A 144179-nucleotide genomic window follows, 5' to 3' on the forward strand; every position below is an offset into this window, starting at 1 on the left:
TGTTTCCAAGTAGTCCATATCCGCGGACGCGACTATTCGAATAGATCATAACCCTGCAGGGGTGTACTTCTTCACACACGCTTTCCCCACTTATCGCTATGTGCACATCATGCACCTCAGCAACCTTCAAGCGGAAGCCCAGCGAGGGAGTCGACTAAGACCGTTAAGTACGCTAATACCTTGTCCAGGTTTATCGCTTATTTGAGAGTAACCCGCATGGAAGTCCGGTCGAGGTTTCCGCCACGGCCCCAAACGATGTGCGCAGGGTTCCCAAGCCCACCATCCGGGTGCCACTTGGTACACCGTGCCACTGCCTACCACATCATAGCCCACCTCTAAGGTCAGCACTATGCACGACCTCCAACATGACTATAAACACCAGAAACTACATGCAACTCCTCGACCGAGTACTAGGCGATTAATAAGTCGAGAGGGTCAATTATGTATCCCAACGTGTGGTAGTATCTAGTCTTGGATTACATACACGGAACTCAGTTTCTAAGGACGGTTCCAATGAAACAACCCGCCATGTACTTCTACATAGCCTTTCACCGGTACCTTTACCAAATGAGGTTCAACACACAACCTTTATTAGTAGAACACATTCTCACGATCCTGTTCATCACCCAGATGACAGACCAAACACAACTCTAAGCATAGCATGCATAGCAGGATAAGACACGTCATGGCTCAAGCATCTACTAGTTATGCTAGGTTGCAAGGTTTAGCTAATTACTGTGACAAAGACAGGTCATGCAAAGGAATGGGTTCAACTAACGTGGTAAAAGCATTTGAAGCATTTTGACCTAATGCAATAAATAAGAGCAGGAGCAACAACATGGGATTTATCGGGGTGATCAAAATTGTTGCTTGCCTTGTTGCTCAACAGAGGGGTGATACCCGTCAGTCAGATAATCAGTCGTATCCGGTGGGACAGGGCCTACCGAATAACAACATACCGTTAATAAAAATCATATGCAACAATCATGATGCATGAACATGGCATGAAATGAAGGGTGCTATGATTCAATGTGGTTGGTGAAACCTTAGTTTGCATGTGGATTGATATCCAAATTCAAATATCATTTGAAATGGCATATTTATCTTAATCATTTAATTGATTTGACGTGATGTTGTTTCATAACTTTGTTTTTGATGCATGAAAATATCACCATTGTGTTCATTGAATTTTTCTGATCTATTTGCATATATTATTTGTCTGATTTGGAGTTATTATCAATTTTCTATGAATTTCTAAAGTTTTGCAATTATTGTGGAATTATTTTAAAATCAGAATTGGACTTATTCCATCAGCATGACATCCGCAGGTCAGCTGACCGTTTGAAAGTCAATGACTGTGGCCAGTTTTAGATTAAGTTTAAACTTAAATAGTTATTTAACAGAGCTGGACCCACATGTTAGTGGCTATTTAACTTCTAATATAATTTTTATTTTTATTTTGACTAAACTTAATTAGTCAGGGGGCTGGCCCCACTTGTAGAGACTCACGGGAGTCAACCCCACCGGCGATGGGGTCAAACCCACCGGTGGCGAGGCTCCGGCGACCACAACAATGGCGAAGGGCCTCGGGTTTGCTATTCCGGTGACCAAACGCACGACGGAGGGCACCGGACGATCGGCCGCTCGATCGCAGATCCATTTTTGCTATGCACAGGGGCTGAAACGACCGGAGATGACGTCGGCGACGACCTCGGCGGCTGCCGGAGCTCGGGCATCATCGGGATGACAACTACGGGGCCTATCACGCAGGGGGCTGGGCTCATACCGCACCTACGCGATGCATTGAAGCTGCTGGTGGCCTCAGAACAACGAGCCGATCACCAAAGAGCTACCGGTGACGAGCTCCCACGGCGGATCTCGTCGAGCTCCGGTGGAATGGGGCCTAGAGCACGGGATCGAAGGGGAAAATGAGGGGGAAAGCACCCTGGCCTCACGAGGAGTGCAGAGGCGACGAGAGAGGGATCGGGGACGGTCTGAGGAGAGGGAACGACGGCGGCGAGCTCCGGGGATCCGAGGTTGAAGACGATGGCGTCACGGCGTATCATGGGTTCTTGGCGTCGAGCAGCTAGCTGGAGAGCTTCAGGAGACCATAGCGATGCTTTTGAGCAGCTCAGGTGAGAGGGAGAGGGGCTGGAGCGACGACAAGCTCGAGCTCGGCTCGTGCTCTAATGGCGGCCGAGAGGGGAGAGAGCAGGGGGCGAATGAGGAGGGGGAGAGCACGACAGAAGGTCTTGGGAGGCTTATCCCTTCCTCGCCAGTGCGAAGCGGAGGCGGGGCAGGCACGCAGGTGCGTGGCCGTACCGGAGGGAGCGGCGACCACCTCCTGCTGCCGACTGGCAGAAGGTAGACGACAGGGGAGGAGCTAGGCCTGGCCAGGTAAGCGTTAGATAAACCTTTTCCTATTTCTTTTCTTTTACATTTTTTGTTTTATCTTTTCTGACTTGTTTTTGTTTTATTTTTGGCTCCAAACTATTCCTAAAATAGTTTGGAACATGTTGGGGTGTTATTTGGAATATTTCCAAACACATATAAAGTTTTCAACATTTTTGGAAACTTTGGATTATTTGAAATCAATTATATAGTTGATTTGAGTAACTTTTAAATTTAAAATAAAATGCCAAAAGCATTTTGAAAATATATTTCACCCCTGATACTTTGTTTTCAACATTTATCAAAAATAATGAACTTTTCTAATGGCCATTTTGGATTCTTTAATTTGCCACCAATTTTGAATTGCTTTTGAATATAGAGTTGCTAGGGTTTGCTTTTGTTTTCTTTTCTTTGCTTTTGATTTCATTTCATTTACTTGGATGCAATGTAGAAGACATGAGCACAAACTTGCTATACTCTATTAGGGATTCAGGGATGTGACAGGGGGAAAGATGGTAGTGCCTTGCCTACTAGTGACGCCATTGAGCAAGAGATTGGGGAGCATACCATGGGAGGGGATAGGGAGTGGCCCAGTGGGGTGGGGTCCAGCCAGGCGACAATAATGGCCAAGGAACTAGATCTTGCAGGTGTAGTGTGGTGACTGGCACTGGTGAGGACACGACTAGCCACCAGCCAGGTTAGGTGGGGATGAAAGGAGAATGAGGAAGTGTGATGAGGGCCAAACCCTAGGTATATAGTAGCTAGAGGGGGTGGCAGGGGTTAGGTGCCAAAATTTTGGGATTCGTTTTCCCACCAGTTAATGGGCTAGTAGTGATTAATCGGTCTCACAACTAATTAATCGGTATAACAACTGATTAATCGGTCTAGCTGGTCAAGTAATCGGCATGGCAAGTTAACACGATGAGTAGGTGTTATTCGAATCGGTCACCCAAAGAGTAGCGATTAACTCGCAAGTTAACAGGTTAATCGGACGAATTCTTGAACAATGCTTAGTACTAACAAATTAGTTCGTTTAAAATATTCATAACCTTTAGTTTCGAAACCAAAACTCATTTTTAATAAATTATTTTACATGCTTCATTAGGTTTGGAGCTATATATGTTATCAATCTATTTTCATTCATGTCTCCTTCCCAAAATACCAATGCTACTTTATGTACGGTTTCCCATCTTGTGTCTAATAGTGTTATTAGTACCTTCGTTCCTAATTTATTTCTAGTATTTAACTCCTATGATATACATACCTTGATGAATATATTTGTAACCACAATAATTTAGTTCATTTTCAGCAACCTTGCTCACAGTTCTTAAATCTATTGGACGTGGTAACACACTTAGCTCTACTTCCCTAGGTATTCCGTACAAATCACTCTTAGTTTCAAACATACCCATGTGATATACTTGTTGCGGTTTTATTTTTCTTAGATTGTCCTTATGATATATTCCTAGGCCTATTTGAATATACACACACACACACACATATATATATCTTCTTTGTAAAGCTAGATCAATTTTATTATCTAACCTAGAACACTTATCCACAACTTTTGGTATTCTTTAAATATTTTTTGGTCTAAATTATCTTGTCTTAGGACTATATTTAGGTGGCTATTAGAAGTATGCCAAATATTCTCTCCGTAGGGATTTATTTTTCACCTTGTATTATATTTTCACTACTAGTTATTACCTTACGTGCGCTAACTTCTAAGTTTAAATATTTTAACCTTTGAGTGATTAAACACTTGGGCTGATACCAACAATATAAGGATTATTATATGTTGGAAATATGCCCTAGAGGCAATAATAAAGTAGTTATTATTATATTTCCTTGTTCATGATAATTGTTTATTATCCATGCTATAATTGTATTGATGGTAAACTCAAATACATGTGTGGATACATAGACAACAAAGTGTCCCTACTAATCCATACTAAGCCTCTACTTGACTAGCTCGTTGATCAAAGATGGCTAAGATTTTTAGCAAAAAAATTATTTTTCATTTTATAACGGGATCAGATCATTAGGATAATTATGTGATTGACAAGACCCAAACCTTAAGCATAGCGTTTGATCGTATCTAGTTTACTGCTATTGCTTTCTGCATGTCAATGTATCTGTTCCTATGACCATGAGATCATGCAACTCACTGACACTGGAGGTATGACTTGTGTGTTTAAAACGTCACAAGATAACTAGGTGATGATAAAGGTGCTCTACAGGTATCTCCAAGGGTGTGTGTTGAGTTGATATGGATCAGGACTAGGATTTGTCACTTTGTGTGACGGAGAGGTATCTCGGGGCCCTCTCGGTAATACATCATCATAGTAAGCTTGCAAGCAATGTGACTAAGGGGTTAGTCATGGGATCTTCTATTACGGAATGAGTAAAGAGACTTGCCGGTAACAAGATTGAACTAGGTATGGAGATACCGATGATCGAATCTCGAGAAAGTAACATACCGATGGACAAAGGGAACTACATAGAGGATTAACTGAATCCTTGATATTGTGGTTCGATCGATAAAGATCTTTGTATAATATGTAGGAACCAATATGGGCATGCATGTACCGCTATTGGTTATTGACCATAGAGGTGTCTCGGTCATGTCTGCATAGTTCTTGAACCCACAGGGTCTACACACTTAACATCCGGTGATGATCTAGTATAGTTGAGTTATTGTGTTGGTGACCGAAGGTTGTTCCAAGTCCCGAATGAGATCCCAGACATGGCGAGAAGCTTCAGAATAGTCAAGAGGTAAAGATTGATATATGGGAAGTTGGTATTCGAGTTCCGGAAAGCATTTGGAAGGTTACCAAAGGTTCCAGAACAGTTCGGGGGGGGGGGGGGTGTCCATCGCGAGGGTCCACCTATCCCGGAGGGCCCCATGGGCTATGAGAAGTGGCACACCAGCCCATGGTGGTAAGGCCGCCCCTCCGACCCGAGGACCATGAAGCCAAGGGGCTGGGCTGGCCGAGGGGTGGCCGTCGCCCCACTCTCCTTCGGGGCAAATGAACCCTTGGCCATTGCCCCAACCCTAAGGGAAACCCTAGGCCGACGGCCCCTCCTCCATCCCTCCTATATATACTAGAGGAGAGTGAGGGCAGACGCACCAGAAATAGTCGTGTCATTGCCCTCATCTCTCTCCAGTAGAATTTCTCCACCGTCACAATCGCAGTAGTGCTTGGTGAAGCCCTGCCGAGATCGCCGCACCATCACTGCTGCCACGCCGTCGTTCTGTCGAAGAACTCAACATCTACTTCACCATTGCTTGCTGGATCAAGGAGGCGAAGGCGTCATCAAGCTGTACGCGTGTTGACGCGGAGGTGGCTTCCGTTTGGCACCTGATCAGGATGTTTGTGATTGGGTCGCGTGACGGATCATGATTTGATCATGAAGATGTTCGAGTACATCAACCCCGTTTCTTAATGCTTCTGCTTAGCGATCTACAAGGGTATGTAGATGCACTCCCCCTCTCATAGATGTTGATCTCCATAGATTGACTTGGTGAGCGTAGGAAATTTTTTATTTCCTATGCAACGTTCCACAACATTACATATATTAGATCATATTTTAGTTAGGTTAATATGTGATTAGGCTAATATTCTTGTTGAATAGTATTAACTATTCACTACAATATGTAATTCTTTAGTACTATTTGCATGTTCGATTCATTATTAAGATGATTATATTTAATGCAAGATCTATTAAGGACTTTCAAAGCCAAAAATACAATCGGTGGTGTGCGCAGTGGTTTTATATCCTACCCAATAATCACCATATTGTTTATGTTGTTTTCAGATGTACCTAGGTTTTCTCACTTCATGTTTTTAAATGTGAACTTATGGGGTAAAATTATATTGTCTTCCTAGGAAGTTCTGCCCAAAGGGAACACTTCTCTATGGCTACAAGGTTCTCATTCAAACCCCACATGAAGATAAACACAAAACTATCGGCACAGGTTTCTCCTATTGGATTCCTAGCATAAGAACTCATCCCATCAATTCATAAATAAAATACCAAGTGGAGCACAAAACTACATCATTTCTAGAACATAATTTATATATGGCCTTCCCCTCTCGAGAGGCCCCAAAGGAATTACATAAGATAAAAAGGATACCTCATTATTATAGCGCCTTTGATATGGTGGCTATTCAACAAGGAGTGGTGCTAATACTACTAAGGAAACTGAGAGTGCTTAGGAGGCTGCTCTTCTTCCTCAAATCACTGTCCTCCAGCTCTTTTGTGTGTTCTTCTCTCCAATGCCACATTCTCCTTTTATAGCAAAATGGGAGGCACTCTGGAGCCTTCTTCTCTTCATTAAAATGGCATAACCTTCTTACGTGTCCACCTAGAGCGTGGATGAGGATGCCTTCAAGAGAGCAGCCGACTAGGTGAAAACTTCCGATGTTCTCAAGCATATGAGTAATAGCATGCACATATGATACTTAGTGTCATTGTTGTCTTCTTATTTGACTCACACCATTGCCTTGACTCAAAATTCTACCTTCTTCTTCGATGCATCTTTCCATTCTTAAGCGTGCTCATCTTATCTATTCATTTTCTAGGGTTCTTTCCCACAAATATAATTGGGTACAGAATAATTATTTTGCACCTTAGGTAATTTTTCGGTTGTTTCATAAAAAATACAGTTACACAAAATTTGGCATAAGAAAAGTAAGATATGAGTCATAACACCACAAAATTTACATATATATGTATAGTTTGTATTTTTACATTCATAATTTTATGTCACGTAAAATATATTTTCTGACCAACATACATTTTCTTACCTTGTCCTTTCACTTTTAACTTAGGACAAAATTTATAATTAAAAATGTGGTGTAGTGATGTAATAACATAGCGGTAAAAACTAACTATTCATCACCATGGGTGATGAATAGTCAAACCACACACACACACAAGATGTGAGCAACATGCCATAGTTTGTTTTGCACATACAATCAGATTGTCATAGTTTTTTGCAAAGAGAACTGTTGTTTTTCTAACTAGAGAACTACAGATTTTTAGAAAAGATGAGCTATTGAAACAAGTGCAAAATTTTAGCAATGGTGAACTACTAACAAGGTATTCTTTGAAATTATAGAGGAAGTTGAACCACTGGATTTCCAGCAACAGGGAAATGAGACCAAGGAGGAGGGGAGGTTTTGGGTTCTAACCGCCGATGCAGGTAGGAGGAGTTTTCGGGGGATGCAGCTGTGTCACGTTGGATTTTGGTTGTGCACTAATGCTTGCGGACAACAACGTCCGGGAGCACGACACCTTCCTTCTTATGGCCGGCGGCATGCAGGGATCCACGAAAGCTGGGGAAAGCGGTTTTTGGTGCGGAGGGAACGTACGAACTGACAAACTGACCAGGGCGGCCGATTAGGGGCGCCGTCAGCGGTGGCGTGCAAGCTCGTAGTGGTGGCAGGGGAGGCAGCACCCGAGGTTAGCTCCGTGGGATGGGTCGACGCGCTTGGGGGCTAGTGGGGGGACAGGAGGTCGGGTTTAGGGGTGGCTAAAAGGGGATCTAGTCCCTAGGTGTGATTTTGATAATCAATGATAATCACTATGGACTAATGCTTTCATTGAGATATATTTCAAGGTATATTACATAGGTGGAGGATTAAGGGTGATTGCCATAAAGATAAAGATTTGCTCTTAGCTTTGGGATTGAATGAAAATCACAATGGAGCATTAAAAGGATGGTATCTCATATGAAGAAATATTCCATATTGATGCATAAAGCATGTTGAATTTATGTGGGAAGAGTTCCATCAAAAGCCTCTCCAAGAAGTCCTCATGGTATCCTCTCAGCTTACCCCGTGCACATGGGGTCCGGGGAAATCTCTTTGGATACCCCGTGTGCACAGGCTTTTTGACCCCATTACGCGTGGGGTCGAATGTTGAACTCTCTGGATACCCTATGGGCATGAGGTCTCTCACCCCTGTGCACATGGGCCTAGGGTTTGACTCTCGGGGTCTCTTTCCTAAGTGAGGATACCAGTTATTCTTGGTATGTATCTAATGGAGCCATCAATATTGATTTTAGTGTCTAACCAAATATGTTCAAGGTGGATTTCACTGGAGTATCTGAGAGGTTGACTCATTTGAGCTCATAAGAATCAAGGTCTTGACAATATAATTAAAGAAAAGAATTCAAGCTATGATATGATCAAGAGAAGATCAGGATGATGTCATGTGTTGGGTTTTGGTTGATCATATCTTGAAGCAAGAAACCAGAGTGAAGAATTCATTGTTTCTCTCAAGAGTTTGTGATGAGGCATTTTAAGAGCAAGTGATGAAGAATATGATGTTCATTGTGAATATTTCTATGGTCATGAAAGAGCTTTGGTGATATAGTCTTGAAGCAATGAAGTAAAATGAAGAGTTCATTATGGATTTCAAGAAACCAATATATAAGTTGAAGTGAAGTGTTGGTTGACCAAGAGGAAGCTCAAAGATTGTATCTAGATGGTCAACACACAACTACAAATAAAGTGTCGCGTGGGATCAAGTGATCTAGTGGTATGGTAAGTAATTGTGAATTGTGTGTTGTGCACTAACCCTTGCTATGTGTTTGCTATGTCTATGTGGGTTAGGTGTTTCTCATGGGATTGCATTAAAAGAAAGATTTCGAGTAGCCTTTCACTACAGGAATTAGGGACTTTGCCATCTTCCATGGCGGACGGCAAAGGGGATAACCCCGGACGACAAAGGCCTTTGTCGTCCGTCTGCAGACGGCAAACTTTACGACAAATAAAAATCCGGTAAAGAGGTTCTTTGTCGTCGGCCTTGGACCTACGGACGGTAAAGAAAGTTTGACGTGGGGGGGGGCAGACAGCAAAGAACCTGGACGACAGATTGCGGGGTTAGGGCCGTCAAGTGGTAACGACAACCTTTGCCGTCTGCTGGGCCCACCATCCCTTTGTCGTCTACCATGGCCCCTTTGCCATCTGCCATGGCCCCCCTTTGCCATGTGTGGGCGGATGGCAAATATGGCAAATATTCCAGGCCTTCACGACCTTTGATGTCTGCTGCCCCCTTTGTCGTCGGTGGGCATACGACAAAGACACCAAAATGTGCCTTTTTTATTTTATTTTTTATTATATCCAACATTTTTTACCGGAATATATGATATATACATATATATATATTTCACAGAAATAATTTTGTTGCCATACTGATAACAATATTAAAATAAGTTTCATCGATACATACATACATACATATTATGCAAGTTTCGTCCGTAGCAAACCATATATTACAATACTTTCATGCATGCATACAAAGTTTCATATCCACATATTACAATAGTTTCATCCATACATATTATCCAAAAAAAATACAAGTAACCCAAGCACTCCATCAATCCAAGCTTCCGTGAAGTGAATGTAATCTGCAAAATGGGAAATAAGAAAGTTAGAAGAAGAAGACTAGATGAAGAAGAGAAGTAAGCTAAGTATAGGTCATTTTTTATTAAATAGGCCATTTTGGAGCTAATTTATCTTACTACATCATTTAGGAGGAAACTAAGCTAAGTATATGTCATTTTGGAGCTACTTAGGTAAAAATAGGTCATTTAGGAGCTAACTATGCTTATTAAGCCATTTTGGAGCTAACTAAGCTAATTATAGGCCATTTAACAGCTAAGTTAGGTACAATAGGTCATTTTGTAGCCAAGTAATCTTATTATGTCATTTAGGAGAAAACTTAGCTAAGTATAGGTCATTTTTTATTAAATAGGCCATTTTGGAGCTAATTTAGCTTACTACGTCATCTAGGAGGAAACTAAGCTAAGTATATGTCATTTTAGAGGCACTTAGGTAAAAATAGGTCATTTAGGAGCTAACTATGCTTACTAAGCCATTTTGGAGCTAAGTAAGCTAAATTGTTTTAGAGAAACCGACACGAGCACTTCCTTTTCATACAGAAATGAGAATGAGGTTTATGTACAAGAGTATTTCCGGTCATTTGGAGGGAAACCGGACAAGAACTCCCAAAAGAACCCACGCGCTGACACTAATCAACCAATACCGGCTGCCACATGTGCCCAACCAAATGCCAAAGCCCTCTTCTTGATGTCGTTGAAGGCAATAACTTCTACCTCTAGGTGTGTGAGGCAAGTTCCATTGAAGATGCGACGAGTTCTCTCCTTCCAGATGTTCTATATGGTGTAAAGAAAGCGGTCGCTCCGCCTTCTTCTGTCGTCCTTGGGCAAATTGTTGATGAGCGAATCCCACCAGACCGAAATCCCCATTGAAGGGGGCAACGTTGGCTTGGCCCCATAGTCCTCTCCCGTCCATACCTAGACGTGAGCCCAAACTGCAGCGACAAACGAGAAGTCCTTGTAGAGATGAGCGGCCGTCTCCGGTGCCCCAAGACAAAGGGGACAACGAGGGTCGTGTGGCCAGCCGCGAACGGCAAGCATGTCGGCCGTGAGGATTTTCCCGTGGAGCACAATCTAGGCGAAGAACTTGCATTTTGGTTCAGCATGTGCCTTCCAAATCTTGGCTGGGGAGAACCTAGGGTAGGATACAGAACTGGGCCGTGTAGGCCGAAGCAACAGAGTAAATGCCATTGGGGGTCCACCGCCAAGAGATGGAGTCCTCCTGGTCCGGGTTCAACACAACATGAGATATAGCTGATGCGAGGGCAATGCACTCTTGCAAGTGGGAAGGCAATGAAAGACGGGCCACCGATCTGATCCAGTTTTCCTCTTAGAGCTCCTTTAGCACAGTTCTCTGCTTCCTGGTGGCAATTTTGTACAGCTCCGGGAAGGCCCGGGACAAAGGGCCCCGTCCTGTCCAGTCGTCGTGCCAGAATAAGGATTTTCTCCCATTGCCCAAGGAGATGGTGGTGGAAGCCCTGAAGAGCGCCATGTACGTATCATCGGAGGGCTCCACAGAGCCCACCCATTGGCGGTCAGGATCAGTCCATATAAGCCAAGGCCAGAAAGTCAGAGCGCCCGACTAAATTTCTCTAGGTCTGAGATTCCTAGGCCCCCCATGGGCTTAAGCCGGCGGACAGTCTTCTAGTTGACCAAAAAGTGACCGCCATACGCGTTTTTTGAGTCATCCCCACACTATTTTGGAGCTAATTTAGCATACTACGTCATCTAGGAGCAAACTAAGCTAACTATATGTCATTTTAGAGCTACTTAGGTAAAAATAGGTCATTTTTTTGTTTAAATAGGCCATTCTGGACATCTAGGAGGAAACTAAGCGAACTATATGTCATTTTAGTACTACTTATGTAAAAATAGGTCGTTTAGGAGCTAACTATGCTTATTATGCCATTTTGGAGCTAACTAAGCTAATTATGTCATTTAGGAGGAAACTATGCTAAGTATAGGTCATTCTAGAGCTAACTTGGGTAAAATATGTCATTTTGGAGCTAAGGTAAGGTAAGTAAACATCATTATGCGGTTGTTAAGCAAAACACTAGAAAAAACATACCATTCTCGTCAGCACGGCGGTGAAGCACGGTGGTTCTCGATTTGTTTCACCTGGAGAAGGCTCTACTGTATAAGGGTCGTGCGATGCGTTTCGGGAGATATTCTGCACCAAACATCGTTTGCAATGTGTCGTTAGCATGATGATGCTCAAAACATCACTGCTTTGAAATGAAACTCATTGTCCCCGCCATGTTAATGACTCGCATCGTCGGAGGGATGTGGCCGGTCTTCTCGCACATATACTGTACATTTGGTTTCGACAAGTCAAACTTTTTAGTTATTAATGAAATGAACATTAAAATGCAAGATTTGACAAATATGAAGAAGAAACTTACCACGAAGAGCTCATACATGGCCCTGTTAGACGCATCATTTCGTGCCCTCTCCGCCTCCAACAACACAACCGTCCTCTCCTCCATCTCCTTCATCTCCTTATCCTTCGCCACCAAAAGCACCTGCATTGCCTATCTCTCTCTTTTAGAATAGTAGCATGCAACACAACTCATTGTTAGCACTGTAATCATATTGGTTCACACACACAACGTAATGCGGAAAGATAGTTGAGTCCATTAAACTAACCTCGATGACGAGCTCGACTGGTCGTGGACGAGGTGTTATCTCACAACAGGAGCTCGTTTGGCGTGCCTTTATCTGGTGTAGAGTTCTAGGAAAACGTATAAGGCCGTCTCCAATGGTAATCGAGCCATGGGGCTTCCCGTTGCCAGCTATCATCACCAGCTCTGGATCAATAGGCCCCTGCTACCTCTTGAGCATGCATTGGTTTTTCCCTTGACGAGGAAAGGGTGATGCAGCATAGTAGCAATAAGTATGTCCCTTAGCTTGAGAACCAAGGTATCAATCTATTAGGAGTATCAAGATGTGGCACCAATGTACCTGCGCAAAAACAAACAAACTTGCACCCAACGCTATAAAGGGGTTGTCAATCCCTTCATGATTATTTTCAAGGTGAGATCTGAAAGTTGAAAAGTACAACAAAGTAATTTTGTGGATCTGAAAATATGATGTGAAGTAGACCCCGGGGCCATAATGTTCACTAGAGGCTTCCCTCGTGATAGCAAGTATTACAGTGGGTGAACGAATTACTGTCGAGCAATTGATAGAATTGCGCAGTCATGATGATATCTAAGGCAATGATCATACATATAGGCATCACTTCCGAGACAAGTAGACCGATACTTTCTACATCTACTACTATTACTCCACACATCGACCGCTATCGAGCATGCATCTACTGTATTGAGTTCATAACAAACAGAGTAATGCCTTAAGCAACATGACATGATGTAGAGGGATAAATTCATGCAATATGATATAAACCCCATCTTTTTACCCCTGATGGCAACAACATGATGCATGCCTTGCTACCCCTTCTATTACTAGGTGAGGACACCACACGATATGAACCCAAAACCAAGCACTTCTCCCATTGCAAGAATTATAGATCAAGTTGGCCAAATGAAACCAACAACTCGAAGAGAATTACAAGGATACCAAATCATGCATATAAGAGATCAGAGGAGACTCAAATAATATTCATAGATAATCTGATCATAAATCTACAATTCATCGGATCTCGACAAACACACCGCAAAATAAAGTTACATCGGATAGATCTCCATGAAGATCATGGAGAACTTTGTATTGAAGATCCAAGAGAGAGAAGAAGCCATCTAGCTACTAGCTATGGACCCAAAGGTCTCTGGTGAACTACTCACGCATCATCGGAGAGGCAATGGTGTTGATGAAGAAGCCCTCCGTGTCCGAATCCCCCTCCGGCAGGGCACCAGAATAGTCCCCAGATGGGATCTTGCGGAGACAGAAGCTTGCGGCGGCGGAAAAGTATTTTCGTGGCTCTCTCTGGTGGTTTTGGATTTTTAGAGAATTTATAGGCGAAAGAGGTAGGGTAAAGGAGCCACGTGGGGCCCACAAGCCTGCTAGGCGCGCCCCCCAGGCCGTGGCTAGGGGGCTTGTGATCTCCCCCGAGGTCTTGTGCCTTGGTTCTCAAGTTCCCTGCGTATCTTCTGTTATGGAAAAAATCATCCCGCATGTTTTGTTCCGTTTGGACTCCATTTAATATTCTTCTATGGAAAAGGAAAAAACATGAAAAAACAGAAACTGGCACTTGGCACTGAGTTAATAGGTTAGTCCCAAAAAAGATATAAAATAGCATATTCATGCATACAAAACATCCAAAGTTGACAAGATAATAGCATGGAACCATCAAAAATTATAGATGCGTTTGAGACGTATCAAGCATCCCCAAGCTTAACTCGTTCTCGTCTTCGAGTAGGGAAGTGATAAAGACTGAGTTTTTGATGTGGAATTCTACCTAACATATTTGTTCTTTGTAACTTCTTTCTTGTGGCATGAATGTTCAGATCCGTAAGATTCAAAACAATAGTTTACTATTGACATGAAAACAATAGTACTTCAAGCATACTAGCAAAGTGATCATGAACTTTTGAAATAACAAGGCCAAAAAAAGTTATCCCTACAAAATCATATAGTCTGGCTATGATCCATCATCCCCACACAACGAATTTAAATCATGCACAACCCCGGTATTGGCCAAGTAATTGTTTTCGCACTCTTACTTTCTCAAACTTTTTCAACTCTCACGCAATACATGAGCGTGAGCCATGGGTATAGCACTATAGGTGGAATAGAGTGTGGTGGAGGTTGTGAGGCAAAAAGGAGGAGATGGACACATTGACTTTGCGTATCAATGGGCTATGGAGATGCCCATCAATAGATATCAATGTGAATGAGTAGGGATTACATGCAACAGATGCACTAGAGCTATAAGTGTGTGAAAGCTCAAAAGGAAAACTAGTGGGTGTGCACCCAACTTGCTTGCTCACGAAGACCTAGGGAAATTTTGAGGAAGCCCATCATTGGAATATACAAGCCAAGTTATATAATGAAAATTCCCACTAGTATATGGAGTGACAAAACAAGAGACTCTCTATCATGAAGAACATGGTGCTATTTTGAAGCACAAGTGTGGAAAAAGATAGTAGCATTGTCCCGTCTCTCTTTTTCTCTCATTTTTTGTTTGGGCACTTTGGCCTCTTTTTTTCATTTTTTTGGTGGGCATCTTTGGCCTCTTTTTTACCCCTCACATGGGACAATGCTCTAATAATGATGATCATCACACTTCTATTTACTTACAACTCAATACTTAGAACAATGATGACTCTATATGAAATGCCTCCGACAGTGTACCGGGATGTGCAACGATCTAGCTTAGCGTATGACGTTGAAACATCTCGCTGGCTATCTTACGATCATGCAATGGCAATATGAAAGTGACGACACATGTCATGAGACGGAACGGTGGGAGTTGCCTGGCAATATATCTTGGAATGGCTATGAAAATGGCATAATAGGTAGGTATGGTGTCTGTTTTGAGGAAGGTATATGGTGGGTTTGCGCACCAGCGAAAGTTGCACGGCACTAGAGAGGCTAGCAATTGTGGAAGGTGAAAGTGCATCTATACCATGGACTCACATTAGTCATGAAGAACTCATATACTTATTGCGAAAGTTTTATTAGTAATCGAAACAAAGTGCTAAAGCATACTCCTAGGGGAAGGGTTGGTAGGTGTTTGACCATCGCGCGATCCCGACCGTCACACAAAGGATGAAAATCAATAAATCAATTATGCTCCGACTTCCTAACATAGCGGTTCACCATACGTGCATGCTACGGGAATCACTAACTTCAACACAAGTGTTTCTAGATTCACAACACCCTACTAACATAACTCTAATATTACCATATCCATATCTCAAAAATAATTGTGAGGAATCAAACTTCTCTTTACTAATCAATGCACTTGAATATGGAAGTTTTTATTATATCCTCTTTGGATGCCTATCATCTTTAGGACTACTTTCATAGCACATGCCAATTACCAAGTTACTTAGAGAGAGCACTCTCAAAAAGATATAAGTGAAGATCGAGAGTTCTTATTTCTTCAAAATATGACACCACCGTACTCTAAAAAATATCTAAGTGAAGCACTAGAGCAAAGTTATCTGGCTCAGAAGATATAAGTGAAGCACATGCGAGCTAAATTGCCTAACTCAAAAGATATAAGTGAAGCTCAATGAGTATTCTAGCAAATTCACGATGAGTGCATGCCCCTATCAAAAAGGTGTGCAGCAAAGATGATTGTGACAAAAAAAAAAGAAAAGACTCCTATAATACACGACGCTCCAAGCAAAACAAATATCATGTGGTGAATAAAAATATAGCTCCAAGTAACGTTACCGATGGATTGAAGACGAAAGAGGGGATGCCTTCCCGGGGCATCCCCAAGCATAGGCTTTTTCTGGTCCTTGAATTTGGCTTGGGATGCCTTGGGCATCCCCAATCTTCAGCTCTTTCCACTCTTTATCCCATTGTCCATGAGAACATCACCCAAAACTTGAAAACTTCACAACACAAAACTTAAACAGAAACTCGTGATATCATTAGCATAAGAAAACAAACCATCACTCTTTAGGTACTGTAGTAAACTTGATTTCTATTTAGGTTGATGTTATATTACTGTATTCTCACTTTTCCATGGCTAGTACCCCCGATACTATCCATAATTTCATCAAAATAAGCAATCAACACAACAAAAACATAATCTGTCAAAAACAGACCAGTCTGTAGCAATCTGTATACTTCGTATACTTCTGTTATCCCAACAATTCTGAATTTTTTTGAAAATTAGGGCAATTTTCATATAAACCAGCAGAAAAAAGAATGAGCTCAAAATCTCTTTATGGATAGGAATTGAAAATAATTTTGTGAGCACAAAGTTTCTGTCTTTTTCATCATGATCAAACAACCATCACCAAAACTGATCATAAAGGTTCTACTTGGCACAAACACTAAAAGGAACATAAAAAACACAATCATAGCAGAATTATGATGGTGTGGACACAACAAAACATAAAGCAAAAAAGCAAATATAAATTCATTTGGTTGCCTCCCAACAAGCGCTATTGTTTAACGCCCTTAGCTAGGCATAAGGCGATAGGATCAAGTATCGTCGTCTTTTGTGCTCAAACCATAAGTAGCCCTCATCATGGATTCATAATGCAATCTTATTTTCTTTCTAGGAAAGTGTTCCATGCCCTTATTTAATGTAAATTGAAATCTAATATTCCCTTCCTTCATATCGATAACAGCACCAATAGTCCTAAGGAAAGGTCTACCAAGAATGATGGGGCATGTCAGATTGCAATCAATATCAAGCACAATGAAATCCACAGGCACATAGTTCCTATTTGCAATAATAAGAACATCATTTATCCTTCCCATAGGTTTCTTAATATTAGAATCTCCAAGATGCAAATTAAGAGAGCACTCATCAATCTCATTGAAGCCTAGAACATCACATAAAGACTTTGGAATAGCGGAAACACTAGCACCCGAATCACACAAAGCATTGCATTCATAGTTTTTAATCTTGATTTTGATAGTAGGTTACCACTCATCATGAAGTTTTCTAGGAATAGATATCTCCAACTCAAGTTTCTCTTCAAGAGATTTCATCATAGCATCAACGATATGATCGGTAAAGGCCTTATTTTGGCTATAAGCATGTGGAGAGTTTAGCATGGATTGCATCAAGGAAATACATTAAATCAAAGAGCAACTATCATAATTAAATTCCTTGAAATCCAAAGTAGCAATTTCATCACTACTCAAAGTTTTGATATCCTCTACTCCACTTTCAGTGCCTTTAGCATCAAGATAAATAGACTCCGAATCATTGGGGCATTTCTCAACCGAAGTGGATTCATATCCAGCCCCATCATCATTAGGATTGACATTAGAAAACAAGGATTCAATAGGAGTCACACCAAGCACTTTAAGATCTTCGTGATTCTCATCACGAGAACACACCTTTTTAAGCCATTCATGTCTAGCACAAATTTGGGCGGTTCTTTCTTTACTCTCATTCATGGAAACACGCATAGATTTCAAGGTTTCATCCATATTAATCTTGGGAGGAGCACATCTCAACTTCAAAGCATCAATATCAAGAGACATTCTATCAACGGTCCTAGCCAAGTCATCAATTTTGAGAAGTTTTTCTTCTATGGACGCATTGAAAATCTTTTGCAAGTTGATAAACTCTTTAATATTACTCTCAAGATTAGAGGGCAATTTATTGTAATTTACATGAGCATTGTTGTAGGAATTGCCAAAGTTATTAGAGGGATTACTAGGAAAAGGCCTAGGATTAAATTTACCTCTATAAGCATTGTTGTTGCCAAAATTATTCCTACCAACAAAATTAACATCCAAGCTCTCATTGCTATTCTCAATCCAGGAAGACACAACCATATCATTTGGATCTAAAGGAGCACTTTTACTAGCAAACAATTTCATTAACTCATTCATCTTAGCACTCAAAGAGTTAATTTCTGCTAAAGCATGCACTTTTTACTAGTAGGTGACCTTTCAGTGTGCCATTGAGAATAGTTTGTCATGATATTATCTAGGAGTTTTGTGGATTCTCCTAGTGTGATTTCCATGAAAGTTCCACCAGAGACGGAATCCAAGATATTTCTAGAAGCAAAATTCAAACAAGGATAGAAGATTTGTATAATCATCCAAAGACTCGGGCCATGAGCGGGACAATTTCTAATCATCAATTTCATTCTCTCCCAAGATTGTGCAACGTGTTCATGATCTAGTTGTTTGAATTTCATGATATCATTACAGAGAGAGATAACCTTAGCCGGTGGAAAATACTTGGAAATATAAGCATCTTTACACTTGTTCCAAGAATCAGTACTATTTTTGGGTAAAGATGAAAACCAAGTTTTTCCACGATCTCGTAATGAGAATGGAAATAGCTTCAATTTAATCATATCATTGTCCACATCTTTCTTCTTTTGCATATCGCATAACTCATTGAAGGTATTAAGATGGGATGCGGCATCTTCACTAGGAAGGCCGAAAAATTGCTCTTTCATAACAAGATTCAACAAGGGAGCATTGATTTCATATGATTTCGCACTAGTGGCGGGAGCAATCGGAGTACTAATAAAATCATTATTATTAGTATTCGCGAAGTCACACAATTTGGTGTTTTCAGTCATGGTGACTTAGCAAGCAGACAAGCACACAAGCGAACAGAAAGCAAGTGAAAGGAAAGGGCGAACGAAAAAGAACTGGGGGAGAGGAAAACGAGAGGCAAAAGGAAAATAATGTAAATGCAAGAGATGAGTTTGCGATAGTTACTTGGGTATGCTTCACTTTGAATACTCCCCGGCAACGACGCCAGAAATCCTTCTGGCTACCTCATGAGCTTGCGTTGGTTTTTCCCTTGAAGAGAAAGGGTGATCCAACACAGTAGCAATAAGTATTTCCCTCAGTTTGAGAACCAAGGTATCAATCCAGTAGGAGTATCAAGATGAGGCACCAATGTACCTGCGCAAAAACAAACAAACTTGCACCCAACGCTATAAAGGGGTTGTCAATCCCTTCACGATTATTTGCAAGGTGAGATCTGAAAGGTGAAAAGTGCAACAAAGTAATTTTGTGGATCTGAAAATGTGATGTGAAGTAGACCCGGGGGCCATAGTATTCACTAGAGGCTTCTCTCATGATAGCAAGTATTACGGTGGGTGAACGAATTACTGTCGAGCAATTTATAGAATCACACAAAGTCATGATGATATCTAAGGCAATGATCATACATATAGGCATCACGTCCGAGACAAGTAGACCGATACTTTCTGCATCTACTACTATTACTCCACACATCGCCCGCTATCCAGCATGCATCTAGTGTATTGAGTTCATAACAAACAGAGTAATGCCTTAAGCAAGATGACATGATGTATAGGGATAAATTCATGCAATATGATATAAACCGCATCTTTTTGCCCTTGATGGCAACAACAGGATGCGTGCCTCGCTACCCCTTCTATCACTAGGCGAGGACACCACACAGTATGAACCCAAAACCAAGCACTTCTCCCATTGCAAGAATTATAGATCAAGTCAGCCAAATAAAACCCACAACTCGAAGAGAATTACAAGGATATGAAATCATGCATATAAGAGATCAGAGGAGACTCAAATAATATTCATAGATAACCTGATCATAAATCCACAATTCATCGGATCTCGACAAACACACCGCAAAAGAAAGTTACATCGGATAGATCTCCATGAAGATCATGGAGAACTTTGTATTGAACATCCAAGAGAGAGAAGAAGCCATCTAGCTACTAGCTATGGACCCGAAGGTCTGTGGTGAACTACTCACGCATCATCGGAGAGGCATTGGTGTTGATGAAGAAGCCCTCCGTGTCCGAATACCCCTCCGGCAGGGCACCAGAATGGTCCCCAGATGGGATCTTGCGGAGATAGAAGCTTGCGGCAGCGGAAAAGTATTTTCGTGGCTCTCTCTGGTGGTTTCGGATTTCTAGAGAATTTATAGGCGAAAGAGGTAGGTCAAAGGAGCCACGTGGGATCCACAAGCCTGCCAGGCGCGCCCCTAGGCCACGGCTCGGGGGCTTGAGATCTGCCCCGAGGTCTTCTGCCTTGGTTCTCAAGTCCCGTGCGTATCTTCTGTTATAGAAAAAATCATCCTACAGGTTTTATTCCGTTTGGACTCCGTTTAGTATTCTTCTTTGGAAAAGGTCAAAAACATGGAAAAAACAGAAACTCGCACTTGGCACTGAGTTAATAGGTTAGTCCCAAAAAAGATATAAAATAGCATATTCATGCATACAAAACATCCAAAGTTGACAAGATAATAGCACGGAACCATAAAAAATTATAGATACGTTGGAGACGTATCAGCCCCTGGCTCGGGTTAAAGTCCTCCCCTTTCCTCGCCTTCCCGTGATCTATGTACTTCACGAGCTTGTGGTGGGAGGAGATGTTGGTGAAGTTTTCAGGATGATCGAGGTCAGACTCAGAGAATGCCTTGACCTTCTTATACGAGGTAGTATGGTCCATCGCATAGAGGTCGTACATCTCTGGCACCTTCGTCTAATTGTGACGCGCCTAAAAGAGAGAGAGAGAGGAAAAATGTATTAGTAAAGGGCTCAAGCTAGCATTAAGAATGAATTGCATGAGTCATGAAGCAAACCACATACCCAGTTCTCACCAAACCCATTTAAGTTGATGCTCCCTTGATGATGTGGCACACCAACCATTTTTCCACGCCTCTCCTTGGCATTGTTGTGGCTGGTCTCCCAGTTTTCAGAGCACCACTGATCCACCAGGGCCTCCCAACAATCCATCTTATCCACACACCATCTCGGGGTTACCCAAGTTAATAAATAGAAATTTGAGCGCTACGCGTAAGAATGAAATCAAGGAAACTAACTACAAGGCCTTAATAATATGTAATTACCTTCATGTAATTCTCCTTCTCCATCTTAGAATCGTGGCACTTCGCCTTTTCCTTCCTAATACGCCGCGAGGCGTAATAGTCTCGAACAACCTCTACCCGAGCCTCATGTCGAAAGTTTTGAAGTAGGCGGCGGCATTCATTTTCGATAACCTTTGCCGCGTCCTCCTCGTATCCATCCTCACACCTATAGAAGGTCTGCAAACGTGACAACACTGATTAGTACAATAACTAGTTATTGTTGATTTTGAGGAGAAATTACCCAGAACTGTCTGATCACCATGTCGGCCCTCGTGTGGCACAGAACACCGTCGATCTCCACCTCCGGCGGGGCCGAGGCACCAAAGTAGTACTGCCAGGTCATTCCTACCTCTCGACCGTGACCGGGCAACGTAACAAACCTCATGAAGTTTTGCGGGCAAAGCACACCAAGGACGCTTTTGGGCTTGTGGACACCCTTGGCAACAATCCAACCCCTCCAGTATGACAAATTAAAGCCAAAATATTAGATATTTGAGAAAACATGAAGGCAAAAGGTTAAATAAGAGTAAATTAACTTACTTGTCCCCATTTGGCTTAATCGACCACCTCTGCTGGCGGGTCGCCGACACAAGCGGGAGACCCGTACTACCACGTTGGTAGACGGTGGCCCCCTCACACAGCTCCTCGTCGCTATCAGCATGGCCACTTGGCTCCGGCTGACCCGGATCAGTCCAGGTATCCCACTTGGTCTCTTGGAACGTACTGTAACGACCAAGATGCGGTCCTTTCCGATCTGGGGGTCGAGGCCCCCGAATAGGAAAGAAGCGCATCTAAGCGTTTCGCAAACGAGTAAACATAGCACAGAAATATAATTACAAGTAGACAATTTGGGATTCAACTGTCTTCTTATTAATAAAACAGAGTACAACGCAGATACAAACAAGGTAGTTCCGGTACGGACTACAAAACAAGGAAAATGCTATGCTACCTGCTGCAGGCCCACGATCACGACCACGCCTTAGTCCTCAGGATAGTTCACGTAAAGGCGGTTTGTCTCCTCGTCGTACTGCCACGCCAGCTGGGTGCCGTCGGGATCATCCGCCTCTGGGGTACCTGTACCTGCTGGGAGTTTTGGAGGAATCCGTGAGCCACGGGGACTCAGCAATCTAAGACCTTGGTGCCAGAACTAGCCATGTTATTGGGTAAGGAAGGGATGAAGTGTTTCAGGCTGCTGCATCCTATGATTGTATAAGTGGCTAACTTACGCAAAAGAGAAGTGAAGGTGGTCTACGCTAACGGTCGGGATTACTTGATCAGAAAGTGATCCTGAACACCTACCTACGGCATTCATAACCCCACCGTGTTCCCGATCGAAGAGAGATCTTCGAAGGGACAGTCACGGTTACGCACACAGTTGGCAGTTTTATTAGTTTATGTTTAAGTTCCCTAATACCGGATGTTAACAAAATATTCCAAGTTGCCACATAACCGCGGGCACGGCTTTCCAAAAGATTAAACCCTGCAGGGGTGCTCCAACTAGTCCATCACAAACGAACACAGGCCGCAAAGGCAACCTCTATCACGAAACTCGTGATCTCGTCGGATACCTTAGAGGAAAACCTCAACTCTGGGTGAAACCAAAGCTTCACTGGGATTCCTATATGCAAGATATACCGCTAAGGTAAGACAAGGCTAGCAGGACCTCCCGACGTGTCGACGACCCTGATAAGAGCCGCGTATCTCAGTCTCAGGACACGACGGATGAGCGACGCGTACAGTGGCCTGATAGAAATCTCTCAATTTGCCTTGAGTTGGCCCCGCACAGTGCTCTAATTTGGACCAACACTCATGAGGAGCACTGGTCTGGGTTGTTGATTAAATTCCTCGGGGTAGCTATTCCCTATGCAGTTTATTATTAGGTGATTAGCAAATAGTACCAAAGTTGGGTCCTGCCGGACAAGTCTTAGCACTACGCGATTTATCAAGGGGGTCCCCATAACAACCCCAAACGTGTTAGGAGCGATCATTATGGAATCAAACACCGGTATCCGGTAACTAAGGCGGCAATAACGGAACAAAGCACCCAGCAAAAGGCTAGGCCTCCCGTAATTTACCAAGTATATGGGTGCATTAATTTAGTAACAGAATTTAATAAAATTATATCAAGCTCATGTCACCACATGAGTTTAAAACACCTGCAACTAACAATGCTAACATTAGTAGCTGAGCAAGCCTACCTAGCCATACAAGTTTGCTAGGAAAGAGTTCGGTGTTTAGGCTCATGGCATATGAAGAGGCAATTTAATTTCAGTGGTAGGCAGCGAGCAATATGACATGTAATCGAAACTAACATAACAAGTCTAGAGATGGAATCAAGGTCATATCATCTTGCGTGTGATATCCCCAGCTTGGAACGGTTCTGGATCGTCCTGCACGTACTCTCCTGACTCCACATATTCGTTCTCCGCTCCTGGTGCTACCCAACACAAGAATAACAGCCAATGAACAGCAGCACCACAAAATTCAACAATCACATGATGCATGAGATGAAAGTTGAGCATGCACCACTATTTCTATTACTAGCACAAGCAAAATAAGCTACATCAAGTTTCTGGACAGAACTGTGCACTAAACTATTTTTACATGCATGAGAATGACATGAACAGATGCAGCTCGTAAAATCGGTGCAAAACCATATAAAGTACATTGCAAACGGAGCTACGGATCAACGGGAATCAACGAAACAAGATATGAAGCTCTACGTGAAAGATTCAACACCACACTCCCAATTGGCACAAATCTGGTATTCCCAGATAGCCAAGACATGTAATAACCCAACATGAATGAAATGTATCAAGGTAGAACACCAAAACATCAATTAAACTCAAACTTTGAACAAAATGGCAAAACTACATAATCTGCCAGTTTCCGCATCTTAGCTGTTTGGGAGCAACATGCAACATAGCTACAGGTCTTCAAACATGACAAATAATATATGTGGATGTTGCCAACCAAGAACACTACAAGCACCAGCAATAATCACAGCAAAAGGAACTAAACTCTAGAAGCTACAAGGCCACAAACTTTCCCAAAACCATCAGATCTCAGGGACTTAGTGAAAATTCCTGCACCTGAGTTTCTGTTTCTGTTCTGAAGCTTTTTGACAGCACTCAAAACACAAGCTACTGGACTCCAATTGACTTGAACATGGACAGGAAGCTTCACAAACATATCAGGTGCAAAATACTAGCACTGAACTAAGTCCAGTTCTCAACAGAATGACCAGCACATCCTCATCTACAGGGGAAGAAAATGTTTCCAGCATCCCCGACTTAGTGAAATTTTCAGAGTTCAAAATCTGGAATTTTCCAGCCACATGCCCACTTTGTCTAGGCATAGTTTGCACACACATGTCACCAAGAGGTAGTTGACACCACTATGGTGTTGAGCACAAACCCCTACTATTAACACACAAAAATCCATGCCCATGGGCTCCTCCTATACCATGGAATCAAGGACCAAACTTTCAACAAAATGTAAATGCAACTCCATAAAATATTCTTCTAAGATGACATCTACATAGGGTGAGTTTCATGTGCACAATGACAAAGTGACATGGGGGTTTGAACCCCATGTTTGTGTCATGCACATCAACAACACCAATGTTTATCGCAAGCCAACCCCACACACACAACATGCTCTCTCTCATATTAAACATGAGGAGGTGCACCACTTGCAAAGGTGGGAAGGTCCACACCACACACATATCCAGCATGACACAAAGCTAGTCCTACTAAAAACTAGTTAGGACATACAATAGCTACACTCCCTAAATGAATCCAACATCACCACACACTTCTAAATCATGTGCACAACAATGCTCTACATGTCTTGCCATAGGTGAGGCTCTCACACACATATCTATACTAGTGCTACCACAAGCTAATGCACACACATCACAATCTACTCTAGGGCACACACACTCACAAACAATATGCAGAAGGAAATTACATAGAGCACAAAAGAAATATGCTAAGTTGCTGCCAAGACAAGAGCACAGGAATTAGACAGGGAAAATACATGGCAAAACAAATGACAGGGAACAGTAAAAATAAAAGGGGCATGGTCTGGAATCGAACCCCAGACCTGCTGGTGTTACTGCTGCAGCGCTACCACCCTGCTACACTAGTGCACTCGACAGAGAAGGGGCTTCACACAAGTCAACATGCCCTGCTGCGGCAACCTCAGCACCGAATAAAATCAACAGAACAAAAGGAGGCCTCCCCTGGGATCGAACCGAGGACCTCTCGAGTAAAACCGCAAGTCATCAACCACTGCGCTATGATCCGGCTGCTGACAGAGACAGGGGGATAGCTCAGAAGAGCAACCCTCTTCTACGACGCACCTCACCGGCGACCGAACCAGAGGCGGACGGCGACGGCCACCACGGAACTGTACATGCACCCAGCGCTACGGGGTTGGAGTAGGATCCACAAGGGATCCATTCCCGCCTCTAGAAACACCTGCCGTTGCACCTAATGACGAGCACAACCATCTACTGCCTACTGACTACTGCGCTGCTAGCTGCCATGGTTCCAGAGCACAGCACCATCGGCGACGAGCTCGACCTACGCCTGGCTAGAGAGGGAAGGACGGGACGGGGGCTGCTCACCGAGGGGGAAGGAGAGGAGAGAACGTCGGCGTCGTGGAAGAAGACGCGGCGGTGCTGGACGACGCAGAAAGATGCCGACCGAGCCCGAGGAAGGAGGCGCACGTTAGGGAAGACGCTCCGGCTCCGGCTCCGCGCAAAAATGGAACCCCTCCTGGGTCCTCTTGCTTGCGCAGCTGCGGGGAGGCGAGGAGGTTGAAGCTACGCCGACGACGAGCTCGACCCGGAGCTGGTCATGGCGTTGGGAGCGACCTTGAGGTCCCTGGCGGCGCGGGAGGAAGAAGAGGAGGGAGAGGATGAACCCTAGCCGCCTGGGGAAGGGAGAGGGGAGCTTATATGGCCCTAGGGGGCGAGCTGGAGCCGCAAGATCGAGGTCTCGTTGATCGGGAGGCTGAGGAGCATTCGTACAGGAGTGACGTCGGGAGGAAGAAGATAACGACTCACCCATGGGCTCTGTCGCCAGGGTTACGGGCCAAAGAGGAGTTGGGCTCTTGCTGCCAGGAAGAGAGGGAGAGAAAACCTGAGGCCCTCTCTAATTAAAATACATCATCAGATGCAACAAAATTCCTAGGAAAAACTAAGGGCGTAAAATTGGAGGTGAAATATCCCTGGGCATAAGGGAATTATGCCCCAAATAAATAAAATACCAAAATGGCTAATTGGGCAACTAAAAATAATTGCCAAACAGATTTAATTAAATCTGAAAAATAAAGAAAAACCTCAAGCAAAAGAGGTTTTAAAAACCCCTCCCCTACGTGCCCACACTCCAAATAAAATGGACTAAAGGTGTAACATTTTTAAAACATCCTAGGAGCAAATAGATTTGAACTTGGGAAAAATAATAAATAATAATAAAAAAGGTTTAAACTACACAAGGGGGGGTTTGTAATTGATGTCAAGCACCACCCTCTCATTACTTCACACCACATCATAACATATGCCTCAACACATGAAATCACAAGATACATGACCACAAGATTAAAACACCACATGGAATCATATGACCACATGCACCAACACCTAACACATGGAATCATACGATATGCTATGCATGCATGCATGAGAAGGAAATAGCAAGGAATACACATGAAATCATGGAACCAACTTAACATCATAATCTCTGACAAGGTGGTCCCACATGATGTAGGTCCAAAAAGGGGTAGGTTCTACACTTGGGGCATTACACGTACCCTCATCCCTGCTTTGCTCCAAAGTCTCATGGAACGAAGCCTCTGGGAGACGAGTCTCGTGGGTCGAAGGCTCGTTGACCTGAGGCTCGTGAACCGAAGACCATGTAGCCTCCATCTCAGACGGGTCCACCCTAGCAGTCCCGTGCTCAGGTGAATTAGCTTGGGGTGGCGGCAAGGAGGGCGTGGCAGCCACCCTACCTCTCCCATGGCCACGTGTACCTTTAGTAGCTCTCAGCTTTGCGGGGGGTCGACCTCCTCTCACGGGGGGCGTGGGAGTCCAAGAAACGACCACTCCATGCAGAGTAGAGAGCAATGCTCTCTGGAGAGGCAAGGCAGGAATAGAAGTACCCATCCCACCACCCACTGATGAAGAAGGAGCCGCAGAGTGCTTTCGACCCTTTCCCACCATCTTTCAACACATGCCATGACAAAGAGTAAATGAAATTAGTACAACATAAATACCAACATGAGTAATAAAATGTATATAAGTGTATCATCATCATAAATACGAACATGACTAATAAAAATTGAATACCTAACGTGAACTAAAAATTTATATATGTATATAATAATAGTTTAATACCTGACATGAACTAATAGCAATCTTGATCGTCTATATATGCTTCGGGGTCAATAAATGCATCATGATCATCACTATCATCAATAAATGCAACATCATCATCACTATCAGCAAGAACATGTGGAAGGCCTCCATTATGTAATTTCTCAAGAAGTGATAGGTCATCCGCAGCAGTAACCTCTTCTTTTTCTGGCTGTTCCTGTTCCGGCTCAGGGGTTAAGACGGATTCACTGTCGCTGTCTACTTTAATGTTCTGGGGTGAAGTAGAGCGATTCTTGAAATGTTTTTTGTACATACGTGTTTCTTGGAAGAATTCTCCTTCATATGTGTTTGGGTTAATGTGAGATTCGTAATCCTCTTCATTGAGGGTAGGTGGTCTAAAACGTGGCGGCACATTTCAGATTTGGGTCAGTTTGGCAGGCCCACGGTAGATAGAAAACTTGTGTCGCCTGTTGAGCCGTAATATAGACATTGGGAACATCTAAATCGGTGTTTTGGTTGATTTCTACTAGTCCTATATGTTCATGAGTCCTTCTAGTCTCCCTCGGCTCAAACCAATAACATTTGAAGACTACGACGGTCGGTGGGTTTTCACCGTAGAATAGAAGTTCATAAATTGCTTCAACTCTTCCATAATACTTGGTACCTCCTTCGCCTATAGCAGAGACACAACAATTTGTAGTCTTTAGGTCGGGAATAGATAGTCCTTTGCCAAAGGTACGAAAGTGATACCCGTTGCTGTTGTATTTGTCAAATGAACATACCTTATAGTCAAAACCATTAGCAACTTGTCTCAACTCGGCGTCCATAGACTCTGCATCAGCCTACAAGTTTAATACGGAAGAATGGATGCATTAGCCGCAAATTAGACCAAGAAATCAAATGGCCCATTAATGGTAATTAATTACCCTTTGTTTGAACCAAGAGATGAAACCGGGATAGTCGCTTCCATGCTTTGCTAGAAGCTCATACTCTTCGACAGAATCCTTTTCGATGATCGCTCCATCCAAGAATTCGGCGATGTATCGACTATATCAAATACCCGGGAATAACATCAGTCCAAAGGAATTAGAAGTTGCGGAACAATAATTTACCGAGAACTTACTCGATGTATGACCGCACTTCTATTTGGTTGTTGAAGATATACAATGAAATGGTCTGCCATTCTTCAACAACCAACGATTTCCCTTTCGAAGCACCGGCTGGTGATAGCTTCCCTTTGAATAGGCCGAGGTTGGATCGACCTTTTTAGGATCTCCATCATTGTACCGAGGCTTCGGGTTATGCAAATGATGATTTTTGGCTTCGTAGTGTGCTGTCACGAAGTTTGCCGCCTCCTTAGTACTGAATGCCTCAGCCATCGATGCTTCAATTCTACATTTATCTACAAGCATCTTCTGCATCCTCAAACTTGAGAAGCACCATCGAATTTGAATGCCCCCCAATCTTGCCGCGGTCAGGAGATGCAAAATCAAATGCTACATTTGATTAAAGAAGCCCGATGGAAATATCCTTTCTAATTTGCAGATTAACTCCGCCGCCAACTCTTCCATTTCATCTAGAATGCCAGGTGATAGTTCTTTCACACAAAGAGAATGGAAGAAATAGATCAGCTCTGCCAGTACTAGCAATTCATCCTCAGGGATAAAGCCACGCAACATCACCGACATTACCCACTCAAGCCATATGTGCCAATCATGACTGTTGAGACCAAATATTTTCAATTTTTCAAGACTCGCTCCCCTCTTTAGATTCGTAGCATACCCATCGGGGAACATCAACCGCATTTTCACCCACAATAGCATTTACCTCATAGCTGGCCTTTCAAGATTGAACCATGCCTTTGTCTTCTCTACGCTTTGCTTTTCTTTCAGCTGTCGCAAGTTTTGTAATAGTCTATCACATAGAGCCTCCTGGTCGATTCTAGCCTTAGTATTATCCTTTGACTTCCCCTCTATGACGAACAATGTACCAAAAATGGCCTCCGCAATATTCTTTTCAGTGTGCATCACGTCGATGTTGTGTGGGAAAATGAGGTCTATGAAGTAAGGTAGATCCCATAAGCATGACTTGTGAGTCGAGGCGTGTTCCGTATTATACCCTTTAAAATACCATGGACGGAAAGGATCAGGCTCGAGAGCGTTTAACTGATCAAGGGTCTGTTGGCCTGTCAACGCAGCTGGTGCAGTGTTTTTGACAACTCTACTTTTGATGAAATTCTTCTTATCTTTTCTGAACTTATGGCCAGGATCCAGGAACTGTCTATGCATGTCGAAGCAAGAAAACTTGCGACCCGCCTACAGCCAACGGAACTGAAGAGCCGCATTGCATGTGGTGCACGAGAACCTTCCATGCACACACCAGCCAACGAATAGCGCATACGCCGGATAGTCATGCGTCGAATACATGTACCACACATGTATTTTGAAGTTTTTTGGTAGCGGCGTCGTATGTCTTGATCCCATTATCCCAGGCTTCTTGCAATTCATCCTTAATCGTCGAATACATGTACCACACATGTACACATTCATATTCTTCCCCGGATAATTGGGCCCTGGAATTATCAATGTTAGGAAAATGTTCTTTCTTTTCATAATTGCTCCGGGGGTGGGGGTAGATTGAGTCGAATGAGAAATACAGGCCAACAACTGTATTGTACTGCCGTCATACCAAAGATATTGAACCCAGCCGTGCTGATGGCAACTCGAGGATGCCTTGGTTCTGCCGATTTATCCTTATGTAACGCATCGAAGTGCTTCCACGCAAAAGCATCTGAAGTGTGTACCAACATCTTGTTCCCATCCACATCTAGTTCGGTTATTTTGCCCAATTTGTGCCATGTCATCTGTCTCGCCGTATCTTTGACCATGGAAAGACATTGAAGTCTTGGTACGATTGGCAGAATCCGAAGAACATTAATGGGCATTTTGGTCTGAATCTTCTCACCCATACCGTTTGGTACCACAATATACCTGGAAGAATTGCAAATGGGGCAATAGTTCAAGGCCGCATACTCAAGTCTAAATAAGGCATATCCATTCTCACAAGCATGTATCTTCTCATAGGGCATCTTAAGTACACGGAGGATTTTCTCTGACTGGTACAGGTTTGCAGGCAGTACATGCCCTTTGTGTAGAAAGCATCCAAATATCGTCATCATTGCGTCGTAGCATTCTCTGCCTAGGTTGAATTGAGCCTTTAGAGCCATTACTTGCGCGATGGCATCCAGCTGACAAAGCTCACTGTGCTCGTGGAGAGAATGTTTTGAAGACTCCAACATTTAATACAAGGCCTTTCCAGATTCCTCCACCTCATCGTCCGAATCCCGAGCATCATTAAAGTCTTGCACCATGTCTTCGATCCCGGTACCATGGTCGTCGGTGCGACGACGAACCACCTCAGCTCTGGCACGCTGGTCAGACTCACCATGAAAAGTCCACACCATATAATCAGGCGTAAAACCCCACTTCTGCAGGTGTTTACCCATTTCAAACCCTGTCTCCTTTTTCCAGTTGTCGCAGTTGGGACAGGGGCACCATGTTTTTTGCTGGCCATTCGCAAATGCGGCTCTCACAAACCCCCTGGTTTTTGTTAACCATTCATTGGTCATGTCTTTTTGACTAGGGTGACCAGTGTACATCCAAGCACGATCACTCATCTTGCCTACCTATGGACACACAAGAAATATATATATATATATAATTCATCATCTATATTCACCCGCTAATGAAGTTAGTTAGTTTTATTACGTCCATGCAACCTAAACGCTAATAGGTAGAGATAGATCCTAATCCCACCCGAGTATGTGTAGATTGGGTTCATTTTCCCATGGTCTGCTCCAGATCTGACGCAGAATTTCGGCAGCACCTCCCCGTTGTTCTCCTCATACACGTCTCGGCAATAAGTAGAGAGGATGTGTACCCGGAGAAAAATAGGGAGGCACTGACAAAATTCCGCATCGGATACGGAGCAGAGGATACGGGAAAACAAACCCAATCTACACATACTCGGGCTGTCCATGAATAACGTTGGACAATTTGAAAGGATGGCAATTAAAAATATGCAAAGACATGCATATTTATAGATGTCGCCCTTTCAAACAGGAGACACATACTGGTCACGCATACTGACGATTGAAGAAACCTATAGGTAGCAAGTTTCATCGACACGAAGACCGGAATAGAGCAAATTAAGGGGGTAGGAGGAGAAGTCATTTGTGCTCACCCACAAACGCGGGGGCGAAGCTCGTCCAACGGACGGGGAGGTTGTCGAACAACTGCACATTGAAATTCACCCGATCAACACAAATATGATGTTTTTATAACATAATCGGAAAATATGTGACCTAACTCATAATTTACAAAACTATGACCCCATCGGCCTCTGGAAGGCCAAAATTAGTTTCATCCAAAGACCGACCAGAGATGTCATTTGTACTCACCCACGAATGTAGGGGCGGAGCTCGTCGAGCGCACGGGGAGGTCTTCGAACAGCAGACCTCACAGCGACGAGACAACTGCACATGTAAATCCACCCGATCAACACAAATATTTTGTGTTTATTAATAAAATCGAAAAATATATGACCTAACACAAATATATGACCTACATGGATGTCATTTAGGGTTCCATCGACACCGAGGAACCCCCAAACTCGCTCGTCCCCAGCGCCCTTAGGAATGGCGACGCATAGTCGAAGGGTCAGCACGCCAACTCTTCTGGTTCTGGAGACCTCTCTTCTCCACCTCTCCTCTCCTATCCTAGCATTCTCCTGCCCAGGTCCACGACCGGCTGTCTCGGGAAGGCCGAAGATCACCTTTTCGGTCAACAAGACGCCGAAGAGGTGTCGGGGTCGGTGGCTGGGGGTCAGTGGCATCGGGGGCGGTGTATTAACAACTACGCGGAGTTTCGTGCCGAGGTGTCGTCGGGATGTCGTGTCGGGGCGTCGTGTCGGGGTGTCAGGGCATCGTGTTGGGTTGTCGGGGCATTGTGTGGGGGTGTCGGGGCGTTGTGTGGGGGTGTCGGGGCATCCTGTCGGGGTGTCAGGGTGTCGTTTTCTTTTTCTTCCTCATCTTTTTTTCCTCTTCTTCCTTTTCTTCTTCTTCTTCCTTTTCTTCCTTTACTTCTTCTTCTTCTTCTTCTTCTTCTTCTCCTTCTTCTTCTCCTTCTTCTCTTCTTCTTCTTCTTCTTCTTCTTCTTCTTCTTCTTCTTCTTCTTCTTCTTCTTCTTCTTTTTCTTCTCCTTCTTCTTCTTCTTCTTCTTCTTCTTCTTCTTCTTATTCTTCTTCTTATTCTTTTCCTTTTTCCTCTTATTCTTCTCCTCCTCTCCAATTCTTGTTCTTCTTCTTCTTCTTTCTTCTCCTCCTCTTGTTTTCCTTCTTCTTCTTTTCCTTCTTCTTCTTCTTCTTATTTTTTATTTTCCTTTCTCCTTCTTCTTATTATTATTCTTTTCTTATTTTCCTTTTTCCTTTTTCTTTTTTGTTTTTCTTTTTTGTTTTCCTTCTTCTTTTCCTTCTTCTTCTTCTTCTTCTTCTTCTTCTCCTCCTCCTCTCTTCTTCTTATTCTTTTTCCTTTTTTTCTTCTTCTACTTATTCTTCTTCTTGTACTTTTTCTTCTTTTCTTCTACTAAAAAGGAAACTAACCTAAGACTTAACCTAAACCTAAACTAAACTAAAAGTAAACTTAAACCAAAACAAATCTAAAACCTAAAACTAAACAGAAAAATAAAAAACAAATGTCACCTGAGGAGCCCGACATGGTGGTGGAGGCAGGCCGGCATGGGGAAGGCGCGGGGGACGGGTGGCGCAGGGAGGGACGGCGCGGGGGAGTCCAGGCGTGGGCTCGCTGTAGGGAAGGGTCGTCCTGGGGGAGGACCGCCGTGGGCACGCCGCGGGGGAGGGGAGACGTGGGTGAGGGCCGGCGTGGGCTCGCCACGGGGAGGGGAACCCGAGAGGGCCGCCGTGGGCTCTCCGTGGGGGATGGGTGGCACGAGTGAGGGCCGGCGTGGGCTCGCCATGGGAGAGGGGCGGCGCGGGGGAGGGGCAGTCGCCGTGGTGGTGGTGGTGCTGGAGAGAGAGGGTGGGAGAGAGTGTGGGGGTAACGGCTGTTATTGTGTGTTCCCGTTTGTTGTCTGCCCCCCGACGGCCAAGAGCATGCCAGCAGACGGCAAAGGCAGGGCGGAGGGCAAAGGAGGCCCAAGGTCTAGTGGCAAAGGCAGGGCAGGGCACACCCCCTTTGCCGCCTGCCTTTAGTGCCTTTGCCGTCTGCTGGCAGATGGCAAAGATCTGGTAGATGGCAAACAGTACCTTTGCCGTCTGCCAGCTCTTTTTCGTCTACTTTATGTCAGCTGACGGCAAAGAGCATCTTGGTCATGTGTCAGCAGACGACAAAGGCCTGGCAAGTGGCAAATTACTGGATTCCAGTAGTGTTTGTGAGGATGACATCAAGTGGTGTGCAAGATGAAAAGCCATAGGTTGTATGGTTTGAAGCTTGCGGTCCATATCATGGTAATGTGCATGTGAAGATGGGCTTAATTTAAGGCTTCCCTCATTCCAATATTAGGAAGCATTTTTGAGTATCTTCACCAAGTGATCATGGACAAGAAAAGCATTACAACTTGAGTGAAGCATTAAAAGTCATTAAGAAGCTCAAGTGGAATGTGCAAGTCAAATGTATACCTTACCTAGGTTTTCCTAGTTTTTTCGGTCTCATGGTGCTTGGTGGGAGACCGGATTATAGGTTTGATAGCTGTATTATCAAGAGGAACTTTCAAGAAAGTTGCTTGAATACATCACATGTTGAGAGTTCAAACATTTTCTTTACTTGCATAACAATTTATTTTATATTGGTTGGTTCTCTATGTGAGGACCTTGGGCTTTCCATAGCTTTAAAAAGAGCCCAAGATCATCGAATTCAGAGTTTGTATGCCAAAGTTATGCATGTCTTTGTTTCCTGCTTTGCGCTGTCCTCGGTACCTCGTGCACATGGGGTTTTGAGGTCGTGTGCACGGGACCGTAGTGCACACGGGCTTGTACCATGCGCACGGGACCCAGTGGGAACAGGGTCTCAACCCCCATGGGCACGGGGTGTCAACGAAGTGTCCATTGGAGCCCCAACGTCTAATTTTGGAGGTTGGCTATAGAAGAGCCCTTCCTACCCACCAGTTTGGGGGTTGTTCATACACTTTCTAAACATCATTTTGAGCATCATACCACCTCTCCCAAACCCCTATCTCCCCTCTGTGTGAAGGGGGATTTGTGGATGGATCTTGGAGTCATTTGTTGATTTCCTCCATTGCATCCCCTCTCTTCAATCTCCTACTTTCGGGAGTGCATCTTGGGAGATTGAGAGAGTGAGTTGAGCATTTGTTGCTTGACCTTGCATTGCATTCATTGCATTGGTTTGAGATCCCTGCATCAATTTTTTCAAGTGGGAGCCTGTGGGTTTATTACTCTTAGGCTTTCTTTAACTGCCTATGTTGTTTAACATAGGTTGTCGGTGCACTTAATTGATCCTAGCATATTTGGGATTTGTGCTTGAAAAGTATCCATCTAGTTTAATTCCATATTGGGATATAGCAAAATCCATAAAAGTTTCAAAATACCTATTCGCCCCCCTCTAGTCATCATATTGGTTCTTCCAATTAGTATAAGAGCTTTGGTCTCCCCTTTGTAGGCTTGACCGCCTAGAGAGTAGAGAGGTCCACTAGTACTATAGTGCATGATGCCACTTTTTGTTTTAGTGGCACATAATATAACTTGTGGAAAATTCGAATGCTTTGTCATTTTCGGACCATGGGTCCAAATTTTGTGCAAATTATTCTTGTAGCGGCTTCTTCATGGAAGGATGAAATTTTTCCAACTAGTGAGGAAAGTGATGATATGCTTTGTGGGTATGGTGCTAAGAATGCCATAATCCGGTCTATATCCCTTGAAGTGTTTGAGTCAATCATGACTTTGATGATGGCTCATGAGATGTGGACCAAACTTGAACAAATATATGGGGGTCCAATCTCTATGAGGTTCATCATCTTGTGGGGGAATCAATTGAGGAGTTCTCCACATCTTCAAATCATGAAGAACTCCAGATTCCTTCTTCCTTTGCGTGCTTGGACATTTCAAGTTCTTCCACCTCACCATCATATGGCATGTCCCAAGGTAATGACATGGTGAGTGGAAATGTCATTTGTGATGATGATGTTGTCCTCAACATTGATGATCTTTCATGAAAAATTCAAATGTTATTGTTTCATTGGACTTCAACATTTTTAGCAAAAATGACATACATTCTTTTGTTGATAGTCGTTGCATATCATTTAGAGATTCCTTGAATACCTTTTGTGATGATATGCTTGATACTCCTTGTTGCCATGATCTCTATGCTTTAATTTGGAGAAATTGCTAGAAGAGCAAACAAGGAAATCACCATGTTGGAGAGGAAATACTTCATAAGTCTCCGTCGTTTCTATAATTTTTGATTGCTACATGCCAATATTCTATAATTTTCATATACTTTTGGCAACATTTTATATTATTTTTTGGGACTAACTTACTTACCTAGTGCTTAGTGTCGGCTCCGGATTTTTGTGTGTTTTTTATTTCATAGAAATTCCATATGAAAAAAATTCAAAACAAGATAAAAAAAAATCGGAGATATTTTTAGAGTATATGCGAATTTCGGGAATCGGAATTAATGCAAGACGATGCCCGAGGGCCCCACAAGCCAGTAGGGAGCGACCTTGGGGGGTTCACGCCCTGATGACTTGTGGCCAGCCCTTAAGTTTGTTGGAGCTCTCCTTTGGCCGCAAGAAATATAATTTCATGATATAAATCCCCTCAAAATTTCATCCCGATCGGAGTTACAGATCTCTGGATATTTAAGAAACGGTGAAGGGACAGAAAACAGAAGCAAAAAGAAGGAGATAAGCAGAGAGAGAGAGATCCAATCTCGGAGGGGTTGCTTCCCTCTGGGAGCCATGGCGGCCATGGACTAGAGGAGAAATCCTCCTCCTACCTAGGGAGGAGTCCAAGGAAGAATAAGAAGGAGGAGGGAGCTCTCTCCCCCTCTCTCCTCCTACCTATGGGTTAATTGTGATATGATGTTATTAATATGAGTTTTGTGTTGATATGGTGTTGTCCTAAGGTGCCTTCCATGAGGCGCCCACGTGAAGGATTAACGTTGTAGGGTTTGCAATATGTTCATGATTTTCTTATAGTGGGTGGCTAGAGGGACATAAGCTTACACCCGAGTAAGGGAGTTGTGTGCATATGGGAGTACAGAGGACTTGATGTTTGCATATGAGAGTAAAGAGGACTTGATGTTTTATGCTATGATTGGGTTTACCTTAATGATTTCTAGTAGTTGCGGATGCTTGGTAGAGGTTCAATTATAAGTGTATATGATCCAAGTACGGAAAGTGTGTTAGCGTATGCCTCTCCCTCATTGCATATGATAAGTATCTATCATGTTATATTCAATTTCCTATGGACAATCTTTCTCTTGCATTACACAAAAAGGCTTTCTACTAAAGACCCCGAACTTTTATTTTCATGTTCTTTATTTTCTTGCGGAACTGTCTATTACACCTACTAAGTACTTCTAGTTTCCTTCCCACAAAATAGTTTCATAATTGTTCTAGGTAAAGTAAGAGTTAGCATGCGTAGAGTTGTATCGGTGGTCAATAGAACATGAGAGAACATTAATTCTACCTATAGCTCCTCGTTGGGTTCCCCTACACTTGTGGGTTATCAAGACCTTTTTTCTAGTGCCATTGCTGGGGAATAGTAGCGTAATGTTAATATTCTTGTGTGTGCTTGTTTGCTTTATCACTAAGTAATTTTTATTTTCTATTCTAAGTTATTTTCTATCTTTAGATATGGGAAGGAAGTGCAAAACACCAAAAAAATAGTTGTACTTGCTGCTCCAAAAGTTGAGGAACCACGTACTACCGAAGAATATTACTTGGATCATCTTCGATCCCCTTGTGCTCGTGCTGAAAACCCAACTAGTAAAATCAATAGATGAGCATGCTTATTATGTGCGACACTCCATATCTCAAAAAGGGAAACTCTTGTAGCATCATATCAATACTTTGTGTTGTAATGCTTGGAATTTATGTTGGTTACATGATTTTACTTGTTGTCTTGAAGAAACTAAAAAACACCTTCCCTACCAATGTGTGTTTAATGAAAATGAAATATTATCTTCTTATGCCAAGGAGGCCTATTGTTACTATGATATTGAACAAATTGAAGAATTTGTTACTTCTAAGGGTGCTTACGAAATTCCTACTTTGATTGAAAAGTATGATGCTACTCTTTACAAATCTGAATTTTTGGCCATACTTAAATATTGCTATGAAAACTATGCTTCTAATGCTTATGTTAAAGAATTTATTGACAGAATGATCGCTGCCTTGGAAGATACTAATATTTTGTAGGAATCTATGGAAGAAGAAATTGTTGAATTTGTGAGATCATTAGATGAAGAAGATGAGGAGGAGAGCGAAGAACAAAAGGAGGAAGAACGGATTAGCTACCCGTGCCCACCTTCTAATGAGAGTAACTCTTCAACTCATACATTGTTTAATTTACCTTCACACTTACCGAAGGATGAATCCTATGATCGTTTGGATTCGTTTGAAATATCCCTTTTTGATGAACTTGATGCTTGCTATGCTTGTGTCCATGCTGCCAATACGAATTATTCTTATGGATATGAACTTTCTATAGTTCTTTACGTTAAGCATAAAATTGTTGCTATTACACCCACACATGATAGTTCTATTATCTTTTTGAATTCTCCCAACTACACCATATCGCAGAAGTTTGCACTTATTAAGGATTATATTGATGGGTTGCATTGTACCACTACACATGATGATTTTGATGGATACAATATGCATGTGCTTTCTTGTCCAACTTGCAATTATTATGAGAGAGGGACCCAATCTTCACCTCTCTTTGTTTCCAATACGATAAAATTACAAGAAACTACTTATGCTATGTATTGGCCTTTACTTTGTGTGAATGAATTGTTCTTTTATGACACGCCAATACATAGGAAGAGACTTAGACTTTGTTGCTACGTGATATATATCACTTTGTGCTCACTACTAAATTATAAATCATTGTTAATCAAAATTGCCTTTGATATACCTTGGGATTCGTGTGGATCAATTACTTGAGCACTATATGCCTAGCTTGATGACTTTAAAGAATGCGCTGCCAAGGAAAAACTCGGAAGATTTGGAGAGTCATTTATTTCTTCTCTGTTATTTTAAAATAAATAGAAATTAAATAAATAAACTGGGAACCTAAAATATTTTCAAAAGAAAAGTGAAAGTGAGAAGGACGAGCACCGTTGAAGTGGGGGTAGCATTGAACATTGCTCATGCCGATGGAAACTTTGTGAACCTTGATTATAGGAAAGTTTCAAAAATAATAATTATACCCTTGTGAAAATCCATTATATTATAAAAATAATGTGCCAAGATTTACCTTTACAATGTTTTAGTTGCTTGTTTGATATGTGCTGTGCAAAAACAGAAACTTTGGCTATAGTGTTTTATTTTTCATATTTCACTGGAACGTCAAAAAAATATAATTTTTTTGCACAGTACTTTTATATAAATTATTTATTACATACTATTTTTTCGGAATTTTGTAAGTCACATAAGTATTCGTTTCATCTGCATCTTTACACACTATCCTGTTTTTCACAGATTGTTGTTATAGTTGCTTTGAGTGCTTATGTTTTGAATTCTTGTTGAGCCCCATTGACTTGGGGGCCATATAATTATGATAGCATACAACGGTTAATGTTAGATTATAAATATGCAAAAATGTTATGGGAGTTCATGATGAGATTTGACGATTATGTACTAACATTTCTAATAGAGTTCTGTTAAGTTTTGTGTGGATGAAGTGTTCGAATATCGAGCAGGTATTGATATGATAAGAAAAAGGAGAGGCAAGAGATTAAGATTGGGGATTACCAACACACCCAAAGTAATTATTCAAGAATACTCAAGCGTCTAAGCTTGGGGGTACCTTGGAAGGCATACCATCTTTCTTCTTCAACAACTATCGGTATGTTTCGGTTTTTGTTTTGTTCATGATATGCGTAAATTCTTGGAGCGTCGTGTGCCTTTTATTTTCCTTTTATCAATGCACCATGATGGTAAAGAAAACTCCATGGTTTACCTATATAATGATCTTTGGACTTCACTTATATCTTTTGAGTATGGCTTTATAGAATTCTTCATATGCTTCACTTATATCAGTTGAAGTTGGATGCCTATTTCTCTACATATAGAAAACCGTTATTGGTATAATGCTCTTTTGATTCACTCATATTTATTAGAGCATGGATTTTTTATAAATAATTAAACTTTCATGCTTCACTTATACCTATTTATAGAGTCAACGAGAATTGGTCATTCACATGGTTAGTCATAAAATCCTACATAAAACTTATTGATCACTGAATACGATATGTTTTATTCCTTGCTGTAGTTTTGCGACATTAACATAATAATATGTGGTTGCACTAGTTGATGACTACGGATTAGTAAGAACATTGATGTTCAAGTTTGTGATTCCCTAAGCATGCACATATAGTCTCTAGGTATGTGATGACGATTGGAGCATAATTTATCCTTGATTGAAATCCTTTGAGCTGTTATAATCGGAGTCGCGCGATGTTTAAATCCTCCCAACCTCCTCGCTCGAAGCATGCGAGTAGTACTTTGCTTCTAGAGAGTTCATAAAGCCTTGCTATAAGTATGTGAGTTCTTTATGACTAATGTGAATCCATGGATATAAGCACCCTCACCTCCACATGTTTACTAGCCTCTTCGGTACCGTGCATTACCCATTCTCACCCCGAGGATCAACGCAACTTTCACCGGTGCATCCAAACCCCTTGACCTGATACACTCTTTTGCACATAAGACACCTTATATGTTCCTCAAAACAGCCACCATACCTACCTATCATGGCACTTCCATATCTATTCTGAGATATATTGCCTTGCAACTTCCATCATCATCATATACATGACTTGAGCGTTCATTGTCATATTGCTTTGCATGATCGTAAGATAGCTAATATGATATTTCCATGGCTTGTACATTTTTTGATATCTTTTGCTATGCTAGATCATTGCACATCCTCGTACACTGCCATAGGCAATCATATAGAGTCATATCTTCCTATCGGTTTTTCATATCGAGTTGTAAGTAAATAAAACTATGATGATCATCATTATTAGAGCATGTCCGAGTGAGGGAATAAAAATGGGGAGGCCAAATGAGCCCATAATAAAAAATGGGGGAGGCGAAAAAAAGAAAAAAAAGCCCACCATGATTTTTTTAAATAAACAAATAAATGAGAGAAAAGTAGAGAAGGGACTTTGCTACTATCCTTTACCACAGTTGTGCCTCAAAGTGGCACCATGTTCTTCATATAGAGAGTCTCTTGTTTTGTCACTTCCATATGCTAGTGGAAATTTTTTATTATAGAACTTGGCTTGTATATTCCGATGACGGGCGTCCTGAAATGCCCGAGGCTTCATGAGCAAGCAAGTTCGATGCGCACCCACTTAGCTTTAGTCGAGCTTTCATACACTTATAGCTCTAGTGCATCTGTTGCATGACAATCCCTACTCCTCACATTCATATCATTTTATGGGCATCACCATAGCCCATTGATACGCCGAGTTGATGCGAGACTTTCTTCTCCAATTTTACCCCTTTGAAACCTACCACCATATTCTATTCCACCTTTATGCTATATCCATGGTTCACGCTCATGTATTGCATGAGTAATAAAAATCTAAAGCGTGTTAAAAAGTATGATACAATTGCTTGGTTTGACACCGGGGTGCTCATGATTTATAATTTATGCTAGGAAGATCAAGCATGACATGCTGTATAATTTTGTAGTGATAGCATTCTTCAAGCATGGTTATTTTGAAAGGAGATGATTCTTTGCTAGTAAACCTTAGTATGGATGTCTTTTTGTGAAATAATAGACTATTGCCTTGAATCACTTGTATCTTAATATTCATGCCATGATTAGACAATTGTTCAAGATTATGATAAGTAGCATTCCACATAAAAAATATCTTTTTATCATTTAGCTACTCGAGGACAAGCAGAAATTAAGCTTGCGGATGCTGATACATCTCCGTCGTATCTATAATTTTTTATTGCCGCATGCCAATATTCTACAACTTTCATATACTTTTGGCAACATTTATATTAGTTTTTGGGACTAACTTACTTACCTAGTGCCGAGTGCCAGCTCCTGTTTTTTGTGTGATTTTTGTTCTGCAGAAATTCCATATCAAAGGAAGTCGAAATGCGATCAAAATTGAAGGAGATTTGTTTTGGAATATATGTGAATTTTAGGAGTCACAATCAACACAAGACAATACCCGAGGGCCCCACAAGCCAACATGGTGTGGCCTCAGGGGGGGGGGTCGCGCCCTAATGGCTTGTGGAAAAGCCCTTATGTAAATTGGAGATCTCCTTATTTTGCAAGAAATATATTTTTGCGATAAAAATATCCTCAAAATTTCAGCCCGATCGGATATACGGATCTCCGGATATTTAAGAAACGGTGAAAGGCGAGAAAACAGAAGCGAAAAAGGAGAGAAACAGAGAGATAGATCCAATCTCAGAGGGCCTGTTGCCCTCTAGGAGCCATCACGGCCATGGACCAGAGGAGAAACCCTAGTCGCAACTAGCGAGGAGGCCAAGGAAGAATAGGAAGGAGGGGGATCTCTCCCCCTCTCCCCCGGTGGCGCCGGAGCACCGCTGGGGCAACCCTCGTGACAGAGATCTACACCAACAACTCTGACACCATCACCATCAACTCTCTCCTCCTCTATGCAGTTATGCAAAACCTCTCTTCCCTGTTGTAGTCTCTACTCAAACATGGATCTTAATGCTATATATTATTCCCCAATGATGTGTGGCTATCCTATCACTAGTAGAAAATGGCCCATTTGTCCGAGTTCTAGAGGCCCATTAGCCCTGGTTCTTGAACCGGGACTAAATGGTCGGGACTAAAGCCCAAAACCTTTAGTCCCGATTCGCTTACGAACCAGGACGAAATGGTCTCCACGTGGCCGCTGCGGCGAGCCCGGGCAGGAGGTTCTTTAGTCCCGGTTGGTCACATCAACAGGGATAACATGGCAGCCACGTGTCACCATCTGCCCAGAGCTGGGGTTTTTGTTTTTTAATCGGGGGGGGGGGGGGTTGGAGGGTTAATTTAGTGGTTTCATATTGTGTTAGATAGCTAATAGATAAAAGTGTCCTCTCTTTCTCCGTGCTTGGTCGAAGCTAGCTACTATACATATAGAGAGAACATGACGCTAGCTAATAAGAAAATGAAGGAAACCATTTACAATACTTAACATCTTTTACAATGCCTAACATCATCTATCTAAGATCCAATCACACATAGCTCACATGGTATTCTCCGTCACTAGAAATGACGTGGTCAAGAAGGAATCCCGCCAATTCCTCTTTAATTGCTCGTATGCCATCATCTGATAGGGGTTCATCCCGCTTCTTCCAGATCTAATTTAAAGAAGGGGGTTAATACATGCATATATATGAATAATACTCAACACAATTGATGGTAATATATAAAATAAAATTGTGAATATTGTTTATGTACTTCAAATTGTTCGTCAGAGATGCCCCGCCCAGAGGTCGAGAGGCGAATGAACTCACATACGTAGAATGCACATTTTTTAGTCCCACCTACCTGGTACAAGCACTTTACGAGAATATATAGAGTTCAATCAACTGATAAGCAAGCATGGTAATGATATATTGATGAAAATTTGAATCAATTAGATATGCGCGGAACTAGCTAGCTAGTACTACTTACTGGGGGGTGCGTAAATTGCAACTCTTTGGGTATACCGCGAACCTTATTCGTGAACTTGTTCCGAATCCTGCCAGGCAAAGAAAATGATTACTTGAGATCAGGAAATTAACGAAAGTTGCATGCCAGTATGGTCCCGGTATTGAGTGAACTTACTTCTTGAGCAATGCAGTCATGTCCACATAATCCTCGGGATCTTTACGTCTCGTGTCTAAGACACTTACTTTTCCCGCCTCAAGCTTAATGGATTGCAGAATCCAGTGATAACTGCGCACACATATATAACTCCTCAATTACATTTACTAATTAACCTCGAGTAAGAGAAACCAAGTTTACAGATAAGACAGCAACACTCACCTGAAGTTGTAAGGAAAGAGTATTTCCCTTTTGTTTTGATTTACAAGCAACAAATTTAGCAACTTAACCTTGGTCTCTTTGGTTTCATTTCGTATCGACAATACATTTACCGATTCTGGGGTAGTGAACCCAATGTTAAAGATTCCTACTTTTTTTAATTCGACGATCCTCAATCTGCATGATATATAGTGAGGATAATTATAGATACATGCAATGAACGAGCTGAGCTAGAGACTTAACTATAGAAGTAATACTTACAAACAGTAGGAAGTCAGGAGTTGTTTGTCGAGGGACAGGTCATTGTATAACTGAAATAACTCCTCAAATTCAACAAGCACCACTGAAGCTCCAATGAATTCGTGATCTTTTTTCAGTCTCATATACACAACCATTTTCTCCTTGAAGATGTTCATGTACCACTCATGCAATTTGTGCGTCCTCGGTGTTACATGACCAGGTTTGACGAGAGGCTTCCCGAGCACGAATTTATATTTTTCTTCATATGTTACCTCAGCCATCTTAAAAATTACTGAATTTCTCACGTAATCACCATGATTGGTATCGGGTAGCAACCCCGAATCATTAGCGACGACGATATCGCTAGACACCTTGAACGGGGGGCACGATTGCCTCTTCTGTTGGCCGAGCTGGGGAATTGTTTTCGCACTTCTTCGTTTTGCTAACATTGCATCACTACTAGCCACCAGATCAGCGGCGGAGTCTGTCTTCCACTTGAGATAAGGAGGAGGAGGCGGCATCTTTCTTAGTTGTGTAATTTTCGGCAGAGGAGCGACGACGTATGTCTTCCACTGTTGCAGAGGAGGCAGACAGCTCTGACGCGCCTGAGGAGGAGCCGAAGGAGGAGGACTGCTCCGACGCGCTGGAGGAGGAGCCGAACAAGGAGGCGGAGTGCTCCGATGCGCCGGAGGAGGAGCCGAAGAAGGAGGCGGACTGCTCCGACGCCAGAGGAGGAGCCGAAGAAGGAGGTGGACTGCTGCGATGCACCTGAGGAGGAGCCGAAGAAGGAGGTGGAGTGCTCCGACACGCCAGAGGAGGATATGACGGAGGAGGACTGCTTCGACGTGCTGGAGGACGAGCCGAAGAAGGAGGCGGAGTGCTCCGATGCGCTGGAGGAGGAGCCGAAGAAGGAGGCGGACTTCTCCGACGCACCGGAGGAGGAGTCGAGGCAGAGTGCCCTCGCGAGCCGGAGGAGGAGCCAAAGAAGAAGGTGGAGTGCCCTCACGCGTCGGAGGATCCGGAGTGCCCTGATCATTCATCGGAGGAGGATGAGGAGTGCCCTGATTAGTCACCGGAGTAGGATGAGGAGTGCCCTGATCACTCACCGGAGGAGGAGGCGTCTAGTTTGGAAGATTGATGTACTCTTTTGGCCATAGACATGAACTCCTCAAAGCATGAACCAGCTTATTATTCTCATCTTCACCTGTAGGGTGCTCAAGCTCGAGCTCCTCAAAATCCTTATTTACTTCATCCACCATCAAAAGAGCATAACAACGTGGAATCGGACGGTAGTGAAAAGTTCCGTTGGATTGATGAGGTGCAACAACGCCAATAGCAGCCTTGAAAGTGAGGTTTCGGCATCTCGTCAAAAGCTCGCAAGGTTGAGACTCGGCGATAGTATCCACGGGGTAGCTAGGAGCCATGAAGTTAGGCTGAACGATCTCTATGGAATCCACGCTGCTTCTCTACTGAGATGGCAAGGTAAATTCTAGGTAGTTTCGTTCCGCTCAGATGGTTGGTCGACAGCTCGCTGGCTCCGAAGTTCCTCTAGAATTTGTAGTCTTGCATTGATCTTCCGCATGTCGCTCATCTCCGCTTTCCTCTTTCTCGCTCGGCTTCTGTAACCGGCTGCGTCGGGAAACCCAACCTTCCACGGAACGGAGCCTGGTGTGCCTCATATTCGTCAAGGGTGCTCAGCATTCCCTAGGGCCTCAGTCAGCTAATCCTTTTCTCTTTCGGGAAGAACGACCCTTCCAGCGCTGCGGTGATACACTTATAAAGCTTGTTAATGGGTGTTGCAAGTTGCTCGTCCGTCCAACGACAATCCCCTGTTTCAGGTTCCAAAGTTCCCCAACTCTCAAGAACCAATTCCTTGAACGGTCGGGCCAGTTCCATGTCTGTGGTTGGACCCCTTTAGCAATCAGGTCTTTCTCAGCTTTGTCCACAACGGACGGCCTTTGAGGTAGCCACCTGACCCCGTGTGATGGTGATACCGCTTCTTTGCAGCATTGTTCTTGTTTCTCTGTGACATTTCCTTACTCTTGTCCGATGACTTGTAGGCCACAAATGCGGCCAGTGCTCTCTAATCTTCTCAAATCGGCCGACGAATTTTGGAGTCTTCCCTTTGTCGACATACTTTGATTTCAAGTCTTTCTTCCACCTCTTGAATAGTTCTGCCATCTTCTTAAGAGCACACACCTTGACGAGTGGCTCTATAACTGGCTTATCCGGATCCTCCTCTGGCGGTAGGGTGAAATTTTCCTTCAACGCGGTCCAAAGATCATCTTTCAGCCTATCGGTGACATAATCACCTTCTGAGACGTTGTCGCCCTTAGGCTTATTCCATGGCTTGATGCTGATTGGGATGTTGTCCCTAACAATAGCTCTGCACTGAGCAGAAAATGCATCCCTGGTCCGCTTGGGTTCAATTGGTTGGCCATCGTCCGACAGTTCTGTGATCGTGAACTTTTGATCCTTGCCCAACATTCTCGTCGGGCCTCGTCTCGTTACCGAAGTTTGGCTCGATCCAGACTTTTCAATAGCTCCCTCCTTCGTTCGGTCACCGGAGCCGTCATCATGGTCTCCTTCCGCTGGGATTCGATAGTCACCGAACCCATCATTATAATGTCCTTCCTCCTCCATTGTTCTATCACCGAAGCCATAATGATAATGTCCTTCCTCCGGGATTCGATAGTCACCGAGTTCGATGAGCAAAAAATCGACATTACTACCATCGCCGTGGATTATATCCCCCAAAATTTCTTCTTTTTTCATCTCTCTTGGAATATCTATTGTTTCTGCAAATATTTCAAAGTGGGGGAAGCCCTTTATACATAATCCCAAATATTAACATAAAAACTAAATTTGTAACTTGATCTAATCTAAATATTTTTATAATTTTTATAACTTTATTTGCTATTGAAACTGAATCTAATATAAATATTTTTATATTTTTTATAACTTTATTTGCTATTGAAACTGAATCTAATATGACTGTAATACACACACATGGATTCGCAATTAGATTACGTCTTCTCACATACATGGATTCGCAAATAGAGAGCTGGAGAGATCGATAGACGTGCTACTAGTGCGTCGACGGGCGACGACGGCGGGCTTCAAAACGACGATGGGCGACGGGCGACGACGACGATGGTGATGGGCTCGGGGGCGACGGCGACGAAGGGCGACGATAACGACGACGATGGGCTCGGGGGCGACGCCAACGACGGGCGCCGACGAGCGACGACGACGACTGCGATGGGCTCGGGGGCGACGTCGACGTCTATGGGCTCGGGGACGACGACGACGCCGATGGGCTTGGGGCTAACGGCGACGGCGACGACGACGACGGCGGGTGAGGGAGCAACGGCGACATCGTTGGGCTCGGGGCAATGACGGGCTCGTGAGCGACGACGACGGTGACGACGAGCTCGTGGAGTAGGCTCGGGCCGGCGGCGAGGGGCTCAGGTGCGACGGCGACGAAGAGAGAACCGGGGGGAATGGAAGTTGGTGGAAATTTCGACAACTCCCGCAATATACGAACACCTTTGTTCTAGTTGGTGGCACAAACTGGGACCAAAGAACACCTTTAGTCCCGGGTTGTTACACCAACCAAGACTAAAGGTCAATTTCGACAACTCCCGCACTATATGCGAAACCTTTGGTTTTGGTTTGTGGCACCAACCGGGACCGAAGCCACACTTCTGCTGGCCCAAAAGGGCGGGAAGAAGAGTGCTTTCGTACTGCTTGGTGGCTAGAACCGGGACAAAAGGTCCGTCGGCCCATTTGATATTTTTCATACATTTTCTGATTTTTGTTTTGAGCTAAATGACCCTTAATTGCAAAGCACTACAAATGAACTCTGAAAATGTTGAAAGTTGGCATGGTATAATCATTTCACGCACATAGCATGTGCTAAAAAGTTGAGAGGGTTGCGGCAAAAACTGGATGCACATCTTGTACAAAAGAAAGAATCTCTTTCGAAGTATTAGGGTTTCATACAAAAACTCATGTGTTACAAAGGGATTTCATTTTTTTGAACTTGTTTGAACTCCAGACTTTTTTTCTGTTCAAAATGCACCATTCGAAGACACATCATCAATTTTCAACTATTTCTGACTTCATTTGGTATTTTTCATGCATTTACTGATTTTTTTGAGCTAAATGACCCTTAAATTGAAAAGCACTACAAATGAACTCTGAAAATGTTGACACTTGGCATGGTATCATCATTTCACCCACATAGCATGTGCTAAAAAGTTGAGAGGGTTGCGGCAAAAACTGGATGCACTTCGTGTATAAAACGGAGAATCTCTTTCGAAGTATCAGGTATTCATACAAAAACTCATTGTTACAAAGGGATTTCATTTTTTTGAACTTATTTCAACTCCAGTCTTTTTGTGTGTTCAAAATTCACCATTCAAAGACACGTCATCAATTTTTAACTATTTCTGACTTCATTTGGTATTTTTCATGCATTTAGTGATTTTTTTGAGCTAAATGACCATAAAATTGAAAATCACTACAAATGAACTCTGAAAAGGTTGAAAGTTGGCATGGCATCATCATTTCACCCACATAACATGTGCTAAAAAGTTGAGAGAGTTGCGACAAATAATGGATGCACATCGTGTACAAAACGGTCAATCTCTTTCGAAGTATGAGGATTTCATATGAAAACTCATCTGTTACAAAGGGCATTTCATTTCTTCACTTTTTCTTCGCTTGTCTTCCTTGCTTATTGCACCGTAACCATGGATAATCTTCATCGTTTAACAGGGTGCTTGGGTCAGCCTTGACTTTGAAGGGAGGAATTTCATGAAACTTTTCATAATCTTCAAACATGTCTGTCTTGCCCTCCAATCCCACGATGTCTCTTTTTCCTGAAAGAACTATGTGGCGCTTTGGCTCATCGTATGATTTATTCGCTTCCTTATATTTTCCTTTTCTCCTTTTGGTAGACATGTCCTTAATATAAAAAACCTGCGCCACATCATTCGCTAGGACAAACGATTCCTCTGGGTGCGCAAGATTGTTCAGATCCACTATTTTCATTCCATACTGTGGGTCTATCTGTACCTCGCCTCCTGAAAGATTGACCCATTTGCAATGAAACAAAGGGACCTTCAAATCATCTCCATAGTCAAGTTCCCATATGTCCACTATGTAACCATAATATGTGTCCTTTCCCCTCTCGGTTGTTGCATCAAAGCGGATACCACTCTTTTGATCTTGGGTGATCGTGTAAAATGGATTCCCATTTATCTCGTACCCTTGGTAAGTCAATACAGTCGAAGATGGTCCCCTGGCCAACGATTACAGCTCATCAGAAACCGTGTTGTCACACATGAGACGTTTTTTCAACCAACTGCTGAAAGTCCTGATGTGTTCAAATGTAATCCAGTCGTCACATTGCTCCGGGTGTATGGAGCTCAGAATATTCTTGTGTTCATCGACATACGGGGTCACCAAGGTAGAATTCTATAGAACTGTGTAGTGTGCTTGAGACCAAGAATGCCCATCCGTACACATTATTGACTCCGCTCCTAGTGTGCCTTTTCCAGTCAGTCTCCCCTCATACCGCGATTGAGGGAGACCAATCTTCTTAAGGTGAGGAATTAAGTCAACACAAAATCCAATGACATCCTCTGTTTGATGACCCATAGAGATGCTTCCTTCTGGCTTAGCGCAGTTACGAACATATTTCTTTAAGAATCCCATGAACCTCTCAAAGGGGAACATATTGTGTAGAAATACAGGGCCCAGAACGAAAATCTCGTTGACTAGATGAACTAGGACGTGTGTCATGATATTGAAGAAGGATGGTGGGAACATGAGCTCAAAACTAACAAGACATTGCACCAAATCACTCCTTAACCTTGGCAGGATTTCAGGATCGATTACCTTCTGAGAGATTGCATTGAGGAATGCACATAGCTTCACAATGGCCAATCGAACGTTTTCCGGTAGAAGCCCCCTCAATGCAACCGGAAGCAGTTGTGTCATTATCACGTGGTAGTCATGAGACTTTAGGTTCTGGAACTTTTTCACTGCCATATTTATTATTCCCTTTATATTCGACGAGAAGCCAGACGGGACCTTCATACTGAGAAGGCATTCAAAGAAGATTTCCTTCTCTTCTTTGGTAAGTGTGTAGCTGGCAGGACCTTCATACTGCTCTGTATGCATGCCGTATTTTTCAAGCACACATTGATGTTCCTCCTGTGCCTCCGGTGTATCTTTTGTCTTCCCATACACTCCAAAGAAGCCTTGCAGGTTCACGCAAAGATTCTTCGTCACGTGCATCACGTCGATTGCAGAGCGGACCTCTAGGTCTTTCCAATATGGTAGGTCTCAAAATATAGATTTCTTCTTCCACATGCGTGCGTGTCCCGCATCGTCATTCGAAACAGATAGTCCGCCAGGACCCTTTCCAAACATTACTTGTAAATCATTGACCATGTCAAGTATGTGATCACCAGTACGAAGGGCAGGTTTCTTCCGGTGATCTGCCTCAGCTTTGAAATGCTTTCCTTTCTTTCACATTGATGGTTGGTTGGAAGAAATCGACGATGCCCCATGTACACATTCTTCCTGCATTTGTCCAAATATATACTATCGGTGTCATCTAAACAATGTGTGCATGCGTTGTATCCCTTGTTTGTCTGTCCTGAAAGGTTACTGAGAGGAGGCCAATCTTTGATGGTTACAAACAGCAACGCATGTAGGTCATATTCCTCCTGTTCGTTCTCATACCACACACGTACAACATTTCCATTCCATAGATGTAAAAGTTCATCAACTAATGGCCTTAGGTACACATCAATGTCATTGCCGGGTTGCCTAGGGCCTTGGATGAACACTGGCATCATAATGAACTTCCGCTTCATGCACAACCAAGGAGGAAGGTTATACATACATAGAGTCACAGGCCATGTGCTATGCTTGCTGCTCTGCTCCCCAAAAGGATTAACGCCATCTGCACTTAAACCAAACCATACGTTCCTTGGGTCACGTGTAAAGTCGCTCCACTTTCTCTCAATCTTTCTCCACTGCGACCCGTCAGCGGGTGCTCTCAACTTCCCGTCTTTCTTACTGTCTTTTATCTGCCATTGCATCAACTCGGCATGATTTTTATTTCTGAACAGACGTTTCAACCGTGGTATTATAGGAGCATACCACATCACCTTGGCAGGAACCAACTTCCCAGTGAACTGGCCCTCAACATCACCAGGGTCATCTCTTATGATCTTAACCACATCACCACATACCGCAACGCGCCGCATATCGAGCATGCGTTCAAATCCTCGTACGCACTGCGGTAGAGGATGCAGTCATTAGGGCATCTTCTGTACCTCCAATCCTAGAGGGCATAGAACCTTCGTACTTACTGCCGGGCAATTCGTTATCCTTTGGAAGCTTCTTCTTCATTAATTTCAGTAGCGAACTAAATGCCTTGTCAGATACACCATTGTCTGCTTTCCATTGCAGCAATTGCACTGTGGTACCGAGCTTTGTGTTGTCATCTTCGCTATTTGGATACAACCCTTTTTTGTGATCCTCTAACATGGGATCGAACTTCAACTTCTCCCTCTCACTTTCACATTCTCTATTTGCATTAACAATGACCCAAGGAAGATCATCATCGGGCACATCGTCTAGTTCCTCTTGATCTCCAGCTTCCCTCATTGCAGCATCACCTTATTTAGGGGGCGGGTAGTTGTCATCATCCTCTTCTTCTATGTTGTCTTCCATCATAACCCCTCTTGCTTGGTCCAAACATTATAGTGTGGCATAAAACCCTTCTGAAGCAGGTGGAAGTGAAGGGTTTTATAGTCATAGAATTCCTTCGTATTCCCACAGACAGTACATGGATAATGCATAAAACCATTATGCTTGTTTCCCTTAGCCGTTTCGAGAAAATTATGCAGTCCATTAATATACTCAGAGGTGTGTTGGTCACCGTACATCCATTGAGGTTCATCTGCGTGCGTTATATAATAAAGTGTATTAAAAACTACACAAATCTTGATGAAAATGGAGCTTGGACAAGGAGCTTCTAAAGGAGAAAGCTTAAGTGTGGCTCAGGCATTTCATCGAACACCTCATGTGCATAGGAGGTGAGCTAGAGCACCATAAAGCTCTCCCACGGCGGGCCGAAAAAACACAGCAGTGCACTGCTCTGCTCATGGGGGTATATATAGGCCAACCTTTGGTCCCGGTTTGTGGCTGGAACCAAGACCAAAGGACAACCTGAGGTCCCGGTTCCAGCCACAAACTGGGACTACTGGTTGTGGGCCAGGAGCGAGGCACATTGGTCCCGGTTCGTGTCTGGAACTGGGTCCGAAGGTGACAAACGAACTGGGACAAATGGCCCACGAGGCCTGGCCGGCGCCCTGGCCTCATGAACCGGGACCTATGCCAGCATGGGTCCCGGTTCCTGAGTGAACTGGGACTAATGATATTTCATCAAGTGGACCAAAGACCTCTTTTCTACTAGTGTATGATGTTTGATTATATTTCTTTTGTCATACCGGTTAACTGTGATATGATATTATTAATATGAGTTGTGTGTTAATATTGTGCTATCCTAAGGTGCCTTCCGTGAGGCGCACACGTGAAGGATTAATGCCGGAGGGTTTGCAATATGTTCATGATTTGCTTATAGTGGGTGGCTAGAGTCACAAACTTACACCCGATGTTTAATGTGTATGGGAGTAAAGAGGACTTGATGTTTTAATGCTATGGTTGGGTTTATATTAATGATTTCTAGTCGTTACAGATGCTTGCTAGAGGTTCAATCATAAGTGCATATGATCCAAGTAAGGAAATTGTGTTTGATTATGCCTCTCCCTCATTGCATATGATAAGTATCTATCATGTTATATTCAATTGAATATGGACAATATTTCTCTTGCATTACACAAAAAATCTTTCTACTAAACATCCCTTAACTTTTATTGTAATGTTCTTTATTTTCTTGCAAAATATCTATTACACCTACTAAGTACTTATAGTTTCATTCCCGCAAAATAGTTTCATACTTGTTCTAGGCAAAGTAATCGTTAGCGTGCGCAGAGTTTTATTTATGATCAACAGAACTTGAGATAATATTAATTCTACCTTTAGCTCCTTGTTGGCTTCGACACTCTTACTTACCGAGAAAGTCTACAAATGACCCCCTACACTTGTGTGTTATCAGTACTATGAGTGTCAAGAGGATGGATATGAATCTCCTACTCTTGTTGATGAAGAATCTTCCTCTCTAAAAGAATCATCATCAACCTCCAATATTCATATGTGCCTAATGGCAAGAGGTATTACCAAGGTATCATCTACTCTTAGTAATGATAATTATGATAGTGACAATGAATGTGATAGGGATATGAGTAAAGTAGTACATGATATTGGAAATTCTCTTCGTGGCGTAAACAAGAACACTTAGGTGATGTTTAAAGATCTAATTACTCATTTTGGAAAGTGTAATGATTTACTTCACAAAGAGCAAGAACACAATGAAAACCTTGATTGTAACCCTCTTGATGCTCTAGAAACACTTAGAGACTTAGTATCTTCCAAAGAAGAGATTGCAGTTTCTCATGATCTAATTAAAGAGGATTTTCAGCACCTTGACCTTGGGTACAATAATTTCAAAGGAGAGCTCACCAAACTGTCAAAGTCTTATGAGGAACTTCAAGCTACTCATGTGAAGTCTCTAGTTTCTGCTATCTCCTCTCATATTGTCAATGATTCTTGTGCTACTAACTCTACTTCTTGTGAAGCATCTATCTTGAAGGAGAATGTTGAGCTAAGAGCTCAACTTGCTTTGCTAACTACCAATTATGGAAAATTAGAAGAAAGTCATGAAAAGCTCTCGGGTTCTTGTGATGACCTTCGAATCTCCCATGAAAGGCTAAAGTTATCTCATGTGGCCATTGTGACTAAGGTAACATCTTGCGAGCCTCATGTGGACATTAGCTTTATTTATACTCAAAATGATTTATTAACATCTTGTAGTCCTAGTGATTCATCTAGATATATTATTGCCAATCCTTTTTATGAATTGTTCTCCTTTCCTTGTTGATCTAACAATGAAGCTTCTACTTCCTCTAGTAATTTTGTTGATACTAACCTTGTATATGAAAACAAAGAGCTCAAGGCCCAACTCACTATTTTGAAGAAAGACTTGGAAAAGTGTCATGAAGGGAACTCCACTCTTACAAACATCTTGATTGTTAAAAAAATCCCTCATGGAAAAGGTGGACTTGGTTTCATATCCAACAACAAGAAGTCTAAGAACAAGAATAAGGGAGAAGACAAAGTAAAGAATGAGGCCAACACTACATGCTTCAATTGCAAAAATGTTGGACACCATGTGAGAACTTGTCCATTAAAGAAGAAGGCTTCAATTGTGAAGCGACAAGGGAAGCGACCTCAAGTTCAATCTCAAGGTCAACCTCAAGTTGAAGAAAGGCCACTACCAAAGATGAACCAAGATAATGCTCCCCAAGTTGATAAAATTAAAAAAATAGAAGGGGTAGAACATGTTGCTACAATTGTCATGAAAAGGGACACATATCATCATCCTCTCTCAAAGGTAACATCCCTAATCCTCCTCTAGTCAATGATCATTATTCTCTTAGTAAGGATGTTGTTGGCTATTTGTTAGCCAAGTATGTGGGTGCCCAAAGTGGTTTGGAAATGGAAACGACCATTTGGGTTGCTAAGCCTATTGTGACTAACTTCTTAGGACTCAACTTGGTTGGGAATCATCAATCTCAAACTTGATGAATAGGTGTGTGAAGGACATTGGAGATTTGGCTAGTTCATGAAGAAAGAGAATATCAGTCATTTAGTTCTTCAAGCCAAGTTATGTGGATTATCTTCATATTATATATCCAATGTTCCTCTTTACGGTAACTTGTATTTATATTGCTCACATGTTAAGTTATTCAGCCCTTGCATGTTTAAGTTTTCTATCAAGGATGTGTATGTATATGTTGTGTTTCCTGGTATACTTTTTATGCTATCTAGGATGTGTAGGTTGCATTGCACATCATGTAGTGGTGCTTGTTGTCTTGATACTTTAGTGTGTCATATTGGAATCTTGTTTGGCTCTTGTTAGACATTAGTGGATCATCACATTATGGGGGGTGTTATGTTTTGTGCACATCACAAACCCAAAATGTGAAAAATGAGATATTCCACCTAGTATTGATATTCAATATTATCTAGTCACTATGTGGTGTGTCAAGCTCATTTCAAATTAAAATTATCAAAGCATCTATTAATTATCTCTTGTTGATTTTTACTTTCCTTTGTGGCGTGCTTCGTCGAGGTGGCCTTAGAGTTTCACAGAAACTTACCGGACACCCCTTGTGCGCGGGGCCTTTGACCCCCATGCGCATGGAGTTCCATGAAACTCTCTTGAGACCCTGTGCGCACAAGGCCGACTTAGCCCGTCCGCACGGGGTCCAATGTTCAGAAATGCCCACGTGACCAAGTACACAATGAAACTCTTTTATTGTGCACGGATTATGTTTTTGATCTTGTGCATCTTCAGAATTTACCACTGGGTGTTAATTCCAAATACATTTTTATTATTTGAAAATTGGTATTTCTTCATGTGGTAGAACTTTATGATCATATTCTTCTCGGCTTGTGCTTCAACTTGCCTTATCTCACTACTTGCACCATCTATTATCTACTTGAGTGAGATAAGCCTTTGAGCATGTGTGTACTGCATATCCTATGCACATTGGTTTTTTGCTTAGTTCATATGTTGTTCTTTGTGTACCATCTTGTGTAGATTAGCCACTTCGATATAATTTAGAGAACTTGAATGCTTTGTGATATTTTTTGTGCATTCATTGTGTGTGTGTTCTTTTGTCCAAGTAGGATTGTGCATGCATTTTTATTTATACACTTATCCATGCCTTGTTTTCTCTACTTGATCCTCTATATTGGGTAAACTCCATAATATCCTTGATGGTTAAAGATGTGCATGAATTTTGTGGTCATATCCATATGCACATATTTAAATGTGGAGTCTGCCCTATGTTCTGTAGTTACACTAACTACTTCACACCTAATAAGTTTGGGGACCAAATTGAGCCTTAATATGTTTTAGGTACTTTGGATAAGCATTGGATGCTTGTCTATTCATGAGAAAGGTGGAGACACCATGGGAAACTATTAGAGCCAATCTTGGTTGATTCCTTGATTTGAGGGAAAATATAAATGAAAACCCCGTTTGGTTGTAAAATTTTAATCTCTTTATGAAAACCGGGTTAACCAAAATTTGGGTCACTTTGTTGGATATGCATCAAACCCCCACTTAGTGTATTCTCAATAAATCCACGAGATGCATTGAGGGAACAATGAATGTGGAGTGTGATGAGAATAACGGCTTCCACGTAGAGTAATTTGTTTCAAGTTTTGTAGGTGATGAGGCTTCTAACCAATATACAAGTACAACGGGGGAATGGTCATATCTTTCCCACAAGAAAATCCCGTCTCCGTGTAGAAGAAGAGGTGTAAGAGCTCCTCTTATTGATCCACCACAAAGTAAGTCATCACACCCAATGCAAGAGCGAGATGCTATGTGAGATCATGTACCTATCCAAGAACGAGACCAAGTCCCACATGTTCCCGAGCTAGATCAAGGGCCCCTTACACCAATGTGCCCTTTGTAACGAGTACTTACACCATGTATTTATTTGAAATAGAGTCAACATTATATATGTTGCATCTTGGCATGCTTAGTACTTGTTGAGTTTGTGTTTCCTGCAAAAGCTTTAACCTCTTTTATTGCATCCATGAGACATTTGAGAAAAAACATGTTATCACTACAGGAATCAGACTCTTTGTTGTCTGGGCTAACGGACAGCAAAGAGGTGATCCACCGACGGCAAAGGTGTTTGCCGTCAGCCTCCTGTCGGCAATGTTCCTGGACTACTTTCGACGGCATATCACCTTCTTTGTCGTCAGTCTTCCTGAAGCGGACAGCAAAGACCTTTGTCGTTAGTCTCTGGCTCCAAGAATACGGCACACATGCTTAGACAGTAGCCGACAGGAAACGCCTCCGTTAGGGCTAACGGAGGCTATGCTATCTGCCTCCCTCCCTCTTTGTGTCATCAGCCTCCTGTCGGCTCTTTGCCGTCTGCCTCCCTCCCTCTCTTTGCCTTCTCCTTCTATGGTCCAACGCATAGTTGGGCCAACACAAGAATCATCCCTTTTTTGTCAGCCTCCCTCCCTCTGTGCCATCAGCCTCCCAAGGCAGCGGACGACAAAGAGACTATATGGGCCAGCTGCTGCTGCCGCAGGTTGCACAGTTGGGTGCCACGTGGCCCTTTTGTCGTCTTCTGCCTGATGGGAAAGGCCTTTGCCATCAGCTGGCTGACGAGAAAGAGCCCATATTGTCACAATTATTTATTTATTTATTTCATAACACACACACATATATATATATACATAGCACATATAATTCATATCACATATATAGGTCACAACACATATACATATACATAGCACATATAGTTCATAGCACATATATAGGTCACAACACATATTCATAGCACAAAGCTTCATCCATATATATACATATACATATAGTTCCACATATACTGTTCATCCATATATACATATACATATACATATACATATAATTCCACATTGTTCATCAACTCAAATGAAAACTAGAACTAAAGCACTCCATCAATGCCAGCTTCCATGCATGTAGTACATCCAATCTGCAAAATGGGAATAGGAAAGTAAGAAGAAGAACAACAACAACATATATATGACAAATAAGCTAAATTGAAGAAGAAATAGAAGAAGCAAGAAGAGAATAAGAAGGAGAAGAAAAACAAGAAGAATGAGGAGGAGGAGGAGGAGGAGAAGGAGAAGGAGAAGGAGGAGGAGAAAAAGAAGAAAATAAGAAGAGAAGAAGAAGGAGAAGAAGAAGGAGAAGAAGGAGGAGAGATGAAGAAGGCGAAGAAGAAGGAGAAGGAGCCTCCTTCTTCTCCTCCTTATCTTTCTTCTCTTCTTCTTCTCTTCTTCTTCTTCTCCTCCTCCTCCTTCTTCTTCTCCTTCTCCTTCTCTTCTTCTTCTCTTCTTATTCTTCTTCTTCCTTCTTCTCTTCTTCTTCTCCTTCTCCTTCTTCTCTTCTTGTTCTCTTCTTCTTCTTCTCCTTCTTCTTCTTCTTCTCCTTCTCCTTCTTTTCTTCTTCTTCTTCTTCTTCTTCCTTCTCTTCATTTCTCCTCTTCTCCTCTTCTTGGAGCTAAATTATCTAAATATGTCTTTTTGGAGCTAAGTGGGCTAATTATTTCATTTTAGAGGAAAACAAGCTAAGTATATAATATTAATGAGTGAACCAAGGTTTTTATGCCATTTTGAGCTTATTATGTCTTTTTGGAGCTAAATTAGTCATTTTAATGAGCTAACCAAGGTTCTTATGATGTTTTTACCTAACTAAGCTAATTATGTCATTTTGGAGGATAATTAGCTAAGTATGTCTTTGTTGGGGAAAATAAGCTACATAGAAGAAGAAAGAGAAGAAGCAAGAAGAGAAGAAGAAGGAGAAGAAAAATAAGAAGGAGAGAAGAAGAAAAAGAAGAAGAGAAGAAGGAGAAGAAGATGGAGGAGAAGGAGGAGAGAAGAAGAAGAATGAGAAGAAGGAGGGCTCCGTCTCCTTCTTCTCCTCCTTCTCCTTCTTCTTCTCCTTCTTCTTCCCTTCTTCTTCTCTTCTTCTTCTTATTCCTTCTTTTCATTTTTCCTAATTTAGTTGAGCTTATTATATCATTTTGGAGCCAAATTCGCTAAGTTATGAAACTAGTGGTTTCACTAATAAATTTTCCTAGTAAAAATCAAGTAGGAGCTTATTATGTCATTTTGGAGAAAACTTACCACAGTGGTCATCAAGGAGGAGAAACACCAGGCTTGCTTGCGGCGGCTTTGTTTGGAGACGGTTGCCCTGGAGAACGGTCATGCGATGCCGCTCGGGAGTTATTCTGCAGAAAATATATTTTGCAATGTCTTAGTTAGCATGATGACACTCAATTGTTAATACTACTTTATAATGACCATTGAAATGAAACTCACCATGCTAATCGTAGAGAATACGGGCATCGGCGGAGGGCTTGACTGGTCTTGCCGCACATAGACTGCACACTCGGTTTTGAAGAGTTAGTCATATTAGTTAGTAATGAAACAGACATTACACACATGATTTGGCTAATGTAAAAAAATAAACTTACCACAATAAGCTCGTACATGGCCAGGTGAGCCGCCTCATTCCGGGCCCTCTCCTCCTTAATCATCCGAGCTGTGGTCCGGTCCCTCTCCTCAAGAGCAGCCTGAAGAGCAGCCTGGCTTGCCAATCTCTCTTTCTCAAGATCAGCCTGGTTTTCCGCTCTATCTTTCTGAAGAACAACCTGCAACACTATTCCTCATTACCACGGTAATGATCGATGGACACACACACAATGAAATGGATGAAAGTTTTCTAAGTCCGTACAACTAACCTCGATGGCAAGATCGACTGGCCGTGGACGAGGCATTATCTGAGGACAGGAGCTCGACTGGCGCGCCTTGATCTGCGGGAGAGTGAGTGGACAACGTATTATCCCATCTCCAATGGCTATCGAGCCATGGGGCCTCCCGCCACCAGATATCGTCACCAACTCTGGATCCAAAGGTTCCTAGCTCGGGTTAAAGTCCTCCCCTTTCCAAGCCTTCCCCGTGTTCCTGTATTGCACGAGCTTGTGGTGGGACGAGATGTTGGTGAAGTTATTTGGATCATCCAGGTCAGACTCAGAGAATGCCTTCGCCTTCCTGTAGGAGGCGGTATGGGCCAGGCCATAAAGGTCGTACAACTCTGGCATCTCTGTCTTATTGTGATGCGCCTAAAAGAGAGGAAAAAAGTATTATTAAGGGGCTCCAACTAGTATGAAGAATGAATTGCATGAATCATGAAGCAAACCACATACCCAGTTTCGTTCGAACTGAAGTAAGTTGGCGCTGCCTTGATGGTGTGGCACACCAACCATTTGGCTACGCCGATCCCTCGCATTGTCGTGGACGGCTCGCTAGTTGCCTGTGCACCACTCATCCACCAACGCCTCCCAACAATCCATCTTATACGCACACCATCTCGGGGGGCACCTATAAGTTAATAGAAAGAATTTTGAGCGCTACGCCTATGAATCAAATCAAGAAAACTACGTACAAGGCCTTAAGAATAGGTAATTACCTTCATGTACTGCTCCTTCTTCAGATATTTTCCATGGCACACCTTCGTCTGCTTCTTAATACCACGCGTGGCGTAGTAGTCTCGAATGGCCTGCGGCCGAGCCTCGTGGCGTAAGTTCTGTAATAAATGCCTACACTAGGCCTCGATAACCTTGGCCACCTCCTCCTCATATCCCTCCTCACACCTATAGAAGGTCTGCAACCAAACAAGACAACATCAATTACTACAATAATTAGCTATATTGTTAATTTTAGATTGTGTAAAAGGATAATTTACCCAAAATCTGTTGATCACCATCTCGGCCCTCGTGTGGCACAAGACACCATCTATAATCTTCTCTGGCGGGGCCTCTGAAGCCTGGTAGTGCTTCCAGGTAAATCCTAGTGTAGGAACCTAACCCTCACCAAGCAACGTGACAAACCCCGGGAAATTTGTCCGGCAAAGCAAACCAAGGACGTTGTTCGGCTTGCAAACTCCACCAGGGTGTTTCCATCCCTTTCCGTATGATAAGTTCAACGCATTAGATATTTCAAGAAACTTGAAGGCAGAATGTACTTACCTATCCCCTTCAGGCATAATCACCGGCCTCTTCTCGAGGGTAGCCGACACAACCGGGAGAAGTGTACTACCACTCTTGTACACGGTGGCCCCGTCCACCCGCCATCAACAGAACAGTCACCCGGACCCTCGGTCCAATCGGCACCTCGGTCCGATCCATCCAAGCACCCCATCCGGACGTCTCCACGTCAGCCGAAGCGTGTGTGGCACGAGTCTCTTGGGACGTAGCCTCCGGAACCGGAGTCTCGTGGGCCGAAGGCACCTCGACACGAGGCTGATCCTGGACCAGAGTCTCATGGGCCGAATGCCCGTCCACCCGAGGCTCCTGGACTGGAGTCCCCGTAGCCTCCTCCGCAAACGGGTCCACCATAGTAGTCCTGTACTCGGGTGAATGAGCTGGTGGTGGTGGCGAGGACGGTGCAACAGTACACCTACCTGTTCCGCCGCCATCACCTCTCACTATACCCTTCCCCTTCTTCTCTACCCGACCAACACCTCTCCCATTGGGCAATGCCGCCGATGAAGCAGCACCCGCGGGTGGTGTCGTCATACTGTCTGCCAAGGCTCTACAGAGAGATAGGGGTGGAATGGAAGTACCACCCCTCGTGCGATCTGAACCCGCGCCCACCATCTTTCAACACCTACTGACCTGCCATGATAAAGATAAAAGAAATTAGTACAACATAGTAAAACTGAATAGCTGACATGAATAATATGTACATATACAATTTAAGTTGGGAATCTTATAAACTAATAATCATCATCAATAAATGCATCATCATCATCACTATCACACATGTCTTCATGAATGACGTGCTCATCGGGTTCAACGGCATGAAGTTGTGGACGGCCTTTATGTAATCGGTCAAGCATTGACAGGTCATCTGCATCAGTAACCTCTTCTAGTTCCAGCTCTGCTGGTTCCGGCTCAGGGGTGAAGTCGGATTCATTGTCGCTGTTTACTTCCATGTTCTGGGGTGAAGCACGGCGGTTCTTGAAATGTTTCTTGGAAAGACTTGTTTCTCGGAAGAATTCTCCATCATATGTGTCTGGGTTAATGTGAGGTTCACAATCCTGTTCATTTGGGGGAGCTGGTCTAACACGTGGCGACACTTGATAAACAACATACCAACCTTCCAGATTCTTATCAGTTTGGCATGCCCACGGTAGATAGAAAACTTGGGTCGCCCTTTGAGCCGTAATATAGACATTGGGAACATCTAAATGGGTGTTTGGATTGATTTCGACTAGTCCTATATGTTCATGAGTCCTTCTAGTCTCCTTCGGCTGGAACAAATAACATTTGAAGACTACGATGTTCGGTGGGTTTTCACCATAGAATTGAAGTTCATAAATTGCTTCAACTCTTCCATAATACTCGATACCACCTTCGCTGATAGGAGAGACACAACAATTTGTAGATTTCCGGTCGGGCATAGATAACTCTTTGCCAAAGGTACAACAGAGATACCCGTTGATGTTGTATTTCTCAAATGAACGGACCTATAGTCAAAGCCATTAGCGGCTTGTCTCAATTCGGCGTCCATAGACTCTGAATTAGCCTACAAGTTTAATACAAAATGATTGTTGCATTAGCCAAAAGTTAGACCAAGAAATGAAATGGTCCATTATTGATAATTACCGATTGTTTGAACCAAGAGATGAAACCGGGATAGCCGCCTGCATGCTTTGCCAGAAACTCATACTCTTCGACGGAATCATTTTGAATCACCGCTCCATCCGAGAATTTGGTGACGTATCGGTTGTATAAAATATCCGGGAATAAGAGCAGTTCAAAGGAATTAGAAGTTACGAAAAAAATGTGCCGAGAACTTACTCGATGTACGGCCGCACTTCTGTTAGGTTGAAGATATACAACGAAATGTTCCGCCATTCTTCGACATCAAACATTATTGGTTTTGAAGCACTAGCTGGTGCGAGTTTCCCACCTTTCTTAGGGTTTGCATCATTGTACCGAGGCTTCGGATTATGCAAATGATGATTTTTGGCTTCGTAGTGTGGTGTCACAAAGTTTTCCACCTCCTCAGTAATGAATGCCTCAGCCATTGATGCTTCAATTCTACGCTTATTTTTACATTTAGCTCGAAGCGTCTTCCGCATCCTCTCAGTTGCATAGCACTAACAATTTTGCACGGGCCCACACAATCTTGCCTCGGTCGGTAGATGTAAAATCAAATGCTGCATTGGATTAAAGAAGCCCGGCGGAAATATCTTCTCTAACTTGCATAGCAACTCCGGTGCAAACTCCTCCATGTAATCTACCACGCCAGGCGACAATTCTTTCGCACAAAGAACACGGGATAAATAGCTCAGCTCCGCCAGTACTAGCCATTTATCCTCAGGAATAAAGCCACGTAACATCACCGGCATTACCCGCTCAAGCCATATATGCCAATCATGACTCTTGAGATCAAAGATTTTTAATTTTTCAAGACTCGATCCCCTCTTTAGATTCGCTACATACCCGTCGGGAAACATCAAGTGCATTTTGACCGACAAGATAATTTCCATCATAGCTAGCCTTCCAAGATTGAACCAGGCCTTTGACTTCGACCACTTCTGCTTTCCTTTCCATTCTCACATGTTTTGTAACGGTCTGTCACACACTGTTTTTGCTATCACCAGTCGGTGTTGTAAAATTCTGAGCTTGTTAAAACTTTTTCAAAACTAATGTTGTGAGTGCCATGATTGACATTGTATGCTTGTATGTTTCATCATGTGAGGTTTAAAACCCTAAAAATCCTTTTTGGTATTTTTCGGATTTTCAAAAACCCTTGATAACCAAAGTAAAACCACCTTGAGTTGCACTACATGTCCTTCACAACGAGCAGTGCTTCCACTCATATTTGGTAATCTCATTTTTACCTAACTTTATATTTCAAAAGCACAAAAAAAATTATTTTTGTGAGTATTTTCCCAATTAAATAACATGTCCATTTCTAAGGTCATAATTGGTATTCCAACATGGAAAAATACTTTTCTGCTTTGGAAAAAACTAATTAAATTTAGAGATGATAAGAAGGACATATATTTTCCATACATAGGATTTTAAACCCCAATTTATATTATATTTATTGATTAAAACTATAAAAGCTATTTCTGTCTGTTTTGGCATTTTGAAATATTTCCAAAGGAAATATTCTCAATAAATTCCTAGAAAAATCCAGTGATGCCCCTAAGCCTTGTTTGGTGTCCACATAAAGTTACACCTTCACCAAAGGTGGGTAAGGACCCGAAATAACCCTAAAACCCTGTCTGTCCAGAATCAAGTTAGAGCAACTCTACCTAGCAAAGTTTGCCCTATGAAGCTAAAACCTTGCAGGAGTGCCTAATACCTTAAATGAGGGTTCTGCACCAAAAATGGGATTTGTGGGACTTAGTTTGCCTACACTCCCTTTGGAAGGAACAGATGTGGTCATATTGGAGTGATTTCAAGTTTACAAAGCTAAACTTGTCCAATGGAGCTCAAATTTGGTCGAACTCCATGGTTTATCCCCAAACCAAACCTGTTAAGTCTCAGCACCAGTGGTGGGGTGCAACCCCCTATGACCACTGCGGAACACCTTCTGATAGAGAGGAAAAAGCCACCTTAGCCACAGTTAAACCAAACCCCTTTGCTTCAAACTCCTAGATTAAGTAGCCAGCACCAGTAGCTAACCCCAGTCAACTGGCCCCTCACTGGTTCAAAGTGGAAAGGCCAAAAACCCCAATTTAGGCATCAGTATTTCTTGCCTCCTTTGACCAGCCGAAGCTCCCACTAGAACCAAACGTCTAGCCACACCCCCAGCAAGCACCCGGACATGCTAGACACGTCCATAGTGCCTCAGAGCGCACCAACATGCCATGGCATGCCAAAACTACGATCTGGGCACGCTACAGGGAGTCTCCGAGGTGGGGGCGACACCCTCGGCTAGTTCCAGCCTCCCCCGAGATGTCCAACCCCTTCGCCTACAACCCCTCTGCATCGGGCAAGCCTCAAGGCCCCTCCTCTCTCACGCAAGAGCTCGCACGATGCGTGCCGCGCGCTCCAGATTCGGCCAAGCTAGCGCGGCCATGAATGCAGCTCTCCTCTCCCTCTCTCTCTCTCTGCAGCAGACGGTTCGGGCAGTCCAATACCACGTCCTGATACCGTGGTTTCAACCCCAACGTTTCTATGCACCCCCATGCGCACCACGGTGAGTCACCGGTGCACCTGAGTCTGCTCACCGTCGCGGGCCTATAAATAGCCCTTCCCCTAGCTCCAGCACCCCTCAGATAGCTTTGCCGCGTCCACTAGCACCTCCCTAGCCACCCCAGCAACCCAGCAGAGCCCCGGTGCTCGAGATCGACCGAGGCCCCTCTGCCTCGGAGCTCCGGTCGATCTCCGGTTACACGACAGCTCCTGCGCCCGAGCTTTCCCCCAACTCGCCCGAGCTGATCCCCTTGACCCTAGGAAGCTTTCCCCGAACTCGCCCGAGCTTTCCCGTGTCTCTAGCAACCTCCTCGACCACTTCCCGAAACCCCTCTGCCACGGCCTCCTCGTCGCCGCCGAACCCCTGCATCCCCGTCGTTGTTTCGACCACCAGCAGGTAAGCGACGGTCAGGCGAACCCATTCCCATGCTCATTGGAGCTTGAGCTCCTAGGCAGCCACGTCGGCGTCCTCCTCCTCCTCTCTCGCTGGAGGTACGAGATGACCCCGACAGGTGTGCCCCACCTGTCCGCGGCCCAACCTCCTATCCCGCGCTGGCCTCAGCCACTGACCACACAGCCCCGCGCGTCAGGTTCAAACCTGACGGCGCGCGCGCCTGGGCAGGCCGTCGGTTGGCCATGGGCCAGCCCATCTCTGGGCCGAGCCAGGCCAGGAGCTGGCCTGTGTTTTCTTTTATTTTAAAACCTGGACTTCTAAGATTTTTATAAAAACATCTAACAAGTGTAAAATTATAATTCTTCCACTGTTATTTTTCTAAAAATGTGTAGTATTTAATGACATCTTAGATGAATTTTTCCAGCAAATATTCTATTTTGCAATATTAAAAAGGACTAACATGGAATAGTTTAGCTTCTGTTTGGTTGATTTCAAAATTATTCCTTCAAGGAAAAATTAAGGCAATCATTTTTAAAATGATATCTTAGATTTATCAGTAATAGGGAACATTTTTAAAATGACTTTGTGGGCTATTTCTGTGTGAGCTATTTCTTATTTATTGCTTTATCGGCGATAGAAAACCCGTGTGACGAGGGAATCGGAGCGGAAGACCTCGAAGACCCCGGATACTTAGCTGACCAAGGCAAGCAGCCCTTTGACCATGACTGAGCATATGATTACTTTGCATGTTATATAGCAAGTATTTCCATTGCATATGATCATAAGTGCCGGTACTCGTTTGATGGGATGTTACCGAAGGCTCCCCCGGAGCACATGCATTGAGCTTCACTCTACCCCTTAGGGTCATGCTAATACCATATTGACAAGTAAAGGTAGTAGTAGTACTATCATGAGCATGATGTTGTCATACAACAAGAGTTTATGAAAACCCCGTCGGGTGCCACTAATGCCCGAGGGTGATGATGAGCTGGTGGTCACTTTTGGTGAAGTGATGCACCCGGTATTTGTATGAGTAAGGTTTTGGAAATGGGATTAGATTTATGATGTGTCGACTGTCCCAACCTTATCAGTACGACCATGTTACCCCTTATGGGACGGGGCTATGTTAATTACTCTGGTCGATGCTAGCAAAGAGCCACATTACTAGTGGTGGGAGTGATGTGTGGTCACTCTCATGATGGGGTCGTGCCGAGTAGGACGACTATGCCATTTTTATGAGTTCCAGTCACACCATTGGTCCCCGCATGGTCGGTACGGTCCAGAGCTGGTGCTCGTAAGACGTACGACATGTGGGCTGGGCACCAATTGAGTGGACCTCTTTGTCTAGTATCGTCAGGGGAAAGGCATTGATCGGGTACTTACCTCGGGTATGTGATATACCGCGAGTCGTGGATGACACGGAAGTTTCCCGGATCTCGTGGGTCCAGCGTACTACCTCTGTAGAGTGTAAACTATTCGAATACCCGTGTCCACGGTCAAGGACAGTTGGGTAATCCTGCTTAAACTACGTCCTCATATTTCCGCATAAACCAAGCGTGTGTGAGTTGTGTGTGTGGTGTTGAGAAAGATGTTGCTATGATAGCAATGGTATGACCAAGTTCGGTGACTTGGCATATAGGGTGAACCCGGATGGTTCAGCCCTCAGCAGATATATTGGTATGTGTAACCTGTTCTTCAAGAGTAATTCTTTATATTGATGCATGTTCATGAATATTCCACCCAGATGAGTTAGACTAGAAAATGCATGATATTGTTATCCTTCACTTTCATTGTTCATATCATGGGCTGTTTGTGAGTACATTCAACATACTCATTGGCTTGCCACTTGTTATGTTATTGACCAGACATGGAAGGACCGGGGTTTGGAGATGAGTACGTCTTTGGCGACGCCCCTGCAAACTAGGACACTTCTGAGTCAGAATGCATGTCGGTGTAGGCTTGATGGCATGGGCACCCGCTTAGCCCTGTGTTTCCGCTACTAGTGTATTTGTGCGATTTGGCCTTAGGCCTATCTTGTGAACTTGACCCTTCGGTAACGTGTTGTAATAACCGGTACTTGGATGTAAGACTCTTTATTCAGTATCTGTGTTCAGTGAGCATTGATCTCTAGGATCACTGAGCAGGGCGATTCTCGACTAGCAAGGGGGGTCCCCACAGAGTTGGTATCAGAGCCATCCTGACTATAGGAAGCCTTAGGTAGCATGGACGATAGCCGGACAATTAGTGCTCCTAGAGTGACCCGAGAACCGCACCCACTTTATATTTCTAACCCTCTCCTCTACATCTTGTAGATGGCCGCCGTACCCGAGACGCTTCTCGAAACGGGCTTTCCTCTGCTTTTGAGTGATAGCCTTGAGAAGTGTCAAGTGCGTCGCACGTCCGTCTTTCTCTACCACGAACTCTAGGTCAACGCTGACACTAAGGAGTATCACATGGACGTGATAGTGAAGGCCAATGACTCCCCGACTAGTTGGTTCTTTGAAGGGCCGCAAATGGAGGATCTGATGTTGGCCGTGGAGACTGCAGCACGAGAGGCGCTCATGCGACTCCGCGACATCCTTCTTGAGATGGCAAACGAACCCGCTACTCGTCACTTAGCTTTTGTTAAGGATAATATAGACGGAAGCTGGACACCCAACCCCTCATCTGAGGTCGGGATGCCATTAAGGTTTCAGACCTACTTCAGCCTCTCCTCAGACACCTTGACACATCTCTTGATCAAGGAGTCAACTAGGATTCGCCAAGAGCTGCACCAAGTTAAGGGCCTATATCGTATGGAGAAGATGAAGAACAGCAAGGTGAAGAAAGAAGGAGCACCTGTGATATCACCTGGTTTTGCTTTTCGAGGAGGAATACCCCCGCTTCAGGCCGTTCCTCTTCAGAGTCGACGTTTAACCGCAGAAGAATACACCGAGCTTTTCGCTACCTCACCAACCAAGAGACGTCGAGATGGTTCACTCCCTTCCCCTACCCCTTCAAGGAAGGGAAGCACTAATGAAGATGAAGACAGAGATGAAGATGAAGACAAAGATCCCACATAGATGGCTTATGAGACCACGCAGTCGATCGCGTAGTAGCATAGCATGTTCCGAGCATAGAAATTCTTGTATTCGGATTTTATGACCCAGATGTTGTGTGAACTTGTTGGATGCAAGTCGAATTCTACCTTGAGCAGCGTGTGAGCGACTACATCGCTTGCTTTTAAATTAATGCAGTAGTTTCTTTCAAAAACCTTGTCAAAAAACTTTGCACACTAGCACACACACCCCCTCCTTATTAGAACGTCATCCCTTTCGAGTGCAACCGGTTTAGCAGAATTTGACCTTTCTACTCCCCTGATAGGATGGTGAATGCAACTCGCAACAGCACTTTCGGCAACCCCGGCTCTGCCTCTTCAGGACAGCAGCAGGGAACCGGAGGGGAAGCTCAAGCTTGAGATCACCATGTGCTGCAAGACGATGTTCCTCCGCCACCGTCTCCCCCTGAAAGATTGACCATGGCTCAGTTCCTTCAAGCTCTTCGGGAGGAGTGCCAAGCCAACAATGCCGCTATCCAGCAGCTGGCTCAAACCTTGGTGAACCACCCACCGCAGAACGGGAATGGCAACGGTCGCTCAACTCTCTCTGAGTTTATGAGGACTACGCCGCCCATATTCACGGAGACGACTGAGCCCTTGGATTCTGATGACTGGATCCGCACTATCGAAGACCTTCTCGCGTTGGTCAAGTGCACTGACGACAACGAGAAAGTTCTCTATGCAACCCACTGTCTCGAAGGCACAACCAGAGCTTGGTGGGATGGATTTCAGATCATGCGGGCCGGGAAAGTCATCACTTGGTCCGTGTTCAAGGATGGATTCCGCGCCGCTCACATCCCTCCAGGGATGGTGACCATTAAGAAGCGGGAATTCCGAGCCTTAAGGCAAGGCAGTGCATCAGTCAAGGAATATTTGCAGAAGTTCAACCTTCTATCAAGGTATGCACCTGAAGATGTCAGCACTGAGGCTGCCAAAGTAGAGCCCTTTATGGAAGGACTACAACAATCACTCCAGTATCAACTGGTTCTTTGTGAATGTCGGACCTTCAGTGACCTGGTTAATAAGGATCTTATGTTGGAAGACAAGCGTCGCGCAATGGACGACACCTGTAAGCGCAAGCTAATGGGTAGTGGAGGACCGGTCAACTCGAAACCACGACCATGGCAGTCAGCCCCAGCAAGACCCAACTATCAGCAGCAACAGTACAAGAACCAAACATTTCGCCAGAATTATCAACCTCAGCAAGTCAGCTTCTAGCCAGCAAGCACACCGCCGAACAACGGTGGAAGCAAGACCAATCTTCCAGCACAAGTTACCTATTTCGGGTGTGGACAACCAGGGCACTATTCCCGGCAGTGCCCCAATAAGAAACCCGATGTTCCGCGCCCCAATGCGCCAAATCCAGGGCAAGGAGCACCAGGCAAGAACCAGGCTCCCCGCAATCAGCAGTACCACAACAAAGGGCAGATTAATCATATTTTCGCAGAAGAGGCACAGGAAGACCCGGACTGCATTGTGGGTACGTTCCTCGTCAACTCTACCCTAGCAATAGTATTGTTTGATTGTGGTGCTTTGCATTCCTTTGTTACACAAAAGTTTGCGGAAAAGTGTGGACTAGAACCTACCTTGCTTCGTGGGCACATGGCAATTCAGACCCCGGGAGTAGTTTTGAGAACCAACCTAGGGTGTAGAAAGGTTGGGATAGTTATCAATCGGACGAGCTTCTCAGTGGACCTGATTGTGCTTAAGTCGCAAGGCCTAGAAGTAATCCTCCGTATGGACTGGTTGGCCAAGCATCAGAGTATCTTAGACTGTGCTAACAGGGCCATTACCATGACAAGTGACCAAGGGGGCAAAGTCAAGTATGTCTCTGAGTCAGTACCCACTCGAGTTCCACGAGTTAACAGCTTCTCAGAGGAAGGACTCGATCGAGTGCCGATAGTCTGTGAATACCTGGATGTCTTTCCTGATGAGCTACCAGGGATGCCTCCTGACCGAGACATCGAGTTAATCATCGAACTCATGCCCGGATCAAGGCCTATCTATAAGAAGGCTTACAGGATGGGATCCGAAGAGCTAGCAGAGTTGAAGAAGCAACTGGATGAAAAACTCAGGAAAGGATTCATTCGTCCAAGTGCGTCACCTTGGGGATCGCCTGTTCTCTTCGTGTCCAAGAAGGATGGGACAATCCGACTTTGTGTGTTTTACCGTTCACTCAATGAGGTCACGATCAAGAACAAGTATCCACTCCCCCAGATTAAAGACTTGTTCGACTAGCTTAATGGAGAAAGGTATTCTCCAAGATCGACCTCCGATCTGGATATTACCAGCTAAATGTATGAGCTGAAGACATTCCGAAGACGGCATTTGTGACCCGGTACGGTCTGTATGAATGCACTATCATGTCCTTAGGATTGACGAATGCCCCAGCTTACTTCATGTACCTCATGAATAAGGTCTTCATGGAATATTTGGACAAGTTTGTCGTCGTATTCGTCGACGACATATTAATCTTTTCCAAGTCTGAAGAAGAGCATGAGAAACACTTGAGGTTAGTACTGGAAAAGCTTCGAGAGCACAAACTGTATGCCAAGTTCAACAAATGCCAGTTTTGGCTGAACGAAGTTGGATTCCTAGGTCATACAATGACGGCAAGTGGATTGGCAGTTGATCCCTCTAAGATTACTAGGGTAACCAACTGGGAATCACCAATCGACGTGAAGGAAGTCAGGAGTTTTCTCGGGCTCGCAGGGTATAACCGCAAGTTCGTAGAAGGATTCTCCTGCATTGCGCGACCTATGACTCAGCTCTTGAAGAAGGGCAAGAAGTTCGAATGGATGCCAGAATGTGAGGCAAGCTTCCAAGAGTTGAAGAAGAGGCTAACCACCGCCCCGGTATTGGCCACTCCAGATATCAGCAAGGAGTTCGTGATATACTGTGATGCCTCCAGGACCGAGCTAGGTGGAGTTCTAATGCAGGATGGCAGGGTTATGGCATACTTGTCGCGGCAACCGCGCCCGCACGAGGAGAACTATGCCACCCATGATCTAGAGTTGGCAGCAGTAGTGCATGCCCTGAAGACATGGCGACATTACCTTCTGGGGAAGCGATGCGGAATATACACCGACCACAAGAGTCTGAAGTATATTTTCACCCAAAGGGAATTGAATATGAGGCAACGGAGATGGTTGGAGTTAATCAAAGTCTACGACCTCAGCATTCGATATCACCCCGGTAAGGCAAATGTAGTGGCTGATGCCTTGAGTCGGAAGACCAGCACCTTAAACGTCATGCTTAAGGAAAGGCAACCCGCCTTATATGAAGATTTGGAGAACTTCGGATTGGAACTGGTGGAACCTGGATTCCTGGATAATCTCAAGGTGAAACCAACGTTGCAAGACGACATCAAGGAGGCCCAGAAGGGTCACAAGAGTATCGAAGGTATCAAGAAGAAGATTCCAGAAGGCAAGGCCCCAAGATTCTTGGTTGATGATCAAGGAGTGGTGTGGTTTGGGAAACGTTTATGCGTACCCAACAAGGCCGAGCTCAAGGAACTCATCCTACAGGAAGCTCATGATGCACCCTACTCCATTCACCCCAGTGGTACGAAGATGTATCAAGACCTCCGAGAAAGATTCTGGTGGCACGTCATGAAGAGGGAAATCGCGTCGTATGTGGCGAGGTGTGATGTGTGTCAGCAAGTTAAGGCTGAGCATCAGTGACCCGCAGGACTGCTACAACCTCTCCAGGTGCCAGAGTGGAAGTGGGACAAGGTAGGGATGGATTTCATTACCGGTCTACCAAGGTCAAGCAAGGGACATAAGTCGATATGGGTTGTTGTTGACCATTTGACCAAGGTGGCCCATTTCATCCCTGTCAACACCACTTATGACGGGAACAAGTTGGCCAGTCTCTACATCGAGCGCATAGTAAGCCTTCACGGAGTTCCCAAGGAGATTGTATCTGACCGAGGCACGCAGTTCAGCTCAAGGTTTTGGAGGAAACTTCAGGAAGCCCTCGGTACCAAGCTCTCTTTCAGCACCGCCTTCCACCCACAAACGGGAGGACAGACGGAAAGGGTGAACTAGCTACTCGAAGATATGCTTCGCGCATGCGTCCTAGAGCATGGAGCCAAATTGGAAGACTGTCTACCGTTCGCTGAGTTTTCATACAACAACAACTACCAGTCTAGTCTCCAGATGGCCCTGTTCGAGGTGTTGTACGGACAGAAATGCCGCACCCGCTCAACTGGTCAGAAACCGGAGATGGGCTGATTTTCGGACCACAAGTTTTGCACCAAGCAGAAGAGAAGGTACAACTAGTCCAAGAAAATCTAAAAGCAGCCAAGTCGCGACAAAAGAGTTATGCGGACTCTTGCCGCGGGAATGTGGAGTTCATTCCCGGAGATCTGGTGTACCTTCGAGTCACACCTCTCAAGGGAACCAAGCGATTCCACGTTAAGGGGAAACTCGCTCCAAGCTTCCTTGGGCCATTCAAGATCTCGGCAAGGCATGGCGAGGTCGCTTATCAGTTAGAGTTACCTGTAGAGCTTTTGGGTGTGCACAACATGTTCCACGTGTCACAGCTTCGGAAGTGTCTCCAGACGCCATGTCGTTCCGATCCTTATAAGGACATTGATCACCAGGCCGTTGACCTTCAGTCTGATCTCACCTATCGCGAGAGGCCAATCCACATTCTGGATGAAGCAAAGCGATGTACTAGAAGCCGCACCCTCAAGTATTTCAAGGTTCAATGGAGAAACCACACCAAAGCCGAAGCTACATGGGAGCATGAAGACTATCTCCGATCTGAGTTTCCATACCTTTTTAGCACCTAGCTTAGGAATCTCGGCGATGAGATTCTTGTAAGGGGGATAGGTTTGTCAAACCCTGTTTTTGCTACCACCTGTCAGTGTTGTAAAATTCTAAGCTTGTTAAAACTTTTTCAAAACTAATGTTGTGAGTACCATGATTGACATTGCATGCTTGTATGTTTCATCATGTGAGGTTTAAAACAATAAAAATCCTTTTTGGTATTTTTCTGATTTTTAAAAACCCTTGATAACCAAAGTAAAACCACCTTGAGTTGCACTACATGTCCTTCACAACCAGCAGTGCTTCCACTCATATTTGGTAATCTGATTTTTACCTATCTTTATATTTCCAAACCACAAAAATAATTATTTTGTAAGTATTTTCCCAATTAAATAACTTGTCCATTTCTAAGGTCAGAATTGGTATTCCAACATGGAAAAATACTTTTCTGCTTTGGAAAAATCTGATTAAATTTAGAGATGATTAGAAGGACATATATTTTCCATACATAGGATTTTAAACTCTATTTTATATTATATTTATTGATTAAAACTATAAAAGCTATTTCTATCTGTTTTGGCATTTTGAAATATTTCCAAAGGAAATATTCTCAATAAATTTCTAGAAAATTCGAGTGTTGCCCCTAAGCCTTGTTTGGTGTCCACATAAAGTTACACCTTGATAAAAGGTGGGTAAGGACCCAAAATAACCCTAAAACCCTGTCTGTCCAGAATCAAGTTAGAGCAACTCTACATAGCAAAGTTTGCCCTATGAAGCTAAAACTTTGCAGGAGTGCCTAATACCTCAAATGAGGGTTGTGCACCAAAAATGGGATTTGTGGGACTTAGTTTGCCCACAATCCCTTTTGAAGGAACAGATCTGGTCATATTGGAGTGATTTCAAGTTTACAAAGCTAAACTTGTCCAATCGAGCTCAAATTTGGTGGAACTCCATGGTTTATCCCAAAACCAAACATGTTAAGTCTCAGCACGAGTCGTGGGGTGCAACCCCCCTGTGGCCACTGTCGAACACCTTCTCACAGAGAGGAAAAATCCACCTTAGCCACAGTTAAACCAAACCTCTTTGCTTCAAACTCCTAGATTAAGTAGCCACCACATGTAGCTAACCCAATCAACTGGCCCCTCACTGGTTCAAAGTGGAAAGGCCAAAAACCCCAATTTAGGCATCAGTTCATGATTGACAGCACCAGTATTTCTTGTCTCCTTTGACCAGCCGAAGCTCCCACTAGAACCAAACGGCTAGCCACACCCCCAGCAAGTGCCAGGACATGCTAGACACGTCCAAAGTGCCTCAGAGCGCACCAGCATGCCGTGGCATGCCAAAACTGCGCTCTGGGCGTGCTACAGGGAGTCTCCAAGGTGGGGGCGACACCCTCGGCTAGTTCCAGCCTCCTCCGAGATGTCCCACCCCTTCCCTGACAACCCCTCTGCGTCGGGCAAGCCTTAGGGCCCCTCCTCTCTCGCGCAAGAGCTCGCACGACACGTGCCCGCGCGCTCCAGATTCGGCCAAGCTTGCGCGGCCATGAACGCAGCTCTCCTCTCCCTCTCTCTCAGCAGGAGACGGTTCGGGCAGTCCAATACCACGTCCTCAGACCGTGGTTTCAACCGCAACGTCTCCCTGCACCCCCATGGGCGCAACGGCGAGGCACCGGCGCACCCGAGTCTGCTCACCGTCGCGGGCCTATAAATAGCCCCCCCTCGCTCCAGCACCCCTCAGATAGCTTCGCCGCGTCCACTAGCACCTCCCTAGCAACCCCAGCAATCCAGCAGAGCCCCGGTGATCGAGATTGACCAAGGCCCCTCCGCCTCGGAGCTCCGGTCGATCTCCGGTTACACGACGGCTCCTGCGCCACTCGACCCACCAAACTGACCCCCATGACCCCAGGAAGCTTTCCCCCAACTCGCCCGAGCTTTCCCGTGTCTCTAGCAACCTCCTCGACCACTTCCCAAAACCCCTCCGCCACGGCCTCCTCGTCGCCGACGAACCCCTGCCTCCCCGTCGTTGTTTCGACCACCAGCAGGTAGACGACGGTCAGGCGAACCCATTCCCGTGCTAATTGGAGCTTGAGCGCGTCGTCACCCACGTCGGCGTCCTCCTCCTCCTCTCTGGCTGGAGGTAGGAGACGACCCCGACAGGTGTGCCCCACCTGTCGGCGGCCCAACCTCCTCCCCCGCGCTGGCCTCGGCCATTGAACGCAGGGCCCCGCGCGCCAGGTTCAAACCTGACGGCGCGCGCACGACTGGGCAAGCCGTCGGCTCGCCATGGACCAGCCCAGCTCTGGGCCGAGCCAGGGCAGGAGTTGGCCTGTGTTTTCTTTTATTTTAAAACCTGGACTTCTAAGATTTTTATAAAAACATTTAACGAGTGTAAAAATATAATTCCTCCACTATTATTTTTCCAAAAATGTGTAGTATGTAATGACATGCTTAGACGAATTATTCCAGCAACTAATATATTTTGCAATATAAAAAAGGACTAAAATGGTATAGTTTTGCATCTGTTTGGTTGATTTCAAAATTATTCCTTCAAGGAAAAATTTAGGCAATCATTTTTAAAATGATATCTTAGATTTATCAGTAATAGGGAACATTTTTAAAATGACTTTGTGGACTGTTTCTGTGTGAGCTATTTCTTATTTATTGCTTTATCGACGATAGAAAACCCATGTGACGAGGGAATCAGAGCGGAAGACATCGAAGACCCCGGATACTTAGCTGACCAAGGCAAGCAAACCTTTGACCATGACTGAGCATATGATTACTTTGCATGTTATATAGCAAGTATTTCTGTTGCATATGATCATAAGTGCCGATACTCCTTTGATGGGATGTTACTGAAGGCTCCCCCGGAGCACATGCATTAGCTTTACTCTACCCCTTAGGGTCATGCTAATACCATGTTGACAAGTAAAGGTAGTAGTAGTACTATCATGAGCATGATGTTGGCATAAAACAAGAGTTTATGAAAACCCCGTCGGGTGCCACTAATGCCCGAGGGTGATGATGAGCTGGTGGTCACTTTTGGTGAAGTGATGCAACCGGTATTTGTATGAGTAAGGTTTTGGAAATGGGATTAGATTTATGATGTATCGACCATCCCAACCTTATCAGTACGACCACGTTACCCCTTATGGGACAGGGCTATGTTAATTACTCTGGTCGGTGCTAGCAAAGAGCCACATTACTAGTGGCGCGAGTGATGTGTGGTCACTCTCGTGATGGGGTCGTGCCGGGTAGGACGACTATGCCATTTTTATGAGTTCCATACACACCGTTGGTCCCTGCATGGTCGGTACGGTCCAGAGTTGGTGCTCGTAAGACGTACGACATGTGGGCTGGGTACCAATCGAGTGGAGCTTTTTGTCTAGTATCGTCAGGGGAAAGGCATTGATTGGGTACTTACCTCGGGTATGTGATATACCGTGAATCGTGGATGACACAGATGTTTCCCGGATCTCGTGGGTCCAACGAACTACCTCTGCAGAGTGTAAACTATTCGAATAGATGTATCCACAGTCAAGGACAGTTGGGTAATCCTGCTTAAACTACGTCCTGATATTTTCGCATAAACGAAGCGGGCGTGAGTTTTGTGTGTGGTGTTGAGAAAGATGTTGCTATGATAGCAATGATATGACCAAGTTTGGTGACTTGGCATATAGGGTGAACCCGGATGGTTCAGCCCTCGGCAGATATATTGGTATGTGTAACCTGTTCTTCAAGAGTAATTCTTTATCTTGATGCATATACATGTATATTCCACCCAGATGAGTTATACTAGAAAATGCATGATATTGTTATCCTTCACTTTCATTGTTCATATCATGGGTTGTTTGCGAGTATATTCAACGTACGCATTGGCTTGCCACTTGTTATGTTATTGACCAGACATGGAAGAACCGGAGTTTGGAGATGAGTACGTCTTCGGCGACGCCCCTACAAATTAGGACTCTTCTGAGTCACAATGCCTGTCGGTGTAGGTTTGATGGCATGGGCACTCGCTTAGCCCTGTGTTTCCGCTACTAGTGTATTTGTGCGATTTGGCCTTAGGCCTGTCTTGTGAACTTGACCCTTCGGTCATGTGTTGTAATAATCGCTACTTGGATGTAAGACTCTTTATTCAGTATATGTGTTCGGTGAGCATGGATCTCTGGGATCACTGAGCACGGCGATTCTCGACTAGCTAGTCGGGATCCCCACACGGCCTGTGACATAGTGTCTCTTGATTGACTCTAGTCTTAGTATTATCCTTTGTCTTCCCATCTATGTCGAACAATGTACCAAAAATAGCCTCTCCGATATTCTTTTCAATGTGCATCATGTCGATATTGTGTGGAAGAAGGAGGTCTTTGAAGTAAGGCAGATCCCACAATCATGACTTGTGAGTCCAGGCGTATTTTGAATTATACCCCTTGAAATACCCTGGACGCTCAGGATCAGGCTCGAGGGCATTTAACTGATCCAGTATCTGTTGGCCTATCAACGCAGGTGGTGCCAAGTTTTTGACAACTTTACCTTTGGTAAAGTTCTTCTTGTCTTTTCTGAACTGATGGTCAGGATCCAAGAACTGTCTATGCAAGTCAAAGCAAGCATACTTCCGACCCTCCTGCAACCAATGAAACTGAAGAGATGCCTTGCATGTGGGGCACGGGAACCTCCCATGCACACACCATCCAAAGAATAGCGCATACGCCGGCAAGTCATGCATAGAGTACATGTACCACACATGCATTTTGAAGTTTTCTTTTCTAGCGGCATCGTATGTCTTGACCCCATTATCCTAAGCTTCTTGCAATTCATCCTTAAGCGCCTGCATGTACATATTCATATTCTTCCCCGGATAATTGGGCCCTGGAATTATCAACGTCAGAAATATGTTCTTTCTTTCGATAATCTGCCCCGGGGGGGAGATTGAGTGGAATGACAAATACATGCCAACTATTGTATTGGGTTGCCGTCATGCCGATGGGATTAAAACCATCTGTGGCGATGCAGACTCGAGGATTCCTTGGATCTGCCGCCTTATCCTGATGCAATCCATCGAAATGTTTCCACGCTTCCCCATCTGATGTGTGTACCTCCATCTTATTCCCATCCGCATCTAGTTCAGTTCTTTTTCCCATTTTGTGCCATGTCATATGTCTGGTTGTCTCTTCGACCATTAAAAGACATTGAAGCCTTGGTATGATTGGCATATACCTAAGAACACTAACTGCAATTTTGGTCTGCCTCTTCTCACCCATACCGTTGACTACCACAAGATACCTTCAAGACTCGCAATTGGGACAATAGTCCAAGTGTGCATACTCCTTCCTAAATAAGACACATCCTTTCTCACATGCATCTATCTTCTCATAGGGCATCTTAAGTACACGAAGTGTTTTGTCTGACTGGTACAGGTTTGCACGCATGACATGGTGTTTGGGTAGAAAACGTCCAAATAGTGCCATCATCGCATTGTAGCATTCTCTTCCCAAGTTGAACTAAGCCTTCAGAGCCATTACTTGTGCAATGGCATCCACCTGATAAAGCTCAGTGTGCTCGTGGAGAGGACGTTTTGAAGACTCCAACATTTCATAGAAGGCCTTTGCAGATTCCTCCATCTCATCTTCCGAATCCCGAGCATCATCAAAGTCTTGCACCATGTCTTCGATCCCGGTACCATACTCGTCGTTGCGACGACGAACCACCTCAGCTCTGGTGCGTTGTATATACTCAACATGAAATTTCCAAACCATACAATTAGGCTTAAAACCCCTCCTTACAGGGGTTTAATCATTATAACCTCTGTCTTCTTTTAATAGTTGTCGCATTCAGGACAAGGGCACCAGTTTGTTTCCTGGCCATTTGCAAATGCGGCTTTCACCAACTCCTTGGTTTTTAGAAACCATTATTTCGTCATCTCTTTCTGACTAGGGTGACCGGTGTACATCCACGCACGATCACTCATCTTGCCAGGTACTAAACACACAATAAATATATTTATATATAATTCAACATACATATTCATAAGTTAATCAACTTCGCCAGTTTTATTACGTCCATGCAACCTACACGCTAATAGGTAAAGATAGGCCCTAATCCCACTCGAGTATGTGTAGATTGGGTTCTTTTTCCCATGATTTGCTCCGGATCCAACGCAAAATTTCGGCAGCACCTCCCCGCTGTTCTCCTGATACATGTCTCCGTAATAAACAAAGAGGATGTGTATCCGGAGAACAACGGGGAGGCACTGACGAAATTATGCATCGGATCCGGAACAAAGCATATGGGAAAACGAACCCAATCTACACATACTCGGGCTGTCCATGGATAACGTTGGACAATTCGGAAGAATCACGGTTATAAATATATGCAAATGCATGCATATTTATAACGGTAACCCTTTCGAACGGGAGACGCATACTAGTCACACATACTGATAAATTAATCTAATTACCTATACCTAGCAAGTTACATCCGAACACCGACACACATCAAATGAAGGGGCGAGGAGGAGATGACATTTGTACTCACCCACGAATGCAGGGGCGGAGCTCGTAGAATGGAGGTCTTCGCACAACAGACCTCACAGTGACGAGACATCTGTCACATGTAAATCCACCCGATCAACACAAATATTTTGTGTTCATTAATAAAATCAAAAAATATACGACCAAACACAAATATATGACCTATATAGATGTCATCTAGGGTTCCATAAAAAATATTTCATGCCAGGGTGTCATCGAGATGTCGTGTCGGCGCGTCGTGTCTGGGGTTCGGGGCATCGTGTCGGGTGTCACGGGTGTCTTCGAGATGTCGTGTCGGTGCGATAACTACTGTTGCCATCTGATTTGGCGTCCGCACCATGGTCTACAGCAAGCCACCCATGGGTATAGATGCGATGGTGGCCACCGTTGAAACTTCAAGATCCATCGGCGTTCTTGTGGGTATAGATGCGATGGTTGTCGGCGTGGGAATTGTTCAACCTCCTTTGCCTCATCTCATGCAACAACGCTCATCCACTCAATTCTTCTTCCCCACCGGTGCCCTCGGTGCCTCAAGTGGAGCCTCGCCGAGCTGTTGTAGTATCCTCAGTGCTGCGGTGGAATATCACCGGTGCGTCAAGGGGGTGGTCCAAGCAGTAATGTTTCTGCATCGACCTCATGGGGGTGGTTGCAGCAGCATCGTTGTTGCATCCCGTGAGCTCGATGGCGTCGTAGCCATGGCAGGTGCGTGACAAGCTCACCGATGTTTCCTAACGTTGTGGCTAGTGCAAGCATAGACGGCGGCCGGAGGGCTCTACACGGGCAACTACTAACCTAACAACTAACCTAACGCATAGTAGGTAATTAACAACTAACCTAACTAACATAATTAACAGTAGGTAATTACCACTAACAACTAACCTAATTACCACTAACAATTAACAACTAACCTAACTACCAGTACGTAACCACTAACAACTAACCTAACTAACCTAACTAACAGTAGGTAATTAACAACTAACCTAACTAACATAATTAACAAATTAAATGAAACAAGGAAAAAATAAGGACTCACCGGAGGGGGGCGGCCGGGCGATGGGGACAGCGCAGGGAGGATGACCATAGAGGAGGAGGGGCGCAGGGAGGAGGCGATGTGCTGGGAGGAAGGGGCCGGTTGTGGTGGAGGAGGGCAGCGCGGTGGTGAAGGAGGGGTCGTGGGGAGGAGGAGGGCCCGGCGGTGGAGGAGACGGCGGTGGTGGCAGAGGGGGCGGTGGTGGAGAAGGGATGAGCTCCGACGGCGGTGGTGGAGGAGGAGGTCCTGGGGAGGAGGAGGGGCGTGGTGGAGGAGGGGGCGCATGGAGGAGGAGGGAGCGGTGGTGGCGCAGGGAGGAGGAGAGCGCGACGACACAGGGAGGAGGAGCGCACGACAGCGGTGGTGGTTTCGGGGGTGAGAGAGAGGGGTCTGGGGTGGGACGCGGTGGTGGCGCATTGAGGAGGAGGGCGCAGCGACGCATGAAGGAGGAGGGCGCGACGGCGGTGGTGGGTTCGGGGGTGAGAGAGAGGGGTGTGGGGTGGGTCGTGATGACCGTTAGGGGAGAGATGGGCGTCGGGGTGGGGGCGACGGTTGTTAGGGGTCATCCTCTTTGCCGTCTGCCCCCCCCCCCCCCCCGACGGCACAGAGGAAAAAAGCAGACGGCAAAGAAAGAGGCCATTAGGGGGAGGGAGGGGATGCGGGGTGGGTCGCCCATGCTCTTTGCCGTCTGCCTGAATGCTCTTTGCCGTCAGCTGGCACACGACAAAGAGCTGGCTTATGGCAAATAGTATCTTTGCCATTAGCCAACTCTTTGACATCTGGTTTCTGGTAGCTAATGGCAAAGAGGGTCTTTGCCATTAGCGAGCAGACGACAAAGAAGCATGAGATGGAAAAATCTCTGATTCCAGTAGTGTATGAGGACCTATAAAACCATGCTCATGGTTTACTTATCCCAAATATGTCTATTAGGCAAAAAAAATCATGTCAAATGCTCAATGTTATCCTATGTGCAATATTAATAACAAAAACACTCTTTTTGGTTGTGATATTTGCTCCCTTGCTTAGTAATTCATTTTTACCCAGATAAGATAAATTTGTGCCATGTCCCTTTTGACATGTGCCATGTGTCAAAGCTCATATGCTAAGATCAAGTTTGTATAATAACCAATTCTTTCATGGATAGCATGTTCTTATTTTTATTGTATCGCTTTGTGTGTGAAAGTTTCTTTGTGGATGCTCGTCTTCATGATTATTGGCCACTTAAGAAACCTATACAAATGAGAAAGTGCATATCCCTCTTTGATATCTTTTTTTACCATCGGTCCTTGGGATTGTCTATTCTTTGATTCTTGGATGGATCCGGTAAGAGGATGAAAAGTGAGTGCTTGTATGTACTTCTTGTATATTTGCACTCATGAGTTTTTGGAAGAAAAAAATCTCACGTTTTATCTTCTCATTTCATTCCATCTATCCCCAATGTAGTTTGAGCTCCTCCATTTTTTAATAAATGGGTATGTCCATTTGATTCGACTCACATATGATAAATGCACAAAATAAGGAGGAACTCATACTATATTGGCCTTCTAGATTTCTTCCATTTTGGCATTTTATGCCAATGGGGAGAAGTTTAGAGGGTATATGAGAAGTGGGGTGGTTCTAGTCATTCATGTATATGTTGTGGGGGGATTTTTCTCTATATAGTGGTTCTACTTGCGTCAAATGCTTGTGTAGTACTATGATGCTAGTATATAACCCCATAAGGTATTCAGTTTATTCTTAGATAAATTGCATACTTCTAGGGAAATTAATTATATAACCTCGCTTGTTGAGATTGTCATCAATTACCAAAATGAGGGAGATAGGAAGGGCATCTATCCCCTAAGTGTGGTTTTGATAATCAGTGACAATATGTATGGACTAATGCTTTCACTGAGATATATTTGAAGGGACATTACATAGGTGGAGGCTCAAGAATGATCGCCATAAAGATGAAGATTTGTTCTTAGATTTGGTATGGAATGAAAATCTCTATGGAGCATCAAAGGGATTGTATATTATATGAATAAATGTTCCATAGTGATGCATAAAGCATGTTGAATTTATGTGGGAAGAGTTCTATCAAAAACCTCTCCAAGAAGTCCTCATGGTAACCTCTCTGCTTACCCCATGCACACGACATCAAGGGTCTGTGCCCACGGGGTTCGGGGAAATCTCTCTCGATACCCCGTGCGCACGGGCTTCTTGACCCGAGTCCACACGGGGTCGAGTGTTAAACTATCTGGACAACCCGTAGACACGAGATGTCCGACCTCTATGCACATGGGCCTAGGGTTTGACTCTCAGGGTCTCTTTCCTAACTGAGGATACTAGTTGGTCTTTGGATGTATATAATGGATCCATCCAGATTTAATTCAGCGCCTAACCAAATATGTTCAAGGTAGAGTTCATTAGAGGATCTCAGAGGATAACACATTTGGGCTTATAAGAATCAAGTTCTTGAGAGTATAATTAAAGAGAAGAATCAAGCTATGGTATGATCTAGAGAAGATAATGATGAGCTCATGTGTTGGTTTTTGGTTGATCATATCTTGAAGCAAGAAACTAGAGTGAAGAATTCATTGGCTCTCTAAAGACTTTGTGATGAGGCATTTAAAGGAGCGAGTGATGACCAATATGATGTTCATGGTGAATCTTGTTATGGTCATGAATTTGGTGATATAGTCTTGAAGGAATGAAGAAAAATGAAGAGTTCATTATGGATTTCAAGAAACCAATATAGACCTTGAAGTAAAGTTGTTGGTTGACTAAGATGAATCTCAAACATTTTAGCTAGATGGTCAACACACAAACGCAAACAATGTACCGCGTGGGATCAAGTGATCTAGTGGTATGGTAAGTAATTATGAATTGTTTGTTGTGCACTAACCCTTTCTATGTGTTTTCTATGTCTATATGGGTTACATGTTTCTCTTGGGATTGCATTAAAATAAAGATTTCTAGTAGCCTTGGTGAGGATGACACCAAGTGGTGTTGGTCATCGGGTTCGAGGAGTCCACGTTCAAGATTAGAAGACACAGGTCATATGATTTGTACCTTGTGGTCCACCTCATGATAATGTGCATGTGAAGATGGGCTTAAGTTAAGGCCTTTGTAATTCCAATATGAAGAAGCATTTCATGAAGCTTCACCAAGTGATTGTGGACAAGACAATAATTACAACTTGAGGCAAGCATTAAAAGTCATAAAGAAGATTGTGCAAGTCAAATCTACACCTTAGCTAGGTTTTCCTAGTTTTGCCGGTCTCATGGTGCTTGGTGGGAGATCGGATTATAGGTTTGGTAGCCGTTTTATCAAGAGGAAATTTTGGGCAAGTTTCTTGAATATGTAGCTTGTTCAGAGCTCAAACCTTTCCATGGTTTGGATCGTTCATTGATGTTGATCTCGGGTGGTTTTCTATGTGAGTACTGCTACGGCAACAAAAGTCCTTTCCCGACAATGGTGCCAGAAAACCTTCTGTCGTCTCTTGAGCTTGCGTTGGTTTTTCCCTTGAAGAGGAAAGGGTGATGCAGCACAAGAGCAGTAAGTATTTCCCTCAGTTTGAGAACCAAGGTATCAATCTAGTAGGAGAATCTCGTCAAGTCTAGAGTACCTGCGCAAACACAAAAGAGCTCAAAAAGAATCAACTCAAAAGCTCTTTCTCAATAAAAATGAACAATCATCTCGTGAGCGAAAATTTTCTGTCTTTTTCCAGCAAGATCAAACAACCATTACCAAGACAAGTCATAAAGGTTCTGCTTGGCTCAAACACAAAAAGAAACACAAAAAACACAATCACAACAGAATTATGATGGTGTGGACGCAACAAAACAGAAAGAAAAAGATAAATTCATTGAGTTGCCTCCCAACAAGCGCTATTGTTTAACATCCTTAGCTAGGCATAAGGCGATAGAATCTAAGTCTAACATACTTCCTATGCATAGACATTTTATAGGAAAACAAATTGGCAAGACAACCAATAGTTACCAAATTCAAGGAAGAAGAAAGAGACAACAGCAATCTCAACATAACGAGAGGTAAATTGGTAACATGAAAGTTTCTAGCACAATATTTTCCTCTCTCATAGCAATTACATGTGGGATCATATTCAAATTCAACAATATAGCTATCACATAGGATATTCTTTTCATGATCCACAGGCATGCAAAGTTGACGCTTTTCAAAAATAGTGGGATTATCATCCACTAAAGTTATGACTTCTCCAATCCCACTTTCAATCTTATTGCAAACATCATAATCATCATGAGGCTTAAACAAATTTTCACGATCATAAAAAAAATCATTACCCCAATCATGATCATTGCAACAAGTAGTGGACATAGCAAAACTAGCATCCCCAAGCTTAGGGTTTTGCATGTTTTTAGCATGATTGTCGTTAATATAATTTATAATGAAATCATTGCAATCATGATTTTCATTCAAGGAGCCCTCGTGAATCACTTCATAATTTTCTTCATCATGATTTTCAGATTCAGAGATCTCAAGCAAAACTCTATAGAGAAAGTCAAGTGCACTCAACTTACTAGCAATTGGTTCCACATAAGTGGATATCTTAAAGAGATTAGCTAGTGGGTGAGGATCCATATCAATGGATTTTCAGGAAGCAAAGATGCAATCATATTGAAAGCACATAGCCCACAAGAAAAGGAAAGGCAAATGAAAAAGGCAAACTCTTTTTGTAAATTTTTGTCTTTGAGAAGTGGGGGAGAAGAAAACGAGAGGCAAAAAAGTAAATGCAAGAGATGAGTTTGCGACACTTATTTGGATGAGTTCTTGACTTGATCCTCCCTGGCAACGGCGCCACAAATCCTTCTGCTATGGCAACAAAAGTCCTTTCCCGGCAATGGTGCCAGAAATCCTTCTGTCGTCTCTTGATCTTGCGTTGGTTTTTCCCTTGAAGAGGAAAGGGTGATGCAGCACAGGAGCAGTAATTATTTCCCTTAGTTTGAGGAACAAGGTATCAATCCAGTAGGAGAATCTCGTCAAGTCCAGAGTACCCGCGCAAACACAAAAGAGCTTGCACCCAACGCTATAAAGGGGTTGTCAATCCCTTCATGATTGATTGCAAAGTGAGATCTAAAGGCGGAAAGTGCAACGAAGTAAAAGAGTAAGGCTGAAAATATGGTGTGGAGTAGACCCGGGGGCCATAGTGTTCACTAGAGGCTTCTCTCAAAATAGCAAGTATTACGATGGGTGAAAAAATTACTGTCAAGCAATTGATAGAACCGTGCAAAGTCATGACGATATCTAATGCAATGATCATACATAAATGCATCATGTCCGAGACAAGTAGACCGATACTTTCTACATCTACTACTATTACTCCACACATCGACCGCTATGTAGCATGCATCTAGTGTATTGAGTTCATGACGAACAGAGTAACGCCTTAAGCAAGATGACATGATTTAGAGGGATAATATCAAACCAATGATGTAAACCCCATCTTTTTACCCTTGATGGCAACAACACAATACGTGCCTCGCTACCCCTTCTGTCACTGGGTGAGGTCACCACACGGTATGAACCCAAAACCAAGCACTTCTCCCATTGCAAGAATCTTAGATCCAGTTGGCGAAATAAAACCCACAACTCGAAGAGAATTACATGGATATGAAATCATGCATAAGATAGATCAGAAGAAACTCAAATAAGATTCATAGATAATCTGACCATAAATCCACAATTCATCGGATCTCGACAAACACACCGCAAACAAAGATTACATCGGATAGATCTTCATGAAGATCATGGAGAACTTTGTATTGAAGATCCAAGAGAGAGAAGAAGCCATCTACTCCCTCTGTTCCTAAATATAAGTCTTTTAAGCAATTTCACTAGGGGACTACATACGGAGAAAAATGAGTGAATCTACACTCTAAAGCATGTCTATATACATCCGTATGTAGTCTTCTAGTGAAATCTCTAAAAAGACTTATATTATGGAACAGAGGGAGTAGCTACTAGCTATAGACCCGGAGGTCTATGGTGAACTACTCATGCATCATCGCAGAGGTCATGGTGTTGATGAAGAAGCCCTCCGTATTCGAATCCCCCCTCTGACAGGGCACCAGAACGTGCCCAGATGGGATCTTGCGGAGACAGAAGCTTGCGGCGACAGAAAAGTACTTTCGATGATCTCCTGATTTTTCTGGGATTTTAGGGAATTTATTGGCGAAAGTCCTAGGGAAAAGGTGGCCCAAGGAGCCCACAAGCCAGGGAGGCGCGGGCAACCTTGGCCGCAGCTAGGGGGCTTGTGGGGTCCCGGCAGGCCCCCTTCCCTGATTCTCCGGCTTCCCGATCTTTTTCTATTTCGAAAAAAATCTTTTTGGCAGTTTCGTTCCGTTTGGACTCCGTTCAAAATCCTCCTCTGAAAGGGGTCAAAAACATGGAAAAAACAGGAACTGGCACTTGGCACCGAGTTAATAAGTTAGTCCCAAAAAATCTTTACCTAATAATAAAGAGGCTATCGCTTCCATCGGAAAATCCACCGAGATGATTTTACAAAAAAGCCCTTACTTTTTATGACATTAAACTCGTAGTATATATTAAATGTTTTTTTAAAATACTCATATCTTTTAAACCGTAACTCCAAATTTAACATATTATATATGGAATTTGATTAGAAAAATATGTAGAATTTAAATATGATATTATTTTATCTGTTAAACGTTTAATAAAAATACTATCTAGGGTGCAATCTTAATAAATAAGTCATTATTCATCTTTCTTTCATACCGGTACTCATCCGGGTTGGGGATGAACACGTCAACAAAATCAGGATTAGAGATGAAACTGAAGGTCACTTGAGTGATTCTTTGTCCGTATTAAATCTACGTGCAAGCCATGTTAAAGTAGAAGACCTGTGAAATTTTGAACTGCATTTTGTACGATAAGACCATCTTTATTTGTGTCGTAACTACAAATTCTCAGATTATAGACCATTTTTTATAAAATAAGAGCGTGTGGTATTTCTTTCTCCCGTTGCAACGCATGGGCCCTTTTGCTAGTATATAAAAGGCATGCAAAACATCCAAAGTTTGACAAGATAATAGCATGGAACCATCAAAAATTATAGATATGTTGGAGACGTATCAAGTACCTTGGTCTTTTCCATAACTTTAAAATGAGCGCAATATCATTGAATCCGGAGTTTGTATGCCAAAGTTCTACATGTTTCTGTTTCCTCCTTTGGGTTGTCCTGTGTACCTCGAGTGGACGGGGTTTTGAGGTTGTGTGCATGGACCACTGTGTACAAGGGCTTGTACTGTGGGCACGGGGAATCAACCCTTGTGGGCACGGGGTGTCCATGAAGTGTCCATGGAGCGCCAACGACTAGTTTTGGAGGTTGGCTATAAAAGAGCCCTTCCTCCCCACCGGTTTGGGATTTGTTAATACACTTTCTAAACATCATTTTGAGCATCATACCACCTCTCCAAACCACCTATATACCTTCTATGTGAAGGGGGTTTGTGGATGGAACTCAGAGTCATTTGTTGATTTCCTCCATTGTATTCCCTCCCATCAATCTTCTACTTTCGAGAGTGCACCTTGTGAGATTGAGAGAGTGAGTTGAGAATTTGTTGATTGTCCTTGCATTGCCTTTGTTGTATTGGTTTGACCTCCCCACATCAATTTATTAGAGTGAGATCCCGCAGGTTTATTACTCTTGGAGTATTCCGCCTCCTAGATGATTTGGTGATATGTTGAGAAGTTTGTCAAGAGGCCTAGGTGGCCATGGTTCCCCCGGAAGCTTCCCTCTATGGTGTGCACCGGGGAAGGGTGTGAATTGGCCTAGGTGGTCAAGTTCCTATGGAATGTTCCATGTTTGTGGTGTGCTCCTAAGAAGTTTTAAGGGTGTGGTGGTCGCCTTTTAGACCAACCCCGAGTGAATTGAGGCTCATCCTCTAGGGGTGACTCGAAATGAGAATACGGTAAGCCACTTGGTGTCGCTCTGGAGCTTTGGCTTCGGCACCGCTCCAACAGAGATTAGCACTCTCAGGAGTGTGAACTTTGGGATAAATCTGCATCCCAACTCACTTATGGTTATCTCATTCCCACACCTTTTACTTTCTGTAATTCGTACTTGCTCATATTGATATATCTTGTTCTTGTTAGAGTTGCTTTGTTGCTCCTACATTTCCATATGTTGTGATATAGTGTGTTCTTGATTGTTTCTTTAATTCCCTATGTTGTTTAGCATAGGTTGTTGGTGCACTTAGTCGAGCCTAGCATATTTGGGATTTTTGCTTGAAAAGTATCCGTTTAATTTGATTTTGCATTAGGATAAAGCCAAATCTGTAAAAGTTTCATAACACCTATTCACCCCCCAATTGGTATCACACCTTCGGTCTCTCCTTGGAAGGCTTCACCGCCCAGAGAGTAAAGATGTCCACTAGTGGTATAGTGCATGATGACACTTTTGTGACGACATGAAAAATTTGTGGAAAATTTGTATGCTTTGTCATTTTCGGACCATGAGTCCAAATTTTGTGCAATTGTTCTTGTAGGGGCTTCTTCATGGAAGGATGATTTTTTTCCTACTAGTGAGGAAAGTGATGACATGCTTTCTGGGTATGGTGCTAAGAATGTCGTAATCCGGTCTATATCCCTCGAAGTGTTTGAGTCAATCATGACTTTTGTGACGACTCATGAGATATGGGCCAAACTTGAAGAAGTATATGGTGGGTCTTATCTCGATGAGGTTCATCATCTTGTGGGTGAGTCAATTGAGGAGTTCTCCGTATCTTTAAATCATGAAGAACTCCATATTGCTTCTTCCTCCGTGCGCTTGGACATTTGAACTTCTTCCACCTCACCGTCATATGGCATGTCCCAAGGTAATGACATGGTGGGTGGAAATGTCATTTGTGATGATGATATTGTGCTCAACATTGATGATCTTTCATGCAAAAATTATGTTTTAGTTTATTTGGACTTAAACATATGTAGCAAAAACGTCATACATTCTTGTGTTGATAGTCCGTGTATATCATTTAGATATTCCTTGAATATGTTTTGTGATGATAGTATTGATACTCCTTGTTGACATGATCTCTATGCTTTTATTTCCTCTAGTTGTTGTTTGACTAACTATGTAGAGGAAATAAGAGAAGTTAGTGCACACATCACTAATGGAGAAATTGCTAGAAGAAAAAAGAAGGAAATAACCATATTGGAGAGGAAATACTATGAGTTTCAATAGGATGGAGAATATCCTACTCTTCTTGATGAATAATTTTCCTCTCCAAAAGAATCATCATCAACCTCCAATGTTCATATGTGCCTCACGACAAGAGGTATTACCAATATATCATCTATCTTAGTAATGATAACGATGATAGTGATAATGAATGTGATAGGGATATGCGTTAAATAATATATGATATTGGAAATTCTCTTCATGGCATAAATAAGAACACTTAGGTGATTTTTAAATATCTTATTACTCATTTTGGAAAGTGTAATGATTTACTTCACAAATAGCAAGAACACAATGAAAACCTTGATTGTAACCTTCTTGATGCTCTACAAACACATAGAGACTTAGTATCTTCCAAAGAAGACATTACAGTTGCTCAAGATCAAATTAAAGAGGATTTTCAGCACCTTGACCTTGGGTACAATAATTTCAAAGGAGAGATCACCAAACTCTCAAAGTCTCATGAGGAACATCAAGATACTCATGTGAAGTCTCTAGTTTCTACTAGCTCCTCTCATGTTGTAAATAATGCTTGTGCTACTAACTCTATTTAGGCATCTATCATGAAGGAGAATGTTGAGCTAAGAGCTCAACTTGCTTTGGTAACTAACAATTATGGAAAATTCAAAGGAAGTCATCAAAAGCTCTCGGGCTCTCATGATGACCTTCTAATCTCCCATGAAAGGCTAAAGTTATCTCATGAGTCCATTGTGACTAAGGTAACATCTTGTGAGCCTCATGTGGACATTAGCATTATTTCTAATCAAAATGCTTTATTAACACGTGCTAGTCCTAGTGCTTCATCTAGACATATTATTGCCAATACTTGTGATGAATTGGTTTCCATGCCTTGTTGCTCTAACAATGAAGCTTGTACTTCCTCTAGTACCAATGACATGAATAGTTCTCTTCCTGGCTCTCTTCACACCTGGCTTCTTAGGAGGTAACTCAAGGGTAAGTGTCATCCCTTGCCTTGCAGACTCTAGAGTTCTCATGCGAGAAGGTTTAGAATAATCCTTCCTGATAATCTTCTTGGCAGTAGACTTCTCCTTCTGCTTTTGTGGAGCAGACTCTACACGAGCAAAATCAGAATCTTCCTCATCAGAATTCAGCTTCCTCCTAGTCCTTGTGGCAACCTTGGGCAAGCTATTGGATCTGGGAGTGCATGGATCAGAAGGGGTCCTCTTAGGACTAGTGCGTGAATTAGACTCAGCGTGGGGCTCATTGAAGTTGTTCTGACTGCCATCGGAACCTGACATCTTGCAAACCAAGTAGACAAGCTAACACGCAAACTGGCTGACCCTGTCAAAATATATGGAAGAGCTTGAAAATATAACCATCACAAAGTTGCAGAAGTTTGTCCGAATTTTGGGTTGGTTACACCGAGATTCACAAAGAGGTTTTAGAAGTAGCCCTAGTCAACATGGAACTCCGAGTGCTTCTCACACACAGGGATCGAGAAGTGGTTGTTCAAGTTTTGTGATGTAGCATGAATAGAACTTGAGACGAGAAAGCATAGATAGCTAGAGAAGGGTCCTAGGCATTCTTGTCCATCCAATTGGCAAAATATAAATCAAAGCCAAATAGCAACAATTGGATATCCACGAATGAGCAAAGATATGCACACCAACATGCTCAGACAATAAGAAGTCAAATGAAATCATGATGAACATGCACAAACATCCTAGCATCTATCAAGCAATTTGGCGATGATGAAATCATCTATATATGAGTATATTGACTTAGGAGTCAAGTAAGAATACTTGATCATAGGTCATACTCATCGATTAAGCACAAGTGGGGTTACCACTTTTACATAATGCATTAATGTGTTCCCATCATTTAGGAGACGCTTGTACTCAAGTCTTAGAGTAAAGCTCCCCCTAGATGTGACATCCCCCCCAGCAGGGATCAGCTAACCTTGGGTTTTGTCGTAGAATACTACAAGTAGGTGAAGTAGTGGTGGATGCTCATTGTTGATGTATTTCATATTGAGTTGGGAGCAATCCTTGTTGTTTCTTACTCTTCTCACCTACATGGGTTAGTCCCAAAAAAAAGGACAAACACAAAGATATCTATGGACATGGAGTGAAATACATGGAAGGTGATGTCCAAAGATGCATTAGTTACCATGTCCCATGGTCACCTTTGAGGGAATGTGTGACTTCTTGAACTAATGCATATGGTTGAGGTTGATTGCATGTAGTTCTTGTCAAAATGAATAAGTGTGAATTTCATTGGCGGAGTCACCCCTCAAGAACTTTCTAGTTCTTCCTCTTGGGAACACACATCACCTTGATGGGGATCCTTGGAGTTGTGGTAGCACTAGATGAGGTAGTGATAAAAGTGTCCTTGGGAACCCACTCAACCTTGGCTTGGGGTTCTTCTTTAAATGAATCAATGTCCTCTTGACGCTTTCCCTCACCCTTGTGGTCTTGTGGTCGAAGGCCATCTTGTGAGCTTGTTCCCTTGGGAGGAGTAGGATCATACTTCTCGTCTTGAGGAACAAACTTGGGAATGGGATATGGACCTTCTTCCCAAACAACTACGTTGTCATTGAAGTGGCCAACACCTTGCTTCTTCCGATGTCATCCTTGCTTGCGCACAAGTTCCTCAAATTGCTTACTTCCGACAAGACTCTTGAAAACACCTCTCTTTATAATGCCTTTCAATAAATCATTTTCTTGCTCTAGTGTAACTTGGCTTAGAGAATTATTAGTGGAATCAAGAGAGCTGCTAGCAACAATATCATTAGATTTATCTTTAGCATTCTTGTTACTAGATGAAGAAACTTTCTTGCCTTTGTTACTAGTGTTCTTAGGTTTAACTTGTGGAACAAAAGTAGACAAGAGTAATTGTTTGGCTAGATAAGAGGAACTCTTATTTCGAAGATCATCATTGATTCCTTTTGTAACTCATGCTATTGCTCCAAAATTAGCTTCTCTGAGCGTAGCTTCTCATGAGCTCTTGTAAGCTCTCTATGATCTTCTAATAGTATTGGATTTCCGATGGAATCAAAAGTGATTTATCACAAAGTGTAAAATGAAGAGTCTTCTTGCTTGAAGCTTTAACCCGTCCTATTCTGTCCTTGCATCAAAGGGGCATTGATACTTCTCAAACGTATCTATAATTTTTGATGGTTTGATGCTTTTATCTTGTCATCTTTGGATGTTTTATGTACCTTTATCTTTTTGGGACTAACTTATTAATTCATTGTCAAGTGCCAGTTCCTGTTTTTTCTATGTTTTTGGCTCTTTTCAGATCTGATTTCGGAACGGAGTCCAAACGGAACTAAATCCCCGAATTAAATTTTTCCCAAACGGAAGAAGATCAGCGGGCTTGTGGGCCAATCCAGGAGGGCTATAAGGAGCCCACAAGCCCCCCATCCGCCACCAGGGGCGGCGGATGGCAGGCTTGTTGCCTCCCTGGCGCCCCCTGACCTAACTCCTTCGCCTATATATTCCCTAAAATATATAAAAAAATCATGGGATCCACGAAAATACTCTTCCACCACTGCAAGCTTCCGTTTCCACGAGATCTCATCTGGACACCCTTCCCGGTGCCCTGCCGGAGGGGACTTTGGAGTTGGAGGGCTTCTAAATCAACATCATCGCCCCTCCAATGACTCGTGAGTAGTTCACTTCAGACCTACGTGTCCGTAGTTAGTAGCTAGATGGCTTCTTCTCTCTCTTGGATCTTCAATACAAAGTTCTCCATGCTCTTCATGGAGATCTATCTGGCTTCTAAATCAACATCATCGTCCCTCCAATGACTCGTGAGTAGTTCACTTCAGACCTACGTGTCCGTAGTTAGTAGCTAGATGGCTTCTTCTCTCTCTTGGATCTTCAATACAAAGTTCTCCATGCTCTTCATGGAGATCTATCTCATGTAATCCTCTTTGGTGGTGTGTTTGTCGAGATCCGATGAATTGTGGATTTGTTATCAGATTATCTATGATATATATTTAAGTCTTTGCTGATTTATTATATGCATGATTTGATATCCTTGTAAGTTTCTCTGAGTCTTGGGTTTTGTTTGGCAATGGGAGAAGTGCTTGGTTTTGAGTTCTTACCGTGTGGTGACCTTTCCCAGTGATAGTAGGGGCAGCAAGGCACACATCGTGTAGTTGCCGTCAAGGGTAACAAGGTGGGCTTGGTCATAGATATGAGATTGTCCATCTACATCATGTCATCTTGCTTAAGGCGTTACTCTGTTCTTTCACACTTAATACACTAGATGCATGTTGGATAGCGGTCGAGGTGTGGAGTAATAGTAGTAGATGCAGAAAGTATCGGTCTACTTGTTTTGGACGTGATGCCTATAGATATAATCATTGCCATACATGATGTCACGACTTTGCGCGGTTCTATGAATTGCTCGACAGTAATTTGTTCACCCACCGTCTACTTGCTTTCATGAGAGAAGCCACTAGTAGACACTACGGCCCCGGGGTCTATTCACACCTATCGTTTCAACTTTTGCTTTTACTTTGCTTTGTTACTTTGTTGCTTTCAGTTCTCACTTGGCGAACAATCTATAAGGGATTGACAACCCCTTCATAGCGTTGGGAGCAAGCTTTTTGTGTTTGTGCAGGCACTTGTGATACTCCTTCACTGGATCGATAACTTGGTTCTCAAACTGAGGGAAATACTTAGCACCGCTGCGCTACATCACCCTTTCCGCTTCGAGGGAACACCAACGCAAGGCTCCAAGGCCACGGGGGAAATACTTTACATATTTGCCTAGGAAGTCCCTTAAGGCGTAGCCGTAGCAGAAGGATTCCTGGTGCCGTCAACACGCCTATTTATGGCGCCATTGGAAGGTCTTTTGTTGTAGTAGCAGGCATCTCCACACAATCCTATAGAAAAACAATCTTTGAACTTTTCTAAAATGTACTTTGATAAATTCATTACTCCAATGATGCATATGTTGTGATTAATTACCAAAACCACCTTAGAGAGCAATTGTGTTTTCATGCTTGAATACGTCACATGTTGAGAGCTGAAACCTTTGAATTATTTTCATCATTTTGTATTGTTTATATTGGGTGGTTCTCTATGCGAGAACCTTGGCATTTTCGATAGCTTTAAGACGATCCCAGGATCATCAGATTCAGAGTTCGTATGCCAAAGTAGTGCATGTTTCCGTTTCCTTCTTTGGGCTATCCTCGGTACCTCGTGTGCATGGGATTTTGAGGCCGTCTGCACTCGTGCCACGTGCACACGGGCTTGTACCATGCGCATAGGACCCCATGGGCATAGAGTGTCTAGGAAGTGTCTGTTGGAGCCGCAACTGCTAGTTTTGGAGGTTCGCTTAAGAGAGCCCTTCCATCTCATTGGTTTGGGAGTTGTTCATAGACTTTCTAAACATCATTTTGAGCATCATACAACCTCTCAAAAAACCCCTATATCCCCTCTATGTGAAGGAGGATTTGTGGATGAATCTTGGAGTCATCTGTTGATTTCCTCCATTGCATCACGTCTCTTCAATCTCTTACTTTTGAGAGCGTGAGTTTAGCATTTGTTGCCTGACCTTCCATTGCATTTGTTGCATTGGTTTGAGCTCCCCGCATCGAATTGTTCGAGTGAGATCCCGCAAGTTTATTACTCTTGGAGGCTCCTGCCTCCTAAATGGTTTGGTGATATACTAAGAAGTTTGTGAAGAGGCCTAGGTGCCCAAGGTTCCCCCAAAGCTTTCTTTTGCGATGTCCTCCGAGGAGTGGTGTGAAGTGGCCTAGGTCGTCAAGTTTCTCCAAAAGCTTCTGTGTTGTAGTGTGCTTCAAAGAAATTGTAAAGGTGTCATTGTCGCCTTAAAGACCAACCCCGAGTCAATCGAGGCTCATCCATTGGGGTGACTCAAAAGTAAGAATACAGTGAGCCACTGGGTGGCGTTCCGGAGTTTTCGCTTCGGCACCGCTCCAACGGAGATTAGCACTTTCAAGAGTGTGAACTTCGGGCTAACTACGTCCCGACTCACTTGTGGTTATGTGATTCCCACACCTTTTAGTTTCCACAATTTATACTCGCTCATATTGATATATCTTGTGCTTGTTAGAATAGCTTAGTTGCTCCAACGTCACCATCTTGTGTTATATTTTGTGCTTGATAGTTTCTTTAAGTGCCTATATTGTTGAGCATATGTTATTGGTGTACTTTGTTGAGCCTAGCATATTTAGGATTTTTTCTTGAAAAGTATGAGTTTAGTTTAATTCCACATTAGGCTAAAGCCAAATCCGTATAAAATTCAAAATGCCTATTCACACCCCTCTAGTCGTCATCTCTGTCCTTTCAGTTGCGCGTTACTAACATCACAAGTGTGGGGGTTGGAACCGGTAGCTCCATCTCGACTTTACCACTGACGTGCGCGTATTACCTGGACTGTCGATACAAGGTAGAGGCACGCCGGCGGCAGAGAGGTGGGGACGCACCGGCGAGCGAGAGTTAGAGGCGCACCGGCAAACATGAGAAGGTGGGGGCAGGACGTTGGAGGCAGGGCAACGCCAGCAGCGGGGCATGAGATAGGGAGGGGCGGCACCGCGATCCAGGGAGGAGGTGTGGGCGGGCGGCACGGGATCCGGGGATGAGGTGTGGGCGGGCAGCGCCGGGCATGGGGAGAAAGTGGGATGTAGGATGGGTCGGAAGGCTCGGGTGGATCGTATGTGTGGTTTTTTATCTATTACCGGTTTGGGTTGACCGTCTGCTGCGGAAAAACAGATGCGCGTCTATGGAGGGAGCTATAGTAACATAATAATATTCTATTACTAGTAATAGAATAGTCCTATCCTACACACACACGCGCACACACACACATACACTTTTTTGTGATTGAAATGCATGACCTTGTCCCTAAAATAATACACACATGATTTGATCAGGTGGCATTATTTGCATGATAAATTAGTAATCCCTATGTTCCTAAATATTAGTCTTTTAAGAGATTTTCACTAGGTGACTACATACAAAGCAAAAGGAGTGAATCTACACTCTAGAGTATGTTTATATACATCTGTATGTAATCCTCTAGTAGAATCTCAAGAAAGACTTATATTTAGGAACGAAGGGAGTAGAAAATTATAGCTTATGAATACATGCATGCCTTGTTGATGCCATAACAACGGATCGATGTTAGGAAACTGACCCCACCTGGGTCTTTCCTGTTTGCCACAGGACGACTATATACAACGCCTATTCTATTCGCAGATATTGAATAAGAGAAAGTGAAGAGCCATATTCTACATCTTGTGTATTTTGTGTCTCCCTTATACATTTTACATATAATAATCATGGGTCACACCATAGTCTCAACATGTTATTCGCACGAAGTTCTGCCAAGACGCGGGGCGATCACGAGGGGACTTTGACAAGGAAACCTATGAAGACAAACCTCTCTTGGTTGGAGATCATCTACAATAGACACACGATCTACATGACAATAAAACAATTTGAATTGAACTTCCAGTTTTCTTTTGTTCTTTCGGTATTCTTTTTTTGTACTTTTGTTTCTCCGCGAAGAAGTCGCCCTCTGTATGGATCTTCACTTACCGGTTTGATGAAATCTAGGTCTCTAGGAAGAAGACCATTTACAATCCAAACTGGATCGATTTAATCAGGGGTCGGCTCCAGGGGCGGAGATGCATTGGAGAAAAACTGGGCCTTGGGTCACCCAACCCAACATAAAATAGGGAAGAGTGACTAGAAAATTGGGCCTGAAAAACAAGTGACACTATAGTTTCTTAGCTTGCCCCACCAAACAATAAGTCGGAAGATCCACCACTAGGTGGCTCCATGTAGCTTCAGCAATGGATGCGTCATCACTACGACAAAGGCAGTGTGGTGGTTGTCCGTGGTGACTGGTAGGAGTGAATTGGTCATCCTCGCCTCAATCTTGTCGCTTGAGGTGGACTCCTCTAGCCGAGGTGACGACCCGAGTTGCAGATGGTGGTGGCCTTCAGCTTGGAAAGGGGGCATGCAGTAGATCAAGAGAGCTTCACAACTGTGTGTTGGCTACGACGCATCACATGCATAGCAGGGTTCATCAAGCACACGGTTGAATGACCAAGCATGGAAGACTCGAGATTCAATGTCAATAGAAAAATCTACCAAATGAGTTTCGTGGCTCCTCAATGACTATGGTGGTTACATGAGGGACGGTGGCCCACCCTTTCGGTAGCGCCACTACTTCCTCTCGTTACAGCCGGAGGTGGCGGGTAAAATGATCTATATGGATGACTAGAGGGGGGCGAAAAGGCAACTAACAATTTTTAATCAAACTAAGTTTTAGCAACAAATAGGTTGTCTAGATATGCAACTAAGTGAGAAACCTATAAGATGCTAGCAACAAGAATAACAAGTAAATAACTAATACAAGTAAAGGTAAGAAGTAACCACAAGTGGAACCGATGAAGATGAGGATGTGTTTCCGAAGTTCCTTCCCACAAGGGGAAGTACATCTCCATTAGAGCGGTGTGGAGGCACAATGCTCCCCAAGATGCCACTAAGGCCACCACATTCTGCTCACGTCTTCACACAATGCAACGTGTCGTGATTCCACTAGTGGTGCCCTTGAAGGCGGGTACCGAACCTTTACAAACAAGGTTGGGGCAATCTCCACAACTGAATTGGAGGCTCCCAACAATACCAAGAAGCTTCACCACAATGGAATATGGCTTCGAGGTGACCTTAACCGTCTAGGGTACTCAAACACCCAAGAGTAACAAGATCCGCGAGGGATTGGTGGGGGTAATCAAATTTCTCTTGGTGGAAGAGTAGATCAAGGCCCTCTCAAGCAAACCCTAGAGTATCAACAAGTTTTGTTGGCTAGGGAGAGAGATCAGGTGAGAATGGATCTTGGAACAACAATGGAGATTAGGGTTAGGAGAGGTAAAGTTCTCTAGGAAGAAGAACCCCTTTATATAATGGGGGAAAGAATCTAACTGTTATCCACTTGTTCTGCCCACACCAGAGCGGTACTACCGATGATAAGAGGTAGTACCGCTCTAGAGAGAGCAGTACTACCGCTCACGCACATGGGAGCGATCCAAGTGGAGGGAAGGAGTCGGTAGTACTGCTGGAGTAGTACTACCACTGCGAGGAGCGTAACAACCACTCATAAGAGGTAGTATCTCCTCCTATATCCGCTCAAGATCAGCTGCGGTCCCAGCCTAGATGAACCGAGGATTTCTAGCGCGACAGTAATATGCGGTACTAGCCCAATGGGCGATACTACCGCCCTTTACTACCGCTCCTGAAACCGCAAACTTCGACACGAAAAATGTTGAGATCCACGGGCAGTGGTACTAGCCAGCGGTACAAGCTAGGCTACTTCCGCCCTGGAGAGGTACTACCACTGGCCTGGGCGGTACTACCGATGATAAGAGGTAGTACACTCACCGCTTGCATCTTTCTCGGCAGGGTTGGCAAGGAAAGAAGCTCCACTGAGGTGGAAAAATGGGTGCGAGGGAAAGTGTACATGATGATTCCACCCAGACCTTGCTGAGACGGACCCACTCTTAATTGTATGGATTTTCCTACGGCTCAAGTCCACCAACAACGAAACGTAAGAGAGAAAGTCGTCTTCATATCAATACACCAAGGGGCATGCATCGTCCTTGTGCCAAATGAGGAAATGCCTGAAAGGCTTAGTACACACGATTAGTCCGCAAAAGTATTGTCATCAATCACCAAAACCACTAGGGTAGAAATATGCCCTTACATCTCCCCCTTTTTGGTGGAATGATCACAACACGAGATTTTCATAGAAGATAAATATGAGATAGAATGCAAACCCCACTCTCTACAAAATATAGACAAGCTGCCCCTATATGTGTGCACTATTTAAATATGCTTTTGGAATGCAAAGTGCACACACTAGGATCAACACTCCCCCTATATTTTATAGACAGATACTATTTGCACTTAGGGAAAAAATGGAAGTAATATAATTGCAAGAAGTGATGTGAGCATTAACAATAGGGCACAAGATAGGCATCTCACGAATTTTAAGACATATGATAAAACTAAGGTAGCATATGTTTCACACCATATGACATAGTCTGACAGGAGTCTCACACACATAAAAAAGCAAAGCAACATAAGTCTCACAACACAAGACATAGTCTCCAAGCAAAGCGAATGGTAAAAGAGTTCATGAGTGAATAAAGATGGCCAACAAAAGAACACTCGTGACTCTCGCAAGTCCAAACACTCTCACCCTTTGGCAGCAAGAAGCCAAAAAGAATAGAGAAAATAGCGACAATCTAGGAAGGGCAGTAACACTGAAACATCAATATTCGCGAGACTAACAAGTGTGTTGAATGGTGCTTGGACGAGCAGGAGAGACAGGATACTCAGCATCAGAATCCCATGGGCAGTGGCGAGAAATCCAGGTGTCCTTATCAATGAGTCTGTCCTCAGAACAACGCTCAATCGTTAAACCAACCTGCCTAGGAAGATCATTGTGATGACTGATAGCTGCCATTTCAGCCGCATGAGCCATGTACTGACCTTTGCCCTCCAGACACAAGAGCTTCTTCATCTTCTCCTTGAGCTTCTTATCCCAAGATGGTTCTTCAGTAGGTGGCACAACACCTGGAGCAGTGTCATCTTCAGCCACAAGTTCCTCATCAACCTCTTCATCATCAGAATCCTCATCCATGCCTTCTGGCACATCCTGCTCAGCGGTAGTGTGAGTATGCCACTTGTTCTTCTGCCTAAGCTGCACAACCTTGTGTCGTACCAGCTCCCCAACCTAAACAACTCGCCAGGAAAGGTTTTTGCCCATGTCTTCTCAATACGATGCATCCGAAAGGTCCCATAGATGAGTCACTTACATTGAGAAACCGCAGATTGGAGATCAGACCACATAACATGAGAAACATCCACTAGCTTCACTTTAACCTTGAATTTATGAAGCTCGCAGTAAAGAAGCATATCCACCAGGTAAGAGTGGGCCTGATCCATATTCCCAACTCGATGAAACGAGGTGTGGTGAAAGATGTAGTGGATGATATCTAAGAATGGTTCCAGCATCCAAGTGGACTTGCTTGTTGTAGAGGAGATCTTCTCAGTACTGTACTTGTAAAGGGCTTGCTTGTGGATGGCAGCAGTCTTGTGGTGGGGACAAAAGACAAGAGGGTTCTCGAGTCCCTCATCATAAAATCCAAGCAAGTCCATGAACGTCTTCGAGGGAGCAGTAAGCAGCCTACCGTTGGTCATCCAAGTAAGAGTCCTCTCTGCATCAGTTCCCAAATGCACTGTGGCAAAGAATACTGCCACAATCTTAGGATCGAAGTCTTTGTTGAACTGCATGATGTCGAGTTTACCCATCTTTTCACAAAGTGTAAGAGCTGTCCTGAAGTACCTCACATTTTGTTGAAGGTATTCCACATCAATTGATTTGACATTGGGAACATACAGGTTCTCTTTATGCTTCAAAACATCAGTGTAGATGGATAGTTGTTGCGTGATCCAAAAGGGACAATTGTGCATAGACGGGTCTGAGGATCCCCATAGGGAGACTTCTTGCGAGTCATCCAAAAGTTCTTAGCATTCAGAGTGGCCATGGATTGGGACTTCGATGGCCTAATAGCAGGGCGCTTCCCCTAATACTTGGAAGCAGCTTGGCTAGCACTTCTCCCTTGAACAAACCCGTGATGTTGACTTGAGCTATCTGCTTGAGATCTATGGTAACGCTTCGTGCTTCCACGGCTGGGATTCGTCCTACGCTCCTGATGATCTGAGCTTCCACCTCCTGAGATCCAAAACTTAACCATGGGAAACAAGAGAGTAAACGATGTGCAAGAGATAACAAGAAACCAAGAAATGGGAGAAATAGGTGATGAACAAGTAGGAATTACGTTCAAAGGCCAGCCCAGAGCGGTAGTACCGTTGCCATGAGAGATACTGCCACTTATGAGCAGTAGTACAACCCTGAAGAGCGGTAGTACTGCTCAGGGCATGGACCATGGGGCGAAAACCACCATTGGTCAGATCCTGTACTACTTGGGATGCCAGGAGTTCTCAATTCCTACAGGAACGTCGCGTCTACTCTATAGCCATCTTCCACACCCTTCACATGCCACAAATCGGGACTAAAAATGAGAGATACACCCCATATTGCCCAAAACCTATATGTGAGAAATAGACAAAACAAAGAGAAGAATGGGGGTAGTACTGGGGATGAATGGGTATGGGGAGTAGAAACTACCCCTGGCCGTCCTCATAACCCCCTCGAGGAGTTATCTAAGCGGTATTAACGCTCCAGAGCAGTAGTACCCCAGTGGTACTACCTCTTATCATTAGTAGTAACACTCATGGCAGCGATAGTACTGCCCTAGATGGCCCAAAAACATGCGAAAAATGTTGAACTTAGTATCGCAAAGTGGCATGAGACATAAAAACATGTCATGGAGATGGTGACACTCCAAGTTGTGAAAAATCACAAGCAGAGAGAAATAAACTTGGAGTGACACAAACAAAAAATAGCACGCTCTTGAGAGGCAAATGAGTAAAGGAGGACGGGGTGGTGGCCAAAGCCACCTATGTTTGAGTCAATTGGTATGGCACCGTAAAGATTTTAACCTTGGGCCCATGACCAAAACTCAGCTTTCAATCACAAGTGTCATTTAAAATGACTATTGTGAAAGACTTGATCGATTTATGCATAATAGGGGGAGGGAGAGTTCATTGATAGAACAACACTCCCCCTAAATGCATGCCTACATCTAAACAAGATGGTATGATGGGAATGGTGGGATGTGCTTAATTTCAATTCATATTGCTCAAATCAATGATTTAAGCTCATGCCTCAACTCGTGAAATCTTGCTTCCTTCAATGACTTTGTGAAAATATCTGCAAGTTGACCCTTGGTGTTGAGGTAAATGAGATCAATTTCCCCCTGCTTGATATGATCCCGGATGAAGTGGTGACGAATACTAATGTGCTTCGTCTTGCAGTGTTGAACCGGGTTTTTGGAGATCGGGATTGCACTTACATTATCACTATAAATAGGCACTTTGTCACATGTGACATAGTAATCCTTTAAAGTTTGCCTCATCCAAAGTAACTGAGCACAACAACTTGCAGCAACGACATACTTGGCCTCGGTGGACGAGAGAGAAAAACATTTTTGTTTCTTGGAAGACAAACTTACCAGAGAGCAACAAAAAAATCGACAACCTCCTAAAGTTGACTTCCTCTCCACACGGTCTCCCACCAATTCCGAATCCGAGTATCCTATGATATCAAATGAAGCACCTTTGGGATACCATAAGCCAAAGTTTGGGGTATGAGCCAAATATTGAAAGATTCGTTTGAAAGCCACATAGTGACTTTCCTTAGGTGAGTATTAAAATCACGCACAAATTCCCACACTCAACATAATATCAGGTTTAGATGCACAAAGGTAAAGCAAAGAGCCAATCATAGAGCGATGTACCTTTTGATCCACAACTTTACCATTGGGGTCAAGGTCAAGATGGGAGTTGAGAGGCATGGGAGTGTTTGCCTTGGCTAGTTTGAGATCATCCATCTCGAACCTCTTGGGCATGTCTTGAGTGTATTCTGTTTAATTAATGAAAGTTCCTTGACTTTGTTGCTTGACTTTGAATCCAAGGAAAAACTTCAACTCTCCCATCATAGACATCTCGAATTCTTTGGTCATTAGTGCAGCAAACTCTTCATTAAAAGATTTGTTAGGAGAACCAAAAAGAATATCATCAACATATAGTTGGCATATGAACAAACTCCCTTTGACCTTATTAGTAAAAAGAGTGGGGTAAATTTTCTCAATTTCAAACCCACGATCATGTAACATCTCGGTAAGGTGCTCATACCGTGCTCGTGGGGCTTGTTTATGGCCATAGAGTGCCTTATTGAGAATGAAAACATGATTGGGGAATTTGATATCCTCGAACCCCGGGGGTTTCTTGACATACAACAACTCTTTAAGGGGACCATTAAGAAATGCACTCTTCACATCCATTTGATATAATTTGAAGTTATGATGTAAAGCAAATGCAAGCAACATGTGAATAGATTCTAGGCTAGCAACATGAGCAAAGGTTTCACCGTAGTCGAGGTCCTCGACTTGGGAGTAGCCTTGTGCTACCAATATTACGTTGTTATGAATGATGAAACATTTGAATCTTGCTTGTTAAACATCCACTTAGTTCCAATGACATTGTGGTTCTCATGTGGTCTTGGCACCACTCGCCATACTTTGTTGCGCTCGAAATTGTTGAAGTCATCATGCATGGCTTCAACCCAGTCCATATCTTCGACCGCCTCTTAGTACTTTTAGGGGTTCAATGCAATAAAAAAATGCATGATGGACACTAAAGTTTGTTAATTGACGATGAGTTGTTACCCCTCTCATTAAGCTGCCGTAGACATTCTCCAACACATGAGAATTCTTTATGAGATTATCAGCATTCCTTGTGGCATGTCTTTCTTGAATCTCCTGGGGGTAAGCTGAAGAGGAACCTTTTTGTGACATGTACAACCTTTGTGATCTTGAGCTTGATCTTGATCAAGAGCTTGGTCTTGAGCTTGAGCTTGATCTTGATCTTGAGTTTCCTAGGAAGAGTGAGCTTGATCAAGGACATCACTTGGTGGACCATCATCATGTGGTTGATCTTCTCCTTGATCTTGATCACAAGGTTGAGGGCCTTCACTTTGTTCTTCCAAAGCGTGTGGGTCTTGCATCGGTGATGGTTCCACTTGAATGGAACATTGTCCTTCTCCTTCTGTCACAAGGGGTTCCTTAATAGATAGGAAGTGTCCACACCCATTCTTCTTATGGCTTGGGGAGGAATTTCATCACCTACATCACACACACCACTTTTCTCCACTTGGGAGCCATTATTTTCATCAAACCCCATGTTACACGTCTCCTTAAAGAGTCCATTGGACATGTTGAGGACATGGTAGGCATGAGAGTTTGTATTATAACCAACAAATATGCCCGCTTGATCTCTAGGTTGAAATTTACATAAACAAACGTTTTTCTTAGGAAAGTAACACTTACAACTGAACACCCGGAAGTACTTGAGGTTGGGCTTGTTGTCGGTAAGAATTTCTTAAGGAGTCTTGTTTAAGCCTTTGCGGAGGTAGAGCCGATTGGATGCATGACATGCGGTGTTGATAGTTTTGGCCCAAAAGTTATACGAATATTTATAATCCACCATCATGGTTATTCCCGCGTCCATCAATGTCTGGTTCTTCCTTTCCGCTGCACCATTTTTTGCGGGGTATATGGTGTGGAATATTAATGTTTGATTCCCTCGTCAGTCAAAAATTCATTTAAGGTGTAATTCTTGAACTCAGTGGCATTTTCACTTCTAATCATTAATATTATTGCCTCATGTTGACGTTTAGCTTCATTGGCAAAGTCGATGACAATTTTATGAGTCTCACTTTTCCTCTTGAAGAAGTATACCCAAGTATATCTTGAGTAATCATCCACTATCACCAAGCCAAACTTTCTTACCCCAAGACTAATGAAAGATGGAGGACCAAAGAGATCCATGTGGATGATCTCCAAGGGCCTCTTTGAGTATATGGTAGTAATGGGGCGGTGAGTTAACTCATGTAGCTTTCCTTCAATAAACTCACAAGACGTGATCCCCTTTAAGGAGACTTTGCAAATATCTCATATTGACATGGTCTAGCCGGTGATGCCAAAGCCATCCCACATCAACTTTAGCCATTAGGCAAGTCGCAATCTTAGTGGGTCGCTCCAAAAAGTTAACCACATAGAGACTGTTCGTGACATGCCCAACAAAGGCTAATTTAAGAGTCTTTCTCCACAAAAGGGCCACAAATTCAATACCAAAGAAAGTAATAAAACCCATGAGTGCGAGTTCATGAACGGAAAGTAAATTGTATGCAAGGGTCTCAACAAGCATGCCCTTTTCGGTGGTAGGTTCCGGAGAAATTACCACCTTGCCGAGACTGAATACCTTCAAAATTGCATCATCACCAAACGAGACTTGGGTGGCCATGGATGGGTCGGGATGAACGTCCACCATCAAGTCCTTTCTTCCGGTCATATGATTTGTCGCTTCGCTGTCAAGCAACCATGACACTCCATCAGAAGCAAACTCCTACATTAGAACAATGATTGGATTTAGGTACCCATTCTTTAATGGGTCCTTTCAGGTTAGTAACAAGGGTCTTAGGAACCCAAATAGACCATTCAATGTACTCACAAGGGGAACCAACAAACTAAGGAAAGACATTTCCATTGCTAGCACGACATAGAACATAAGATGGGTTAAAGTCGTCGGCATTGTTCGGAGGGAGGGTTTTGCCCTTCTTGTTATAACCACCCTTAGCTTTGCTCTTCTTCTTTTCATGAGTACCCTCCCCTACCTTGACAAAGGTTTCTTTAAGCAAGGGATGTTGCTTGGTGATACAGAGCATCCCATGGACATTACCATGGCAAGAGTCCCTTTGCCAAGTGACACGTGCAACTCTTGGGCAATGTTGCATGGGGAACGAAAATTTTCCTACGCACACATAAGATATATCCATGGTGATGACCATCTACGATAGGAGAGATTAGATCCACATACCCTTGTAGATCGCCAAGCAAGAAGTGATAAGAACTGCGGTTGATGTAGTCGAATGTCTTAGCGATCCAAATCGCAAGTCTTCCCACGATCCAATCACGATCTAGCACCGAACAGACGACACCTCTGTGTTCAACACACGTGTAGCTCGATGACGATATCCGCCTTCTTGATCCAGCAAGAGGGGAAGAGGTAGATGAGTTCTCCAACAACACGATGGCGTGGTGGTGGTGGTGGTGGTGAACTAATCCAGCAGGGCTTCGCCAAGCTATGCTGGAGTAATCTAGACGAGGGAGACAATCTATGGAGGAGAGGGTAGTACGTGGCTCTTCAGGTGTGTATTGCCTTCAAAACCTCCACTATATATAGGAGGAAGAGGTGGGAAGGCTGCCTTTCCTCCTCCTCCAAGGAGGAGAGGTTCGGCCGAGCTAGGCAAGAGAGTCCTCCTCCAATTCGGTTTGGTGGAGGATTCCCTTCCTAGTTGCTCTCCTCCGTCCTTTTTTTTCCTTTGTCCTTCTGTTTTTACACTTGGCTGAAATAGGTTTTATTGGGCTGGCCGCACCAGCCCACTAGGGTATGGTGCACCACCTTTAGGCCTACTAGGTCCCCTCCTGGGTGGGTGGCATCTCCCGGTGAAACCCTGGAACCCATTCGCCACTCCCGGTACTTTATCGGTAATGCCCGAAATATTTCCGGAAGCCAAATGCAACTGTCCTATATATCAATCCTTACCTCTGGACCATTTCGGAGCTCCTCGTGATGTCTGGGGTCTCATCCGAGACTCTAAAAAACTTTCAGTCACCAACATACATAACTCAATAATACCGAGATGTCACCGAACCTTAAGTGTGCACACCATGTGGGTTCGAGAACTATGTAGACATGACCGCGACACTCTGCGATCAATAACCAATAGCGGGACCTGGATTTCCATATTGGCTCTAACATATTCTATGAATATCTTTATTGGTTGAACCTCTATGTCAATGATTCAGTTAATCCCATATAACATTCCCTTTGTCCTTCGGTATGTTACTTACCCGAGATTTGATTGCCGGTATCTCTATACTTATTTTAATCTCGTTACCGACAAGTCTCATTACTCATTCCGTAATACAGAATCCCATGGCTAACTCTTTAGTCACATTTCCTGCAAGGCTTGTTGTGATGTTGTATTACCGAGTGGGCCCCGGGACACCTCTCCATCATACGGAGTGACAAATCCCAGTCTTGATCCATGCTAACTAACTGGACACCTTTGGAGATACCTGTAGAGCACCTTTATAGTCACCCAGTTACGTTGCGACGTTTGATACACACAGGTTATTCCTCTGGTGTGAGTGAGTTACATGATCTCATGGTCATAGGAACATATACTTTACACGCTGAAAAACAATAGCAATGAAATGACACGATCACATACTACGTTCATAGTTTTGGTCTTATCCATCACATCATTCTCCTAATGATGTGATCCCGTTATCAAGTGACAACACTTTTGTATGGCTAGGAAACCTTAACCATCTTTGATCAATGAGATAGTCAACTAGAGGCTTACTAGGGATAGTGTGTTGTCTATGTATCCACACATGTATCTGAGTTTCCAATCAATACAATTCTAGCACGGATAATAAACGATTATCTTGAACAAGGAAATATAAAAATAACTAGTTTATTATTGCCTCTAGGGCATATATCTAACAGCCTCCCACTTGCACTAGAATCAATAATCTAGCTCACATCACTATGTGATTTACAATGTAATGAATCTAGCACCCATACAGCTTTGTTGTGATCATGTTCCGATCGTGGAAGAGTCTTAGTCAACGGGTCTGCAACATTCAGATCTGTGTGCATTTTGGAAATATTGATGTACTCCTCTTTGATGTAATCGCGGATGGAATTTAAGCGTCTCTTTATGTGTCTCGTCCTCTTGTGAAACCTTGGTTCCTTGGCTAGAGCAATGGCACCAGTGTTGTTACAGAACAGAGTCACTCGATCGAGTGCGCTGGGCACAACTCCAAGATCTGTCATGAACTACTTCATCCAGACACCTTCTTTAGCCGCCTCTAAGGCAACCATGTACTCCGCTTCACATGTAGAATCAGCTACGACGCTCTACTTGGAACTGCACCAGCTTACTGCACCCCCATTAAGAATAAATATGTATCCGGTTTGGGACTTAGAGTCATCTGGATCAGTGTCAAAGCTTGCATCGACGTAAGGCTTTACGACGAGCTCTTTCTCACCTCCATAAACGAGAAACATTTCCTTAGTCCTTTTCATGTGCTTCATAATATTATTGACCGCTATCAAGTGATCCATTCCTATATTACTTTGAAACCTTCCCGCCATAGTTATGGCAAGGCTGACATCAGGTCTGGTGCATAGCATTGCATACATGATAGACCCTGTGGTTGAAGCATAAGGGACGACACTCATCTTTTCTCTATCTTCTACAGTCACTAGGCATTGAGTCCTACTCAACTGTATACCTTGTAACACAGGCAAGAACCCTTTCTTGGACTGTTCCATTTTGAACTTCTTCAAAACTTTATCAAGGTATGTGCTCTTTGAAAGTTCTATCAAGCGTCTTGATCTATCTCTATAGATCTTGATGACCAATATGTAAGGAGCTTCTCCTAGGTACTTCAATGAAAAACATTTACTCAAATAATCCTTTATGCTTCCCAAAAGATCTATATCATTTCCAATCCGTAATATGTCATCCACATGTAATATTAGAAATGCTATAGAGCTCCCACTCACTTTCTCGTAAATAAAAGCTTCTCCATAAACTTGTATAAACCCAAACACCTTGATCACCTCATCATAGCGATTATTCCAACTCTGAGATTCTTGCACCATTCCATAAATGGATCACTGGAGTTTGCATACTTTGTCAACATTCTCTGGATCAACAAAACCTTCCGGTTGCATCATATGCAACTCTACCTTAAGGAAATCGTTAAGGAACGTTGTTTTTACATCCATCTGCCAAATTTCATAATCAAAAAAATGAAGCTATTACTAACATGATTCTGACGGACTTAAGCATCGCTACGGGTGAGAAAGTCTCATTGTAGTCAACTCCTTGAACTTGTGAAAAAACATTTGCCACAAGTCGAGCTTTACACACGGTGATATTACCGTCTGCGTCCGTCTTCTTCTTAAAGATCCATTTATTCTGAATAGCCTTTCGCACTTCAGGTAATACTTCCAAAGTCCATACTTTGTTTTCATACATGGATCATATCTCGGTTTTCATGGCCTCTAACCATTTGTTGGAATTCGGGCACACCATTGCTTCTCCGTAGCTTGTAGGTTCATCGTGGTCTAACAAGATGATTGATAAGACAGGATTGTCGTACCATTCACGAGCAGCACGCGTCCTTGTCGACGTACGAGGACCGATAGCAACTTGATGTGAAGTCTCATGATCATAATAATTAGCTTCCTCTTCAACTGTTGTAGGTTCCACGGAAACATCTTTCTGTGTTGCGCTACTCTCTGGTTGAAGTAGAGGTTCTATAACCTCATCAAGTTCTACCTTGCTCCCACTTAATTCCTTTGAGAGAAACTATTTCTCAAGAAAAGCTCCATTTTTAGCGACAAACACTTTGCCTTCGGATTTGAGATAGAAGGTTTACCCAACTGTCTCTTTTGGGTATCCTATGAAGACACACTTTTCCACTTTGGATTCCATCTTTTTAGGCTAAAGCTTTCTGACATAAGCATGACATCCCCAAAATTTAAGAAACGACAACTTTGGCTTCTTCCCAAACAAGAGTTCATATGGCGTCGTCTCAACGGATTTTGATGGTGCCCTATTTAAAGTGAATGCAGGTGTCTCTAATGCATAACCCCAAAACGATAATGGCAAATCAGTAAGAGACATCATAGAACACACAATATCTAATAACGTACGATTATGATGTTCAGACACACCATTACGCTGTGGTGTTTCAGGCGATGTCAAGTGGAAACAATTCCACAATGTCTTAAGTGAGTGCCAAACTCATAACTCAGATATTCTCCTCCTCCATGAGATCGTAGGAATTCGATTAGAAAGTGGCGCTATCATTATCAACTCTACATCTTTTGGCCTCAATGTTATGGATGTGTGTGTCATCACTATCGAGAATCAACATGAACAAACCCCTCACATTGGGTGCATGACAATAAAATATATTACTCATATTAATAGAACAACCATTATTCTCTGACTTAAATGAGTAACTGTCTCGCAATAAACAAGATCCAGATATAATGTTCATGCTTAACAGACGGAATAAATAACAATTATTTAGGTTCATCAATAATCCCGATGGTAATTTAAGTGAGAGCGTGCCGACGACGATCGCATCAACCTGGGAACCATTTACCACGCACATATTCACTTCGTCATTTGCCAACCTTCATCTATTTTGTAATTCTTGCTTTGAGTTGCAAATGTGAGTGATACGTCCATTTTGCATCATGATTTCATGTTGATATTTATTACTTTATGGGCTGTTACTACACTTCACGGTACAATACTTATGCCTTTTCTCTCTTATTTTACAAGGTTTACAAGAAGAGGGAGAATGTTGGCAGCTGGAATTCTGGCCTGAAAAAGGAGCAAGTTTGAGATACCTATTCTGTGAAACTCCAAAACCCGTGAAAATCAACGAGGATTTATTTTGGAATTTATAAAAAATACTGGGTGGAAGAAGTACCAGAGGGGAGCCACCAGGAGGCCACAAGCCTGTTAGGCGTGGCCTACCCCCGTGGCCGCGCCTAGGGGCCTTGTGGGCTCCCTATTGGCCCTCTGGCTCCCATCTTTTGCTATAAGGAGGGTTTTGTTCCAGAAAAAATCAGGAGGAGGCTTTCGGGAGGAATCGCCGCCGCCACGAGGTGGAACTTGAGTAGAACCAATCTAGAGCTTCGGTAGGGCAGTCCTGTCGGGGAAACTTCCATCCCGGAGGGGGCAATCGTCGCCATCGTCATCACCAACACTCCTCTCATCGGAGGGGACTCATCACCATCAACATCTTCATCAGCACCATCTCATCTCCAAACCCTATATCATCTCTTGTAACCAATCTCCGTCTCGCGACTCTGATTGGTACTTGTAAGGTTGCTAGTAGTGTTAATTACTCTTTGTAGTTCATGCTAGTTGGATTACTCGGTGGAAAATTATATGTTCAGATCCTTGATGCTATTCAATACCTCTCTGGTCATGAACATAATTATGCTTTGTGAGTAGTTACTTTTGTTCCTGAGGACATGGGACAAGTCTTGCTATAAGTAGTCATGTGAATTTGGTATTCGTTCGATATTTTGATGCGTTGTATGTTGTTTTTCCTCTAGTGGTTTTATGTGAACGTCGACTACATAACACTTCACCATTATTTGAGCCTAGAGGAAGGCATTGGGAAGTAGTAATTAGATGATGGGTTGCTAGAGTGACAGAAGCTTAAACCCTAGTTTATGCGTTGCTTCGTAAGGGGTTGATTTGGATCCACTAGTTTAATGTTATAGTTAGACTTTGTCTTAATTCTTCATTCATAGTTGCGGATGCTTGCGAGAGGGGTTAATCATAAGTGGGATGTTTGTCCAAGTAAGGGCATCACCCAAGCACCGGTCCACCCACATATCAAACTATGAAAGTAGCGAACGCAAATCTTATGAACGTGATGAAAACTAGGTTGACAGAAATTCCCATGTGTCCTCGGGAGCACTTTACCTCCTATAAGAGTTTGTCCAGGATTTTCCCTTGCTACAAAAGGGATTGGGCCATTTTTCTGCACCTTTGTTACTTGCTACTTGCTACGAATCATCTTATCACACAACTATCTGTTACCAATAATTTCAGTGCTTGCAGAGAATACCTTGTTGAAAACCACTTGTCAGATCCTTCTGATCCTCGTTGAGTTCGACACTCTTACTTATCAAAAGGACTACGATAGATCCCCTACACTTGTGGGTCATCAAGACTCCTTTCTGGCGTTGCTGCCGGGGAGTGAAGTGCCTTTGGTAAGTGGAATTTGGTAAGGAAACATTTATATAGTGTGCTGAAATTTATTGTCACTTGTCACTATGGAAACTAATCTTTTGAGCAGCTTGTTCCAGGTATCTTCACCTTGAACGGAAGCACAAAGAGTTTCTCCTCAACCTGCTGCACCTACTGAAAATATTTGATTTGAATTTCCTTCGGGTGTGCTTGAGAAACTGCTGGCTAATCCTTTTACAGGAGATGGGACATCACATCCCGACTTACATCTAATCTATGTAGATGAAGTTTGTGGTTTATTTAAGTTTGTAGGTTTGCACAAGGATGAGGTCAAGAAGAAGGTATTTCCCTTATCTTTGAGGGATAAAGCATTGACATGGTATAGGCTATGTGATGATACTGGATCAAGGGACTACAACTGATTGAAATTGGAATTTCATCAAAAAAAATTATCATATGCATTTGGTACATCGTGATCGGAATTAAATCTACAATTTCTGGCCTCGTGATAGAGAAAGTATTGCTCAAGATTTGGGGAGGCTTAAGTCAATGTTATATTCATGCCCCAACCATGAGCTCTCGAGAGAAATTATTATTCAGAACTTCTATGCTCGGGTTTCTCATGATAATCGCACCATGCTTGGCACTTCTTGTACCGGTTCTTTTATGAAGAGAGATATTGACTTCAAATGGAATTTATTGGAAAGAATTAAACGCAACTCTGAAGATTGGGAGTTTGATGAAGGTAAGGAGTCAGGTATGAATCTCAAGTTTGATTGCATTAAATCCTTTGTCGAAACAAATACTTTTTGTGATTTTAGCGCTAAATATGGACTTGACGCTGAAATAGTAGCTTCATTGTGTGATTCATTTGCTGCTCATATCAATCTCCCTAAAGAGAAGTGGTTTAAATATCATCCTCCCTTAGAAGTCAATGTAGTTAAACCCGACCCAATTGAAGAGAAAGTCATTGCTTATAATGATCCTATTGTTCCCAGTGTTTACATTGAGAAACCACCTTTCCCTGTTAGGATAAAGGATCATTCTAAAGCTTCAACTGTGATACGTAGGGGCTACATTAGAACACCTACACCCCCTGAGAAATTAGAGTTGAACCTAGCATTGCTATTATCAAAGATCTTCTGTCCGACAATGTTAAGGGCCATGATATTCACTTGTGTGAAGATGCTTCTAGAATTGCTAAACCTCATTCTAGAGACAAACATAGGCCTGTTGTTGGCATGCCTGTTGTTTCTGTTAAGATAGGAGATCATTGTTATCATGATTTATGTGACGTGAGTGCTAGTGTTAGTGCAATACCTCAATCTCTATATGATGAAATTAAAGATGAGATTGCACCTGTTGAGATGGAACCTATTGATGTCACTATTCAGCTTGCCAATAGAGATACTATATGCCCTTTGGGAATTGTTAGAGATGTTGAAGTCTTGTGTGGTAAAACTAAGTATCCTGCTGATTTTCTCGTTCTTGATACCACACAAGATAGCTTTTGTCCCATCATATTTGGCAGACCTTTCCTCAATACTGTCAATGCTCATATTGACTGTGAGAAGCAAATTGTCACTGTTGGCTTTGAAGGTGTGTCACATGAATTCAATTTCTCCAAGTTTGGTAGACAACCTCATGAAAAATAATTGTCTAGTAAGGATGAAATTATTGCTCTAGCTTCTATTGCGGTGCCTCCTACTGATCCTTTAGAGCAATACTTGCTGGAGCATGAAAATAATATGCATATGGATGAAAGGGATGAGATAGATAGAGTTATCTTTGAACAACATCCTATCCTGAAGAATAATTTGCCTGTTGAACTACTTGGAGATCCACCCCCACCAAAGGGTGATCCTGTGTTCGAGCTTAAGAAGTTACCTGATACTCTTTAGTATGCTTATCTTGATGAAAAGTAGATATATCTAGTTATTATTATTGCTAGCTTTTCGGAGCATGAAGAAAAGAAATTATTGAAAACTCTGAGGAAGCACCGTGCTGCTATTGGATATACTCTTGATGATATTAAGGGAATTAGTCCTACTCTATGCTAGCACAAAATTAAAACCGATCATGATTCCAAACTAGTAGATGAACATCAACGAAGATTAAATCCTAAATGAAAGAGGTAGTAAGAAAAGAAATACTAAAGTTCTAGGAAGCAGGTATTATCTATCTTGTTGCTCGTAGTGATTGGGTAAGTCCGGTGCATTGCGTTCCTAAGAAGGGAGGTATTACTGTTGTCCCTAATGATGAAGATGAATTGATCCCACAGAGGATTATTACTGGTTATAGGATGGTGATCGATTTTAGATGGTTATTCTGGTTTCTCCCAAATACCAGTTGCACAATCTGATCAGGAGAAAACCACTTTCACCTGCCCTTTCGGTACCTTTGCTTATAGATGTATGCCTTTTGGCTTATGTAATGCACCTGCTACCTTTCAAAGATGTATGATGGCTATATTCTCTGACTTTTCTAAAAAGATTGTTGTGGTTTTCATCGATGACTTCTCCGTCTACGGGTCTTCTTTTGATGATTGCCTCAGCAACCTTGATCGAGTTTTGTAGAGATGTAAAGATACCAATCTTGCCTTGAACTGGGAGAAGTGCCACTTTATGCTTAATGAAGGCATCGTCTTAGGACATAAAATTTCTGAAAGAGGTATTGAAGTCGATAAGGCTAAGGTTGATGCGGTCGAGAAAATGCCATGCCCTACAGATATCAAAGGTATAAGAAGTTTCCTTGGTCATGCTGGTTTCTATAGAAGGTTCATTAAGGAAGTTTCTAAGATTTCTAGGCCTCTTACCAATCTCTTGCAAAAGGATATTCCTTTTGTTTTTGACGATGATTGTGAGGAAGCCTTCGAAATACTTAAAAAAGCCTTCATAACTGCGCCTATTGTTCAACCACCCGATTGGAACTTACCTTTTGAAATCATGTGTGATGCTAGTGATTATGTTGTTGGTGTTGTTCTAGGACAAAGAGTTGATAAGAAGTTGAATTTTATTCATTATGCTAGTAAAACTCTAGACGGTGCCCAAAGAAACTATGCTACTACTGAAAAGGAATTTTTAGCAGTCGTGTTTGCATGTGAAAAGTTTAGATCTTACATAGTTTATTCCAAAGTCACTATTCACACTGATCACGCTGGTATTAAGTATCTCATGGAAAAGAAAGATGCTAAACCTAGACTTATCAGATTGGTTCTCTTGCTACAAGAATTTGATTTGCATGTTGTTGATAGGAAGGGTGCTGAGAACCCCGTAGCAGATAACTTGTCTAGGTTGGAGAATGTTCTTGATGACCCACAACCTATTGATGATAGATTTCCTTATGAGCAATTGAATGTCATGAATGCTTCACGTCGTACACCGTGGTATGCTGATTATGCAAATTATATCGTTGCCAAATATATACCACCTAGTTTCACATACCAGCAGAAGAAGAAATTCTTCTTTGATTTGAGACATTACTTCTGGGATGATCCTCACCTTTATAAGGAAGGAGTAGATGGTGTTATTAGACGTTGTGTACCTGAGAATGAACAGGGACAGATCCTATAGAAGTGTCACTCCGAGGCTTACAGAGGACATCATGCGGGAGATATAACTCCACACAAGGTATTGCAATCAGGTTTCTATTGGTCCACTCTCTTCAAGGATGCCCGTAAGTTTGTCTTCTCTTGCGATGAATGTCAAAGAATAGGTAATATCAGTAAACGTCAGGAGATGCCTATGAATTATGCACTTGTCATTGAATCATTTGATGTTTGGGGCTTTGATTATATGGGACCTTTTCCAAAATCCAATGGGTACACTCATATCCTAGTTGATGTTGATTACGTTACTAAGTGGGTAGAAGCTATCCCAACTAGTAGTGCTGATCACAACACCTCTATCAGGATGCTTAAAGAAGTTATTTTCCCTAGATTTGGAGTCCCTAGATATCTAATGACCGATGGTGGTTCACATTTCATTCATGGTGCTTTCCGTAAAACGCTTGCTAAGTATGATGTCAACCATAGAGTTGCATCTCCTTATCATCCTCAGTCCAGTGGTCAAGTAGAGTTAAGTAATATTGAGATTAAACTAATTCTGCAGAAGACCGTTAATAGGTCTAGAAAGAATTGGTCTAAGAAGCTTGATGATGCTCTATGGGCTTATAGAACTGCTTATAAGAATCCCATGGGCATGTCCCCGTACAAAATGGTTTACGGTAAAGCATGGCATTTACCTCTTGAGCTAGAGCATAATTCTTATTGGGCAATCAAAGAGATCAACTTTGATTTCAAACTTGCTGGTGAGAAGAGGTTATTTGATATTAGCTCACTCGATGAGTGGAGAACTCAGGCATATGAAAATGCCAAGTTGTTCAAAGAAAAGGTTAAGAGGTGGCATGATAAAAGGATACAAAAACATGAGTTCAATGTAGGTGATTATGTCTTGCTATACAATTCTCGTTTAAGATTTTTTGCACGCAAGCTTCTCTCTAAATGGGAAGGTCCCTACATTTTTGAGGAAGTGTATCGTTCCGGTGCCATCAAGATCAACAACACGGAAGGTAATTTTCCGAGAGTGGTAAATGGGCAAAGAATCAAGCATTATATCTCAGGTACTCCCATAAATGCTGAAAGCAATATTATTAATACCATAACTCCACAGGAGTACATAAGGGATATTTATCAGCCTGTTTCAGACTCCAAAAACGAAGAGGTATGTGATTCGGTAAGTAAACCGACTCAAAAACTTTTCTAGTAGGAAATTTTCTCTATTTTGGAATTTTTAGAAAAATTTAAAGTAGTCCGGAAAGCGCACGAGGAGGCGACAAGCCTGCTAGGCGCGGCCTACCTCTGGTCGTGCCTAGGGGGCTTGTGACAATGGATCCTGGAGGCTAGGCTCGAAGCAATGGATCAACAAGTCTTCAAGAGCCAAGGGATGGTGGAACGCAGACTCAACGCCAACCACATGATGATCACGGAGTTCACCAACAAGCACAAGATCAACGCCAACGACATCGGGAAGCACCTCTTCAGGCTCTATGACAGAATTGATGACCTCCAAGCCCAGATCTACGACCTGCAGAACCAAAACTGTGAGTGTGAGTATGGATTTAAATCAATATGGTTGGCTGCAGATTTGAGGATTCTGGAGACTCGATGATCTTTCCATGATGGAGCACCTATGCCTTCGAAGACGGAGTATCAAACCCAGGTTGCAACAACTCCACCACCATCACCTTCGAAGGAAGACAACTAAGCACGGGTATGGGCAATCCCCTTGGCTTGTGAAAAGCTTGGGGGAGTTGCCCCGGTATCGTATCACCATCACATCTTTTGCCTTTACCTTATCTTAGTGTGATCCTTTTTGGTTTTATCTTTCTCTAGTAGAATAAAGTTCTTAGTGTTTTAGGCTTGAGTTTTTCTTTGTGTCACCCCGATGTATTCGAGCTCGTGAGTCATATAATAAAGAGTGTTTTAGTTAAGGGTCTTGCCTCATGCCATGAGCTGAAAGAAAAGAATGATGAAAAAACAAAAGCATGAAAGATCAAGTAATGATCTTATGGGAAGTGATGGCTTCACATATAAAAAGAATGTTGATTGAAACTTGTTGTGAGTGGACAAACGTAGACCTTGGTCATTGTTGCAATTAATAGGAAGTAATAAAGAAGGAGAGGTTCACATATAAATATATCATCTTGGACACCATCTATGACTGTGCACACTCATTAAACTATTACATGATTAGAAGTAGATGTTGGACAAGGAAGACAACATAATGAATTATGTTTGCTTGGTTCCGAACAATGTTATATGACTAGAGATCCCTTAGCATGTGACGCTTGCTTCCACCTCATATCAGCCTAAACTTTCGCACTAAGTAGAGATACTACTTGTGCATCCATAAACCTTCAACCCAGTTTTGCCATGAGAGTCCACCATACCTACCTATGGATTGAAGAAGATCCCTCAAGTAAGTTGTCATCGATGGAAGCAATAAGAATTGCTCCCTAAATATGTATGATCTATTAGTGTGTGGAAAATAAGCTTTGTACGAACTTGTGATGAGGAAGACATAGAAGTGACAGACTGCATAATAAAGTTCTTTATCACAGGAGGCAATATAAAGTGACGTTCCTTCACACTAAGAGGTCACACATCCAAACCGCAAAAGTGCATGACAACCTCTGCTTCCCTCTGCGAAGGGCCTATCTTGTACCTTTACTTTTTGCTCTTAAAAGTGTCATGGTGATCGACACCGATTCCTTATTTCTCCTTTATCTTAGCTAATGTCATATGCTAGGGAAAGATATATATTCATTTGTCAACTTGGAAGTAAGTATTCATGAATTATTATTGTTGACATTACCCTTGAGGTAAATAGTTGGCATGCGAAATTATAAGCCCATATCTTTCTCTGTGTCCGACTGAAACTTTGATCTCATGAGTACCACGTGAGTTGTAGCAATTGTAGAAGACGAAAGGATGATTGAGTATGTGGATTTGCTTTACAAGCTCTTATTTGGCTCTTTCTGATGTTATGATAAATTGCAATTGTTTCAATGACTAAAGGTTATTGCTTGTTAATTCTCAATAAGGTTCTTGATCCATACTTTACTTTGTGAAGGAATTATCACTTTAGCATAAGAGATTACATGATGATATTGATATTCTAATTATGATCATGATGTCTGCATGTCCGTATTTTGTTTTGTCGACACCTCTATCTCCAAACATGTGGGCTTATTTATTGATCTCGGTTTCCGCTTGAGGACAAGCGAAGTCTAAGCTTGGGGGAGTAGATACGTCCATTTTGCATCATGCTTTTATGTTGATATTTATTGCTTTATGGGTTGTTAGTACACTTCACGGTACAATACTTATGCCTTTTCTCTCTTATTTTACAAGGTTTACATGAAGAGGGAGAATGCCGGCAGCTGGAATTCTGGCCTAAAAAGGAGCAAGTTTGATATACCTATTCTGTGCAACTCCAAAAGCCGTGAAAATAAATCAGGAATTATTTTGGAATTTACAAAAAATACTGGGTGGAAGAAGTACCAGAGGGGAGCCACCAGGAGGCCACAAGCCTGCTAGGCGCGGCCTACCCCCTGGCCGCGCCTAATGGGCTTGTAGGCTCTCAGTTGTCCCGCTGGCTCCCATCTTTTGCTATAAGTAGAGTTTCGTTCTAGAAAAAATCAGGAGGAGGCTTTCGGGAGGAATCGCCGCCGCTACGAGGCGGAACTTGAGCGGAACCAATCTAAAGTTCCGGCAGGGCCGTCCTGCCGGGGAAACTTCCCTCCCGGAGGGGGAAATCATCGCCATCGTCATCACCAACACTCCTCTCATCGGAGGGGACTCATCACCATCAACATCTTCTCAGCACCATCTCATCTCCAAACCCTAGATCATCTCTTGGAACCAATCTCCATCTTGCGACTCCGATTGGTACTTGTAAGGTTGCTAGTAGTGTTAATTACTCTTTATAGTTGATGCTAGTTGGATTACTTGGTGGAAGATTATATGTTCAGATCATTGATTCTATTCAATACCTCTATGGTCATGAACATAATTATGCTTTGTGAGTAGTTACTTTTGTTCCTGAGGACATGGGATAAGTCTTGCTATAAGTAGTCATGTGAATTTGGTATTCGTTCGATATTTTGATGCGTTGTATGTTGTTTTTCCTCTAGTGGTCTTATGTGAATTTTGCCTACATAACACTTCACCATTATTTGGGCCTAGAGGAAGGCATTGGAAAGTATTAAGTAGATGATAGGTTGCTAGAGTGACAGAAGCTTAAACCCTAGATTATGCATTGCTTCGTAAGGGGCTGATCTGAATCCAGTAGTTTAATGCTATGGTTAGGCTTTGTCTTAATTCATCTTTCATAGTTGTGGATGCTTGCGACATGGGTTAATCATAAGTGGGATGTTTGTCCAAGTAAGGGCAGCACCCAAGCACCGGTCCACGCACATATCAAACTATCAAAGTAGCGAACGCGAATCTTATGAACATGATGAAAACTAGCTTGACATAAATTCCCATGTGTTCTCGGGAGCGCTTTACCTCCTATAAGAGTTTGTCCAGGCTTGTCCCTTGGTACAAAAGGGATTGGGACATTTTGCTGCACCTTTGTTACTTGCTACTTGCTATGAATCATCTTATCACACAATAATCTTTTACTGATAATTTCAGTGCTTGCAGAGAATACCTTGCTGAAAACTACTTGTCAGATCCTTCTGCTCCTCGTTGGGTTCGACACTCTTACTTATCGAAAGGACTACGATAGATCCCCTACACTTTAGGGTCATCAATGAGAAACCGAACTGGTATCAAATACCTAGACACCAAAACGATAGTTGGTGAGATACACATCAATAACATGTATATCAAATATACCTTGTTTCGTGTTGGCCGCCTTCTTATCGGCCAGATATTTGGGACAGTTCCGCTTGAAGTGACCATTCCCCTTGCAATGATAAGACTCAGTTTCCGGCTTAGGTCCAGCCTTGGGTTTCTTCGTGGGAGGGGCAACTGCTTTGTCACTCTTCTTGGAGTTATCCTTCTTTCCCTTGCTTTTTTTTAAATTGGTGGTCTTATTGACCAGCAACACTTGATGTTCTTTCTGGATTTGAAACTTAGCGACTTTCACCATCGCAAACAACTCGGCGAGCGATTTATTCATCCCTTGCATGTTGTAGTTCAACACAAAGCTTTTTTAGCTAGGTGGTAGTGATTGAAGAACTCTGTTAGTGATTGCTTCTCGCAGGAGAGCAATTCCCAGCTCAGCTAGACGGTTAGAGTACCCAATCATTCTGAGCACATGTTCACTGACAAACATGTTCTCCTCCATTTTGCAACCATCGAACTTATCAGAGGTCTCATTCCTCTCGATCCGAGCATTCTTCTCAAAGATAAACTTCAACTCCTGGAACATCTCATATGCTCCATGACGTTCAAAACGTCTTTGAAGTCCCGGTTCTAAGCCATACAAAACTGCACATTGAACTACTAAGTAGTCACCCCGACGCGGCTGCCACGCATTCATAACGTCCCGGGTCGCCGGTTGGGGTGGTGCTTCACATAACAGCGCATCAAGGACATATTGCTTTTGGGAAACCGTGAGGATAAGCCTCAGATTACGGGCCTAGTAAACAAAGTTGCTTCCATCATCTTTCAGCTTAGCTTTCTCTAGGAACACATTAAAATTCAAGGGTGCTACTGCGTGATCCATTGATCTACAACATAAGTTTGCAAAGATTACATAGACTATGTTCAAGATAATTGAGTTTAGTTAATCGTATTACTAATAAATTCCCACTCAAATTGACATTCCTCTAGTCATTCGAGTGACACATGATCCAAATTTACTAACTCAAGTCTGAGCATCACGTGAGTTGAGTTAGCTTCAATGGTGAATATCTCTATGTTGATCATATCTACTATATGACTCGTGTTCGACCTTTCGGTCTCTTGTGTTCCGAGGCCATGTCTATACATGCTAGGCTCGTCAAGTTTAAACCGAGTGTTCCGCGTGTGCAACTATTTTGCACCCGTTGTATGTGAACGTATAGTCTATCACACCGGATCATCACGTGGTGTCTCGAAATGACGAATTGTCGCACCGGTGCACACTCAGGGAGAACATAGTTTTATCTTGAAATTTTAGTGAGGGATCACCTTATAATGCTACCGTCGTCCTAAACAAAATAAGTTGCATAAAAGGATTAACATCACATGCAAGTCATAAGTGACATGATATGACCATGAACTTGTGCTTTTGATATCCATCTTCAAAGCACCGACATGACCTCCATCGTCTCCTGCACCACACCATGATCTCCATCATTGTGCTGCCATCGAGGTTGTCGCCCTAATTATGATATTGCTACTAAAGCTACTGAACTAGCGATAAATCAAAGCATCACCAAGCGAAAAATAATTAAAGACAACCCTATGGCTCCTGCCGGTTGCCGTAGCATCGACATGCAAGTCGATATTTAACTATTACAATATGATCATCTCATACATCAAATATATCATTTCATGTCTTTAGCCATATCATATCACATCATACCCTGCAAAAATAAGTTGGACGTCCTCTAATTTGTTGTTGCATGTTTTATGTGGCTGCTATGGGTATCTAGCATGATCGCATCTTGCTTACGCAAAACCACAACGGTGATATACAAGTTGCTATTTAACCTTCTCCAAGGACTGGCTCTGTAAAATCCAATTCAACTAAAGTAGGAGAAACAGACACCCACCAGCCATCTTGATGCAGCAAGTTCCATGGTAGTCGATGAAACGGTCTCTCGTAAGCGTACGAGTAATGTTGGCCCGGGCCGCTTCATCCAGCAATACCACCGAATCAAGAAAAGACTAATTAGGGAAGCAATCTGAATATCAACGCTCACAAACTCCTTTTTGTTCTACTCGAGATGTCAGCTACGCATAAACCTAGCTCATGATGCCACTGTTGGGGAACGTTGCATGGGAAACAATTTTTTTCCTACACACACATAAGATCTATCCATGGTGATGACCATCTACGAGAGGAGAGATCGGATCCACATACCCTTGTAGATCGCTAAGAGGGAAGCAGTAAGAAACGCGGTTGATGTAGTCGAACGTCTTCGCGATCCAAATCACAAGCCGTCCTGCGATCCAATCACGATCTAGCACCGAATGGACGACACCTGCGCATTCAGCACACGTGCAGCTCAATGACGATCTCCGCCTTCTTAATCCAGCAAGAGGGGCAAAGAGGTAGATGAGTTCTCCGGCAACATGACGGTGTGGCGGTGGTGGTGGTGAAATAATCCAGCAAGGCTTCGCCAAGCTATGCCGGACTAATCTAGACGAGGGAGACAATCTATGGAGGAGAGGGCAACACGTGGCTTTTCAGGTGTGTGTTGCCCTCAAAACCTCCACTATATATAGGAGGAAGAGGTGGGAGGGCTGCCTTGCCTCCTCCTCCCAGGAGGAGAGGTTCGGCCCAGCTAGGGCGGAGAGTCCTCCTCCAATTTGGTTTGCTGGAGGACTCCCTTCCTAGTTGGTCTCCTCCTTGCCTTTTTTCCCTTTTTCATTTTATTTTTACACTTGGTCGAAATAGGTTTTATTGGGCTTGCCGCACCAGCCCACTAGGGGTGGGTGGCTCCTCCTGGTGAAACCCCGGAACCCATTCGTCACTCCCGGTACTTTATGGGTAATGCCCAAAATATTTCAGGAATCCAAATGCAACTTTCCTATATATCAATGTTTACCTTAGGACCATTCCGGAGCTGCTCATGATGTTCGGTATCTCATCCGGGTCTCTGAACAACTTTAGGTTACCAACATACATAACTCAATAATACCAAAAAATCATCGAACCTTAAGTGTGCAGACCATGCGGGTTCGAAAACTATATAGACATGATCGAGACACTCTCTGATCAATAACCAATAGCGGGACCTGAATGTCCATATTGTCTCATACATATTCTACGAAGATCTTTATTAGTTGAACCTCTATGTCAAGGATTCAGTTAATCTCGTATAACATTCACTTTGTCCTTCGGTATGTTACTTACACGAGATTCGATTGTCAGTATCTCTATATGTATTTGAATCTCGTTACCAGCAAGTCTCTTTACTCGTTCCGTAATACAAAATCCCATGGCTCACTCTTTAGTCACATTGCTTGCAAGGCTTGTTGTGACGTTGTATTACCGAGTGGGCCCCGAGATACCTTTCCATCATATGGAGTGACAAATCCCAGTATTGATACATGCTAACTCAACGGACACCTTTGAAGATACCTGTAGGGCACCTTTATAGTCACCCAGTTACGCTGCGATGTTTGACAGACACAAGGTATTCCTCCAGTGTCAGTGAGTTACATGATCTCATGGTCATAGGAACATATACTTGACATGCAGAAAAATAGTAGCAATAAAATGACACGATCACATGCTACGTTCATAGTTTGGGTCTTGCCCATAATGCCATTCTCCTAATGAAGTGATCACGTTATCAAGTGACAACACTTGTCTATGGCTAGGAAACCTTAACCATCTTTGATCAACGAGCCAGTCAACTAGAGGCTTACTAGGGACAGTGTGTTGTCTATGTATCCACACATGTATTCGAGTTTCCAATCAATAGAATTTTAGCATGGATAATAAACGATTATCTTGAACAAGGAAATATAACAATAAGTTTTTATTATTGCCTCTAGGGCATATTTCCAATATCTACATCTACTTCATACATAAAAAGGTGAATCTTCTCCTTTACACGTGTGAGCTTGTGCCCCTCGAGTATGGTATACTACTTGACACTCCTTTCGTGTGCATGCAAAGGTATTGTTGGAGATTCACGGATGATGAGGAGGAGTGCCAAGACCTACGTACGAGTACGCCATCCGCGAGGGAAGCTTGGAAGCAGAGACGAGAGAAGAGGTAGTCTAGAAGCTGGAGTAAGTGCAAGTCCGCACTTGACCGGATCATCCGAAGATGGTCGGGTCATCCGGACCACGGCCTGAATCATCAGGGAAGGACACCCGACGTTTTTTATCAAGTCGGATCATCCGGACCCCCGTCTGGGTCATCCGGATCCCATCCCAGATCATCCGGCCCTACATGTGCGCTAGTTGGGCCTTTGGCCTTGTATCTCCCCCTCACTTACCCCTTCATCCCTAGCACTATATATACTCCACCTCTCCTACTTTCTAGGGTTAGCTAAGTTTATACATATCTTTTGTTGAGCATAGCTCCATCTACTACCCCCTCCCATGGAGTTGCCTCCATGTGAGAAGACAACGTAGTGGATGCCAAGGCTCCTTACGACGGAAGATCCCCTAGTGGATTCAAGGACCCATCTCCTCACAGGATTTGGGATGAACTCTACCACGTATCTTACTTTCCCGTTGTTGTTCATGTACCTTTGTGAATCTTGTGTGTGGTGAGTCTAGTGGATGTGTGATTGGACTTGTTCTTGAGTGTTTCCCCTTGTTATTTCTCCCCGTACATCCCCGTGTTCTTCGTGTTCTTGAGGTTTCCCCTTTCAATTTGTGAAAGATCGACACCCACGGGTCTACCTCGTATCATATTGGTATCAAGAGCCACATTTCTCACGAATTTGGAGTCCTCCCTTTGTTTTCTAGCCTTAATTTTGTGTGCTTTTGTCCAAATTCAAAAATCACCGCCAAAAATAGCCATACCTAAAATTATGTGATATGTTGGTGTTGTGAGATTTTGTTGGTTTTGATCCATGGATTTCGTGCTTGGCAAGTAGATCTAGCCTTCCCACCACCTAATACATTCTAATTTTCTTTTTCTACATCAATTTTGACCCGCCCGACATCGAAAATTTCGTCAAAAATCGCATGCCCGAGAGGAAATCCCGAGCAGTTTGACATGCCCGAATCATCTCGACCCCGACCCAGATCATCGGGGCATCTACCGGATCATCCAGACTGTCTCCCGGACGTCCGGCTACCCCGCAAACCCGGATCATCCGGACCTCCTCCCGGATGTCCGGGTAACCCCACGAGTGACTTGGCTGAAATGTTTGTTTCTTCCATAACTAATTCATCCGAACTCCGATTTTGACGTTTTTTAGCTCGTTTTGTAGCTATTGTCATCCTCCATCCCAAAAAATTACTTCCATTACCATTTTAATTCATCATATTTTTGCATTTTGGCAAGTTTTCCTAGGCCTCCACAGTAACTTCTGCAAAGCTTTCTGAAAGTGCGTTATATCGACTAGAGGGGGGTGAATGAGCGATTTTTACAATTTCATCACTCAGAAATTCCTAGTGAGGAAAGTCCTCAGTCGTGAACTGAGTGCAGCGAAAATAGTACTAAGTCAGAAGTGTAAAAACGACTACAACAAAGTACTCAACGTTATTTCAAAGAATCGGTTTGCACACGTCACAAGTACATGATAAGCAGGTGAAGATTAACTTAGGTGAAGAATTTCAGGTGAGGAATACAGAGAAATTATTCGGTCCAATTCTTCAAACAGTACAGATGAAAGTCTTCAACATGCAATTGATGAAATGAGAGTGTTGAGGAAATAGAACCAGTAGCTCGATGAAGACAGTTGTTGATGACCTAGTTCCAACTGCTGTGACAGTTGCACGTCTGGTTTGGAGCAGCTTGGTATTGAAACCAAAGGACGCATAGTCCCAAGACACACAGTCCCTACCGTATTCTCCTTGAGTTAAGGACACACAGTCCTCGTCCAACACTCGTGGTAAGTCTTCAGGGCAGACTTCCAAACCCTCACAAACTCGATCACCCGACGATCCACAATTGACGGTTGGATGCTCTAGACCATGACGCCTAGCCGTCTGGAGGATGCACAATCCTCAAAGGTAACAAGCGTCGGTTGCACATAGAAATAACTTCTTCAGTGATGCTCAATCACTTGGGTTTTGGTTTGGGTTTGGTGTTTGGGGTATTTCCTCACTTGATGATTTTCACTCAAAGGTTCCGAGGAATTTGGGTTGCTCTAAATGACTAGTCTCAGTTTCTCTCGAGCAGCAAACCTTCTAGTGGTTGTGGGGGTGGCTATTTATAGCCTGGGAGCATCCCGACATGATTTGACATAAATGCCCTTTAATAATATGACCGTTGGGTGGATAAGATCTGGGACAGGTGGCGCGTGGCGCGACAACGGTCGAAACTTTCAACTATGAAAGTACGCATATCTCTCATGTTCCTCACTTTGAGGATTTGGTAGATGTATGTTTGGGTTGAGTATCATGAGGAAATTCATTCCATAGGTTTACCTCGACCCCCTTTAACAGTACGGTGTTCCTTTGACTCAAGTATAATGAAAATGAAACAGAAAGAGTAAATCTTCAAGCTCCAAACTCTTCAATGTATTTTCTTTGGGACGCACCGAATTCCTCATCTTCAATATCTTCATGAGGAATATCAATTTCTTCGCGATCAAAGTATTCGAGGAATTACCAAAGTCTTCTCCCAAAGACATTCCTTTTTACGGGTCGATATTCATCGAATAACTCAAACTCCTCAGCGACTTATAGAGCTTGTATATACTTACAAACATATTAGTCTCTTAACCTATAAGTCTTCAAACCACCAAAATCACTAAGGGGCACTAGACGCACTTACAATCTCCCCCTTTTTGGTGGTTGATGACAAATAGGTTAAGTTTTCAACGGGGATAATAATGTGAAATGGAAGTACGGAGTTTGAGGAATTTGAAGGTAAGATACAGAGAAACTCCTCGTGAAGATGTGCATGTTTTGAGGAATTTGCTTTAAACAACAAATGCACATTGATGATATTTATCATGGAGATCTCGTCCTATATCTTGTAATTCATGCATGCATTTGACATATAGTATGAGGAATTTGAAATGTATGATGAAAAATGGTGTCTGCCGGATTTTAGCAAGCATGCATTAATTAACTTGAGGAATAAGCATGCGAGGAAAAACGTTCAAAAATGTCAGAACACCATCGGGCTTAAGCTACAACTCATTACATCAAAAACTTCAGAAGAACGAAGAGTTTGTAACTTAATAAAGTTTATAAGCCCATAAATTTGACCCGCTTGAAGACTAACTCTCATATTTCTCCCCCTTGTCATCAAGTGACGAAAAGGAACAAAACTGAGGACTAACGCCCATGAAGAACTTCACTTCTATGTTGAGGAAGAGGCGTGAGCATTCTTCGAGTCAGACCTCCTTGTTCGGCCAGTTGCAGTATCCGCAGGTTCTTCATGTGAATCAGCAGTGCAGATGAAGAAAATGAGTTGTCCATCAAGTATGGAACTGGAATATTCTTGAATATCTTCTTTGGTGTCCATGACCAATCAAAGTCCCGAGTGAATTCCAATTCTTCAAGTTCATTTAGAGTCGTCAGGTGTGACAATATGGCCCAAGTGCGATCAAATACCTCATGGAGATAATAGTGATTTTTCTTCACAACATTTTGAGTATCATTGTGGGTTTTCACAACAGAGCCAAACTGGCATTTCACCCACTTATGATTGTGATCGACTTTCTGATGAAGACAGAGGAGAAGCTTTCTGTTAGTCATCACCCTTAGGGCAGTTGGGCTTGGAGGTTTTCCTCTGCCATCATATTCTTGAGTGGCAGTGTCATCATATGTGGAGTAGGAGGCAGTGTTGCGAAATAGACCATCTAATGGCCGATTTCCATCATCAATCACTTACTTGCCTTTGCCTTCAACTTGTTCAAAATATTTCTCTATGACTTTGAGAGGCGGCAGATAAACAAGGTGATTCTGATAGTCAGCTTGGTAGTTGATGGAGGATCTGTTTCTGATGAATCTCATGATCCAAGGTGCATAAATCTTCAGTTCAAATGGTGACAAGGCATTGTCAGCCAAAGTCCTCAAGAACAAATCATGAAGTTTCATTTTGATGCCATGAATGATGTCGAACAGGATGTTCTTCATTATTCCCACAACATCCTCTTCCTTATCATGCCTTTTGATAGGTACGATGGAATATGCCAATATTCTGTAGACAGTTCTGGGCACATATTTCAATTCCTTCACGAGGAATCTACTCCTTGGAGGTTGGCCCAGAGACAAAGGTTTCATGAGGACCTCCATGAGCTGATTTGGCAACTCTCTTTCGTCATACAGTTTGATTGCTTCATCTAAAGGAATTGAGATAGGTAGAGCTCAAAGCAACTCTGTGGTTGGAGCTTTGTAGTGAGTGTTCCATGTCATCCAGTCCAAGACCCAAGAGTTGATGTCTTTGGGGTCACCTAAGATATGTAGTGTGGCATAGAACTGATGAATAATGTATGTATTCCAGTCATCGATATCTATGCAGAATGGCAGTAGCCCTACTTCACGAAGAACACTCAGTACTGGAGTGAAGCAAGGTATTCCCTCCATATCACAATGAGGAATGCGTGTGTGATGAAATATCTTCCTTTTCCCACAAAGCAGATAATCATAGTAATTAAGTTGAGTTCTTGTCCAGAACTTTCTGTGCCCGATACGAAGCCCATCGTAAGGATTTTCTCCAATGAAGAAATGATGTTCATCATACAAGTCTTCCTTCAGAAACTTTGGCCTTTTCGAGAAGGGCTGATTAGGCTTTGGTTGAAGATTATGATGTTGATCATCTTGAGGAGTTTTGACCACCACAATAGCAATTTTTGGACTTGCAACCACAATTGCAGTTTCGTTGGCAGTATTTTTATCCTGTGATGAGGCATTTTTATCAGGGACTTGTTCTTCAGTTTGAGGAATTTGTTGTGCCGACGGAGCAGATGCAGTTTCTGGTACAACAGTTTCCTTTTCAGTTTCTTCAGCTGATGCACCGATTCTTGGTCTGGTGCTGATTTCACATGTGAGCTCTTCTCTTTAGAGCCAGTCAGAATTTTAGTGGCTGCAGAAGTTTGAGGAATTTGAGTGGTCATTGGCGAGTTTGGGTGAGCCTTTTCCCAAAACTCATCATGGATAACAGGTGTGTTGCTGCCAATTTCTTCATCAGCCTCCTTTTCTTCAGCAGGCTTTTCTGGGTTTTGAGGAGGAGGTGTTGAGACTTGTGGAATTTGAACCGCTTGAATTTCCTCATCTATTGGTGTGGATGCAGCAGAGCGATTGTCATCCATTTCCTCATCCTGTTCTAGAATGATGTGCTCTTCACCAAATGGTACAATCATATACGATGGTGCAACACTGAGGGGGTAGCATCCAATGGAGCTGATGATGTAGTAGACAGAGTCTTCACACATTTTGCCTCTACATACTTTGAAGTTGTTGATGCCTTTCTCTTCTTAGCTTTCTTCTCAGCAGCTTTTGTTTCTTCATGTCTGATGCAGGCGGAAGACTCACTTCCTTCACCTTTGAACACATTGGTGAAAGAGTATTTTCATTTGGCATTGCATGAGTAGTGTCAGGCCCGGCAGATTCTTCATCTTCATCCGAATCAGCCAGTTTCACAGTATAGTTGGGTTGAGGATTTTTTGGTTGCTTTGGGGCTGCAACCATGTTGTTGTATTCATCAATTCCTTCAGTTGCGGCTTTGACAAACCTTACTTTCAAACCCTTTCGGTTTGCATGAAGACTTGTGTATGTGTCAGTGAGGGTTTTTAGCTCTGCCTAAGTAGAAACAAGTTTCTCGGGCATCAGGTTAAGGATGTTTTGCTTCAGGTACTTTTCCTTTTTAACCTTTGCAGCCCGAGCTTGTTTGGCTTGTCGATCCTTCCATTTTGCTTCATTGATGAATGAGGTAAGCATGTGACTGCATCCAGGTGGAAGTTTCAAATCATCAATTTGAGTGTTTGAATCCTCATACCAAAGGTCGATGAAGTTCAACACAACTTTCGGATCTAGTGCGAGAGGAATGGTGTTGCCAGTAGCTTGTGCAACCTTTTCTTGTTTATTTCTGATGATAGCTTGAAGAGTTTCATCATGATATTCCTCACTTCCTTGTGATGCAGAAGGGATGTTGACAACCTTTCTTGGGCTTGGCCTTGTTCCTCTTCCAGCAGTCATCTTTGTCAATAGTATGCAAGGTGAAGATTTGAGAACTGAACCTGAGGCAGATGGTACTAAGGAACTTGGATTTCCTGCTTGATGCTGCCTGATCTGTGACTGCATTGCAGGTGAAGACTTTGCTATAGTTGAGGACTTGACAGCCGTTGTTGCTTCTTTCTGAGGAATTTTCTCTTTTGACAATGTTGTTGAGGGTTTTGACTTGAGACCTGGTTTCTTCATCAGAACCTTTTTCTGAGGTTGTTCTCTAGCAAAAGCCTCAACAGCACAAGAAGTGGCAGCAGTAGCTGCAGCAGCAGAATCCTCATTAAACTGTGTTACATCAACTTTTGCCTATTTCTAAAGCTTAGACAAATACTTGTATTTTTCATCAGGATAGTCCTCAATTGTAGCTACGCTGGAGGGATGTGCAGTTTCTTGGTCTCCCTGTGGCAATCTTTCACAAGGAGGTTTGAGGGCAAACTTCTTGGCATACTTTGGAGTGACATACCTATATTCCTGCCACTCCTTTGACCATCTGCGTTCAATCCTTTGAAGCCTTATATTGCATTTTGCCATGTCTCTTTTCCATGAATTTCTTCATATAGCGTGTCGTACTCAGCATATATTTCCTCTGGTATTTTAAAAGTAGTGTGATGTTCCAGTTTCTTGCGACCCTTCTGTTTTCTGTCTTCCTCCTTTTTCTTCAGTTCAGTTTTTGCTGAGGAATTTGTATTCTTGAGGAATGTGAGGACACAGGTAATGTTTCTTCAACAAATGTTGCAAATGAGTTAAGTTGATGAGAACCTAGTAATTCATCAGCTGACATTTTGTACCTCTGAACACAATATAGGTGCAAAGAATTTGGAGAGGTCATATGCGTTCTCAGATTTGAGGAAATTTAAAAATTACTTAAGTTGAGGAATTTGACCAGTGTGTAACGAATTTGACTAAGCATTGTGATCTTGGGTTCCAGAGTTGTGCAGATTCGAAAATTTACATAATTGAGGAATCTCGTGAAGAATATAGGGGCTTAGTAAAATTCATCATGTGTTCTAGACATGGGTGTGCACAGCTAAGAGATTTTTTAAGGAAAAACTGATTTCACGAATCCAAAGAGAATAAATAGATCAAATAGGGACAGTAAAATAGGATTTTAATTACCCTGTATGAAGAACTCGATGAACTAGGGAAGTGAAAACATAAGTTCTTTGGTTCAGATCTTCAATACTCTAACTTGGCGACTGAAGACACCTACGGCAGCGGCGGAGGAAGATGATCCGCACTCGGCATGAGTCCGGCGACAGCGAGGTCGAGGCAGTGAAGTTGTTCCTCACCGGCGACGAGGATGCCACCGGCGATGCTAGATTTTGAGCTCGAGTAGAGGAGTCGATAGGGAGAGAAGAGGAGTCGATAGATTTTGAGTGAAGGGGGTAAGGGGCTAATTATAGCTCAAGTGAAAACGGTTTGAAGCGAAAACTTTGAACGAAACTTCCCTTGCCCTTTTGTCTCCGCATGACAAGTGCTACCCACAATCGAAGCGGTGGAGTTCGTGGTTATCCTATCGTGAGTAGTTACAGTGGTAACGTTAAAATGTTTTATTTGAGTTTTGAGGACTTTGTTTCAAATTCAGCAGCTCACAAGGATTCAGTGAGGACTTTGAACGAGTGTCCAATAGAACGCATATGAAGAATTGAGATCAGACTGGGTTGAGCTTAGCATAGAGGGGAGTCGGGTCCGATCACATTCACTTAGAAGAAATACCAACTTGAAGTCTTAGCAATAAGTGAATGTTGTTGAGGACATTGAAAGCTTATTATATATAGTCAATGAAGATCATCACAATTTTTTTTTGAAGAATTTGAAAATTTTGAAGACTTGAAATTTTGTGAGGATTTTGTGAAAAGTCTCAGATTTGAAGAATATTCAATTTGAAGAATTTCAAAGTTTGGTGGTGGCGTGACCCACCGTATAAAAATGATGATTTCATGCATCGCTTATAATTGTCGTAGGGCGGTGAGAACCAAATTCTTCATTAATTTCTTCACACTTAGAGTGATATTCTTCATTGATTGAAGAAAATCGTTACTTCGTGTGTTGCACATCTAAGTCATCAATTTTGCATAAGTGTTTGGATGTGTGCATGTTTACAAAACATTTGAAGACTCCAGGATATTTAGCTCACACTGCAACTTGCAAAACCTTCTCTCATCCAAGGGCTTTGTGAATATGTCTGCTAGTTGGCCATCAATCTTCACATGGTCGATTATGATATTGCCCTTGAGTACATGATCACGAAGAAAATGATGATGAATCTGGATGTGCTTGGTCTTCGAGTGTTGTACTGGGTTGTAGGCAATCTTGATTGCACTCTCATTGTCACAGTAGAGGGGCACATTCTTCATGTTGACACCGTAATATCTGAGGGTTTGCTTCATCCATATCAGTTGAGCACAGCAAGATCCAGCAGCATTGTATTCAAGTTCAGCAGTGGAGAGTGATACACAGTTCTGCTTCTTTGGGGACCAATAGACTAATGATCGTCCGAGGAAATGACATGTGCCTGATGTTGACTTGCGATCCACACGGTCACCAGCATAATCAGAATTAGAATATCCAACAAGGTGAAGATTTGAGCCCATGGGGTACCATATTCCTAGTGTTGGTGTGTGAGCTAGATATCGAAGAATATGTTTCACAACCTTATGGTGTGATTCCTTCGATTTTTCTTGAAAACATGCACACATGCAAGCACTAAGCATAATGTCTGGCCTAGATGCACATAGGTACAACAAAGAGCCAATCATAGAATGATATACCTGTTTATCGAAATTTATACCATTTTCGTCAGTGCATAGGTGGACGTTGGTAGGCGTAGGTATCTTGACGCCTTTGCATTCATGCATGCCAAATTTCCTCAGAACATCCTTGAGGTATTTCTCGTGAGAAATGAAGATGCCATTGTGTTGTTGATCAATTTGGAGACCTAAGAAGAATTTCAGCTCCCCCATCATGGACATTTGATATTCCTGACCCATCATGTAGGAAAATTCATCACTGTAATGTTTGTCAGTGCAACCAAAAATAATGTCGTCGACATATATTAGGCACATGAATAGTTCATTGTGATAGGATTTTGTGAAAAGAGTAGGATCAAGAGAACCGGGTTTGAAGCCTTTCTTCATTAGGAATTCCTTCATTGTATCATACCATGCCTGAGGGGTTTGCTTGAGGCCATAGTGCCTTTTTAAGTCTGAAGACTTTGTCAGCATGCTTAGGGTCTTCAAAACCTAGGGGTTGAGCAACATATACTTCTTCCTCAAACTTACCATTTAGGAATGCACTTTTCACATCCATTTGATTTAGAGTAATATTGTGATGGTTAGCATAAGAAACTAATATTCGAATAGCTTCAAGTCTAGCAACAGGTGCAAAAGTTTCAGCAAAGTCAAATCATTCAACTTGTGTGTAGCCTTGGGCTAGAAGCCGTGCCTTGTTCCTCACAACCTGGCCATCCTCATCTTCCTTGTTTCGGTAGATCCACTTGGTGCCGATGATATTGTGCTTGCGAGGATCTGATCTTTTGACAAGTTCCCATACGTCATTTAGCTTGAACTGAAGAAGTTCATCTTGCATGGATTGAATCCACTCAGGTTCCATGGATGCTTCAGCAACTTTTGAGGGTTCTATGATAGTCACAAAAGAGGGATGCCCACAAAAGTTAACTAAGTGTGAAGCTTTTGAGCGAGTGAGGGGACCTGGCGCATTGATGTCATTGAGGATTTTGTGAAGTTCCACTTCATTTGCAATCCTTAGATGAGCTGGTTGAAGACTTTGGTTGGGCTGAGAAATTTGATATGTAGCATTTTCCTCAGGTGCACCTGCTTGAATTCATCGGTGTTGGGGACGACTTCTTCCAAAAGGGGTTGTTCCTCAGTAGGAATGATATCCTCAGTAGCCTTGTGCATAATAGCTTCCTGAGGAGTCAATTTATCTAGGACATGAGGCAGTTGCTCTCTTTGCAAGCTGTTAGCTTCATCAAACCGCACATCTACAGTTTCAACAACCTTGTTGTGATAGGTGTTGAAGATTCAGTAGGTGTGCGAGTCCTTTTCGTAAGCAAGCATAAAACCCTCATGTGCTTTAGGTGCAAACTTTGAGCTATGGTGATGATCTCTAATCCAGCATCTTGCACCGAAGACTTTGAAATAACTTACATTGGGTTTCTTGTCAGTGAGGAGTTCATATGAGGTTTTCTTGACGACTTTGTGAAGATATACCCTGTTGATGATGTGGCAAGCAGAGTTGATTGCTTCAGGCCAAAAGCGACAAGGAGTTTGATATTCTTCAAGCATAGTCCATGCCATTTCAACCAGAGTCATGTTCTTGCGTTCAACGACGCCATACTGTTGAGGAGTATAAGGAGCAGACAGTTCATGAGTAATTCCAAGTTCATCAAGATAATCATCAAGATCAGTATTTTTGAATTCTGTCCCATTATCACTCCTGATGTGTTTGATCTTGACGCTGAAGTTCATCGAGGCCCTTGAGAAAAATCGTTTGAAGACTTCTTGCACTTCAGTTTTATACAGAATGATGTGTAACCAATTATAACGAGAATAGTCATCAACAGTGACAAAGCATTATAAAGATGTTGCATTGGTTAGAGTAGCAAAATGAGTAGGTCCAAACTGATCCATGTGAAGCAATTCAAATGGACTTGTGGTAGTCATGATAGTCTTCAAGAGGTGTTTGGATCTTGTCATTTTTCTAGACTCACAAGCACCACAAAGATGGTCCTTGAGGAATTTGACACCTTTGATTCCAATGACATGAATCTTCAAGCAATTGACAGTGATCTCTGGTATATTGTGGAAAATGGTATTCCCTCCATCACTGCTACAATCTCTGCCACTGATGTGAAGAAGTTCAAGAAACTTGACTCCCAAGCGAAGAATATCATCGGTGGCCACCTGAGCAAAGGTCAGTATGGCAGAGTGTAAGTGGATCTAGTGCCCTTAATGATTTTGGTGGTTTGAAGACTTATAGGTTAAGTATCTAATGTGTTTATGAGTGTACACAGGATCTATAAGTCATTGAGGAGTTTGAGATATTTGAAGAATATCGACCCCCAAAAATGTATATCTTCGGTTGAAGAAATTGGTCTGAAGCTGAAGAAATGAATCGCGAGGAATCTGCGATGAAATTGATATTCCTCATGAAGATACTGATATTAAGGAATCCAGTGTGTCCTGAAGAAAATCACTCTGAAGAATTTGAAGCATGAAGTTTTACACTTTCTGTTTTATTTTCTTCGCATTTGAGTAATAGGAACACCGTACTGTTAAAGGGGGTCGAAGTTACACTTTGGAATGAATTTCCTCATGATGCTCAACCTAAGCCTAATCCTACCAAAAGCCTCAAGTGAGGAATACGAGTGACATGAGGACTCTCACAGTTGAGGGTTCCGACCGTTTTGATAGCCACGCCAAGTCATTGGTCTTATCCACTCCAACGGTCATATTATTTAAGGGCATTAGTGTCAAATCATGTCGGGATGCTTCCAGGCTATAAATAGCCACCCCCCACAAACATTAGCTGGTTGGCTGCTCCATTAGAAACTGACAGTTGTCATAAGAGCAACCCAATTCCTCAGAGTCTTCGAGAGTAATTCATCAGTGAGGAAATACACCGTACACCGAAAACACAAACCAAACCTAGTGATTGAGCATCACTGAAGAAGTTGTTCCTATGGGACTGAAGCCTTTTACCTTTGAGGACTGTGCATCTTCCAGACGGTTAGGCGTCATGGTCTAGAGCTTTCTAGCAGCCAATTGTGGATCGCCGGGTGACCAAGTTTGTGAGGGTTTGGAAGTCTGCCCTGAAGACTTACCACGAGTGTTGGGCGAGGACTGTGTGTCCTTAGCTGAAGGAGAATACGGTAGGGACTGTGTGTCCCGGGACTGTGTGTCCTTTGGTTTCAATACCAAGCCGCTCCAAACCAGATGTACGACTCTCACAGCAGTTGGAACTGGGTCATCAACGACTGTCTTCACTGAGAAACGGGTTCTAATTCCTCAACTCCTTACTTTCCTCGTATTATGTGTTGATGACTTTCACTGCGACTGTTTGAAGAATTTGCTGAAGACTTTCTCTGAATTTCCTCAACCCCCAATTCTTCACGTTAGTTAATCCTCATCTGTATTCTGCGTGCGTGCTCACTGTGCAATCTGTTTTCACATTCTTCACTCTGAAAAACTATTGTTGTGAAACTTAGCACTTCTGATCCTTTACTGTTTCCACTATAAGTTAGTCATCAGTCAGGAATTCCCTCAAAAGGAATTTCCTGAGTGATGAAATTCTAAAAATCTCCTATTCACCCCCCCCTCTAGTCGATATAACGCACTTTAAATTGGTATCAGAGCAAGGTACTCCCTTGTTCTGTGTGATTTTGGTTTAACCACCTGGAGTTTTAGTTATGTCGACTGCAGGCATGTTTAAGGTGACTGCAGCATGTCCTACCTACGAAGGAAAGAACTTTCCCTTCTGGAAGAACAAAATGCAAATGCATCTACAAGCTATTGATAATGATCTCTGGTATATTGTGGAACATGGCGTCCCCATCATCTCTGCCAGTGTCTCTGCTGCTGATGTGAAGAAATTCAAGAAACTCGATTCTCAAGCGAAGAACATCATCTGTGGCCATCTGAGCCCAGGCCAGTTTGGAAGAGTAAGTGCTTTGGGCTCTGCAACACTGATCTGGGAGAGACTGTGCAAGGTAAATGAAGGAGTATCAACCCAGCGTGACTCTCGTGTTGATGTTCTTCACAATCTCTTCAATCGCTTCAAGAGACATGACAATGAAAGCTGCCAAGACACCTTTGATCGCCTCACTGACATATCAAATGAACTGCAAGCACTGGGAGCTCGAGACATCACTGATCATGAAGTTGTCAAGAAACTGCTGAGATCTTTGGATTCTTCATTTGATACTTTAGTTCTGATGATTCAAGAAAGACCAGACTACAAGATGCTTGATCCAGGTGATATACTTGAAAGGCTAAATACTCATGAATTCCAGCTAGAAGAAAAGACAGATCTATGTGGACCAAGCTATTCCAGACCACGTGCACTGAAGGCTAGAGCAATTTCCTCATCTGAAGAAGAAGACACAGATGACAGCTTTGGTGACCCTGAAGAATTTGGACAGGAGCTTGCAATGCTCGTGAGGAAATTCCAGAGATTTACACGACGTGGCCAGTTCAGTAAATCTTCAAGAATAGACATGAAGAAATCAGAATCTTCATCTGAGGACTACAAGAAACGAACCTGCCACAAGTGCAAGAAATGAGGTCATTACATTGCTAATTGTCCCCGTTGGGGGAAGGAATCAAAGAAGAAGAAATACAAGGATGGCAGTTCTGATGACTCGAAGAAGAAGAAGAAATCTTCAAAATCCTCATCTTCAAATCCCTCATCGCACAAGAAGACTAGTGTCAGAAAGGCTCGGGCACTTATTGGCAAGGAAATGGACTCAAAGGCAAAATCAGAGGAAGGTGATGAAGAAGAGGGTTCTGATGAAGACTCGGAATCCGGACAGGCTAGTCTTGAACTGGCAACCACTTTCGTCAGCAAGTCAATCTTCAATCTTGAAGAAAATGATAACACCATCCACACTGATGACTATGCTGATGACTTCGCTCCAACCTATTGCTTCATGGCAAAAGGTTCAAAGGTACCAAATAATGCCTTCTCCTCTGATTCAAGTGACTGTGAACCTGATGATTATAAGAAACCCAGTTAGAATAAACTTGCTATCATTGTCACTAAACAACAAACTGCCCTGGAAAAGCTTCAGAAACTACTAGATAGAAGCGATGATATGTTGAATGATGAAATGAACCATACCCATATCCTCACTGAAGATGTGAAAAGTCTCCAGTCTAGATTTGATAATCTTCAGGATCGTTATGATACACTCCTCACTGATCATGAGAAGCTTTCCTATGAATTTCTTCAAAGGAAGCTTGATCTTGAGAAGCTGAGGATGTCTCATGATGATCTTCGTATGGAAAATGATTCATTACTAGCTCAACAGATCAGCGCTGGTCAAGTTGAATTCATTCCTCCATGTCTTAAATGTATTGAACGAAAAACTGCTAATTCCTCACCAGAATCATCAAATGCTACCACTGCTACAAATTCTTCAACTGCACCTGCTGTGTCTATTTCCTCACTTGAGGAAAACACAAATGTTACTGATGAAAATGCAGGGTTGAAGGAATTGTACGTGACAGGCATATACAAAAGCCTCAAAGGACATCATACCCTTTGTGATGTGCTCAAAAAGCAGATCTTGAACAGGAACCCGAGGAAAGAAGGAATTGCCTTTGAGAGGAAATTAAATGCTGATGGATCTTATTGGAAACCTGAGCAGTATCCCAAAATCTCATGGGTTGCTGCTACTGGACCTCCTTTTGATCCATCTAATCTAACTGGCTTTTCATGTGAATTATCCTATTCCTCAGATGAGTCATTTGACTCCAACTATAAACTATTCAAAAATCAATCTGGTGAAGTATTTGCTCGATATGTTGGAACTAACTACAGGAATGGCCCTCCCTTGAGGAAAATCTGGGTTCCCAAAAGCTGTCTTGAAAATCTTCAGGTGAATGTCCTCATGACACCACCACTGAAGAATCTGAACCCTAGATCAACTTCCTCACGAGGACCAAAGTCTTCAAGAGGATCAAAATCCTCAACTGGTCAAAACTATGCTCGTACCCGTGCTAATGCATCTAACATGCAGGGAAACTACAAGGAATATGAATATGAGCGTTACTCCTCAAATCATTATGTTCATAAATCCTCAAACCAGTTCTCTGCATATTCATTTGAGTACTTTAACCCCCCTACTGTTAAGAGAAGTGCATTGGCCTCAATGCCACCGTTCTCATATGGTGCTCGCAGGATGATAAATGCTTTGCCACCCCTTCAGATGTGGGTGGTGAAGAAATCGAACTAATCACTTCTGCAGGTCAGGTCTCCATTTCAAAATCATCATCTGACGAATTTGCTCGAGACCTGAAGAAATTCTTGATAGGACGCAAGCTAATGATTGATGAAATAGAAATATTTCACACGTCCTTACATTTCTGTTTAGATGGAATTACTGATCTGATGAAATTAGTATCATATTCTTCAAATCTGAAGCATATGAGATGGTAAGCTGTACTAATTCATCTACAGGATGACAAACCCAAGAATACTGAGTGGGTTCTTGATAGTGGCTGCAGACATCACATGACTTGTGATAAAAGCTTACTGATGAATATGCCACTAACTCCATCACCTCTGAAGCAAATCACATATGCTGACAAAGGTAAAAGCAAGATATTGGGACTTGGCAAAGTGGCTATTTCCAAGGATAGGCATATGGACAAAGTGATGCTTGTTGAATCCCTTGGTTTTAACCTCTTGTCAGTCTCGATGCTTTGTGATCTTGATATGATTGTCATCTTTGGTAGATATAGATGTGTAGTCATCATGGAATCTGACAGATCCAAAGTCTTCGAAGGTGTAATAAGACGGGATTTGTACATTGTTGATTTCTCTACAGGTCCTCAACCAGCCACTTGCTTACTAGCAAAAACCTCAGAAGGATGGCTGTGGCACCGAAGACTAGGTCATGCAGGCATGAGGAATTTGCGCACACTCGCGAAGAAGAAGCATGTCATCGGCATCGAATCAGTCAAATTCCTCAAGGATCATCTCTGCGGTGCCTGTGAATCTCGGAAAATGACCAGATCCAAGCACCCCTCGAAGACTATCATGACCACTACACGTCCATTCGAATTGCTTCATATGGATTTGTTTGGACCTACTCACTATGCCACACTAACCAATGCAACATCTTTATATGGCTTCGTCATAGTTGATGATTATTCCAGATATACTTGGGTGCATATCATAGTGTATAAAACTGAAGTGCAGGAAATCTTCAAACGATTTTCTTCAAGGGCCTCGACGAACTTTGGCATCAAGATCAAACATATCAAGAGTGATAATGGAACCAAGTTCAAAAACACTGGTCTTGATGATTATCTTGATGAACTTGGTATTACTCACGAATTATCTGCTCCTTATACTCCTCAGCAGAATGGTGTCGTTGAAAGGAAGAACAGGACTCTGGTTTAAATGGCAAGAACTATGCTTGAAGAATATCAGACTCCTCGTCGCTTCTGGCCTGAAGCAATCAACATTGCATGCCATATCATCAACAGGGTATATCTTCACAAATTCCTCAAGAAAACCTCATATGAACTCCTCACTAACAACAAACCCAATGTAAGTTATTTCAAAGTCTTTGGTGCAAAATGTTGGATTAGAGATCCTCACCATAGCTCAAAATTTGCACCTAAGGCACATGAAGGTTTTATGCTCGGTTATGGAAAGGACTCGCACACTTACAAAGTCTTCAACAACTATCACAACAAAGTTGTTGAGACTGTAGATGTGCGGTTCGATGAAACTAATGGCTCGCAAAGAGAGCAATTGCCTTCTGATCCAGATAAGCTGTCTCCTGAGGAAGCAATAAAGCTCAAACCTACAGAAGACATTGTCACCACTGAGGAAATTGGTGAAGAAACGATCCCCATCACTGATGAAAATCAAGAAGATGCTCCTGAGGAAATTGCACCAGAACCACTTCCTCAGCCTAGACGAAATCCTCAACCAGCACATCCGAGGATTGCAAATGAAGTAGAACTTGACAAAATCCTCAACGACATCAACGTGCCAGGTCCTCTCACTCGCTCAAAAGCTTCACACTTAGTTAACTTTTGTGGGCATTTTTCCTTTGTATCCATCACAGAACCCTCAAAAGTTGCTGAGGCTTTTCTGGAACCGGAGTGGATCCAAGCTATGCAAGACGAACTTCTTCAATTCAAGCTGAATGACGTATGGGAGCTCGTCAAATGACCAGATCCTCGCAAGCACAACATCAACGGCACCAAGTGGATTTTCCGAAACAAACAAGATGAGGACGGTCAAGTGGTGAGGAACAACGCACGACTTGTAGCCCAAGGCTACACCCAGGTTGAAGGAATAGATTTTGATGAAACTTTTGCACCTATTGCTAGACTTGAAGCTATTCGAATACTACTTGCTTATGCTAATCATCATAACATCATCTTATATCAAATGGATGTGAAAAGTGCATTCCTCAATGGTAAGCTTGAGGAAGAAGTATATGTTGCTCAGCCCCCAGGTTTTGAGCATCCAAAGAATCCAGACAAAGTCTTCAGACTCAAAAAGGATCTTTATGGTCTCAAGCAAGCCCCTCGGGCATGGTATGATACATTGAAGGAATTCCTCATGAAGAAAGGCTTCAAACCTGGTTCACTCGATCCAACTCTTTTCACTAAATCCTATGATAATGAGCTATTTGTGTGCCAAATATATGTCGATGATATCATATTTGGCTGTACTGACAAACGATACAGTGATGAATTTGCCTACATGATGAGTGAAGAATATCAGATGTCCATGATGGGGGAGCTGAAATTCTTCTTAGGTCTTCAAATTCGACAACAAAGCAATGGAATCTTCATATCACAGGAGAAATACCTCAAGGATGTTCTGAGGAAATTCGACATGCATGAATGCAAAGGTGCCAAGACTCCAATGCCTACCAATGGCCACCTCGGCACTGATGAAAATGGTAAAGATTTCGATCAGCAGGTATATCGTTCTATGATTGGTTCTTTATTGTATCTATGTGCATCTAGGCCAGATATAATGCTTAGTGTTTGCATGTGTGCACGTTTTCAAGCAAAACCGAAGGAATCACACCATAAGGCTGTGAATACTATTCTTCGATACTTAGCTCACACACCAATACTAGGATTATGGTATCCCAAGGGCTCAAATCTTCATCTGGTAGGGTATTCTGATTCTGACTATGCTGGTGACCGTGTGGATCGCAAGTCAACTTCTGGCACATGCCATTTCCTTGGAAGATCACTAGTTTGCTGGTCCTCAAAGAAGCAGAACTGCGTATCACTCTCCACTGCCGAAGCTGAGTACATTGCTGTTGGTTCTTGGTGTGCTCAATTACTATGGATGAAGCAAACCCTCAAGGACTATGGCATCAACATGAAGAATGTGCCTCTCTACTGTGACAATGAGAGTGCTATCAAGATCGCATACAACCCAGTACAACACTCGAAGACCAAGCACATCCAGAATCGTCATCATTTTCTTCGAGACCATGTCCTCAAGGGTAATATCCTCATCGACCATGTGAAGACTGATGATCAACTGGCAGATATCTTCACTAAGCCCTTGGATGAGAAAAGGTTTTTCAAGTTGCGGTGTGAGCTAAATATCTTAGAATCTTCAAATGTTTTGTAAAAACATGCACACATCCTAACACTTATGCAAAATTGATGACTTAGATGTGCAACACATGATGAATCGATTTTCTTCAACTGATGAAGAATGTCACTCTCAGTGTGAAGAAATCAACGAAGAAATTGATTCTTAGGGCCCTACGACAATTGTACGCAGCGTGTGTAATCAACGTTCTTATATGGTGGGTCACGCCACCGCCCAATGTGAAATTCCTCAAGTTGATTTTCTTCAAAATGTTCTATTTCCTAAAAATGTGTTTTTCTTCAAAACAGTTGTTCTTCATTATGACGATTTATCACAAAATCTTCAAAAACACTTGATGACTTTCATTTGACTAGATAGACTGTGAATTCAAGTCCTCAACAGCATTCACTTATACCTATTTCTTCAAAGTTGATATTTCTGCTAAGTGAATGTGATCGGACCCTACTTTCCCTCTATGCTATACTCATCGAGTCTATTCAATTCTTCATAT

The sequence above is a fragment of the Hordeum vulgare genome, chromosome 6H, assembly GCF_904849725.1.
Source record: "Hordeum vulgare subsp. vulgare chromosome 6H, MorexV3_pseudomolecules_assembly, whole genome shotgun sequence".
NCBI lineage: Eukaryota > Viridiplantae > Streptophyta > Magnoliopsida > Poales > Poaceae > Hordeum > Hordeum vulgare.